At 43.0% G+C, this 101,180-nt stretch overlaps 4 protein-coding genes across 21 annotated transcripts in view; 3 read left to right on the top strand and 1 right to left on the bottom strand.

The window, feature by feature from the left end:
• The first annotated feature begins 18,447 nt into the window (after positions 1 to 18,447).
• Positions 18,448 to 58,444, top strand: RUNDC3B (RUN domain containing 3B). Of its 2 annotated transcripts, XM_081164157.1 has the most exons (11): positions 18,448 to 18,912; positions 23,029 to 23,144; positions 23,318 to 23,451; positions 24,905 to 24,990; positions 26,152 to 26,241; positions 27,411 to 27,491; positions 28,045 to 28,213; positions 31,513 to 31,670; positions 49,410 to 49,556; positions 54,672 to 54,793; positions 56,631 to 58,444. In XM_081164157.1, the coding sequence occupies exons 1-11, from the start codon at positions 18,809 to 18,811 to the stop codon at positions 56,801 to 56,803; spliced, it is 1,380 nt and encodes a 459-aa protein (XP_081020283.1). In that variant the 5' UTR covers positions 18,448 to 18,808; the 3' UTR covers positions 56,804 to 58,444. The 2 variants fall into 2 exon arrangements, with proteins under 2 accessions (XP_081020283.1, XP_081020284.1); XM_081164158.1 differs by lacking the exon at positions 49,410 to 49,556.
• A 1,916-nt stretch (positions 58,445 to 60,360) lies between these two features.
• Positions 60,361 to 72,382, bottom strand: SLC25A40 (solute carrier family 25 member 40). Of its 4 annotated transcripts, none has more exons than XM_081164167.1 (11): positions 72,307 to 72,382; positions 71,257 to 71,378; positions 70,477 to 70,536; positions 68,965 to 69,071; positions 68,314 to 68,381; positions 67,635 to 67,759; positions 66,486 to 66,659; positions 65,230 to 65,339; positions 63,989 to 64,070; positions 63,132 to 63,230; positions 60,361 to 61,117 (listed from the first exon to the last, which is right to left on the bottom strand). In XM_081164167.1, coding segments are annotated over exons 1-11 (1,068 nt in total). In that variant the 5' UTR covers positions 72,309 to 72,382; the 3' UTR covers positions 60,361 to 60,998. The 4 variants fall into 4 exon arrangements, with proteins under 4 accessions (XP_081020293.1, XP_081020294.1, XP_081020296.1 ...); XM_081164168.1 differs by having other exon boundaries at positions 63,132 to 63,227; XM_081164170.1 differs by lacking the exon at positions 72,307 to 72,382 and adding an exon at positions 71,793 to 71,904.
• On the top strand, positions 72,096 to 93,234 carry DBF4 (DBF4-CDC7 kinase regulatory subunit). Of its 2 annotated transcripts, none has more exons than XM_081164156.1 (13): positions 72,096 to 72,238; positions 72,609 to 72,702; positions 75,055 to 75,230; positions 76,938 to 77,132; positions 78,389 to 78,439; positions 78,933 to 79,002; positions 79,088 to 79,164; positions 80,547 to 80,577; positions 81,854 to 81,896; positions 83,315 to 83,446; positions 84,535 to 84,646; positions 87,115 to 87,233; positions 92,154 to 93,234. In XM_081164156.1, the coding sequence occupies exons 2-13, from the start codon at positions 72,657 to 72,659 to the stop codon at positions 93,178 to 93,180; spliced, it is 2,079 nt and encodes a 692-aa protein (XP_081020282.1). In that variant the 5' UTR covers positions 72,096 to 72,238; positions 72,609 to 72,656; the 3' UTR covers positions 93,181 to 93,234. The 2 variants fall into 2 exon arrangements, with proteins under 2 accessions (XP_081020282.1, XP_081020281.1); XM_081164155.1 differs by lacking the exon at positions 72,096 to 72,238 and adding an exon at positions 72,322 to 72,456.
• Positions 93,235 to 97,680: 4,446 nt separating this feature from the next.
• The window catches only part of ADAM22 (ADAM metallopeptidase domain 22), a 124,630-nt gene continuing 121,130 nt past the window's right edge, over positions 97,681 to 101,180 (top strand). For 6 of the 13 annotated variants that reach the window (XM_081163169.1, XM_081163164.1, XM_081163166.1 and 3 more), the window contains exons 1-2: positions 97,682 to 98,060; positions 98,547 to 98,716. In XM_081163169.1, coding sequence (XP_081019295.1) covers positions 97,982 to 98,060; positions 98,547 to 98,716 — 249 coding nt within the window. In that variant the 5' untranslated portion in view covers positions 97,682 to 97,981. Of the gene's footprint in view, positions 98,061 to 98,546; positions 98,717 to 101,180 lie in introns of all 13 variants that reach the window. The other 7 variants (XM_081163163.1, XM_081163157.1, XM_081163168.1 and 4 more) reach the window with 4 other exon arrangements.

Genomic DNA, 101,180 nt, shown 5'->3' with positions numbered 1-101,180 from the left:
CAAACCTTTTCAGCAGGGGGCCGGTCCACTATCCCTCAGGCCTTGTGGGGGACCGGACCCACCCTCTCCCGAAAGGGGCAAGAGTGCCCCTGCCCACAACAAGAGTGCCCAGTGCACGCACACACACCCTGCCGCCACTCATGGAATCTCCTGCTCTGCTCTTCCTCCGCTGTCGGTGACGAGAAAGCTGAACTTTTTGACACGGTGCTCGTTGTCTGATAATGGGAGTTGTAGTCTCAAAACATCTGGAGGGCTGGGTTTGGCCACCACAAGTTTAGGACATTGATCTTTGGGTGGGACTTACTTTAGAGTAAATAATATGCCCATAGAATTGTGATGTAAGTCTTCCAAAGTGTTTCTTCATATTGTCTGTAAAAATGTCTAATGGTATACAGCCATACCTCAGGTTGAATGTGCTTCAGGTTGAGCACTTTTGGGTTGCGTTCTGCAGCAACCCGGAAGTAATGGAGCGTGTTACTTCCGGGTTTCGCTGCTCGCACATGTGCAGGCATTCAAAATGACGTCGCGCGCATGCGCTGAAGTGGCAAAACATGACCCACGCACGTGCAGACATGCCGTCGCGTCTTACGTTCTATTCAGGATGCAAATGGGGCTCCAGAACAGATTCCGTTCACATCCCGAGATACCACTGTATGCCATTTTTTAAAAAAGGTAAAGGACCATAGCTGTCAACTGTTATGTACTGAAGTTCTCAACCTGGGCCAGCAGGGGGATACTGTAGATAGTTCAGGTCCACATATGCAAATAAGGGATTGAAAGTGATGTTCAGTGATTGGATAGTTACAGAAAATGGTTACTGTTGCGTTCTAGTGGAGCTCTATATAAGCAGGCTGGCTGAACCCTTCAGTTCAGTTCTGTTCTGGCCTGTGAATAAACAAGAGCTGTTTGAAGAATCGCTGTGTCGTCTGATATGTTCACCCACAACTTAACATCAACGCTTCCCTTTTTTAAAGGGAAATTCCCTTTTTCCGAATAGGATTCCTCGCCAGAAAAGGGAAAAGTTGACAGCTATGTAAAGGACCAGTCAAAGGTGACTATGGGGTTGCGGTGATCATCTTACTTCCAAGTCGAGGGAGCTGGTGTTTGTCCACAGACAGCTTTCTAGGTCATGTGGCCAGCATGACTTAACCGGTTCTGGGGCAACGGAACACCGTGACAGAAACCAGACGCACGGAAACACCATATACCTTCCTGCCACAGCAGTACCTATTTATCTACTTGCACTGGCGTGCTTTCAAACTGGTAATATTGCCGGGTTCAACCAATTGCTCAATACCAATTGGCTCTTTCAATTGCCAATTAATATCTTTTGTTCAGCAACCCAAGTTTATGTGGTAAATCCAATTTATTTTTCTCCAATTTGCGGAGAAACACACATTCCAACCTGTGCAGTGAGAGATTTTGCAGGTGCCAGCACACACACCTCAGAGGGGTTGGCTTCTTTAGAATTAAGGTCACTGGAAATATCTTTGTGGTGTATGGTTTTATTTACACATACAGACAAGCTGAGCGTGAGATGGAAGTGCATACAGCATTTATCCTCCAACAGGTATCGCTCCCCTGTTAGGTTTTATTTTGGGAGGGGGAGGCGGGCAAAGTCATAACCTTGTATTCAGCAGAGAGCAAGTCAAACCCCCCTCTCTCTTCCCAGCCCATTCCAAGACAAGGCTGGCCCTCAGTCTACTGCTCTCTCAGGCGACGTTCACAGCATACAGTAAAGCACTAAGACAACACTTAACAGTCATGGCTTCCCCCAAAGAATTTTGGGAGCTATAGTCTGCTAAGGGCTTTGAGAGTTGTCAGGAAGCCCCATTCCCCTCACAGAGCTACAATTCTCATGGTGGCTTAACAATCAGCCCCTCTTCATAGGGAACTCTGGAAATTCCCTTCACGGGGAACTGTAGTTCTGTGGGGAATAGGGGGTCTCCTAACAACTCTCATCACCCTACAGCTCCCAGAATTATTTGAAGGAAGCCATGAATGTTTAAACAGCTTTCATAGCACTTTAAATGGATGGTATGAACGTGGCCTTACATTCACCAGTAGTTAAGGGGTAGAAATTCAGTTCGGTTCACATTTAAAGGTGAAACTACTTAATCTGCACTTTGCAAAACAATATGAGGACCGAAACACAGCCACCCTTCGACTTTTGCTGTTCTCTGAATTTTGGGTGCAGTTCTCCAACCAAACAATATCTGTCCAAATGCTTATGTTGGGGGGAAATGCGCGTAAAAACCAATCGGTTGGGGAAAATAACATACAAAAATGAATTCTATTAAGGGAAATTGCTTACAGAAATCTGTGCATTAGTCAAAACGGCATACAAAAATGGGTCTGTTGGAAGAAATTTGCACTAAAATACAGATGAATTTTCCTGAAGCTTTAAATAATAAATTGCAGCCAAAATTTGTAGAATGGAATTTAGGATTGGAAAAATGAGAAGGAGAGAGAACCTAAATGGACAAATCCATCCATCCCTTCTTGCCAATGAGACCACCTCCAGCTGGGGGACTGTCTCCTTTTCTTCACCTTCTGGAAACATCTTCAGCTAGTAGTTTCTGAGACCTGTGCTCCTCAGTCATACAAATGGATACTTAACAGAGCTATTGACTTAACAAAGGGACTGGTTGGATCGCTTTAGGAGCCTCCTTTGTTACAGCCCCTTACTTTATAGATTTGAACCACAAGTTTGGAGGGGACCCCAGGATGACATTCAGACTTATCACCACCACCCAGGCAATTCTATAGTGATACTTTTCAGAGAAACAACCCAGAAATGCCATTACTGTATTTTAAGGGATGAATGCATTTGTTCTTCTACAGACCTCATGTCAGACTAATTATATTTATTGTTATATTATTATGCTAGTCTTTATACAAAGATGACAGATCATGGGCATAGCTGGGGGCAGGGGGGGCAGCTGCCCCCCATCAATAAAAATCAATAAAGGGAAGTTTTTAATGACTGATGTTTTAATGTATTTTTAATCGTTTGTTGGAAGCCACCCAGAGTGGCTGGGGAAACTCAGCCAGATGGGTGGGGTATAAATAAATTAAGAAGCAGCAGCAGCAGCAGCAGCAGCAGCTAACTGAAGTTCTGCCCCCCCCCCCGCCAACAAGAGTCCTACCCCCTAACAAAAGGTTTGCACCCCCCAGCAAAAATCCTGGCTACACCCATGTGACAGATAGTGCTATGTTGAATAGAACCCATTTTTATTTCAACTAAGTAAGTAGCTCTGTCAGTACAAGGATTTTTTCCTCCTCCTCCTGCGATCTCCAACATCTGTTCTAGGGGTTCCCTCAACACTCTGGAGCATATGTCAGGAGAGTGCAGGGTGTGTGTGTGTGGTATAGGGAGGAAATCCTGTTGCACTAGTGATAATCCTTGAGTTGATGGGAGAAGATAGTAGAATAGCACTATATATTCTGGCCATACTGTCGTAAACATGTCTACTCAGAAGCCAGACCAACAGAGTTCAGTGAGTCCATTAGTCTTAGTCAAATATAAGTAAGCCTTCCTTTTTAAACCCACTTGCTATGGAATAAGACCCATTGAACATAGTGAGGCTTATTTCTATGTAAACATGCATAGGATTGCCTTGTTAAGTGTTCAAGAATGCATTCGAACACTTGTGAATGTACATAACAATCATCTTGATGGATCAGACGAAAATCTATCTAGTTCAGCATACTGTCTTTAGCTGAGTCCTGGGCACCTGTAAGAAGGAAGTGCCCATGAAGGGCACATGAAGGCAATGACTGTGCCCTGTTCTTTGCACTCTGATTTGCTGAGGTATACTACCCCTGTACATGTAGGTTACATTGACCTACCATGATTGATAGACATTAATAAATCTATCCTCCATGAATTTGTCCAACCCTGTTCAAAGCCTTATAAGGTAGCTTCATATTTGGTGGATGTGGAAAGACACCCAACACCCATGTCCTCACAACTAGGTAAAAATTAACAAATATATATTATGCAACTTTTTATTACACAGAACTTTTTTATGACCCAATCTAATTTATATCTGCAATTATATGAGCTATAGAAATCGTCTCAACCTGCCAGGTGTTTATGCGGCAAGATAATACTTGAACAATTAAAACATGCTGTGATGGGATGATGAGCTGCTTGTGCGTTAAATCCTAGTCCCTCAGAGTTTGGTTAAGTCCGCAAACCTCTGTCTGTAACGGAGCCCCTTAAGCATGGCTCCGTCAGTCGCTGGCAGATTCCGACAGTGGTTGCTTACGGAATCTCTTCCAACATAAAAGCTCCTTAACGGAAACGCGTCTTCTGGAGTCTCGGCGTGACAGTTTCCGGCGAGGAGTGGGTGTCCCTATAGGAGGTCCTGAAACCTCCCCACTGTTTTCGCTGGAAGTGTCTCTGAGCCATCCCTCCTGCTCACTTTCCCTCGGAGCTCCTCCTCTCCCCCTGCTGGTTCCCTCTTCAGCTGCTGAGTCTCTCCCAACCTCTGTGAGCCCTTCCACCTCCTGTCCTTCCGATGGCAGTTCCCTGACACATGCCAAGAAAGGATGGCAAACAAACAAAAGGTTAGCCTTTTCTTTGGGACTAGACAGCTCTAGTCCCTAAAACAGCTCTTTGGGTTGTGGCTTCCATATTGCTGGAAGTCAACATGGATGCTACAATCCAAGGAGCTACTTCAGGCACACATGCCATTTTGTTTTATTTATATGTTCCTTTAGGTGTGCTACATGCCATGGGACAAGCAGCTTTGGTTATTGACGTGGTATAGGGATCCCTGACCGTTAGGTCCAGTTGCGGATGACTCTTGGGTTGCGGCGCTCATCTCGCTTTACTGGCCGAGGGAGCTTCCGGGTCATGTGGCCAGCATGACTAGGCTGCTTCTGGCGAACCAGAGCATGGAAACGCCGTTTACCATCCCACCAGAGGATAGTAGGACTTATTTATCTACTTGCACTTTGACGTGTTTTCAAACTGCTAGGTTGGCAGGAGCAGGGACCGAGCAACAGGAGCTCAACCTGTCGCGGGGATTCGAACCGCCAACCTTCTGATCGGCAAGCCCTAGGCTCTGTGGTTTAACCCACAGTGCCACCCGCGTCCCATTGACATGGTATAGAACTGTCTGCCAGATTTCATTTGAAAAAAACAGTGGGTTGGGTAGGAGGGTGGATGGAAGAGAAAAGGAACTGGAGACACCATTCTATCACATTTTCCTAAAGAAGCAATCCTATTCTCATCTGTCTGGGAATAAGTTGCACTGAACTCAGTACAGCTTACTTCTGAGTTATGTATAGGATAGCATTGCAAAGGCATTTCAGCAACATGGGGCCACCTCTGAGCACATACAGTTTTGCTCCTGATTAATGGCAATAACCTGACGGTATTCTATCAGATGACAGACATTAGGCAGCTGCTACTACTACTAATTTATTATTTATACCCCACCCAGCTGGGTTTCCCCAGCCACTCTGACGGATGTCAGGCTGGCACTGTATGGCTTTTTGGGTGCCTGCTAAAACTACTTTTAGCAAGAAGAAGAAGAGTTTGGATTTGATATCCCGCTTTATCACTGCCCTAAGGAGTCTCAAAGCAGCTAACATTCTCCTTTCCCTTCCTCCCCCACAACAAACACTCTGTGAGGTGAGTGAGGCTGAGAGACTTCAGAGAAGTGTGACTAGCCCAAGGTCACCCAGCAGCTACATGTGGAGGAGCGGGGCATCGAACCCAGTTCACCAGATTACAAGTCCACCGCTCTTAACCACTACACCACACTGGCAAACCAATTCAGACATGTAGCATGTTGACACGTGTTTTAATCTGGTTTTACCTTAATGCTGGTTTTAATTTAATTTCTTTTTAATGTTTTAAATAGTTGTGTTTTACTGATAACTTCATTATTATTTTCTTTTTGTAAACCGCTTTGCGGTTTGTTTTTACGATCAAGCAGTATATAAAGTTTGTAAAATAAAATAAAGAAATTAGCAAAACAGGTTATTCTCGACTCAAGCAGGAAGCCATTGTGGCTACATCAGCCAACCTGCACACGCTTTCTTCTATTTGGAAGGGCCACTAAATGTTTGACAGCAACATATGCTTTTTTTGCGGGGGAGGTCTGCTAAAAATTTGTGGACTGAAAACACACATTTATGAGAAATATGCACATTAGAACCCTGGAAATATGAACAAGTTCAGCTACCACCCCTTTTTTTAATGACAGCACTTACTACTTTTTTATAGGCTTGTCATTCCCCAAAGTTTTCTCAGTTACTTTAATACCTTTTACATATTTGCTAGCCAAGGGAAACAGAAACAGAAATTCATATCTACAGCTTATCACTTTACTTTGTGCAAGGGAAAAATAAAGTTTATAAAACAACCACTTCATTAGAAAGCTTTATCTGTAGGCACGGCACTTTCCAGAGCCATTTTTCCCCCTTGGAAGGTTAACCTGTAGGTGCAATCTTCTATAACATCACCAGTTTGGTGTTTGTCAATAAATATGTGTAGTGATTGGACCGATGTTCTTCTCTCTGTTGAACCCCCCCACCCTCACATCAATAACAACAAAGAAAAACCTGGATGTTTATTGATGTCTCCCAAAGAACCACAGGAAGCCAATTACAGTGGTACCTTGGGTTAAGTACTTAATTCGTTCCGGAGGTCCGTTCTTAACCTGAAACTGTTCTTAACCTGAAGCACCACTTTAGCTAATAGGGCCTCCTGCTGCTGCCGCGTCGCTGGAGCATGATTTCTGTTCTCATTCTGAAGCAAAGTTCTTAACCTGAAGCACTATTTCTGGGTTAGCGGAGTCTGTAACCTGAAGCGTATGTAACTCGAGGTACCACTGTATACTGAGTCGGACAACCATTATCTCAGCACTGAGTGGCAGCAGCTCTCCATGGTTTTAGACACAGGTCTTATGCAGTCCCACCTGGAGATGTCTAGAACTGAGCATGTGCTGTGCCATTGAGCTATTAAACAAAAAAATTATCGAGTCCTGCCTGGTGGCTTTGTCTGTAAGGCCCTTTTCAGATTAGACAGACAGTCAGGAACTTTGCCTTCGCGTGGGAATGTGCTTGCTACCTACAAGATGGCTGGCCATTGTTTTGAATTGCTCACTGTGGCTGCTGCTTCAGTGTGGCAACAAGCTGCTTTTAAGTGGTGATTTGACCCAGAAATAGAGGGGTTTTCTTGTGCCAAAGCAAGCCTCCAAAACAAGAGATTTTTCAGCAGCACAGAGCAAATCCTCATATTCCTGTGGTGAGCTGCTAATCCCAAGCAAGGTTCCTACATGTAGGCAGTTCCCCTTGCCTTTTATTAGGGGCTAAGAACTTGGAGAAGGAGTAACCATGTCAGAATAAATGTTCATCAACAGGTTCCAAGCTCTTGCTGTGCAGGTTCATTTCCCTGTGCACATTCACTGGCGTTATTACTGGACGCATGCCATATTGTCATTAGATGTATCACATGCTATGACCAACAGGTGTGATGTCATTGTATCCCTCATTACTTGTGTTATCAAGGCTGTGGAAAATTGTTAAGGAGGAAATGTGCCTGGTAGGTTTGTGTGTGTTAGGCAGGCCTTGGTTACTCTCCATACGACCAAATGCTATTTGTTTCTTGCATTGGGAAGCCTGCTTCTGCTTATTTGTTTTAAATTGTAAGGTTAAGAAGCTCTTTGAAAACCGCATGCGGAGGACTTGCAGGTTATTTTCTAAATCATAGGCTACATTTGTTGGCTAATGGGTCTCTCATGGGTTGAAATCCATCTTGGCAGATTTAAAAAAGGAAATAGGGGAAGCAATTAGCCTGAGCTGCCCTTTGAGAAGGATCCTGGTGGGTTTTTTTTAAATACATTGGTTATTTTTGTTGTGTTTTTAAAAATAAGTATTTTAACTTGTTAGCTACCTTGGGAGGATTTGTTTCCTGGAAGGCAGAATGATGGGTGATGATGTCATCATCACCATTAAGGTTGCGTGGACACATTTGTTCATTTTAAGATTTAGACATCACTAGACTCTAGGTCTTCTGTGACATACACTTTCTTGTCAATTTCATACTAGTTCCTCAATCCACCAATCACATTCCTGAGTTTCTGGGCAATGTTGCATTCTCCCTATATGTAAAAACACTAGCCTAGCACACGGCACACCCTTCTGCAATTTATCTGAGCAATCTGTAATCTAAACAGAGGAGGCAACCAGGTTTCGCTCTCCTAGAACTGGAATGACAAAGAATTAACTTTCTGTACGTTTCCATCAGTATAAATTTATGAGAAGGGAAGAAGCAAAAATAAGGTTTTATGATTAACAAGTTTTATATACTGCTTTATCGGGGGGAAAACTCTCTTAAGTGGCTTACATAAAAATTATAAAATTGCCTATTATTATTACTATTATTATTATTATTATTAGGGCTTCTGGTGCTCAGGGCTATTTGCCCCAATGACTCTGCTCCCAGATATGTTGGAGTTTGCTATGGCTATGCAAAAAAGAAAAAGCACTTGGCACATGCTCAGATGATTAAACAGCACAATCCAAGAAAAAGCCCTGAAATTAAAAAACAACAAAGAAACACCAGTTTCTGTGGCTGAGTTGTGGCTCCAATTAAACTGTGCTCTAGCTATCCCCAGGAATATGCTTATTAATGCCCAGAATGGGCATGTTAGAGGAACCTTTGGAAGTCAGACAAAACTGGGCTAGGATTTCACATTGTACTGTGACAAGGAAAAAAAGCCTGCGGAAATGTTATCATGGACACCAGAGCAAAAAATTGATTTCTCTCTTTCTACGTAAAGTCTGCAAGGTAGTAGAAACCATTACCATCAAGAGAAAGCCAAAATGACAAAAATATTCATGGTTTTCTTTTCTGGCTAATCAATGTATGTCTGACTGTTAAGTACCTTCTTACTGCTTGGCTAACATTGTTTGTGTTAGGGCTATTTTGCTTAAAAATGGATGTCAGTGAACTCGATTCACCGAGAAAGAAATATTATGGCACTAAATCTATATAGTGTACAACATCAGCCTTTGAACCAAGGAGGTAATAAATACCTCATTCACTTGCTTTGTTCCCTTATATAATGTGCTCTCGTAAATGAAAAATAAAACATTTATTAAACCTTGTAGCTGTAAAATATTAAACAACTTGTGTCCAATGTACGTAAGTGTAATCACACTGAGATCTCTAGGAATAAACTAGAGCTTACCATCTGCATGACATATTTGGTGAATAAGGACAAGGAGAGAGGCTTTTAAAAATTTTATTCTAAAATAAGTGGATTTAGGGCAGCGCAACCAGAATCTAGGGGGCACCACAGAGCACCGCAACTATTGAGCAGAATGGAAGGCAAGAAGCAGAGGATAAATTTTGGCCTCACACAGGGCACTGCTGAAATTTGAAAGACCAAAGTCCTCCCTTGCTAAAATTGTAGAATATATTTTCAAAGATTTGCCTTAGTGGAGGCTGGTGCACAAGGGTAAATGGGGCACTGCCCCACTAACCTGAGTCCACCCTCAGCCCAGCTCTCGCCTGTCTGCCCTCTAACTTACAACCAGTCCAGAAGATAGCACTGCCTAGTCCATAGTCTCCATAGTCTCAGGAATCTTTCATGCTGTTATTTAATGTGGGTAACAAGGGAAATTGAGCATTTCCTCCTATGTTGTTGTTGTTGTTGTTGTTGTTGTTGCTGCTGCTGCTGCTGTTGCTGCTGCTGCTGCTGTTTTACTACACTTTAGTTGAATAGTGTAGAAAGAAAGAACCCTACTGTTAGGTTTACAAGCTAAAGAAATACCATATTTTTTGCTGTATAAGACTTACTTTTTCCCTCCTAAAAAGTAACGGGAAATGTGTGTGCGTCTTATGGATCGAATGCAGGCCGCACAGCTATCCCAGAAGCCAGAACAGCAAGAGGGATTGCTGCTTTCACTGTGTAGCGATCCCTCTTGCTTTTCTGGCTTCTGAGATTCAGATTTTCCCCCCTTGTTTTCCTCCTCCAAAAACTAGGTGCGTCTTGTGGTCTGGTGCGTCTTATAGAGCGAAAAATATGGTACATAACACAAAGGGGAAAGGGAGTGGGAAGGAGGAGGAGGGGAAGCAAACTTGGGCACTAGTTATTAGTTACAAAGTAGATCAGGTGGTAATTGAGCTGGTAGGGAGATGGAGCTAAGCCCAATGGAAAAGTTACTGCTTCCTGTCCCTCTGAGGGCCTGAGTGAGGGCTGATAGTAGCTGGAAGGAGCAAGATTCTCAGCTCAGATACATGGACTATATCAGTATCTGCTGCTCATATGACTCATCACATGAGTATAAGCAATTTTCCTCTTCAGATATGACATGGCAGCATGAAAAACAGATGTTCAAGGCGATCATGCATCCTATTTCCCCCTATTTTAGAATCATAGAATCGTAGAGTTGGAATAGACCACAAGGGCCATCGAGTCCAACCCCCTGCCAAGCCGGAAACACCATCAGAGCACTCCTGACATATGGTTGTCAAGCCTCTGCTTTTAGGGGGGAGTGAAGCCACTCCTTTTAAGATTGAGCTTATTTTCTGAAGACACTTATTTGACTCATTGCTGTTGGATCAGCTTAAATTAGAGAAGTTCAGTTAAATTGGGTATGTGAATTATGGGGCCATTATGCATCATTTTAATCCCGCATAGACTACAGTCCCAACCTTTCTCTCTTCTTAACACCAAAAACAGGACATCCTAAACAACACAGGATGTCTGGCGATTCTTTGTACATCTACCAAAAAAACCTATTTCCTACCACTGAGGAATCTTGTGATATTTCAAGCTTTGAACTCATAGCTGAAGAAACAAGCCATTCTTATCTGGGAGCACTTTAAACACCAGTTTCCCTATGTAACCTGCTGGGATTTAGGAAGTCTTGTGTATACATTCAAATGTATCATGTATAAAGTCTGCTGATAAGGTCTGCCCTGGAAAATAATAGCAGTTATCAGAAGGAACAGCAGAGAATAAAAGAAAATTGTTGTTGGTTAAAACTTAAAACAAATCGTATTAAGTGGGAAAATCAGTTTGCTGAACATAAAAAAGTCCCAAGTAAAAAGAAAGGGTGGTGGTGGTTAAAACTATTTCTTTGGATTGCAACATGTCTCTTCGTGACATAACAGTGAGTGAAATGCCCTTTGTTCAATGACATCACTTGCAAAATTAATCTATAACATTCGTTTCTCATTCAGTTCAACAGAAATCCCCTTAATTTATAACGAAATGTTATAGTCTGAATTGTTATGACTCATCATGGGATCAGAAATATCTCTGTTCAGCTCTGTCTATATCTTCATCAGTGGGATTTACCTTCTGCAGGACTGGGAGGTTGTTGGTTTGTGCTTTGTCAACCACATCCTTTTGAAATTAGAGGTCTGGCTTGTCAAAGTTATAAATGATAGTTTCACAGGAGCAGCTCTGAATCCCCACCTCTCTGCTCCTTCCCCTCCAACCCAATTGCTCCTTCCTTCTTACTTGCAGGAGTAAGCAGAAGCAAGCAGGATTCCATTTGCCTCCGGAGCCAATAGGTGAAAGCCCCAAATGCAGCAATTTTTGCTACTACAAAACTTTTGAAGCAAAACTTCCTCTGAAGGAGCAGCTTCACAGCTTGGGGGTCCTCCTGGATCCTTTGCTGTCGCTCAAGGCTCAGGTGGCCTCAGTTGCCCGGAGTGCCTTCCATCAGCTTCGGCTGGTGGCCCAACTATGCCCCTATCTGAACAGGGATAGCTTTAACTACTGTTGTCTATGCTCTAGTAACCTCAAGGTGGTTATATGTAGGGCTGCCTCTGAAGACAGTTCGGAAACTTCAGCTAGCACAGAATTCAGCAGCCAGGTTGCTCACCGAAGCAAGAGGGTTTGAGCATATTACACTGACCCTGGTCCGACTGCACTGACTACCAATTAGTTTCTGGGCCCAATCCAAAGTGCTGGATTTGAGCTATAAAGCCTAAAACGGCTCAGGACTGCAATACCTCAAGGACCATCTCTTTCCATATGAATCCACCCAGACCCTGAGATTATCTTCTGAGGCCCTTCTTCACGTGCCTCCTCCTCGAGTGGTCCAGAGGGTGGCAACACTCACAGGCCTTCTCTGCAGTGGCACCTGTGGGATAAATGGGTAAGAAAAGCTTAGCATAAACAACCATACCTTGCTGTTGTAACTGCTTACATTGCGAAGGAACAGGAAACTCGTGGTAATAAGTCAAGTTAAGAAATCACTGAGAGTAGCCGAAAGAGGATGCCTTATAAGGTACTAGGAAGGTGTGTGGGTGGTTCAGAACCACAAGGGGAAAAGGAGGAGAACAGTTAGAAAATTATTGCGCATGCTTAAATAGGCTATGAATATCAGTCAAACCGGAACTAGAGCTAATCAGCATGATCATGGGATGTATTTAACAGAGGGGGTACATATCAAAGGGAAAATATGGCACCTTCATTATACAACTTTAGGTGCCAGGCAAAAACGTTCCTTTTTGACCAGGCCTTTGGTTGATTTGACTGACATCCTATGCCCTTTTTAAATGTGTGTGTGTGGGGGGGGAGTTATTGGGTTGTTGTTTTTAATTTGATTGTGTACTTTGTGGTGTTATATTTTGATTTTATTCTGTGAGCCGCCCTGAGACCTCCGGCTATAGGGCAGTATATAAAATCAATAAACAACAACAACAAGGCACACTCTGGCTGCATACACACTATACCTTTAAAGCACATTCAAAGGACAATCCCCCCCCTCAAAGAATTCTGGGCACTGTAGTTTGTTAAGAATTGTAACTCTGTAAGGGGCAAACCACAGTGCCTAGATTTCTTAGAGAAGGAAAATGTGCTTCAAACGTACTTCAAATGTACACTGTATATGCAGTTTCTATCATAAGTGAAGAGCTCTGGTGCTGCAAAGTTGTAACCTTTGCTTAAAAACTGGGTGCTTATTTCAAAATGAATTGTGTGTGTCTCCCTATTTACAATGTGTTTTGTGTTTTGTCATAGCATTTCAATGTCGTTTTGATTATCAAAGTGGCCAGTAATTTAAAAGAAAAGAAAATATAAGGTTATCTCTAATGATAGCTATTATACAAATGTACAGTATATTAGACAAATGTATGAGAGCATCCTCAATAATTATATACCACAGTGAACTCTGTTGACTCGCCTGGAGAGACCTGGATTGGTTCCACATAATACAACTTGCAAAAAATATTATCACCACCAGAGGAAGCTCTTGCACAAACATGGTCGATCGCTTCAGTTCACCATTGCAAAGCCCTCAAGCTGAACTATAGTAATAAGTGAACATCCCTGCAATCAGTGGGAAATCTGTCTGGATCTTGCCATGTGGAACGAAGGTAGGCAGCAAATGGATCTGCCGACCAGGCTTACTCTTGTCTCTGACTGATGCCACACAACTCAAAGGAAAGGGAAAGAATAAGATCTTGTAAAGTGTGGGTTTTGAGAAGACAACAGGGAAGAAAAATGTCTTCAGGAAAAAAAATAGAATGGATGTCCTCCATCACTGCCTTCTAACAATAACTGGGAGGCACACCAAACATGTAATCACTCTTAATAACTAGGGGAGGATAATAGATCATGTCCCTCCCCACAAAAAAGTACATGTGGCAGTGGGGAACACCCAGATGTCTCCACTTGGTGCTATGTGAGTTGTGGTGCTGTGAGCAAGATACTTTAATAAATAAATCCAGGGTGCACTTTAGGGAAACCTTCAACCTTTTTAATTGCAGCATGGTGAAACTTCCTCTGTGCTTTCAGCCTCTGGCTTTTGGTCATTCTGGTTTTGATTATATTACCCATTCTGGGTATACAGCAGCGGGTGGGGAATGTCATGTCTGAGGACCTCTCCATCCTACCCTTGGGACTGTCCCCAGGTCAAGCCTCTTTCCCAGGCTACACGCCTCACTAGTCCTGCTCTACACCCTCCAGTAGCTGAATTGTGTTTCTGAGCTGTGATGATGCCTCTTACTTGTCTGGATGGAGAGATGTGTGTGAGTGCAGAAATCTCAGATTTTTGTTTGGCTAGCATATAGCCTGCTGCACAAATGGAAGAGTCATAGCTGTTGTTCCACTGGGGTTGGGGTTTTGTTTTGCCTCTTTTCTGCCCAGGGGCCGAAGTTGGTCCATGAGACCATTTCCCCACAAAGACACGATTTCCCCCCAGTAAGAAGATATGGTAATCGGGAAAGTTATCTTTGGGTGCCTGAAAGCTGCCCCTGTTGAATTTGTGTCTTTTAAGCACCTAATACACCGAGCTAAAAATCACATGGAAGCATCTTACCCTAAACACAGTAGAATTTGTGAAATCAGTTTTAGGAATAACGAAGTTACAGTGTTGACAACACCCACCCACCCACACCCAGTTAGCATGTTTATAAGCAGATACCAAGAATGCAGACTGGCTGCAGGTTTGAGCCCACCCTAATCCCGGAAATGTGGACCTCCTCAGTATCTTTTGCATATTCTGATTTGTTCAGTAAAGTCATGCTCTTTTGCTGACTTCACAACTTTTTGCAGATTTCACAAAATTTGCTGACTTTTGCAACTTTCATAAAAACCATACCTTTTGGAAGCAGATAATCACTGACACTTTGAACCAAATGATCTGTCTCAATAGTTATGAGGCTAAAGCTTGTGGGTATACCAGTGGCGTAGCGTGGGTTGTCAGCACCCGGGGCAAGGCAAGTAATTTGCGCCTCCTAACCCGTGGATTTGCGCCCCCTAACCCGTGGATTTGCGCACCCTAACCCTAACCCCCAGATGTTGCGCCTGGTGCGGCCGGCCCCCCCTGCACCCCCCACGCTACGCTACTGGGGTATACTGTTTTTAACTGGATAGGAGTGTTTAACATGGTATACAATGGGATAAAGAAAAAACCAAGTTGCACCTAGGCAAACATAACTGCTTGACTAAATGAGGCCACCTTGTGGCAATGTATTGGTATGGCTGAGGAAGAAACTTTTTTTGCTTTCATTACAGGTCAGCTGAGACTGCATTCCCAGGAATTCTTACCAGGGAGTAAGTCCTTACTGAACTCAGGTGAATTTACGATTACAGAGTGAGTCAGGAACATGAAGACAACAGGGCTTGGGTCCCAAAATAGTTAGAAACAGACATTTATTTTTTAAAATGATACAATTCATTTTTAAAGCCTATTATGCCTTTCCCTTTAATTCTTTTGGTGCGCCCTTTAAATCAGAGCAATTTTGCATTTCAGAAATGCAAAATAATGTTTTAAATCAAGCCCCAGTTTCTACTGTAATCATTCCTAAACAAAAGCACACTGTAAATAGATGTATGCATTAAAATATGTCCCCCCCCCAATTATTTATTCTTTCTAGGCTCATCTCAACTTCATATTATTTCTTAAAATGTTGAGGCCATGATCAAATATAATTTCAGTGCATAACTCCATATTGGATATAATAGTTTAGAAAATGGTGAATAGATCGTTTATACAATGGAATTATGAGTTTATGCTGTAGGATAGTAAGCAGAAATCAGTTACTGTACCAGTTTAAAAATGTAGATTTCTGCTTGTCTACATTCTACAGAATGTGCTCCAGTAGCACATGCAGTGATACTGGTTAACACCATTTGCTGGCTGACTAAGCATGCAGTACTAACCCACTTACTGGGTAGTAAGTCCTCTGTAATTCATTGGGAATCACTTCTGAGTAGACATGATTAGAATTGCAATCTGCAATACTGTGAGCACTTACTTACTTTAGAATACTAAACTCAGTGGGATTTTTTTAATATACATGGATAGGCAGAAACTATAAATGCCTATTGCATTCAGGAGGCAGTAAGTTTACTGAGTAGAACAGTGTTTTCCATTAGATGGAATAAAAATGTTTGTGTTATTTCATTTGCAGCTGGAGTACAAGATTTGCATAATTGCAATGTGTAGGAATGTCAAAAGGCATAAAACAGAAATAAAGTATTGCCCAGGTGGTCTCAGCAAATTATGAAAGGCAATTTACTCCTGCAGTGGTAATGCACCTTTATTTGGGACTAAGTTGAGTTAACAGGCTTATTTCTGAATAAACAGGCTCAAACTGTAAACTTCAAGTGTGAAAATGGCCTAAAGACTCATAATTAATGAAGCACAGCAGCACTATTTTCATGTGTCCCTGAAAGTGCTTCAATACATGAGGCTTAAATCACTAAGGCTCAGTTCTATATAGTGGTACCTCGGTTTACGAACAGTCCTGTTTATGAACTATTCAGTTTACGAACTCCGCAGAACAGGAAGTAGTGCTCCGGTTTGCGAACTTTACATTGGTCTACGAACGGTGGAAGGGCACTGGCGGTGGGAGGCCTCATTAGGGAAAGTGTGCCTCAGTTTAAGAATGGATTTGGTTTAAGAACGGATTTCAGGAATGGATTAAGTTCATAAACCGAGGTACCACTACACTTAGCCAGGGTAGGTCCTATTCAGCTCAGTAGAATTTATTTCTGAGTAGACATTTATGGGCTTGCACTGCACAGCAACATCCTATACTCATTTACTTGACTCAAGGAACTCAGTAGGACTGACTTTTGAGTGAAGATGAATATGATCAGACTTCACCCTTCTTGTATTCTATAAAGCTTTTTGCAGAGAACTTCTCTTCAGAATCTCTCCTCCATCAGATAGAAATGAGCAAAACAACATGCTTATACTAATGGGCCACAAAACTGTGGAACAAAAGATGCCCACCTTGGAGTTCAGTCCATTCTTGCAGCTGTTTGCGTTCCCCTTCATAGCTCTGGGAAAGAACCATGACTCCTCACTTGGGGGAAGTTCTGCCTATTCTCTGCTAGGACGGAACCCATATCCTTGGCATGCTGGGTTTTCTAAAACAATATTTTCAAAAATCTTAATTCTTGGATATTATTTTGCTTACATGTGTGATATAAATTTAGCTTGATGTATAGCAGGTGGCTGAGCTCACTTGCTTTGGTTATCTGGTTTGCACACACAATTAGTTCTTGTTTTGTGCTTGGGACATATGTTGTTTCCAGATGACCAATTTATTGAGCATTCATCCTGAGTTGTTTGCACAGAGTTTGCTGGGAAGATATATGAAGCCAGCTATTTAGTGAGTATTCATTCTGATCTGTTTGTATATGATGCCTCTTCAAGCAATTGTTATCCAACACTTTCCAGTGCCTTTTCCCAACAAGTTCCTGACTGTAAAATTTCAGATTTATATAGAAATCTGTTTATAGTTTGGACTGTGTTACGTTGGTACATGTTGGTCTGCTATCATGTGCTGTTGTATATTGTCTGATTGAATGATAGAACAGGTTGTAAGCACATAAACACATATACCTTAAATAAAAAGAATGCTTTTGCTGGGCTCTGTCTCTTTATTGTCCAGGTATAAATATATGATGCTGAAGTTGGTTACTAGTTCCCAGTTTCTTATTTGAAACACAGCCCAGTAAAAAAAAAAGCTGAAGTTTTTATGTCCCTAAAATAAGCTTTGACTGAGCTATATTTCAAACTGTCTTGCAAATATAGAGTAGGGGACTTCAGCATCGTCAAAAATACTGCCTTTCAAGATTTGACAATTCACTTTTGATATGTATTTTAATATTGTTCTACACTGTCTAAACACAGGAGGCATGTAGAAATGTTTTAAATAAATAATAACCAATGTAGGCTTAATATTTAAACCGCAAATTGGGGAAATGGTTTTTTAAAAAGTGGTTTTACTGTCAGGTTGCGAATTTTCAGTACCTTGAAGATTTAACAGCGGTATTGTGACATATATTTGTGTGGACCAGATGGCACCTTTTCATATGCATGACTTGCTATCCTCAGCCAGTGGATGCACCTATCTGAACATCTCTGTATGCCTATATAGACATGCACACACACATGTGTGTAATTATGCCTGTAATCCACCAGGCTGTGAATTTTTATTTTATTTTATGGTGGGGGGCGTGAACTGGGCTCCGGTGCTTTTACCCTCCCACCTTCTCATGTATGTTAGGCGGGTAAATTGTTATCTGACGAAACAAGCTTTGGTGTCCAAAAACCTGACGCCGCTATAAATTCTGTTTTGCCTTGCTGTAGGCTCCACACAAGCCTCTGTGTGTTTTGCTGTAACCCACCAACGGGGCTCACACGAGCATCGCGAATAAAATTCTCAGCAACAAAGGAGCGTGACTTTTATATAAGCGCGAGGCGAGGAGGAGAAGAAAGGAGAGCGAATGAATCAACTGCGGCGGGCGAGGGCGCACCTCCGCCTCACGAGCCGCTTCAACCCCCCGGCTACCCTCCGCCCCACACAGCGCTCCCCCGCCCTTTCCGAGCCTCCTAACGGACAGCTGCTGCCTTTATGGGAGAACCCACGAGCCCCTTGCTTAGAAGACCAATCCCAGTTTCAGGTCCCGCCCCTACTGGCGTGCCATTGGCTGGCGGAGCCGGCGCTCTGCAGTCCCGGCCTCGGGGTGCTGCTGAGGCGATTTCTGAGGTGCAGCCGCGGCTTCGAAGGCTCAGACGAGCGAGGAGCCGAGCGGAGCGGGGGAGACGCTGCTACCGCTGCTGGGACCTCCGGTCCCTTCTCCCGCCGTGGCCTCATGCCCAGCCGCGCTGCCCCCGTTTGGGTGCCTAGTGGAGGGGTTGCCGGGCTTCTCCTCCTCCTCAGCCGCCGCCTCTTGGGGCGGTAGCTGGGGCAGGGGAAAGGAGCGGCGGTAGAGCAGCCGCTGCCCCCCCCACCCCCGCCGTTTCCCGCCCTCCGAACAAAGGCGCCGCCAGAGGCCCCCGCCTCGCCCTCCGCTGCGAGATGGCGTCGTTCAACATCGGGGGACTCAACGCCTCCTCTCGGAGGAGAAGCGTCCATTCCCGCAACGCCACTGTCGAGAGGCGGAATCTCATCACCGTCTGCAGGTGAATTGGCTCCACCACACACACACACACAGGCACACGGGTTTGTCTCCGTATGTATGGGGCTGCATGTGTCGTCGATAACCCCGCTCAGTTGGCGGTCCTGCTCTGCAATGCGTGCCCAGCAGACCCCCGCTGTGTTTCAAGGGGCTTGCACAGTAAATGCCTTCAGGTTTTGCTGCCTTAATCCGGAGTAAGCGCCACCACCCCGCGCTCTTTTTCCGTTCCGCTCTTGCAGGGAGGGAACCCCAGCTTCTTCTCCCCCACGCTGGCTCTGAATGGTGGTGGGGTGTGTGAAAGGATGCTCAGGGCGCAGCTAAACTCTGCTTAGGTAGACTTCGGGAACAGAATAGGGAATTCCCTCTACTTTTGCATTCGTCTTCTCTCTCTCCTCCCCCTCCTTACACCTTCCTGATGCTGCCCCTTGAGCATCTGTGCAGAACTCTTTCCCATCTTCCTTTCCCATCTGAATTTGCTACAGCTAATTGCATGTGCGCTGTTAGATGTGTCAAGTAGGGGATCCTGGACTGGAATGCGATCTGTGTTAGGGCATTTGTATGGTGAGTGAAGGTGTATAGCCTGCCTGGCCCCATCAGGTGCTTTTGATGATTCATAGAATTATAGAGTTGGAAGGGACTAGTCATCTAGTCCAACCCCCTGCAATGCAGGAATCTTACGCTCAACATGGGGCTTGAACCCACAATCCTGAGATTAAGAGTCTCATGCTGTACTGACTGTGAATGCCAAGAGAGAAATATTACTATACTAAGCCCTTGAGTTTGTATTTGCCCCATTAGCAATACAGGATGCAATCTCTCTACCTCGCAGCTCAGTTATACTTGAACCAGATCTCAGCTTGACAACAGTCTGTGTTGAATGTCATGGTACTACTCCAAAGCATATGGAGGGAAAGTGGTATTCTATTAATGTGACTAAGGAAATGTGACTAAGGAAAACACGGGGTATGTCTCTGCAGAAGGGAACTGGTGTAACGGTAATGATGACAAGCTCCTATTGCTAAGGGGAGGCAAAACCTTCCCCTTATCACAGACACTGTGTCTGGCTTAGTTCCCATGTGTTTGTGTCCCTGGAGTTCTTCCCCATACAAATGAATGGTTTAGCTTTGCCATTCATTCTATTGGGGGGAGATTAAAGGCTGCTTTTGTGGCACTGTTATAGTAAAGGCAAAAAATGTCTCACACGGAATGGCATAGATTTCACTGAACCATGGTGTGTCTTCATCTCACCAGGGAGCAGTCTCACCACCCACCTCCATCTTTAATAATGATGTGCATTTTGCTGGTCCATTGATACCAGCCTCTTTCTAGCATACATGTGCTTTCTCTCTGTAATGCTCCGTTCATAACATTCTGTCCAACTCTAGCAGTCTCAGAGTTTGACTCTGAATATGAAGTGTTACGTCTATCAAAACATTTGTCTGAGTTCCATAGGACACAAGACATAGGTTGAAGTCTAAGATATAGCTGAGGTAAGGCAAACCTACCATTCTCACCAGACATTGGGATCCCTGAGTGTAGGAGCTTAGTATCTCCCATGTCAGTGAACATCTCACATTTGGTTCTATGGGTAAAAAACCCCCTTAAGAACTTAAGAACAAGGTTGCAGTGGAAGAAAACCTGTCAAGCCACCAGTGGGGATACCATGGGAGCTGCTGTGGTCCAGACATGCATATATGTCAACACTTCCATCCCTTCAGGCTGTATTTGTGGGAGAGGCTTTTCTCTCTCTCAATTATCTATGCAGGTTCTGAGTTGCAAGAAGGGAAAACATTCCTTATTTCATTGCTGGTATGGGTTTGTGTTTGGTTGAGGGGAGTGAGAGGGTGGCTAGGTGTGAAAAAGCCAGATTGGCTCTGTTGCCTTTTCCAGAACAATGGTCTCAGTGCTGGTCTGATGGTATGGTCAAGGTAAATGCAGGCATGTAATGGAACTGAAGAAAATAAGGGAAGTGATCAGTCCCCTCTTTGCTCTTCATGTGATGTTCCCTTCCCAAATTAATGACAGACAGAATAGTATTCCTTTTTAAACTATTTATTAAATCAATAATATATACTTCAATTACATACACAAATAAAGAAAAAGCAATGCATTTGAATGAAAATTAATCATGGATAATACAAATTTGGGTCATTTCATTCACAATCCTGGGGGGTATATTATTACTGAGAGACAGTAATATATTTTTTTAAAGAATTGTTTTATTGTCTTCCAGGTCTTATGATATTCACACTTAAAGCTGAAAAGTTAATAAATATTCCAAATACTAGTGTATTTTACAGGAAGCATTTGAACATTGCTATCATCATCTGTTGTAAATATATATTACAATCAGGAAGACTTGGCTTAAATGTGGTTATAGCCATATTTATGTTTATGGGTATTTTTCTTTACCTTTGTGGAATTTCACATGCTCAGCTTCTTGTATAAGCTGGTATGCTGACACTTACACATGCATATTTACATGTTCCAGAGTCATAGATGGTTGATAAATTAATGTTGAATGTTCAGGCACCGCAAATTCATTTATGTGTAATGGCATATTCTTGGAACCCTGCACAGGCAAACATGTATTTCTCTTAAAAAAAGAAGAAGAAAAAGGCTGGCACAGATAAAACTAAGGCTCTAAACATTAATGGTGCCATTACTGTATTCTTAGTTGATCTATTCTGTAGAAATTGCCTTTCATTTAGCTCTATACATTAGAAATAGATTTTTCTGTATTATAGCATGTTAATTGATTATTTTCAGGGTTTTATTATCTCAACTTAGAACTATATTTGGGGAGTTTTTTATGTGAACTGGGACACATTGTCATATCAAAATTTGAGTAAAAAAGAATGCTATGGGTGTTGAATTCACATTGTGGGTAACTTTCAGTGAATTTAACACCCACAAACTTGTCATGTCTCACATAATTCAACTGATAGCCCTCTTCAGGTCCTGTTTTTCCTTTTTCATCCTCCAGATTTGTGCCAATTTGTGTCCTGTATTTAGTTTGTGTGAGAATTCATTGTAGTTTTAAAGTATGAAGAGAGACTAATGCTCTCCTCCCCTCTGCTGTAACAGAGAGATAAGATGCATACTTGCTGCCAATATTTGATTTAAAAAAGCCTCAGAGCATATACTCAATTCCTAAGCTCTGTTATTCAACACTTGTTCAGTTCTTCTAGCAAAGCTTTGGAAATATGTACTTGCCTGCTCATTTGTAGCAGTCAGAATGGTCTTCAGGCAACCAAGCATAACCTCATCCTTACTTCTGCATATGATTGTGCTCTCTCCTGCCAGATGTATCTACAAATACATCTTTCCATTATGTTTTTTGAATTGGAACAATTAAGTACTGTGCTGTGGCTGCTACATCTGCAGTCCAGGTTTGATACAGACAGGCTGAGTGCCAACCTGACAGCACCAGTAGCTGTGATTCTCCAGTTGAGTAAATGCAGCAATGTACTATAGGTGTTTATCATGCAACTAGTGAGATGGGGATGGGTGGGAGGGAGGTACTATTGTGTATCTGCATGAGTGGTGTTTTACTTTACCCATTTTATTATTTCGAAGTGTTTAATATCTAACAATTTTTTTAATTATTATTTTTTTACAAATTGTGTAGTGTGTACCACTCAGTTACTACTATCTGGTGGAAGAGAAATTAGGGCAAGCTCATTGGCCCCTCCCACATCATTGTGTTCCCATTACCAGATTCATCATCTTCCACATACTAGAAGTCTATCAGGAAGCCTTCTGTGCTCATGTAGGCTTCCCATCTGAAGGAGTTTAGAATGCTCTTCTGGGGAACTAACTCAACACTTTGGTTAAATACTTGGGATAATATCCGTTGTAATTTGAACTTCTTAACAGAACAAATATACCACTTTGAAGAGGCACAAATCAACTGCTTGATTGGCTGTGGAGTAAGAGATACTAAGGTGGAATATAGTGAAAAAAACTCAAATATTGTTGAAATCTAAATCTATTTGTTTTGGAAATTACAAACATCAGTGGTGTGCTATTGTCAAGAAATATGCTTCTCTAAAATACTATGCTGTCCAACCTGCATTATATTTTAACATAAATTAAACTCATGCTTTTTGTACCTTAGGTTTTCTATCAAGACACTGATTGATCGATCCTGTTTTGAAACTATTGATGATTCTTCTCCTGAATTTAACAATTTTGCAGCCATTCTGGAACAGATTTTAAGCCATAGACTCAAAGGTAACTGTTCAGATTTTATGTTAAATGGCACTGGATCATCTGCCTATACGTTGCAAATATAAATGAGGTTTAGGCTGTTTTAATTGTTATGGCTTCATCATAAAGAACAGACATTTTATCATTCAGGCATATATATTTTAATTGTTTATTTCTCTTTCTGGTATTTATTTCAGGTCAAATCACTTGGTTTGGTTATGAAAGTCCTCGTAGCTTCTGGGATTATATTAAAGTAGCTTGTCGCAAGGTTTCACATAACTGCATCTGCAGCATTGAAAATATGGAAAATGTTAGTTCTTCAAGAGCTAAGGTGAGAAGACTATACATTCATTTTTAAACTTTGTAATTTATAGCTGATGTCCCTATGCTATTTGCTGCTGTTAAACATTTTATATTGATAGATGTATGCAGAAGCTTTCTGTGCTGGTTTATTTTGAGGTACATTAATGCTGTGAACAGACCAGGAACCTTATATTTTATTAAAGCCTGTAAGACTTGTTACATAACTTGACTCATTCATGAGTTTTTAATTCTACCTTCTGTGATGAGCCAAGTGTTGTGTGTTTGCGGTTGCATGTGTGTTTTGGAAAGCAATAGATGATGTTACTGCTCTAACCATGGGTCTGTAAACATGATCATTGCTATCATCAAAATGCTGTTTTAAATACTGCATTTGACCAGATCTCATAACACGAAAACTTTAGTATGAATCTTTTTCTGGTGAATGTAGGTGTGTATTAATATTTTGAGTGTCATATAACTGCATCTCAAAGGATTCTTAACTTGAAAGTTTCCATATGGTTTCCTGACAAAAACAGAAATAGTACAATAAATTTTATTTTGTATTTCTTAACTTGTTAAAGCAGAAATGTATTGTTCATAACTTTTTTGGGGGGGGAATATATGTAAAATCTGTTAAACTGGTAGGACATTGTAGCCCTGTGGATGAAAAGTTAGCCATTCTTGCACATCTATTTCCTACTTGTTGGGAACTTTGCTAACAAGAAGAAGAAGCAGAAGAAAAACTTAGGTAAAAGTGGTGGTCACAACTTTCTTAAGCTTAGGTGTGTCGCAGGAATATGTTTTCTGTGAAGACTGCTGTTGGATAATTATATCTTGCTTCTCAGATTAATGATTGTTTCTAGAAAAACAGTACTGAGTCTGAATGATATAGCCCATTCTACCACCTTATTCTATGGTATATGGAAACAGCCTGGTGTTTGTGATATTTTGGTTTGCCTAAAAAAGATATTGCCCTAGTATTACCATATACAGTGTGCAGTGATGTACATTTATTTAAGGGTGGATGCATGATGCAGGCTGTGTGGTATGGTGGCATGCGTGAATATGCAGGAGACAAGTGGTGAGAGTTCAGCTGTCATCTGGTTTGGATGATTTGGAGGAAACCATTACTCCTCTGTGCTTTCATTGTGGGTTGGCACTAACAAATACTTGAAAGAGATTGCTTTTTAAAAAAACCAAACCCCACCCACCAGAATTGCTTACACTTCTGAGTACTTGCTTATTTTTTATTTATTTATTTTTTAAATGAAATCCACTGGGGTTTTGCTACAATAAGATTTGTTCACTTTAGACTTAATTTGGGGAGAAATGGACTGCAGGTGAATTATCACCAAGTGTGAAGCTTATTGCTATGTGACACTATTGTTTTCCTTCTGTCAGCTTGAATGGTTTTCAGAGATATAAATTGTATTCAGTTGTTCTGTCTAACAATACCTAATTCATGGCTGCTGCTTTTTCAGGGAAGAGCTTGGATTAGAGTAGCGCTTATGGAAAAGCATTTGTCTGAATATATTTCCACAGCTTTGAGAGACTTCAAAACAACCAGGTATTAATCTCCTTTATTCAACAAAAAATTGAAGTATTTTTCAAAAGTTCATCTGTGTAATTCTTTTATTACCCCAACATTTGTTCAATTATTGGGACTTACTCATTTTTCACTTTTCACCTTTTCACTTTTTGTGCTAAAAATGATTATAGAAGGAAGGTCCTAATTAGCCAGATGTTTATCTTCTCTCTCCCCAGCTGGCTCACTTTGACAGGTGGGTGGGACATCATCTTATATTGCAATCACATCAGGTCACTGATATGTGGATGGACCCACCCTCCTGTCAGAGTTGACTTACATTGGTGGGGGTGAGGACAGTAACCAGAAAAGCAGCAGCTATCAGGATGAAACCCATCAATTCAGTCATGTTCTCTGCAGGTTTCTGAGCAGGCTTTAACACACACACCCCATCAGTTGATGAGGGTGGGCAAAATTTTGCTGCCTTGTTGGGAACTGGTGTGCACAAACAACACGGGATTGAACCCCACCCTCATCCATAAGAGATGTCAGTGGATTGACTGGTGGGCATGGTTTTGGAAAAATGGTGTTGCGGGCCAAATTGGATTCCCTGCTTTATATAGTGATGGAATACCAAAATCTAGTACATGCTGGATAATATGTTTCTTTTTTCAGAGTAACATTTTACTTTATACTGGCCAGTTGATGTGATTAAATAGGGTTTAACACTTGCGTGCCCATTTCACAATAGCCTTGAAAACTGTGGGAAGAGTTGATGTTCCAGTTGCAGTGTTGAGCAAAGTAGTTGTGTTAACTTTGTAAATATGAAATTGCTAGCTGACAATGCTGATTGTTTACAGTGGTACCTCGCAAGACGAATGCCTCGCAAGACGAAAAACGCGCAAGACGAAAGAGTTTTCCGTTTTTTGAGTCATTCTGCAAGACGAATTTCCCTATGGGCTTGCTTCGCAAGACGAAACGTCTTGCGAGTTCTTGCGAGTTTGTTTCCTTTTTCTTAAAGCCGCTAAGCTAAGCCGCTAATAGCCGTGCTTCGCAAGACGAAAAAACCGCAAGACGAAGAGACTCGCGGAATGGATTAATTTCGTCTTGCGAGGCACCACTGTAGTTTGTCTTTAACTTTGTGTAGCTAGCATGTCACTAAAATGGCAGAGAGTATAACTGAACTGGAAATTAATCTTATAGAAGATTCTATGAAGATGGAGCAATTGTCCTGGGAGAAGAAGCAAACATGCTAGCTGGTATGCTGCTGGGCCTCAATGCTATAGATTTCAGGTATTCTTGTGGATTTAAAACTTCTGTGGTATAAGGTTGTTGAAGTATGAAGAGGGGAAGCTTATGAAATTTGGCATTGGAAATAACGCTAAAAGTTCATAAGCTTATTTTGTCCCATATGTAATTGATTTGTCTTCAATTTTTTGGTGGCATATGTCCTAAAATGCCAGTCTGAAACTTGGATCCTGTTTTAAATCTAGCTTATTGCAGGTACCTTTTCATTATGTTTTTAGTTGTAGAGTTGAGCATATAAGTGCAGCTACTTGCTCAGCATGTAAGTATCTCACATTCAGGAAGTTAGCTTTGCTGAATGTCACCAGAAGATGGGAGCAGTGTTTTGTTTTTCCAAGGTAAAACTGGAAATCAACACCAAGTGTTACATCAGATGTAACACTGCTGTGCTTTAGTATTATGTTAACCTTCGCAAGCTTCAGACTTACATGCTCCCTTCTCCTGGCACTCTTGCAAGGAGGAGATCAGAAGCATTTGCTTTCTAGTTTTAAACTGACCACAGATCCCAGTTGAGAGAACTGTGATTAAACAATGGTTCATGAACAAGCCAACATTACAAACCATATTTTTGATCCTGGCTTGTTTGAACTACCCACAGTTTCTGCAATTTCAGATAATGTGGGAAGCTGTGGTTAATTTTAAAATGGAAAATCTCCTTGGGGCTGCATCAAAGGAAGAAAGGGGAGGGTGTGTGTGCAAGTTTGAGAGTCATGCATATTTATTCATGGAGTGCCAAGTCATAATTTAGTGTTATGATCAATCAATCCCTATTCTGTGACTAAGGGTTTTCTGTTTGCCGCTCAGCGCTTTATAGTAACCATAGCTATCTGCCATACCATGGCAGAATTAAATAGTTCCTACTAATACCTCCTCAGTTTTACCTTTGAGAGTGGTAACATCAAGTACAATACAATGATTGTATTGATTTTTTATATATTTATTGAAATAATTATAGACTGCACTTTCATTTAAAATATCACAAGAATTCTTTCTTGATTCAACACAAGCCTAACTTTTCATTACTGAAAATATTTTCCATATCTCCTGTGTACTGGCAATTTTGTGAGAAAATCAAATTATATGCTAAGGTTATTTAGTATTACCATCATTTCATTTTCTTGATTTAATATGATTACTGATTTCTTGCCTTGTATAAGCTTCTGCCTCAAGGGAGAGGGCCTGGATGGCAACTATCCAGCTGTGATAGACTTCACACCTTACCTGAAGTTCACCCAAAGGTACCTTTTTATTCTCGTAATTTCCTCTTGGCTGTAAACTTTAACTTACACCAGGCTAGCTTGACATTTATTTATCACTTCACACACTTCAAAGTGGTTTTCCATTTGTCCTGTACTTTCTAGTTGTGGGTCCGAGTGGTTTTGCCTTTGCCCCACTGCTTTCCTCTGGAAAACCTCCTTAATGCTAAATTGGAACTAGCAGCAGTCTGCAGAAAACCCAACTGATGTTTGTTCTGATTCAGCACTAAACCACAGGTTTTCCCAGGGGAAAGCGGTGGTGCAAACAGAAGTGTTGTGAACTGCCTTGAGATCTTCAGATGAAGAGCAGTATACTAAATAAATAAATGTGTGACTGAGCCCTAATACTGAGTTCCCAGTGTTTTGCACAAGGAAGAACTTGCAACTTCATGATGCGTTTGTAACAGATTTGAACAATTGCATCCAACCCTACTGAGGGGTCTCTTTCTTCAACAATGGCTTGCATTTCTAAATCAGAGTCTAGATCTTTCAGCTGAATTTTGCAACAAGCTGTTCTTGGTTCTTGGTCCTTCAGTTCTGACAGCATCAGTAGTGATGAAGAAGAGCTAAGAACACTTGGCAGTAGTGGCAGTGAAAGCAGCACACCAGAAAACATTGGTCCTCCTTTCAACATGGATGAGAACAGCTGGTACAACAAATGCAAACGGGTGGAGCAAAAATACCGCCTCACACTGGAGCAGAAGGTAAAACCTTACTTTGACTGAAAGAAGCTGAAGATATTTGGTGCGTTACAATTGTAAATAGAAAATGTTAGAAACTTTATTTTAGAGAAATTTGTTCTTACCATTGGAAAATAATTGCTTTATTTTGTTGTTTTTTTTTATAAAAATTTTATTTGGTTTTCTGGTTTTATAGAGACAAGACATACACAAAGAAAAGACTAAAGACAAAAACATATATAAAATCAGCAAATCCCCGTTTCATGAACTTGTTCCCTGACTTCCCCCCACCTCCCCTCGTGCATCCCAGTTTCAAGGTTATATCAGCAAGTTGGTATTTCTCCTCTCAACATTCTTATTCATCTTATTACCTTTTTTTATAATAAAAATTAATTTTCCTAAGTTGGACTTAAGTTCTCTTCCATCGATTTTCATTTTATCTTAATTAAGAGTCATAATAACCAAACCTAGAAGTCTTAAGAGTTTTTAAGGGTCTCTTCTTCCCTCCCTCCCATCCCCGGTTTTTGTCCCTTCCCAATAAAGATCCAGATTCAAGATTCTCAGCCTGGGTTCCTCACGTCCGAGGCTTTCAAATCCCTTTCAGTCCCTCTCCGCCTGTCCTGTTGGTAGTCCTTTATGTCAGTCGTCAGGTCTGGGAAAAGCTCTTTCACCATCAAAATGTATCCTCTTCCCACAAGGGGGTTCAAAAGTAACTGCTGGAGAATTTCCACAAAGCCTATCTCTTCACAATCAAAGTCCAAACGGAGGCCCCAATCGTATTTCTTTATTTTAGTTTTCTGTATTCCATTTTGTCCCGGGACCTCCTCCTTCTTCTTCTGTGTCTTTCGCAGAGTTATAGTAGATATGTTCCCAGCATTTCCTTGCTTGTGTTCCGCAGATATCAGCTTTTGGTTGTTGCTTCCCAGGATTACTTCTTCTTTTTCTTGTTGTTTAGTCTCTTCCAGCTCTGTAGGTATTGTTTCCCATTCAGCTGTGGATTCTTTCTCATTGAGGTCCTCAATACTAAGAGCAGAGTTGCCTGTTCCCAAGGTCATAGTCTCAAGTTGTTTATTCATGGCCAAGCTCTGTTCTTGTAAGATTCCCACCAATTGAAACATCCTTTCGATTTCCACAAGTAACTTTCCTTCCACAGCCATTGTATCCATTGTAGTTTCACAGAATTCCCCCTAGGGGGAATCTGGTTACTTATTAGCCTTTTCACCAACAATCCTTTAACTGATTATTGTTACTTTGTTTCCAACAGTTTTAGCTCAATTATAACTCGTCTTAGTCCAGAGGGATCTTAGATGACAAATTTTCCACTTTAAATCGGCCGTTTGACAGCTTTGACAGCTGTCAAACTCCGCAGCTCTTACACAGGCCCAAAGCAGGACGTTCCCGGGCCCGGGAGGGGGGGTTGGTTAAAGCAAAAAGAAGATTCCCAAAACTCCACTCTCCAGCCCAAAATTTCCCTTAGTTAAATCTCGGAAGTTAATGTCCTTTTTAACTCACCCCACCAGGGGTAGGCTCTCCAGCTTAGCTCTTGCGCCGTTGCTTAGATCGTCTGCAAGGGGGGGGGTGCGGACTTCCTTTTAGACACCCCCCGCTCGTCTCCAATTCAAGGTAGAATTTTATAAAGTCCCAATCCGTCTTACTCACGGGCGATTCTTTCAGTCCAAATTTTCAAGGAAGGAAGTCAGCGCTCTCTGGTTATGGCTCGCGGCTTCGCTCCACCGAGGTAGCGATCGACTCTCAGTGCCACGCCACCCCCGTATCCCCTCCGCAGCCTTTAAAAAGGCTCTTTGCGAATCAGGGGGGGCGCTTAAGGCACCCGCCGAGTCTTCAGTCCGCAGGCTTCCGCGCCTGCGGTTTTTAAGGGTCCCCGCGTCGCCGGCGCGGCAAAGACCCATCCTCAGTGGAGCCGATTCCCTCCGGAGCTCGGAGGGAATCCGCCATTTCCAGATCGCGTCAACCCGGAAGTCAATAATTGCTTTATTTTGGTATGACTTTCCAGATACGGAAACCTTCAGACATGGCTCCTTTAAACAAAAAAGGAGCTCACTAGAAGTATTTCACATTTACTTTCCTCTTGCTGTAAAAGCTCACAACTAGCCTAATGGTAGCACATGACGTCAATATAGATTATATCTCCCAAAATGAGAGTGCTTAGGAAGGACTCGGAAAATAGTAGATTATCTTTCATTTTAAAGAAGAGCAGACAGAAGATCAAATACTTGACATACCATCTAGAGAATAGAAGCCTCTAGGATGCATCTCTTTACCCTGGCTTTTGACACTTGAGATGTGTATTTTCAAGACTCATCCTATTCCTGTGACTAATTTGTTTTGCCTGCTCTTAATACTGAATTTTAAATTATTGTAACCCTGGAGCCTGCTGGTGAAGGGTGGGTAGTGAATTTAATAAAAATGATGAAGTTGATGTCACTCTGTGCAAATATTGGGTCTGGCGAAGGAACAACACTGTTGTTTTGGCAATTCATCTGTGCTGAAGCCACGGTTAATTCCACATCTCCCCTCTGCACCCATTGAACATAAGCCTCAGCCACTAATAGAAGCAACTGTGCTTAAAAACACTTTAGCTATAACTACTAAATTTAAAAGACGCTTTGACTATGTTTTAGTAAAAGTGGCAGGTACTTTTTGAAACTACTAATTCAAATTGTTCCTAAAACAATTACTCCTATCGCCTGAGTTGCAAATCTAAAACACTAAAAGTAATGTGGAATGAAAGTTGCAGAACTTTTTCTTCTTCTTGGATGTTTTGTGTCATGTAAGAACATAAAACAGAGGAAGAGCCCTGCTGGATCAGGGCTGAGGTGCATCTAGTCCAGCATCCTCACAGTGGCCAACCAGACAAAGCAGGCATATTAACAGAAAACACCATGGAAGCTTTCCCACCCTTCTGGGGTAACTGCAGCTTTCATTGGTCCGGCTGAACTATTATAATATTCTGAGTCCCAGCTCCTTTAGTAAGACTACACATTAAACACACTCCTGGCAACACTATTTAACAATTGGAAGGCTGCCACACCTCCTGCTATTAATGGCAGATGTATACCTGACATGTTAATAACAGAACTGTACTGTATACAAAACTACTTATTTGTTAAACAGAATGATTTAAATAGGTTTTTTTATTGATAGTTAATTACCAAAGAATAAGTTTTAACATTTTCTAACTACTTGTTTCAAGAAGTATCAAATGCAAGAGAGCTCACCAAAATACTTTAAAAATAAATTTTAAAATATTAGTTGCTTGGTTTGCAAATTTTGCAGTACAATTAATACTTATGTGTTTCTAGGGTTATCTAGAAGAGCTAGTACGCCTTAGAGAGACCCAACTGTCTGAATCCATCTCTCAGAAGAAGTTATTGCGTCAGAAGGTAGAAGCTATGGATTTGGCTCATAAAATGGAAAAGGAACAACTTGAGTACATCATTGTGGAACTGCAAGACCAGCTGTAAGTTGGATGCAGTGCAGAGAACTTGATGGAGAAGTAATGTTTTTTGAATAATACTGTAGTTTTTTGGTCATTATATGAAAAAATCCAGCTCATATGTTAATCAAATTAATGTAGTTCAGTTACAAAAACTGAAATTATATTTGAAAATCCTTGGGGGGGGAACCATTTTTTTTATTTATTTCCAAAAATGTATACTGCCCACTATTTAAAAAAATCATGGCAGTGAACAGCATAAAATACACAATAAAATTACATAAATAAATCAAATTACTACATCAGCATAGCTGGATCACCCCTCAGGAAAAACTTGGGTTAAGTTTTAAGATTTAAGCAGGTGCCTAAATGTCAGTGCTGTAGGTGCCTGCCTGATGTTCATTGGAAGCATTTTCCAAAGGACACATGTCACCCCACAAAATGTCCTCATCTTAGTGGACATAAGATGAACTGTGGGAGCATACAAAACAACTAAGACTGCCTCTCTTGAAGACTGATGTGCCTGGCCAGTGGCATACAATGTAAGGAGTTCCCAGAGGTAACTGGTTCCAAGTTGTTCACGGCTTTATATGTCAATAACAAGACCTTAGACTTGACTCGGTAGCATATTGGCAGCCAGTGTAGCACTTTGAACACAGGTGTTATGCACTGTTGATAGGGCATCTGCTATAACAACCTTGCTGCAGATGCCTTATCCAGTCTTAAGGGAAGGCCCACAAAGAGGGCATTGCTGTAATCCAATCTAAACTGAATGCCTGGACTACAGTAGCTAAGCTATGGTATCTACCAGTCCAGGAATAGTTGGAGCTGTTGCGCCAGCTGACATCCAGGGGCAGTCCTAAGCTACACACCTGCTTCTTCAGAGGGAGAGTAACCTCACCTAGAAGAGGCAGCTAACCTATTTTCTGAATCTGGGAACCTCTCGCCTACAGAGCTTTTACCAGCTTTCTTTATTGGTCCTCATCCAGCCCACCACTGTTCCCAGGAACTGATCCAGCTTCTGTGCTGCTACACCTGAGTCAGATGTTTTGGAGAAGTAGAATTGGGTGTCATCAGTATATTGGGTGCCAGCAACATGTTGACACTGTGTTCCAAATGGCTTCTGCTCCCAGGAGATTGGCCAATAGATTTCTCTGAATGGGTACAAATTTCTTCATATCACAAGAACAAATACAATGACAACATAGCAATCTGAATTGCATGAAAAAGATTGCCCTAGGCAAAAGTTACTCATCTTATGACCTCTGTGGAAACTGCAGAGGCAACCCTTGTAAGCTCCCAAAGTTCTTTAAAAGCATAAGCCACTGTCCCTTTCTTTCAGCTAATGCAGGGGCACAGGTTCCAGTGGGCAGGTGGGCCACTCACTTGTCAATCACTTGACATCACATCAGGTGACCTGTTTTTGCCTGCGTAGTTTGAAATAAAGCTATACAGATAAAGACCCAGCACTGTCCACTGATTCTGAGGGCTTGCAAGGCTCTGTGAATGGAGCTCTGCACAGGGCTGCAATCCCCTTTGGGCCCAGTCTTTGCCTGCTTTGTAGGGCAGGTGAGCATGGCTTTGTCAAAACAACCTTCCAGAAGAGATTTGGTGAGTCTGTTTAGGCCTGTGCTAATGGCTTCCCTGTCATTCCCCATGTTGTGGTAATGGGATTTATTTCTTCTTATTAAGAGATCTAGAGAGGGGTTTCCTTTAGTCTGTTGCCAGTTGTTGGAATGAACATATCCTAGACTCGAGGGCCTTTCAGAAGAGTCACTCAGAATAAACTGGAATAGGAATGGAATCCCCGCCTCGACATATGGATTCCATATTCTCCAATAAAAGTGTATAAACAACTGCATACTACTTTCCATATTATGATGTATGTGTAAGATTAAAAGGTAAAGGGACCCCTGACCATTAGGTCCAGTCGTGACTGACTCTGGGGTTGTGGTGGTGCTCATCTCGCTTTATTGGCCAAGGGAGCCGGCGTACAGCTTCTGGGTCATGTGGCCAGCGTGACTAAGCCGCTTCTGGCGAACCAAAGCAGTGCACGGAAACGCCGTTTACCTTCCCGCTGGAGCAGTACCGATTTATCTACTTGCACTTCGACATGCTTTCGAACTGCTAGGTTGGCAGGAGCTGGGACCGAGCAATGGGAGCTCACCCCGTCATGGTGATTCGAACTGCGACCTTCTGATCGGCAAGTCCTAGGCTCTGTGGTTTAACCCACAGCGCCACCCGCCTCTCTATGTGTAAGATTGGGTATAAGCTATTATTATTATCATACTTCATCCAAAGATCACAGGGTAGGTAATAACCTAAAAATACAAAATAAGAACACAAAATACACAATAAATCAAAAAACAAGCCAGCAACCCCCCTCCCTGCCCACAAACCTATTTAAAGGGCCTAAGGCCTGGTTGAAGAGATGTTTTCACCTATTGCCTAGAGATATGTAATGAGGGTGCCAGGTGATCCTCCCCTCCCTGAGGAGAGCATTCCAGAATGGGGAGCCACTGCAGAAAAGACCTGTTCTCATGTTGCCACCCTCTGGACTTCTTATAAAGGAGGCTCATGAAGAAGGGCCTCAGATGGTGATTTCAGGGTCCAGATTGGTACATATGGGTAGAGGTTAAAGCTATTCTAGCTTTAGATAAGACAATGCATGTGACTCTTGAGATATTTTTCTTGGCAGGTTTACTTGCCTTGGACAATGTATAAAGGTTTGACTTACTAGATACTTCATTTTGAACAACTTTTAATTCTCATTCAAATTTAAAGATACCACATTATTAGAAATTTGTCAAAGATTTGTTAACTGAGATTGATGACACCTAAGTGCTGCAGTTATAGTTGCAGTGACACTTAGGTAGATATGTAATATTTTCTTCTTTATATAATTTTATTAATTTTTCATTAATAACAATCCAATGTATTAATACAATACCAAATCATAATTCAATTAAAAAAGCCAATTGTCAGATTCCAGATTAAACATTTTGGTCGACTTCCCAAAGTCATGTTGACTTCCCACGTTAGGAGATTTTTAGGAGATGTTGATTCCTTGTTCCCACTCCAATCTCCTTATTTAATCCAAATAATACAGTTCTGATGTGGATCCTTTATTTTAACAGCCACTGATGTGTTGACTTTTGTTCATATTTATCCTTTAATTTGCAATTTGCATATCCTTTAATTTGCAAGTATATCTGGTAACTCTGTGTGGAATGTTTTTTTAAAAAAACGTTCAACCTTCCTTTCTTGTTGCAATCAATCATTTTCAGCATTTCCTCCCCGTCCCCACTCCAAGGACTCAATTTTACTGCGTAGTGACCTTTCACCATCTTGCTTTTCTTAAAACTGAAAGTGGTCTGAAGTCTGGCCATTACTCCAGCCTCACTTCCAGCGTTTTCTTTGAATTCTTTCCCATCCAATAACAAGCTGATATCTTATCAACACCATAGTAAATCAAAGTTCAAGTCCTCCATAGGAGGGTATTGTCACAGAACATCCCAATATTTTCCACACAGTTCCATTTTTTCAATTAATCCATAAGCATTATAAAGTCCTTGTTAATTCCCTCTTGCAGTCCACTATTAATTGCAATCCATTAATAATTGCAATCCATTAGTAGCTGTCAGAGCTGCTTCCAGATCCTAGCTCACAGAGGATCACGCTAGCCAGCGATCATTAAGTAAAAGTCTTTATTGAGTTACAGTTTCCATTCTCAAGCTGCTGCGTGCAACTCTACGTCTAATGGCTAGATCGGCGAAGCTCCGTCTGAGTCTCCGCCCCTTGTGCACCAACTTAATATCCTAGCCCTGCTCCACCTTTTCCGCCTGACTGTTCTCCTCTGGGTCCCTCTGCCCCCCGGGGTCTCTTCCTTCCTGGATTCTTCTGACGCCGACCCCCCAGACCCTCCTGTCTCCTTGCGCCGGGCTTTAGGACCTGGCTCTCTTTCAGGGCTGCCTACTGCGTCACTTTCCTGTGCATTTGAACTTGGCGCGCGCGCCCAACCTTCCACTTTCCGTCTGACCGTTTCTTCGCTCCCCGATGGAGGTGTGGCCACTCCTGACTCATGCCCTTCCCCCTGTTGTGAGCTGCCAGTGCTTGATCCCTGGCTCCCTTCCTCTTCCCTGCTCTCTGGCGGTGACGCTGGTCCCGATTTCCAACTGCTCTCCTCTGAGTCCCCTCTGGCTCTATCTTCCTGGGGTGCCCCCCTAGACTCCCCCCTTGCCCTGGCCACTGGTGCTCCTTTCTGTGAATCTTCTGATTCACTGGAAAGACTCGGAGATCTCGGGTCGTCGTCATCACTCATCTTTTCTTCTGCCTCCTCCCCCTCGCTCTCTGTTTCCTCCCCTGCTCTTGCCTCTGCTCCTGAACCCCTGACATCCATCCCCCCCTCGAAGCCCCCCGTTCCCCCCTCCCCTCCGTCCGGTGCGGGAGCTGGGTGCTGCTGTGTCAGAGGGACGAACGTCGGATACAGTTCGCTTCCCGTGGCGGGCCTCCATCTGAAGTCTCCCGGTTCTTCCTCCCTGCTCTCGTCGACGACGGTTACCTCCGCTTCCATCTCTGTGCCGCCGTGCTCGAAACCAGGGTCGTCCCCGAAAACGTCCATGTCCGTCTCTCCCTCACTTCCTCCTGGCGGCGTTGCTCGTCCTGGACCTTCCTGCCACTTCCTGCGCCACTGCTCCTCTGGTCTATCGTCCCACCAATACGAGGGTTCTGAGGCAGATCCCGAGGGTGACCCCTCCGGGGAACGGGCGTCTCGTATCGGGTCCTCGTCCGAGTCGAACCCCTGGAACGTGCTGGCAGAAAGCGTGGGCGTGAAAAGCCAGTCGTCGAAAAAGTCTGCTGGCATTGGTCTATGTGGGAAGAGGGCATGAAACTCGTCTTTGAGCAGAGGTTCGTCCAAGGCGTAGCCCGGCACCCAGCTGTTTGCACTGGCCGGGGTGCCCTCCTTGGCGAGAAGGTATTCTACCCCCTCTTCCCCCCATCTGGAGTCCAAAATCTCCGTGACTTCGTTGATGCGTTCCTCCTGTGCCACTCCCGCGTGCCCGGTTCTTTCTCTGAGCGGACTCGGTGCCGTTCCGGGTTCCTGAAACCTGTGCGGTGCCTTGTAGGGAGTGAGCACCGATCTGTGGAACACCGGATGCATTCTGGAACCCTCCGGAAGCGCCAGCCTGAAAGCCACCGGGTTGACCTGCTCTTCGACTTGGTAGGGCCCCAGTTGCTTATGCCCTAGTTTCTTCTTGGCCAACGACCTGGCTGGCACTGCGTGGGCTGCTAACCAGACCCAGTCTCCCACACGGATCTCTTCGCCAGCCCTTCTGTGTTTGTCCGCTTGCACCTTGTATGCATGTTTGGCCAGCTCCAGGTGCCGCCGCAGCTGATCGTGGACCTCCTGCAACTCCGACGCGAACGCATCTGCTGTCTGCGGCTCCCCCTCCCCCATCCTTTCCAGTCCCGGGAAGGTCCTGGGGTGCCTCCCGTTGTTGGCGAAGAACGGCGTGACCCCCGTGGACACGTGCTTCGTGTTGTTGTAGGCGAACTCGGCGAGCGGCAGGTAATCCACCCACGTCGCAGGCTGTTGATTCGCATAACATCTCAGGTACTGCTGCATGATGGCATTGACCCGCTCCGCTTGCCCGTTGGTCTGCGGGTGTCTCGCCGACGCCAGGTTGATCTTGACGTTCAGGAAGCCCATCAGCTTCTGCCAGAAATTCGAGATGAACTGCCGCCCCCGGTCGGACAGAATAGACCGTGGCAGACCGTGAACCTTGAACACGTGGTCTATGAACAGTTTGGCGGTTTGCTCCGCCGTGGCCACCTTGGCACACGGAATGAAATGTGCCATCTTGGAGAACAAGTCCACCACCACCAGCACGGCCGTCTTGCCCCTCGAGCTGGGCAGATCCGTGACAAAGTCCAGGGCCACTCTCTCCCACGGTTCGACCGGAGTTTGCAGCGGTTCCAACAGTCCGGCCGGCGGTCTGTGCACCGGTTTGGCCCTCTGGCAGGTGTCACACCTCGCCACGTAGTCCGCGACCTCCCCTCTCATTCCGGGCCACCAGAAGTCCCTGGCGACTAATTCCACCGTCTTCTCCTTGCCAAAGTGCCCGGCAGTGGGCGCGTCGTGCAGCTGCTGCAGTACCTTGGCGCGAAGTTCGTCTCCCGGCACGTAGATGGCCCCTTTACGGATGAGCAATCCATCTCTCAGCTGGAACCCGTCGGTCGCTGCCGTACCCCTTTGCACCTCTGCCATCTTTGCTTGCGCGAAGGAGTCATCCTGCAACGCTCGTCGCACCGCCTCCAGGTCAACTGTTGCCGCAGCGCACGCCCACACTGTTGGTGCGAAGATGTGCATGGCGGCCGCTGGCGTGGCGTCCTCCAGATATTGTGGCTTACGGGAGAGAGCGTCCGCCATGATGTTGGTGTCCCCCGGGACATACTCTATTCGGAAGTCGAAGTTCGCAAAGAACTCAGCCCAACGTATCTGCCTCTGGTTCAGGAACTGTGCCGTGCGCCAGTGCTCCAGATTCTTGTGGTCCGTGCAGACCTGCACCGTGTGCTTGGCGCCGATCAGGAAGTGCCTCCACGCTTTGAATGCTGCATGAATGGCCAGCAACTCCCTGTCCCAGATGGTGTAGTTCTGTTCGGACTTGCTGAGCTTCCTGGAGTAAAACGCTCCCGGCCGCCAAACCCCCTGCGGGTCTTTCTGCAGCAGGACTGCTCCCACGGCTCTGTCTGAGGCGTCCGTCTCGACCCTCATCGGCCTGCTGGGGTCGACATGCAGCAGCTGCTCTTCCGACGCGAAGAGACGCTTGAGTGCCTGAAAGGACTGCTCCGCCTGCTCTGTCCAGATGAACTTCTTTTTCTTGGAGCTAAGCGTGTCCGTGATGGCCGCTGTCTGCATAGTGAAGCCTTTGATAAACTTGCGATAGAAGTTCGCGAAGCCGACAAACCGTTGGACCTCCTTCCGGTTGCGTGGGCTTTTCCAGTCCAACACCGCTCGAACCTTGGCGCTGTCCATGGCGAGCCCCTTGTCAGACAACTTGTAGCCCAGAAAATCCACCTCCGTCACGTCGAATTGGCACTTCTCCAACTTGGCGTAGAGCCTATGCTGCTGTAGCCTGCTTAGCACTTCTTTGACGTGTCTGTCATGCTCCTGCTGCGATTCCGAAAAGATCAGGATGTCATCTAAGAAACAGACGCACGTCTTGTAGAGGAGCCCCGCCAACACGTGATGCATGAACGCTTGAAAAACGTGGGAGCCATTTTGCAATCCAAAAGGCATAACTCTATATTCGTAGGTGCCCAGTGGCATGAACATGGCTGTCTTCCACTCATCTCCTTCCCGCATGCGAATGAGGTTGTACGCCCCTCGCAGGTCTAACTTGGTGAACACGCTGCCCTTCCGTACCTTTGCGAGGAGGTCGTCGATTCGGGGCATGGGGAAGTCTGATGGCTTGGTCACACTGTTTAAGATGCGATAGTCCACTACAAGTCTTTTTTGGGGCGTGTCCCGCTTCTTAACAAAGAATACAGGACTGCCCCCCGCTGCCTTGGACTCCCGGATGAAACCGCGCTCCAAATTATGATCTATGAACTCTTTGAGTTCCTGCAGTTCGTCCTCAGACATGGAATACAGCTTCCCTTTAGGCAGCGCCGCCCCCGGCAGCAGGTCAATTTTGCAGTCATATGGTCTGTGGGGGGGTAGCCTGTCTGCCTCCTTCTCGCAGAAAACCTCCAAAAATCCCGCGTACTTGTGGGGAATCGCTTGCAGCGTGCCTAGCAGCAGCTGAGACTCCTCTTCCTCTCCTTCCTGCCGGGGCACAATGCAGTGTTCAGCACAAAAGGAAGAGCCGAAGGTCAGCTGCCTCTGGTACCAAGCCAGCGTCGGGCTGTGCTTGTCCAGCCAACTCATGCCCAATACAATGGGCGTGTCCGATAGTTGAGTGACGTTGAAGCTGATGATTTCCCTGTGATTCCCAAGTCGCATCACCATTGGTGGCGTCTGCTTCACCACTTGCCCCCCTAGCAGCTCCCTGCCATCCACCGTGACCACCTGCAGGGGCAGTGTGGCAGGCAGCAACTGTACAGCGTGCCGGTCGACAAAGTCCTGCCCTATAAAGTCCGCATTGCTTCCCGAGTCCATGGTGATTCCATTGGGCAGCTGGAGCGATGCGGTGAGCCTCACTACTGGTTTGGGCGGGAGGGGGTCCATGGGCTGTGAAATCTCCGGGGACTTTTTCACTGACACGTCTGGCTGGGCCCCAGTGCCTCTTCCTCCAGCCAGACATCGTCGTTTCCCTGCTGTGGTTGTCCTTGCTGCGTTGCTGCAGTTACCATTGCTGAGGCTGCAGTGTGCTTGTGGAGCCTCCGGGGACACTCTTTCGCCATATGCCCTGGATCCTCGCAGATGTAACACTTCCTGTTCCCTCTAGGAGGCTTCGCTTTCACTGTTGTCGGTGCTAGGGCTCTGGCTGCTGACTGAGCCCTTGCACTTCCAACCTCCATAGGTTCCGCTCCCCCTCCTGGCGGAGGCGTGGATTGCGCACGCGCTGCTTCTCTGGGAAGGAAGGAGGAGCCCCTGGCTGGTTCGCGCCCTCCACGCCCTTCGTCCCTGCTCCACGGACGTTCTTCCAGCCGCACCCCCACCGCTAGCGCCCTCTGAACGATCTCCTGCGTGGTCCGGGGTCTCTCCCCCCTCGCAATTTCATCTTTAACAGAGCCGTGCAATCCCTCCCAAAACAGGTCTCTTACAGGAGCCGAATCCCTGTCCCATTCCAGGGCACTGACCAAAGCGAAAAAGCGGGCATGGTACTGCCTTACGCTGGCCCTCCCTTGTTTCAGTCCATGTATCTGCTGCCGAGCAAGATCCACGTCAATGCTTGATAAAAAGCACCCATCCATCGCTTTAATAAAGGCATCTGCATTTTGGAGCGCCGGATCCTTATCCCTCCACAAATTGCGCAGCCATGCTTTAGCTTCCCCATGCAAATGGGACATGATGAATCCCACTTTCTCTTGCTCATCTCTAAAGTCTTTTTTCAGCAGTTCCAGTGCGCACATTACATCTGCTCTAAAGTTGGGGTACTGTTGCAGGTTCCCATCGAAGTGAGAGACCAGCCCGCCTGTTCGTCTCGCCAACCCAATTCCCTCCTGTTTGGGTGTCAGTTGCCCTTGCTTCGTAAGCATGTCCAACCTGACCTGGAGATCCCTGCAGGCGGCAGCTGCCTCCTCCTCTCTCTTCCTGGATGCGAGAGCCTCGGCATTCAGTTGTGTCACTGCTTCTCTGAGTTCCGCTATCTGCTGCTCAGCCGTCATGTCGTCTGCCGTTCGTGAGCTCGCTAGTAGGCACCTGCTTCTCTCCTCTCCTCGAGGCTGTAGATGCCCACAATTAAGGGACGGAGCTTACTGTCAGAGCTGCTTCCAGATCCTAGCTCACAGAGGATCACGCTAGCCAGCGATCATTAAGTAAAAGTCTTTATTGAGTTACAGTTTCCATTCTCAAGCTGCTGCGTGCAACTCTACGTCTAATGGCTAGATCGGCGAAGCTCCATCTGAGTCTCCGCCCCTTGTGCACCAACTTAATATCCTAGCCCTGCTCCACCTTTTCCGCCTGACTGTTCTCCTCTGGGTCCCTCTGCCCCCCGGGGTCTCTTCCTTCCTGGATTCTTCTGACGCCGACCCCCCAGACCCTCCTGGCTCTCTTTCAGGGCTGCCTACTGCGTCACTTTCCTGTGCATTTGAACTTGGCGCGCGCGCCCAACCTTCCACTTTCCGTCTGACCGTTTCTTCGCTCCCCGATGGAGGTGTGGCCACTCCTGACTCATGCCCTTCCCCCTGTTGTGAGCTGCCAGTGCTTGATCCCTGGCTCCCTTCCTCTTCCCTGCTCTCTGGCGGTGACGCTGGTCCCGATTTCCAACTGCTCTCCTCTGAGTCCCCTCTGGCTCTATCTTCCTGGGGTGCCCCCCTAGACTCCCCCCTTGCCCTGGCCACTGGTGCTCCTTTCTGTGAATCTTCTGATTCACTGGAAAGACTCGGAGATCTCGGGTCGTCGTCATCACTCATCTTTTCTTCTGCCTCCTCCCCCTCGCTCTCTGTTTCCTCCCCTGCTCTTGCCTCTGCTCCTGAACCCCTGACAGTAGCTAATTTTCTTCTTTGGTGAAGAGTTGCCAAATCATAAAACAGCATAGTGAATATGTACTGTACTGTTGAAAGAATGAAATTTTTAAATGCCCCCTTAACAGTAATTTATTTTTTTACTGGCTTCTCAGGGGGTTCTCAATTAAAGACTTGAGCTAGCACAAGCAGATTCCACCCCATGTCCCCAGATCTGATTTAGAGATGCATGATGGAAGGAGATGGAGAGAGGGTTCAATATTCTTAAGGAAATATGTTGACCTTTCTTAAAACTATATATAGAGTGTACTTCATGCATAGTGTTTTGTTTAGCTGCGTCACCTTTTCATGTAATATGTGCTTACAAATCATGTGTTGTGTGACACTTGTAGAATCTGTGCTTCTAGCCAGAAGTGGGTAGAAGGTTAACGTTCAGATAAAATTTGTTCCAGCCTTCTTACTTTCATATATCATTTTAAAGAACATGACTACTCATGTGATTCATCCTTTTTCTTCTTTTTAAGACAGCCCAGCTTGATTTTTATCACCTGTCTCCAGTTATGATGATAAGAACATAATGGCCTGCTGGATCAAGCCAATGACCCATTTCATCCAGCAGTTTGCTTCCACAGTGGCCAGCCAGAAGCTTGCGGGAAGCAGCGGCTCATATTTGTCACTAGTTTGGCATATTCTGAATTTGAACATACTAAATCCTAGTAACAACCTAAAAGGCCTCCCTCCCTTTATTTTGCATTATCTGTATATAATTAGAATTACATTCTAGATACAGTTGTGGCACCTAAATATTCATCTCGTCATTTGATCTCAAACAGGAGTGGGCAGCTTAAATGATAAAGATTGTGTCAGTGGGGGCCATTCTAGAATGCTTTTCACAAGCAAGATGTGCATAATAAAATTGCCTTTTTTCTTTCTTAGCCCATGCTTTAGATGCTTGGTGCAGCTCTATGTGGACCTCTGGTTAATTGTGATGTTAGCTCTTTTATTACCATTTTTTTGATACTGCATTAGTCAATTGTTGTGAGTCATGGTTTACTTAATATGAATCATCTTTTTAGCTGCGTAGCTGTAATGCTCTGGAAAATATACTGCCATAGTTGCTTTGCATGTAGGTATAGTCTCTGTAAGAAGATAATGCGCTTTAAAGATCTGAGTGGCAGACAATATTCATTCATATATTTATATATTCTCTCATATATATATATATATATATATTTGCTTTCGTAGATTTTCACGGGTACAGGAATGCAGGTTTTGGTGTCTTCGGGTGTCTTCCCGTGTAAGAGTTGGGGTGTCTAGGCGACGTTTCGACGAGGTCTCACTCGTCATCTTCAGGCTGGTGCTTTCGGCTTCTTGTTACTGGAACAGAGCAGGATCTCAGTGTTTGAGTTCCTATAAATACTGTTGAGGGGGTGTGGTGTATAGCCTCCAACGTTCTGGGCAGAGAGGAAGTTCCCAGGTTAGTGTGTCTTTTCTTCTTTTGTTCATTAATTACTTGAGGGATATCTTGAGTGATTTCTTGAGTGATATTCTGAGTACCACTTAGGAGGGTCATTAGGTGTGGATTAGTTGCTAAAGCTTTCGTGTCTTGACCTCTTGAGCTTGTGAAGAGTTTTTTCTGAGAAGATGGCTGTACTGCACAACTAAGTGCAGTAACGTCGCCTAGACACCCCAACTCTTACACGGGAAGACACCCGAAGACACCAAAACCTGCATTCCTGTACCCGTGAAAATCTACGAAAGCAATATATATATATATATATATATATATATATATATATATATATATATATATATATATATATATATAATCTCAGAAGAAACAGTAGATAATATTTGATTGGTTATTTAACAGCAGTTAAGCAGCTAAGTTAGTAGAACACAGGTGCATATTGAGAGTTGTTTTTTGAAAATATGTTAATGAAGTTACCTTTTGCTAGCATATTCCATTGAAACATTAAAGGTATGTCTTGTTCATATAAGAAAAATACAATTTTTAAAGCAATCTGTCAGGTCTTTTACCTCTACTTCAGATTTTCCTTAAAGGAATAACTTAAGAATGGTAGGGAACAGTTGTTTGAAGCTAATGGCCAGTCAAACTCCCCCAGGTACTCAGAACTGTACTGAAAATTTAAGTGGTAGAGCAGAACATTCTGTACTTGAAACAGATGCTTAGCAACAGTTGCGCATGCTGTTAGCGATTTGAAAAATGTGTAATTGGTACTTTGGCAGTTTCTATTATGATTGGGAGGTGTGAAGAATAGATCACAGTTCATGGAAAGCATTGTCTTTTAAAACATGACTATGACATATTTGTTAAAAATCCAGTTTGGTTTTTTTTACTATAAATGTCTGTTCTGATTCCCTTTGCTCTTTGTCCTCAACTTTGATCTCGGCAGCTAGCCACTAAATGCCATGGCATTTGAATCAATTCAGACTGTTCGGGCTGTTTTTCTTTGATAGAGGTTTAAAAATTAAATATGATTATGACTCACTGTCAGTGTGACAGAAGAGATTTAAAATTACAGGCTGGGATTTAAACTTAAATGTGATTACATGACTCATTATTTGATGAAACCGCTTGATTTAAAAAAAGATAATGCCAGAAATGAAACCCAAAACCTTAATCCTCAACTGTGTCCTTTACATAAGAGGTAATGTAAATGGCATAGTATTTTAAATGCTCAACATTTTAAAATTATTTACAAAAGTATACTGAGAAGTGACAGAATTCATATGACGATCATGGTCTAAACTTGTGAATAGTCTGAAGCATTCCTGTTCAGTTGAAGAATCTAGCCCTTAAGCAAATTTTTAGTAAAATACCTCTTTGAAACAGATTATGCAGAAAATTGTCAAAATAATTGCATAAAAATACTGCACATTAAAATTGTGGAGATAAGATACAACTTTAAATGCAGTTAAGTTGTAACAGTTTGTATAGTTATAAAATGGTGAATGCAAGTGTTTGCATATTAAAGCTGGAAAATAAAGCTGGTCTACTTCTGAGAGTAGCACTCAGGCATAAAAAGCCCCATTAATTTGTTTTTCATAACCAGGAAGGCTCAAATATAATAATATTTGTAGGAATCTGTGAAAAGTTGTGTTTCACTTGTGTTCTTGTGAGTAAGGATATTAATCTGTATGAATAACATTTACGTTCTGCCCTACCCCAGTCAATGGGGTGGGGGCAATACCTTAAATATATAAACTCGGCCATCTACTTTATTATCAGGGAGTTTTACCTGGACACATCCTCTTATGATCTGATATTATCAAGACCAGGTGTATGTCTTGTGTCTTCAAGGAGTTGTGCTTTTGATTTAGTGGGCCCAACACCCTCCCATTAGAAAGCAGGCAGGCACTATTCCTGTTATGTTTCAGAATCCCGTTTTGTTTTTTTAAAATTTCAAAAGGCCTTTGAATTATGAACACAATTTTATGTTGTTTTCAGACGTTTTAACATATCTCTTGAATTTCTGTGTATTGTATGGCTGAGGCATATAGTGAAAAGCTGCAATTGATTACATAGAATAATCCCCCCTCTGAAGTAGATGTTAGATTATTCCATTGCTGCTGGCCAGCAGTATTAAGTTTCTTGGTATTTGCTGCATCTTCTGCTTTGCACATTCTCCCATGGCAAAAAGAGCCAAGCAAGCTCTTTTCATTTTTGCCCAGTTTGCCTTCACCAGTCATGGATCGATAGATTGTTTTGTGATATAGATATTTAATGAATTTGGACTGCTTTCTGTACAAATCCCAGGTACATGAAAAATCATTGGCAATGGGTGGGGATGGGGGAGAATCCTAATCCTTGTTCTGACTATATTGTATTCTTTTAATTTCATTATATATATTTTATTGTTGATTTAGGATTCCTTATCCTGAAATCAGCTCTTACAGATGTTGTTCTTGCATAAGAGGAATGTGAAAAGGGGGAAATGTAGCTTGTGGTAATAGCAGGGAACAGGTGCATTTGTTTATGATTAAGATTTACTGGTTAATTGCAGATTGACTTTATTGATCTTGCTTGAGGTTAGATGGCACCTTGGGGTTCTTATTTAGAAGCCATCTGGGCATTGAGGGATATATAAATTAATAAATAATGATATGCCTTGTATGTGCTGCTTCTCTGGGTTTGCACATTCTTCTGTACTATTCTCTGTTCCTACTTTTTGCTGTTTTACATTACAAATACATTGCCAGGTTTTGAGCAGATACTCATGATGTCATAGTTCTCGCCCTTTAACCAGATAGTGTTTTAAGTAACTTCAACAGAGTTACTTTTTTGTTTTCTTTCCTACGCCTACAGAGGAAGCAGTTTTTGCTTAAACATTACACTGTAATAGGGATGTATGGGATGTTAGTGGAGGCTTTCTGAGCAGACGTGACCAATGGTGGGTTCAACCATCAAGAAGGTGGTTTCTGCATGTGCTCTAGAGGGACGTGTGGGGCTGATGGGGCTCGTCAACCTGGGAAGGTAGTACATCCAGGAGAAGGAAAGCTCTGATCCTAAACCGCTGCCTTGTGGGATACATTCAGGAGAAGAAAAAGCTAAGGAGTAAAACCTGCACAAATACTGAGTGGAGTCCCTAAGACGGTTGGATGGCTCCTTGTACGCCTCCTTCTGGCAACTCCTGCAGCCAAGCTGGTGCTAAATGTATCGCTCTGCTTTCCTTTGGATCACAATAGCAAGGCCAAGGTCTTGTCACCTCCATATACACTGCCCAAGCTTGCGCCCTGAGGTGCACTCTGTTGTCTCTTGAGACAGATGGGTGCCAGAAGCATTGCAATATAATGTTACTAAATGGCCAATAGTATGGGATGAGGAATGAGTAAAAGAGTATTTGAAAATCTTGCATAAAAAAATAAAAGTTGAATATTTTTCTTTTGAAAACAAGCACATATGTGAAAGCCCATGTTGCCTGGTGTGTAACAACATATAAAGGATTCTTTATGGCAAAACATTGTGTGATTTGTCATAATGCATATTAATCCATTTTTACACGCTTTGTATCACACCAAAGTTCAAGCTGGTTTATAAAAATCAAAATCTAGTGCGAACCTAAGAATAATACCAATTTAAAATACAGTAAAGATAAAGCTTCAAAACAGCACTGCAAAATAGCCTTAAACAGCCCAACGTCTATCTGCAATTAAACCTGCCAATGTTCTTACTGAATGGAAAGTTTTTTGACTGAGACTTTTTGTGGATGCAATAGGAAGTACTGAAAGCACACGGGTGCCTATGGGTGTTGGAAACTCATGCCTTAGCAAATTAAAATGGTTTTTCCTGGCATCTAAAACAAATCAAAGTAGGTTCAAAGTAAATATTTTTGGACATCATACAATCAGGATGCTGCAACAGATAACCACTGTCCTTATGATTACCACCTAATCCCATAATATCTAGCATGTGTATATTAAACTACTAATAAATTTATCATGGCTACTACTTGCAGAAAAATGTATTAATCTGACTTAATAGTATGTGGAAAAAATATTTCCAGGATCAGTATTCCTGTGAAGCAGCTGCTTCTGGTGCCAGTTTCCCTCCATATGTATATCATTTTTAAAAACAAAACAGAATTGGGTACACTGTCACTTTTAACTGCAGACACGAGCATATTTAAGGCAACAATGAGTACCAGTTTATCTAGAAGTAAGTTCCATTTTGAGTAGACCTGTACAGTGTAGGTTTGTGCTTTCAGGCTGGGTTTATTATTTTCAGGAAGCATACAGATACATGCCAGCAATCTGAATTTAGTCTTAAAATAGCTATGAACAATTGAAATGTGGATTTGGTATGTAACAGTTGGCATATTTGGAGCCACTTGCAGAAACAGCCTTATCTTGGCTTACTACTTGTGGCTTGTTTGGGAGAAACAAACCATGAGCACTGCTTCACACATAATGCTAAGCCAAGCCTTGTTTGTTTGCTCTGTATGTAGGCAAAGTAGAATAGGAGCAACTGAACAGCATATACAGGCACACTGCTTGTTCATCGTAGGCCAGGGCTGGGGCCAAACTGGGCCCTCCAGGCTGTTATTTGCAGGCCTTGCCCACCAGCCCTATATACAATGCCATGGTTTAGATGAATTAGTGCTGTGTAAGATAAGAACACTGATTTATATTTTACATGTATGCCCAGAACTTTTGCTAATCTTTTATTTTCTGTTCCTTGGGGAGACTGGTAACAAGTCTCCCAAGAGTGACAATTCTGGGAAATACCCTGAGCAGAAAACTATGCTGCTTGTCAATAACTAGAATTCTACTATTGTCATCTCCTCCATAAATCCGCAGTCTTGGATTCCCTTAGTTTGTTGGGTTTTTGTTTGCTATTGGGAGTTCTGACACTATACTAACATGTAGTTAGAGGCAAATAACACACCACATGCATCGTTGCATGGGCTCACATCCATGACATTTGAAATTTCAACAGATTTGAGTCATCAAGGTGGTGCTGACAACTCATTCCATAGAGAGGGGATATGTGAAGGAGATTTATCCAATAGGAGAATTCATAGTACTGGTAAGTAATCAAGCTATGGCTGTACTGTTAAGTTAAAAACACTCCCAGTCTTTTCCCATGTTAAATACTTTCCCCACTGTGAAGTATACCTGCTTTTGATCTTACAGAAATGACACTTTTTCTGTAACTTTTCTGACCTGAGATGGTGAACTTATTTTCAAAATGATACAAATTACTTTTTTACTTAAGTCACTTTCTCTGTGTCTTTACTCTTATTTGGCTTTCTTGCTGTTTTTTTGCCTATGTGTCAGGTATAACTCATAGGTAATACATTGAGACACACATATAGATCCCAAATTAAGTATTTTTCTTTACAGTAGTAGAAGTAAAATTGCACAGTGCAATATAATCAACCTGTTTAGGAGGTACACAATGCAGTTTTTGAAGAAAACCACTAGAAAATAAAACTACATTAAGTTTGCCATGAGTAACTGTATGGAAACCTTCATTAACACATTTTTTCTTTTAGTTTTGCTCCAGAAAAGAATTAATATAAAGTAGCACTTAAAATTCTCTACTTGGTTTGTTTTCCAGGATGAAATAAAAGTGAAAAACAATAGGTACTTCAGTTGCAATGCAGCTGTTAACGGCATTTTTGTACCTTGTGTAGTTCTATTTACAACCACACTTCTGCTTGAAAGAAATGTGAAATTGGACTTTAATCTGGACTCTCCTACAGACTGCTGATATAGGCAGATCAATTTGTTTTAGAGCTTAATACCTTGATTTCTTCTTTTGTAAAAGTTATAAATTAAGAACTTAGAACTTGCGCTGTTTGCTAACTGAAAACTGAGGATAATATTTGCTGTTTAAGAAGTAGTATTTAACTCATTGCTTTTATTTCTACATTATTTGCAGTTCACTGGTCACCTTGTATACTGTAGTGTAAGTCTCTCTCTGTACAGTTCCTTTCAGTTTTTTGTTTTGTTTTCAGTACTAACATTCTGATTGAGAAGTCTCCTAGGAGGAAAGGTGCTTTAAGAATAGCATGCTAGCAGGCGATCTTCCAAGAATGAGCCTATTTTCTTCCTGTGATTTAAGACATTACTTCTAATGGCATCAAATTCACTGTGTGTTCACAGAACTGTGCTAAAGAATAATGATTTAAGATCAAGACAAGAATTAACCACCCATCTCACCAATCAGTGGCCTTCCCCAGGAGCTCTGGATGTTAATGCTGTTGCCTTGGATACACTACTTTATCGAAAGCAAAATAAGCAATGGGATGAGTAAGTTGAAATATTTGTGCAGTGCTCCTAGAGATCCCAGAAATTTCATTCTCCCCACCCCCACTCTAGTGCATCTTGTCAACCAGATTATGTATGTGTTTAAGGGGAAAACTGGTAGATAACTAAACATTAGAAAGCAGAATAGAATTATATAGTAGCATATTTATCTTAAACACATTAGGTTGTATGCAGCTAAGTCATGCTCATGAGTACAGATGCATTGGAATCAATGGACAAATTGATAATACTTTTTGGGTGGTATCTAAGTCATACTCTGTTTAGGCTCTTTGAAATCAATTTCAATAAACTTAAGTTAGTCATGACTGAAGTCCATTGATTTCAGTGAGTTTGCTCAGAGAATCACTTAATACAAAGTATTTTACATACATTTCCAGCAAATCTTAGAATAACCTTTATTATCTATTTTACTCAACAGTACCTCGTTTACATGCTACATTAAACCATAGTTTAAATCAAACTACAGTTTAATGAATAAGCAGCATGCTGGTGCAGAGTGTTCATGGTTTCTTGCTGGCTGACTGTTCTTGATTTATTTAGAGGAGACGAGCTATGAACCCAGATTCAGAGCAACATAAGCCAGAATCTGGTTTGTTTTGTCTGCAGCGCGAGAGGAACAGGAGTGATGAGGAGTACCATGGTAACTTTTGAGTATGATAATTGTTGCTCATTCACATTGCTTTGAACTATGGATTAATGTGATGTAACTGAACCAATGCAAATTGTTCTGCATAATGAGTTTAAGATGGGGTTGTTGTTGTTACTGGCATTTTTATCCCACTCTTTATCCAAAAAAGGTTCCCAGAGTGGTTTACAAATATCAGTGAAGTTTTATCAACTGTAGTTAAGGACATACTAAATTTGTCTGGAGTGTTCATTAGGATCATCATACCTTTAATGAAGGTTAACAGTAGTCAGACGTAATGTAGAGAGAGTGGGGGTTTCCCATACAAGATGTGGCAGGGGCATGATTCCACAGCCTGATCCCTTTATCAGCAGTGGGCAACATGTGCTCTTCCAGGACTTGTTAGACTCTAACTACCATCAACCCATCAGCATGAGCAATGGGAGTTGTAGTCTAACAACACTTGGAGGGCCACAGGTGTATGTTCTTGCTATATAGTTCAGCCTTAAGTCATCTTCAGCCTTTAAAATTTATTAGAATTATATTTTCATATTAAAATGGAAGTGCCTAATTGCATTATTACCTCAAATTTGCTGAGATTTCACTTGGATGCTGATTTCACTTTGAATTTAGCATCCCATGTTACATTCTGCAACATAAAGGTTGGTCTAAAATTTATAGGAACATGGAGTGGAATCAGATTTGTTCCCTTGCACTCACAGAAGGGCTTTTGATCCAGTGTTGTCTAATGGAGGAGGAGCAGGTACTTTGGGCCACTGCAACATTTGCAGACCCCAGTCCCCCCTAAAAATCCATTCCAGAGAGTTGAAGGACCTTCCAGAGCAAGGTGCAAGGTGACATGGGGTAGAGCTATTAGGGAAAGGAGGAACTGGCAACATTTGCTTCCCCTCTACATTCTGTTGTTGGTGAAGCTCATTAGTATGGGTTATGCAGCACCACCTTGTGGTCGAGGCATTAAAGTGTTGATTAGGAAAGTAACCAGCTTCCAGAATTCAGTTTGCTTTCCTGCCTTGAGTTGAGCTGTCACTGTTCTTTGTTGCTCCCTGCCTTTTCTCACTAAATACTTTATCTGCGGGGTGGTTGTTTTTTGTGTGGTCATCCTGTTTTCTGTGGAGGTCTCCTGTTCCTTGAGTAAATCAAGTGTCTTCATGTACTTCACTTTAATTTCCTGGTGGAGGGGGGATTTAGGTTTGCCAGTTGGACTTCTCCCAGTTTGCCATTTTCATAGCTTTTTAACTCTGCCTTTTTTTTTACACTGTTTCTCTGCTTTGTTTTCTACCAGTGTGTTCTTCCCCCCGTGACTTTATATTGTCGTTTCTGCCACCCTGTTTCTGGCTTTGTGCATTCCTATTTATATTTAGGGGGAGTTCCTTAAGTGTATATAGTCTATTTCACTCCTTTGCTTTCCCTTCTTGGTGACCACTTTTACGAAGGGTAGGAATCAGTTGAAAGTTTGAGAGACTCTTGTATTGGGAGCCATGCCTAAGAAGCCCCAGCAAACCGCACCTTCTTATTAAGTGTTTGTGTTGCGCTCAGATTCCATTGCAGCTGTCATTCTGCAAAGCAATTTGCCTTTTCAAGAAATTATGTGTACTGCATCCCCCATCAGCTTTGGTTGTCCTGTGGCTTGCAAAGTGACCCAGAAGTGCAAACATACTGAAGGGGCTGTTTCTTATAGCTCTGAGAGACACAGAAGTGCATTTGTTATAGGGATGAGTGCTCAGCAACAGAGGGGATGAGTTCTTGAATGGCTGTCTCCTGTCCATTTAAAGAGAGAGGCTGTGTTGTGGGATGTAATGTGATGGAGATGGATCACCCAGCCCAGCATGTGAATGTTTCATGCTCCCACAGCTCCTCAGAAGGGGAGGACTTTGGGGGATCCGAGGGCTCTCCTGTCAGCCCCCAACCCCAGGAGTTTAGCTTGCCTCATTCATATTCTATTACTGCTAACAATACTGCTGCTGGCACTTCTCATCAGGCTGCCTCGCTTTTCTCCCCAGTATGTGTTATTTTCAGTGAAGGCCTTAAACCCAATCAAAGAGATGCCATTAGGTGCTTTTTCTTTAGAGCCCAGGGGTTCGGATCCTGAATCTAATTCTGTGCCTTCCTGTTCCCATAGTCAGCTCTATCTCATTCCTTCTCAGAATTTGGCAACTGCTCCCTCTCTTATGGCGGGCAGCCAGCCACCTCCTGATGCCTCTTTCAGTCAATTCCATGCAGCTAAAGGCATTGCTGTTGCAGCGGATTCTGCATCTAATGGCCCTGCATTAAAGGGGAAAATATGAATCCTTATGGGGAATTGGATATTGAGGAAGTGAAATGAAGCGAGAGATCTCAGTCAGAGGTTCATTCCTCTCAAAAACCAAACTGTTAACTGTAGCCAACTTAGATTCAGATGAAGGTGAGGTCTGACTGAGGAGAAAAATGTCACGGGGAAGTTATGGCCAGATCCAGAATGTCTGACATCCATGGCCAATATGGTGCCATTAAAATTAGCAGAGCCCTTTCTTCCTAAAGTTTCTGTAGGAGTTGAGGAATAACCGGAACTGGAGGGAAGGCATAAAGTAGACCAGGTGGCCACAAAGCTGCTAGCGCATCTGTTGCTTCTACCATCAGACAATGGAACCCGGCGAAGAACCTCTCAACCTGACAATTTATGTCAAATGCAAAGAGGTCCACTTTGATTGTGCCATAACAAGTCTGAATTTGCTGAAATACAGCTGGGTGTAACATCCACTCCCCCAATATTACCCTATCCACGGTCAGATAAACTGTTGCTGACTTGGTGTTTATAGAGAGGTGCCCAGGTGAATCAGCTGACTCACTTACATGTGGTGACTTTTGGCCCAATTGATCAAGCAACTGTGGTCTTGCAGGCATGAGACAGCTCGGCATGTCCTGTTGAGCCTGATCCAAAATTACTAGGGCACAAATTGGATTTCACAGTGTCTTTATGCTGCATTGCAGTATATGAAGGACATTTCAGCAAATGTACCTCTCCATAGGTGGCTTATAATTTAGTTTTTCATATTTATAGCCTGCTTTTCAAGGCAGCAACAGGTTATTTTAGTGCATGTAGTGAAAAGAGCTAAAGGATGGCTGGTCTCCGGTCTCCCAGTTGCTGAAGAAGGAAGGCTTGAAGGATTATTTCCAAAGGCTTTAATGTTTTGATTACTGAAGTACATATACACATTGCTGGCACTTCAGGCAATACACGTGACTAATTTTAAATGCAGCTGCAAGGCCGGTACTCTTAACTGTCAAAGCTTTAGTTGTTGATCAGACACACACCCCTTTGTGAAATGGGATGGGCTCATCATAGGGCACTTAGCGTTTCTGCAATATCACACTACATATAGTAGGCGGAACCCTCGGTTGCCTACTCTTTTTGCTCCTGCTGGACCTAGTGAAATATCCCCGTCTGGGTAGGCACAGTTACTCCTTTTTTCTGAAGATGCCGAGGTGGGTGGTGCAGTGAGCACTGAGGGAGTGTCAGATAGAGGTTCTGATAGCCCTGTAGAGGGAGGTGGGGCTCATGGGTCTCATTATGGGGACAGATGAGACAAGTGAGCAGGTTAAGGGGGGCCCTCTTCCCAGGGTCCTCACTAACAGACTGCTCCACTCCTGGCAGAGGCCCCCACATCCTGCTGCAGCCCTTGCCCAAATCCTCAGCCAATCCTCCATCTGCACTGTCCTGACACAGCCATGGCTTAGCCCAAACACGCAGGCTCCCAGGGAGCAGATGACAGCCACTCGGCTGCTCCCTAGTTGTTTTGTTGTTTTTCTGCTGTGCTGAGCTAAGCCATAGTTTGGCTTAGCTTGCTATCCAAAGTTGGGTGTATGGTTTAGCTCTCTCCAGACTAACCATGACTTCTACACCAAGAACAAACTTTGATTTGGCTTAGCATGTGTGAACCAGGCCACTGAATATTTGTTTTAAGATTTTTAGCTCTTCAATCAAACTATCAGAGTGGCTTACAATGAATATTTGAAAAAATAGTAAAATACAGCAAATCTAGAAAAATCAACATTAAAATAACAAACAAGATGAAATCAAAATTATCACTGTGTGTGGAAACAGGTGAATGTTAAAACTTTTAAAGAATAGTGCAAATGTTCTTAATTCCTTGCCTATATCACCGGTGCAGCTCCCTTTGGAATTGTACCCTTGACTATAATGCTGCAGTGTCTCTGTTTAAATAATGAAATGTGTGCATTCATAACTGAGTAGAGGATAACACCTTTTCTTCCTTTATGAAAGAAAAACACATTTTAAAATTTCCAGCTTTATTTTATAGTACAGCATATTTGTTTGGAATCGCTGATGCAAATAGATGCTTTCCTATAAGTTACTATTTGCTATAGTACTTTGTAATAAAAATACCGTAATTGCTGGTTGCATTGTATAGCGGTTTGAAGGTAGTTACTGGAATTGCTAATTGTTTTTACAGAAAGAGTTTTCACAGCCTGGACCAGCTTTCTGCTGATGTTAGCCTTTCTCAGACATCTTTGGATCCAAGCCATTTAGAAGATGGAGATGGAAAACAGGATGGGATGAATTTACTTAGTGAAGGTAATCAGCCTAATAATTTATCTTTGATAAAGTATTTAATACTTTAAAGCAACTTATTTCCATTAGGGGTTTTTTTAGTACCTGCAGCTATCCCACTTCTTTCCTGCAACCTGCAATAATTCTAAGACCCTAAATCAGGTGAATGCCAAAGGATGGATATTTTCAGTCCCAGTAAAGTCAAGACAATGCAATATAGAACAATCTGTCTTGAATAAGACAATTATCTAGCTACTCTGGGAAAGGTTTTTGAGGAGCAGGTTATAATAAGTACATAAAAATAAAGTGATGATTTAGGCCCACATGCTTTCATCTTAAAGCCAACTTGCTTACATAACATTTTATTAAATTTAATTCCATCTTCTCATTGCAAATAATAAGCATCAATTGCAGTTTAAGAAACCATGCTCAGTTAAGACCAGAAGATACTCATACACATAAGTGTGTAACTTTGCTTAAACACCATCCTACAACTCCATATCTTGTGTGTGTGTGTAAAATTACAGGATGGTGTTTAAGCAAAGTAACACACCTATGTGCATCATCACTTCATTTTTATGTACTTCTTATAACCTGCTTCTCAAAAACCTTTCCCAGTGTAGCTAGATAATGCCTTACCAAATGGTCTTATTCAAGACAGAATGTTTTACACCCCCCCCCCAATGTTTAAAAACCTTAGATTCCCTTGTTCAATTGCATGAAGGCCAAATCTCAGCTTGCAGCTTCCAAACAATTTGAAATGCTTTTGCATAGTAGTTCTTTGAATGTGTGAACCACTTGTCACCTATATGATCTTGGTCCTGTGGGGTGAACTGCAGCCTTGCAGCATCCTCCCATACTGCTAAGCTCAAAGTGATGTGCAGATCCTTAAGAGACAGATCTACTGAGTTGTAATATACAAAAGTTTCATGCAAGGAGAAAGGTTATTATTTAGAAACTAGTATCATAATACTATTAGCTGATACCAAGATCCATTTAGTTTCTGTTTTTCACAAAATACTTTCCTGATTCTCATTTTTTATTCTTTCCAATTGACTTGTCTCATTTTGAAATAAAGTTGTAATGTATATCTGATGTCTCATGGACAAACTATAGCTTCAAACATAACTTGCCTTCAGATGAAGCTGAGAGAGAAGTAACCCCATTAATAAGTGCAGAGGGAATTCCTCCAAGATAAATCCACCCAGAAAGGGAAAAAAAGTTGAATCTGGAAATATACAGCAGCACAGAGGAGTAAGGTGTCAGGAGAAAATGCGATAATGCAACAACTGTGAAGTGGTGAACGCTGCCTGGTGTTACACTATTGGTTCTGAAACCTTACTGTGTTACTGTCAGTTAGTAAGAAACTGGATTTTAGCCATGCAAAAACCCATATATTCTCTGATCAGTAAAAACTTCATTTGGTTTGTCCAGAGAGAGAGAGGGAGAGAGACAGAAAGTCCAAAGCAATGTGTTTTTTGAGAAGGTGCAGATGGGCCCACAATAGCGAATGGATGTGTTGTCTAAAAATGAAACTGCTCCATCTTATGACCAAATGTGAAAATGCAAGCCACCTGCATTATCTACAAGTAATTTTTTTATTACAGGTAATGGTGCTTGGAGGCAGTAGTGGATTGGATGAGAGCAAATAAACTGAAGCTGAATTCTGCTAAGACAGAGGGTAGTTCATGGGCAGTTCTTGTATCCAGAAATTAGGTGAAATGCCTGGTTCTAGACAGTCACACTTGCCCTGAAAAGGGTAGAAGGGAGAAAAGTGATTGCTTTATGCTCCCTTATTGATCACCCTGGATGGGCCAGTCACTAGTGTTATATATAAGTGTTAATTTTTTTTCTTAAATAGGAAAAGAAGACACCCCTTCATTGCTTGGTCTCTGTGGCTCTCTGACTTCAGTAGCAAGTTACAAATCTCTCACAAGTCTGAAGTCAAGTGAGTATCTTGCAAGTCCTACAACAGATATGACAAGCCCTGGACTAACACCTTCTGGAGTGGATCTATACAAAGAAGATCTCTGAATTTGTATTCAGTTGACATTCCTTAATTTATCTGCGGTTGAGACTCATACAACATTATGCTGGTTTTAAAAATTGCTACTCTATCCTTTTTAGCAACATCTAAAAAACACTGGCTTGCAGTTGTTGTTTTTTAAAAATACTCCTTGATTGCTTACAATATTCATGATTTTCAGTCTGTTGAATGTACAATTAAGGCTGCAAATCATCATTAAGAGAAAAGGGGGTTATCTTAACTGCCAAAATCTGTCTTCTCTTGAAGCTTACTTTCCTCACTTCTTTAGATATGCTCACATTTACAAGGATAACTTAAATCTCAATAGGTAAGTAAAAATATTGACTATTGTAAGAACAAAATATTTGAATTGTATTCTATTATGATGGATTGAAAAAACTGAACTACTTAGAGCGGTGGTAGCTATTAGATCTACACCTGAATTTTCATTATACTAGTCTTACTTCCATCAGGGTTTCCCACATATTTGGCATTCTGACACGCTGAACTACTTGCAGGGTACAAAGGGGAGAAATTTGGAGACGGCATCCAAATAGTTTGTGCTCATGACATGTCCGAATGTAAAGGTAGGAGACACTTATAGAGAAAAGTAGTGCAACTATTTATAGTGGTTTCTTTTAAGAACTTGGTTTTTCTCCGAAAAGCAAGTATCACAATAGACTTATATGTAAGTCTTGCTACCTGCTCTGTAGTAAAAAGTTTAAATCAGGTGTCACTGGTCAACAGTTAAACAATGCTAGCCATGCTATTTTGAACCTTTTGCCACTTTAATTTTTAAAGTGCAACCCTTTCTACAGTGTAACGAGTTTCATTTCCTAGCATTACTGGGAATTGTTACATGCAGTAATCACAGGCTATTTTGTGTAAAAGCATCGATACACATACAGTCCCTAAACTTCATGACTCTGAGGAAATGCTTTATTGTGCCAAAGAAGTTCCATGCATTGTTTTCTAATTTGGAACAACATGGGGGACTCTACAAGTACAGCTAATTTTGCACTATCAGTTTGATTACCTACTTATTATTTTGCCAAAAAGAGATGTGCCTCTTGTAAGATTTGCTATAAAAATCGATTAGCATTAAGAGAAAGCAGATTATACATGAAATTCTTTGTGTTGGCAAGTTCATTATTTTTCATATGTGCTGAGCTAAATTATGAGACAAAACAAGACAATGTTCCTGCTTTGCCAGATGTTACGTACTGACTACCTGATAAAAGTAATGCAATGCATGTTAATTATCTCTTGTAAAATAGTTATCTTTTAAGAACATGAGGAAAAATGAAATCTTTACAGCCAAGTTTTGAGAGGTATATAGAGTATTGTTAGCAGGTTTGTATGTGTGAACTCTTCCTTGGGACAGTTTACTGTTGATCTGGAAACATGACTTTGTCACGCCAGTTATTGACTAGTTGGAGCAGCTGGGATCAAAGCCTTTTTTTTACAGACCATAACTAAAATCTCTAGTTTGTATGTGAAACCAGTCAGGTCAATATTTGTGCATGCAAAGTTTACTGTATTTGTTCTGAAATCCTGTCAAGTTTTCAGACTTGGAAAAAAACCCAAATTGTGCAGACTTGCGCTGCTGTATCAAATGTTGCATGTGCATTAAACATTTTGTACTATTACTACTTTCGTTGTTGTACTTTTTCTTTATAACAGAAATATTGCCTGCCATTATTTTATCATTTTAGCTTGTACACAATCTTGAGAAGGATTTCAATAGGTGTTACATAATACCACAATGAATATTGATTCAAATGGAACAAACGGTCAAGTGCACTACACCAATGTTATCATAAGGGAATTGCAGAGTTGTGCTAGGAAACTATAAAGTGTTCAACTTTGGATTACAGACTGTTTTACTACAGACATTATTATTTACAATTATATACTGCTTTCTGTCTGAAAGATCTTTAAGTGGTTTACAGTAGATAAATGTGGTTAGAACATACTGCATAAATCCTACATCAATTACTGTGGCTACCATTTTCTTTCACTTACAAGGTGTGGAAACTTTATTCTGGGAGTTAATTTGTAGTTATGTTTTAACTGGACCATTTGCAATGCTGCTATGCCAAATATTTGTACTAAATCACATTATTTTTTGTAAGCTTATGATTGATTTTAAAACCTGAATTAAAAAATGGGAAAGTGGCTATAAACCTATCAAATAAAATACAGCCCAATTTATGTTGCATTTAAAAAGCAATTTGCCCAATTTTCTCTCAAGCGTGGTCATATAATCTGTACAATGAGCTGCTACTGGTGGATTGTAATTTTGGTGCTTTAGTGTTTTTGTAATTGATAGAGAACAATTGTGTTTTATACATCCCAGGGATGACATAGTCATACCACCCCTGTGCAAGCATCCTTACCCTTTCTGGAGGTGTGTACTGAGCGGCTTTGCCCCCTAAGGCGGAACTTTTAAGTTCCCAAACTTACTGGGCTCTGGGATGCTCTTGAGAGATCTCATTAAGCCAAGTTACCGCAAGATCTTGTGAGAGCCTCCCAGAGCCCTGTAAGCAAGTCTGGGAGCTTAAAAGTTCTTTCTGGGCTGGGAAAATGCTGTACAAAAAATAGCTTTTAAGCTCTTCACCTTCAGTACACTTAATTTGTGATTTCAACTGCATAATTTAATACATGCAAGTTCCATTCATCCTGTATTTTAAATTGTTCAGTTATGTTTTAAGGTGCCACCTTGAGCTTTTTATAAGGAAAGGTGTGGTACAATGTTTTAAATAAGGATGTGGAACGAAAGTTTGCTGTGATCACAACTGTTCATGAAATTTAGAAATTTAAGATGTTAAATTTTCTTGACTAGGATATTTTGAGGAAGATGTTTATCTTCAAAATTAGCAGTACTACGGTAAATCAAATAAATATTCCAATAGATCTGAAACATCTATAACAGTGATGGAGCTTCAAGTGCTGGTCTAAAGTGTACTATGATCCTTATATAACAATGCCCTACATTTTCACTTGTGGACGTGCTAACACTTTTTTTTAAAAATGGTCTTTGTTCTCTTCGCACCCGTGGTAGTTTTACTTTGTAACATTCATAGTGTACAGTGGTACCTCAGGTTAAGAACTTAAGTCGTTCTGAAGGTCTGTTCTTAACCTGAAACTGTTCTTAACCTGAAGCACCACTTTAGCTAATGGGGCCTCCTGCTGCCGCCGCGCCGCCACTGCACGATTTCTGTTCTCATCCTGAAGCAAAGTTCTTAACCCGAGGTAATATTTCTGGGTTAGTGGAGTCTGTAACCTGAAGTATATGTGACCTGAAGCGTATGTAACCCGAGGTACCACTGTAATTTAAACTCTGTGTGAATATATTAGAGTAATTTCTACAGCTGGCAAAAGATAATTGGCCATGTGCTATATTGAATTAATTTAATAATGTATTGCCCATGTGCATAACACTGTATTATCAAGTACAACTGGAAGCTTATTAACCCTTTACTAGGAAGCATGACATGCATAATTCTAGGCTAGGTGTGTGTACCCTTTTGCCCAACTGCTGGATGCACACCTTTATCAGTCCTGGAAAGACACCAAGTGTAAACTTTATATTTTATTAAGAAAATACATTTTCCTTGTTTAATTTAAAAGGTGGTTGTTTCTGGGTAATGCCATGCTAAAGATTTTGGTAACATAACAGTGTAGAAATATCCAAACTAGGAAATTCTCATGGTTTTCATTAAGATCTGTGCATATTAAACATAGCTGCTGAAGAAATTTGTTTGTCCTACTCCTATGCCTTATTCACATACGCTGTTAACCTGGATTATTCAATCACATGATGCAGGCACTCTAAATAATATGGCCTTGAGTGTCTGAGTCATTATTTCCTTTGTGGAAATACAATCTTGTATGTATAATTTCAAAATACGGTTCTGTAGGGAAAAAATATTGCTAAAACCAGCTGGACTGTTACCAGCTATATGATGGTTAGCTACATCAAGTGGCTACTGTATGAAAGACATTTCAATTTTCCCGGAGGAAGCCTAGGGCAGTTCATGGGCTGTGCAGCATTCTTCTTTTGCAGAACTAGGTCCTCGTCTTGAACAGAGCTGACTTGAAGGCATGCATGATATGCAAGGAGCTTATCAACTATATTTTTAAGAAATAAAATTTCTTATGGACCTTCTTATTGCTGCCACCAAGTTTACAGAATCAGCATTAAAGGTTCTTCTTAGCTTTGTCTTTATTTATTCTACGGAAGAAAGATTTCCCATATTCATAGGCGCTGATCATTATGGCACAAGCAGGAGCAATTTTTGTCAGTCTTGGAATAATGCCTACAGAAAAGATAAATTACAACTATTCAAGAGCATGGAAGAACTAAGTGGGAGATCATCAGTAAGCTATTGTATGTAATTGCTTAAATTTTTGCACAACTAGCACAATGTTATTGTACTTACCCGTTTATTTCAAGGGGACATGAAGGACTGTCACACAAAAGATGGAGCCGAGTGGGGCCAGAACCAATTATCTATATTTCATTATTCTCAAGTCTAAAGGGGACCACACAGTATGTTCATTTGCTTATTGGTTTCTCCTGTTGTTCAGTCTTGCAATTTGAATGCTCTTATATTTATCACTGTGCAGAAACCATTATACCAATATATTCTCACAGACCCTATCTCACAAGATCACTGCACATAACTTAAACCTACAATGTACAGAAAGCACAGGTTTGTCAAGCCTTGAGCCATCATCCATAAACAAAATATTTGGAGTATATGAATAGTGGCTTTGCAGCAGATTTAAAAGAGATCAAAGCCATTTGAAAAGTAAAGCTAATAAATCTGAATGGTGTTATCAACAATGCAGTTGAATGAGCTTAATCATTGTTAATATAATAAAGTTCATAGATTCTTTGAGATTCAAAAGCACAACCCTAATTGTTTACCCATAACAATGTTCATGGTAATGCTTCAGGCTCTCGTAGAGACTGTGAAAGTACAGTACATGACAATTTTTATTTGCCAAGGCTGTTTCTCCAGAATTTTTGTATTGATTTTACCTGCATCCCATTCTTACATGGGGGCTTAACAGTTTCTCATCATTGGGATTGATCAGTGCCCTGGGGGCCTCCCCAATTAAGTAACTGAGTTAGTTTGTTTTCCACTTTTCACAACTGCAAAATAAGTTTGTAGGGAAGAAGAAGAAGAAGAAGAAGAAGAAGAAGAAGAAGAAGAAGAAGAAGAAGAAGAAGAAGAATAATAATTTGGATTTGATATCCTGCTTTATCACTACCCGAAGGAGTCTCAAAGCGGCTAACATTCTCCTTTCCCTTCCTCCCCCACAACAAACACTCTGTGAGGTGAGTGGGGCTGAGAGACTTCAAAGAAGCGTGACTAGCCCAAGGTCACCCAGCAGCTGCATGTGGAGGAGCGGAGACACGAACCCAGTTCCCCAGATTATGAGGCTACTGCTCTTAACCACTACACCACACTTTGCTATGCAAAACAACAAAGAGTTATTGTCATAACTACAGAAAGACGGTCATAATGGTTTAAATAGCTTAAGGTACAATCCTAATCGGGACGCGGGTGGTGCTGTGGGTAAAAAGCCTCAGCGCCTAGGGCTTGCCGATCGAAAGGTCGGCGGTTCGAATCCCCGCGGTGGGGTGCGCTCCCGCTGCTCGGTCCCAGCGCCTGCCAACCTAGCAGTTCGAAAGCACCCCTGGGTGCAAGTAGATAAATAGGTACCGCTTACCAGCGGGAAGGTAAACGGCGTTCCGTGTGCTGCGCTGGCTCGCCAGATGCAGCTTTGTCACGCTGGCCACGTGACCCGGAAGTGTCTCCGGACAGCGCTGGCCCACGGCCGATAAAGTGAGATGGGCGCACAAACCCCAGAGTCTGTCAAGACTGGCCCGTTCGGGCAGGGGTACCTTTACCTTTACCTTACAATCCTAATCAGAACTGCTCCTAACAATTGGGCAGGACCACCACTGCATCTGGAGTCCTGCCCAGTTCAGAGCTTCTGCAGTGATTGGGCATGATGCTGTCATGTGATGGCAGTGGGGTTGGCTTTGGCTCCAATGAATCCTAGGCAGGTTCAGCCCCACACCACCCCCTGCCATAAATCGGACCGAACGGGGAGTGCTGCAGCCTGGCAGGACTGGGTGAAAGGACACTATGGCCCACTGTGGCACTGGATAGGAACAGGGTGTGGGTGGTGGTGGTGAAGGGTGTTTGGACTGCACAGTAAGTTCTGTTGTAGATACTACGATACTGCCTAAGACAAACAATATATGGAAAACATATCAACCTCTAGTTTAGTGAGAAAGCAATAGCAATAATTTACCAGTATATAATCCAGTAAATCCATTTTCAGCAACAATTCTCTTCATTAATTCCCATATCGATAAACTCCTCTGCTGTGAAGCTGAGTAAAACAAAACTACTAAATAGGAGGAGAAAAATGTGGATGTACAATTAAATGTTAATTATGCTTCTACCTAGCCACATCTCTCTGGTGGTAAATTTTGCAAGGAGGCACCATTTTCAGGTGGGACTGCTTTCAAAACTCCTCCCCCCCCCCCTGCTGGTTGTAGTATTTGTACTGTGCTGTGCTACATGCAGTGTGATTGTTAATTTTATTTCACCTAAGTGCAAGTAGATAAATAGGTACCGCTTTATAGCGGGAAGGTACGGCGTTTCCGTGCGCTGCGCTGGTGCTGGCTCGCCAGAGCAGCTTCGTCACACTGGCCACGTGACCCGGAAGTGTCTGCGGACAGCGCTGGCTCCCGGCCTCTTAAGCGAGATGAGCACGCAACCCCAGAGTCGGACACGACTGGCCTGTACGGGCAGGGGTACCTTTACCTTTACCTTATTACAATTTGAATACCATAGAATTCAAAATGTTATGCAATAAAATGTAAGAAATTAAAGAAGTACTTTATTGGAAATAACTATTAAACACTTGATTCAGAGCTGGCTGAATATTCTCTTGCCTTCCTAATCATATAAAAGAGGCCAGCAGGCCGGCACATTCTACAGCTTCAAAATATTCACTAAGGGCAGCCCACGAAGTGTGTGGTCCTTCCATGATGTTACAAAGGTATTGATGATACTGGTTAGATCACCAAGAATGGGTTTCAATAAATATTGTACTTGATAGAGGATCTGAAAGAAAAAAATACTTGGTGAATTAGAACTTACCATGTGTGCTGACAGGTTCCCACATTTCAGTCTGCTTGTGTGTTTTAACTACATCAAAGGGTAAAGTTAATACAGCAGCAATCTAGGGGGGAATTAAATTTTTGAATGTTAACAGTACCCACAGGCAAATAGATTCCATTGCAACTTTCAGTGTAAGCATAAAATACTCTGCTGACTTGCATCTTGTTGGACTGCACTAACACAATCTAATACATTTAAAATATTTAAGTTCCAATTAACTCAATGAGACTGAAGTATACACATTAGACTGTTAATATAGCATGAAATACTGATTATACTAAATCCTGAATTTTAAACTGAGAGCTTATCCGTGTTAAATTCAGCATCTAGGTGGGAATCAAAGCAATTTTCACTGCAAATCATAACCTTTTTATCTGCAATAAAAAGTACAATCTCATGTGTGTGTACATTTGAGTAAACATATATATGAATGAAGTGCTATGCATTTTGCTTGGCTTAAAATGTACAATAATGTAATAGTATAATAGTACATCTGCAGTAGCACAACTGGATGCTTTCATCTTCCCCATAATGTGGGTACTACAGATATGTTTAGCATCTCATCTAGCTTGGTCCTTCTAAGTAAACATGCCTAAAACAATGCTGTGAGTTTATGCTGAAACAACCAAACCACAGCCTGTTTACTTCAAAGAAAGTACAACTGAAATTAACAGGACATTGTTCCAAATAAATGTGCTAAGAAGATCATTGCCTTTTGCCTTGGCTTTAATAAACTGATTTTCCCCTCTCTTTCATTTGGTGCTTCTCTGTTGATACCTTAAAAGTGCACAAGGAGTTTCCCACTCAGAATGCCTACTTATTTTAATAACAGTAATAATAATAATAATAATAATAATAATAATAATAATAATAATAATAATAAAAAATTTATTTATACCCCGCCCTCCCCAGCCAGAACTGGGCTCAGGGCGGCTAACAACAAACAAAATTACAATAAAACATAATAGGGAAGAAAAAACACAACACAACAAAACAAAAAGCAGTTAATTAAAATACGAGTTAAAATACAATTTAAAATGCAGCCTCATTTTAGTAGTAGCCCATATGTTGCCTTATGTTGCCCAAGTATAGATCTGCCCTCTCATTTAAATTATCAGGACAGACTCTATATACAAGACTACTATATACATTTTCACGTCTTATGTAAAAATTACGTAATTTCTATTAGATGAAAATGTTATCAACAAAAATTAACTTACAGAACCAGCTACTGCTCCTGATGAGAAAGTGATAAGGAATGTTGGCTCCCTTTTACCTAATTTCTTGCATAACCTCTTCTTCAAGTATTCATAGTTACACCAGTACAGTGCTATAAGGACAAAAAGTCAGAAAATGAAAGAGGCTTTTTGCAATCTGAAAACGGAGAACTACAGTGATCATGTTTTCTATGTCTATACAGTCGTACCTTGGAGGTCGAACGGAATCCATTCCGGAAGTCCGTCCGACTTCCAAAACGTTTGGAAGCCAAAGCGTGGCTTCTGATTGGCTGTAGGAAGCTCCTGCAGCCAATTGGAAGCTGCGGAACTTTGTGTTGTATGTTTGGGTTCCAAAAGAATGTTTGAAAACTGAAACACTTCTGGGTTTCGATCACTTGTGGAAGCAATTGTGCTTCCACAAAGCAAACTAATTGCTTGTCACATTGTCACTTACCACACTGTGGAATAAAAATATAATCATGTGCAGGGAGGGGGCATGTCAGCCAACTAGTCAAACTGTTGTCGACTGATATTAGTGTGTATTAGTTTGAACCTTAAGACCATACTCCTATACAATAAACTCAGAAGTAAGCACCAATTAAAACAATGCTTACTTCCAAGACAATCATCTGTAGGATCAGGCTGTATATCTGAGTTTGGACCAAAAATGGTTTTCATTGGGGGCCATTTGGAGGAATGAAAGTAAAGTTGCTTGAGTTATCTCAAGGTAGAAATAGTTCTTCTTGATCTTTCTTAATAATCTAATCACAGAACTTTTGTTTTTAAACCATTACTTTAATTAGTATTATTGATATGTGGGCAAGTGGGCTAGTAAAAAAGTTGGTGGGCTGGAAACTTGTGGACTTAGCTACAGACTGTTTAAAAATGATAGAGCACTTCAGTGCTCACAGTGTGTGGTTGGGCATTGCTGTAGGGCTAGTCTCTGTTTCAACCCGCCGCCCCCTCCCTTAAAATACTCTGTTTAGTATTGGAAGCATGGCATAACCAAAATCAAAGTTTATTTTTTAAAACATTTTTTAAAGCTTCATACATTCAATCATGGTGGAAAGGAAATAAATGTATTGGCCTTCATTAATTACATGCAGACATCCATACATTTCATACTTGTAAAGCAGTGCCTTATTTGGATTCTTTTCTCTTGCCTTTTCAGACATCCCAAATTGGCAAAATCTTCATCTGAAAAGAATCTGCATCAGCCAATATAACCAAAAGTACTACCAATGCAAAACAAGTCATACCTGAGAATGGTACATCTCTAAGAACTGTGGGACCCCATCCTTTCCAGAGTGAAAGCCAACCACTTTGGGTCACATTACTACTAATGCAAGCAAGCAGCTTTTTATAACTCAACCGCCGAGACTGCATTCTTGTTTTTATCATTTCGATCGGACTTGTTGCAGTGGCTGCACACACTAAGTGGGAGGGGAGGAACACAATATGCTCAATAGCTATGTCAATAGAGCATTTTCCATAGTAGCATCTGCAAGAGAAGACTTGCTTTCTCTGTTTTGTCCATGCCTGTCATTTTTTCAATACAGATAAACATAATAAAAATAATTATCTAATTATGTATGTGTTGCCTTAAGGGCAAGAACTACAGTGGTACCTCCAGTTGCGCATGGGATCCATTCCGGAACTCTGGTCGGATCCTGAGGAATTTGCAACTGGAGGTGCCTGTTCTGTGCATGCAGCGAAACCTGGAAAAATACTTTGGGTTTGCCACATGTAACCCGAAGGATACACAACCAGCGGTGTGCGTATCCAGAGGTACCACTGTAGCTCAACTGCCCTAAGTTTCCCTTGCCGTGTGAACCAAACAGAATTTGAAACTTGCTTCAAATATTTTAAACACTACAACCATTCCTTTGGTGCAACTCTTAATGTGGTTCCATTTTATTACTCAACATCTACAGATAGTTGCTGCAAGAGATCATGTGAGGTTCTGAAGTCTAGTGACATCAATACACTGATGACACCCAGTTTTATTATTTTCTTCTAATCTCACCTAGAACCAGCAACAGATGAGGGCTAATAAACTGAAGCCTAAAGCAGATAAGACTGAGGTGAGTCAACTGCACTTTGTACAGAGAAGCAGAGAAGCATCAAACGAGCTCAGAAAGGTATCTCAAGTTCTGAAGTGTGGCTAAGAGAAAGTGTTAGGCCTGCACCAGCCAAAATCTTTTGTGCTTAAATCTGAGTATGAGGAATGGCTAATAATATAAGTGTTTCCTAGGTTACACTATCACAGCATTTGCTTTATTATAAAATGCTAGCTATAAGCAATGGAACTTATGACAATAAAGATATTATTATTATTATTATTATTATTATTAAAACCACATGAAATAAAGTTTTAACAGCAAACTAGAGAGCAGAGACTGACTCACATCTAGCTAGGCCACCTGCAATAAGTGGAACGGAATCATGATCTTCTCCTATTTTAGAACCGAAGGTATCATGTAGTTGATCATAGCAGGTAAAATAAACTACAGTTGTTGGAACTGAAACTGCTCTAAAACAAAAGTATAAATATTTAGTAAAGTTGCCAATCATTAAACACTTACTTGCTCAGTTAGCTGTTGCCCCTCTAGTTTAACTGGTTAAAATATGAGTGTCTAGATCAGAACTATTCCAGGTGTCCATAGCTCTCTGACACCCTTTATCTATCCTGACTGTGCTGAAAGCAAAAAGAACTCAACAATCCCAACAAATGAATGCAAATTGTGCCAATGCTCAGATGAATCGCAAGCCCTACCTTACAGCTAGCTATTCAAACTTCAAAATGCAATTGCACTACAAAACTTGCATTCATACAATTGCAAAATGCATATTTACAAGGAGCACATTTCTATGTCTCTGCCAAGATATTCTGTCCTTCCTGCAGCAGATCTTCTAACAGCAGAGGAGCCTGTAACTGCATGCTTGGCACAACATCAAAGCCCCTTTTCCTTTCAGCTGCTTCCTGTTTTACAGATGATGGGGAGGAGAGGACCCCAGAGGGCCCAACTCTGCTGCAGGCCTACTTTACAGGAAGCTATATAGGAAGACAATAACTATATAACTTACAGCGATGGAAATAGTCCACTCCACAGGCTTTTCACACCCTCTCTTTGAACAATTTTCACAAAAGCATCCTAAATTAGCCAAATATGAAGACAGAAAGGGTTACAGATTTCTATAAGTCCTGTTGCACTTGTTTGTATATTATTTTGTTTTATTTCTTTCTGCTGTTATATGGTTAAAAGTTTTCAGTGTGGTTATTATTTTTTAACATTTATATTGGTTGTGTGTTGTGTTTTGTTGTATTTGTATTCAGGTGTATTTGTTTTAATTCATGCAGTGAGTTGCCTTGAGTCCTAAAATAGGAGAAAGGCAGGATATATAATCATATTTCTGTATTAATAATAACAATAATGATTATTTATTACCTACCCTTCACCAGGACAAGTTACAGCATTTAAAACAATATTAAAAATAGTATCAGGTAGGTAGCCGTGTTGGTCTGACACAGTAGAAATATATAAAAAAATAGAAAAATTGTCTAGTAGCCCCTTAGAGACCAACTCTTATCACAATAATGAGAATGATCTAGTGCTTCTGCTCCAAACACAAAATACATTGAATTCATACTATGAGATATTTTTTTTTTAAAGCAACAGCCTGTAGAGTGTTGTGCTCAGAGTTAAAACTGGTAGGATTAAATATGTTTCTACTTACTGTCATGCCAGTAAAACGTCCAGCTGTCTTATGCCAAGTTTTGCCAGTTCCATTTTCATAGAGATAAACATGATCTGTCAAGCCATCAGAATCCAAAAAAGCCTTTCCTGATAAAAGGGTGAACAAAAAACCTGTCATGTTGTTTGTAACAGAGAGGGGGTGGGTGAAGCATGGGCTCAGGCACATTTACTGGAAGGGGGGTGATATTCACTCAGGCCTTGGGAAGATATTTATTTTATTTAACAAAATGCATATACCACTTGCAAAATATTTCATTGGTTCTGCTTTAACTCCTGGGCACAAAACTGGCCGAGTTCACTATGCAGAAAGTTGATTTTATATAAATCAGAAGCCACTCCTTGTCACCTGGTTGTCTCCTATAAAGCAGCTCCAACATCACTTGGGCTTCTAGCAAATTAGTCCAGGTGTCTTCATGGTGAAGTAGCACAGCCACCAATTTACAGCAATCCATAAAAGTGGTTTTGCCTTCTGTCTAAGGCCTCACTTCTGGAATGTTACACTAATGCATGCCTGGATGCTTCTTGCTGGATTTCAGTGGTGTCAACAGCTCTAATGACTAAGTATTAGAGTAAGTCAAGTTAGCTTAAATTTCCAAATGTATTCTCACACTTTATTTTTTTCTTATTTCACTGGTAACAGGTCCACATTTTATTAACATAGCTATCTCTATAATTCTTGTGTGGTTTCTTGAGGTTAAGCTTTGGCTCTGCATCCAAAGCTTGGCTACCTGCTACTACGTAATTTGGGCTTGGGGCTCGAGATGCAGAGGGCTCTTATCTCCTCAAATCGTAGGGGCATCTAGTGTAATCTGGGGTTCTCCTGACTCAGGCTGAGTGGGCTACCGGAAGTGGTGGCAGCTTCTACCTTGCAGGATTTGTTTGACCCTGGTCATCTGGTATCTTGTACACTACCTGCCCTTTACACTGCTTGATTATAACAAAGCAGTCTAAGCAGTTTACGATGCACAGGTTGAGTCTGCAGTTGTAGTGGGTTGTATTCTGCTGTTATTTGTTATGAATTGCAATTTTTAAAAGGTTTCCCCCCCCCACCCTGAGATCTTTGGGTTAAAGGTAGGGTATAAATATTTTAATTACATAATTAAATAATTTAAGGAAACTCTGTACTATATCCCTTATATACTTTAATACTAATTGGCTAATGGACCATACATTTGGGAGGTATACAAGTACCTGTTAGATATTTCCTGTTGCAGAAATAGTGATGAACAAACTTAATTCACCACTCCATTCCGCCACTGTATATATTAGAAGTTAAAGATTAAGCATACTTTTACCTTTTAACATCATTCACAAATACAACAGTAACGAGTATACCAAGCTCAGTCTTGCATGCATAATATTAGGCCTTCATAGTTCTGTGACCCCCACACAATACTTTCTCCTCCACCATTAAAGCCACATTTTATCAAAACATAAACAGAACAGGCACCCTTTTATCTGTATCCCATATGCATATCTATAAGGATTTTACCTTTCAGGTTTGGATTGCTCTGGGCTTGCAGTCGAACTTTAACAACATCTAGGGGTGTCACTAAAGCAAAAATAAAAATTGTCTTGTGGAAAACCTTTAGAATGCATAAATTAGTTGGCAATAAGGATTTAAAAATAAAGGTGAATAAATGAATATACATAAATCAGCAAAGACTTGTTCTCTGTTGCCCCAGAGGGCAGTAGAAGGCACATTTCAATTGAGCATAAAGAGAAATTTATTAATGCTAACAGTGATTCAACAAAGAAATGAGTTACTGAGCCTCAGGCTCTCCTGTTCAAGGTCTTCAAGCTGAAGCTGGACAGCCATCTGTTGTGGATGCTCTAACAACTCTAGATTTCCTACATCAAAAAGGGGACTGGACTAGATGGCCTTTAAGACCAGCCTCCAGTTCTAGGATTCTACTGGCTTACCATGAATGAAGGTATCATTCTCACTTTATGCCTCCTCCTGCATGAGCAATGAACTACAGTCCATGGTGTAGCATTACATCCAAACCAGGGATTGCTTGTTTTCCTTAAACAAACCATGACTGGTAAGCCAGGAGAAAATCTTGGTCTCTTTGAAGCTAAACAAACCACAATTGCCAGTTCAGATACAGTCATCTGGCACTATGCCAAATATTGTTTCTGGTCCTACTCACACTATGGAAAGAATGAAGCAGGAGCTTGTCTGCATATCCCTGGTAAACCATTGCCTATGTACATGCTGCTGCAGCCATAATGAGCTACCGTAAGTAGATTCAAAGATTTTTTTCCTTACCCAAAACTGATGTAATAACAGCACCACAACCAGAGGAGAATGCTTGCTGAGAAGTTGTGATTCTGTATAATTCATCTTCTTTCTCTTCAGAGCCCATAATTTTGTTCCTTGAAAAACATAACCTGTTTTTGGGGAAAAATAAGCCACATACTTTTTTTTTAAAAAAAAACACCCCTCAATAAACATTATGAAGCATTATTTAGCGGCAATAAATTTGGAACAAGTTCAGGGCAACTTGTGGTATTTTCATCAAATTCTGAAAGCTTGAGTTTTGTGTCCAGTCTGATCTTCAGACAACTGGCAGCTTACACAGAAAGACAAAACAGGTAGAAGACCCAGCGGCTTGGCAAAATTTGATTGCAATACACTACCACATAGCGGTTGTTTCTAATTTAATAACAGGCTCATATTTCGCATTTTCACGATGCTCAGTTCTAAAGAAACCCAGATTTCATTTTTTATATGGGAGTCTCTCCCAAGTGATGGTACTGTGAGCTGGCTATATGAATGGCTACCCCATTACTGTAGTCACTTACCTCACCCTGGGCCAACACTCCTATCTCGTCCACCTCCTAAAACACAAACCAACGAAGAAGCGTCGCTTCCTCCTCTCGGAAAACTTTTTTTTTTAATGGTCCGCTCCCAGCCAAGCTTTACTTCAGAGAAGGGCGCTGCTGCCCACCCGAGGGAGGCCTCCAGGAGGAGGCGCCGCCCCCCGCTAACTCCCACCCCGCCCAGACAGCGCGCAGAGCCGGCCTCCGAGGGGAGGGAGCCTCCTCGCTGGTTGGTGGCGCCTCCGCCTCCGCTTCCCGGCACGGGCGGCCCTTCAGGCCAACGAGAGAGCCGAGGCCGGCCTCGGGAGCTGCTGGTAGGCCCAGCTGGGCAGAGGCGGGAAACTGCGAGCCACAGCTAGCGCGATGGCCGACTCGCGGAAACACTGAGCGGCTCCCGTCCCCGGCGCCATGGGCCCCGCCACGTTGGGGTGAGCAGGCGGCGGCAAGTCGGGCGCGAGGTGGGGGGGGGGAGTCGGCTCGCGCGGCGGGAACGCACATTTCAAACGCCAACCGTCCCTCGGCGGGGGAGGGGGGAGGAGGAGGAGGCGTCGGCACGGAAAGGGGGCGCAGGGGAAGCGGGCGCTGGACACCAGGCGCTGCCCCCCAGGCGGGGAGGGGAAAAGGCCACACGAGGGGGAAAACCAGGGTGAGGTTTGGGGGGGGAGGCGGTTGGGACTACGGGGGGCGGGGAGGCGGTAAGTCTCGGGGTCTCCGCCCACCACCTTTAAAGAGCTTTTCGGGTTGTTCCTTTTTAAAATGTGGTTTTAATTTCTGTGCGCTGCTCTTTTCGCCTCGCAGGTCGTAACCGTTAGAGGCGAGGAGGGTAAGATGTGACTTCCCAGGAAAATGAAACCAAGTGGTTTGAAGAGCAGCAGCAAAGGACAGCTCCCCTGTAAGTGCCAAGGACTTTCCTTTAGTCCGCTAAGGCGTGTGCTTTATTATTATTATTATTATTAGTTTATTATTTATACCCCAGCCACTCTGGGTGGCTCCCAGCAAAATATTAAAAACACGATAAAACAGGAAACATTAAAAACTTCCCTAAACAAGGCTGCCTTCTGAAACAGGGATGTCTTCTAAAAAGCTTCAGCCCCTTCACAGATTCATTCCAGAAAGGAGGTTCAAACAAAAAAAGTGTTGTTTCTTCTCCCTGCCAACCTCCACCCCATGCAACGCAAAAGAAAAGAAAAAAAGATGACAAAGCTGTTTGGCAGAATCTCAGTTCAAATCTGCTCCCATTTTCTTTGGAAATCCAGAGAGGCAAAATTTTCTTAGAGGAGGAGGTTGATGAGATCTAGATACCTTTTGTATATTTATTATTTGGCGGGGAGTGGGGGGGGGTTAAATTATGCATGGGCCCCCTTCTAATTTCTGGGTCCAGCACTGATGCAAATCCTTGAATAGCCAGGCTGGCTTCCTGGTGAGATAACGGCCTAAGACTAAGTATTGGTAGTTAAGGTAACAAAGGAAATGGCTCTGTGCCAGAGGACAAATGGGTGGTTCCCCTTCCCTCAGTTGGCTGGTAGCTAGAAAGACAAAGGCCAGAGTTGTGAATTGAGTTAGGTGAGCAAGTAGTTGGATAGGCTGGGAAGCCTGAGACTGAGCCATGCCTGATTTCTGCTTGAATCCAAGTGTTGTGGCTTTGGAAGAAGCAAGAAGTTTCTGGAGTGTTAATACTGTGAACCCTTCCATTGTTGGCTCAGGTTGTATATATGTGTAAATAAACCAGATTGGGGTGGTGTACTACAGTATCTTAATGCGTTAGGTTAGATGTTACTTAACTTGTGTTTCACTTACTCCAAATGTGTGTGTGACTGCTTTGCACTGCAAACTGTTGTGGGCTCTTTGAGAATTATGCTAAACATTATGCTTATTGTTCAAAAAGGTAAGCAGCTAGTTTGCCTGTCATAGAGATTGGACTTTTTGTTCCTTGTACTGTACAGCTGGGGTATAAAAACTCATCCTGTAGCCAGTTGTGTTTTTTTAATGCTCTAATGAGGAACTTATTCAAAACTTTTGAAGGTTTGGGATCTGTAAGTGAAAGTAAAACTGACTGCATGTGTGTTTGTAAGAGTGTTGTCCTATATTTTAACTCTGATATGAAACACATCCACTTGAATCCAAATCTTATTTATTTCAGTGGGATGTGTTCTTGGCTTAGGGCTGCAATCCTAGTAAATTTACTTAGAAACGTCTTTCTCTGAAATCGGTAAGATATGTTCATAAGTTGTTGACATCCATCTGTCTCGAGAAACAATGGAGTGCGCTTCTGGGGATTAAGTCAAACTACTGCTTTAGCAGCACCAAAGTGACCTCCCAGGGACGAACGCCTGAGCCGTTTGTACGGAGCTCCTGGGCTGCCCAGAATAACAAGACCCCTCTCATGACCTCATTCCTTGTCCAAGGAAAAGCAGAGCAATATGTTTGGCACTAACTGGGCTGCAGCAGTTGCCAGAAGTTGGTGTACAAGGTGTTATCCAACTGTCTTGTGGATTTTTGTTTGGTTTACTCCTTAGCCTTTTCTCCTCCCAAATATATGCCAGAAGGCAATGGAGGTTTAGGATCAGAGTTTTCCATCTCCCAGATGGACAAACCCCATCTACTCCATGCATAAGTAGACATATAAAATTAGAAGGTTCACTTGCAGTTGAGATCATTGTGCAACATTCACTTGTGAAGGATGTACGGCTTGTTCAGGTGCTCTCTCAAACACGAATATCTTGTTGAAGAGTAGCTCCTTCTGGACCAGATAGTATCACATATATTTGAACGCAGTATCTACATGTACTCGAGCCAGATGCCAGTAGCAGCAGATTGACTTCTGCATCTGAAGCTCTGTCGGCTCAGGCTGGTCAGGGTACAAGGTGGTGATGGGGTTTCTGTCTCCCCCCCCTTTTTTTTTGGCTGTAATAGCTCCAGGCTGGCATAGCTGAGAAACCCAAATTGAGCCTTTTTCTGAAGAATGGATAAGCTTAGGGTCCAGCAGATCCATGGCTGGCCTTTCCCCATAGCTTCTCATTTTGTGATCCTATAAATAATATTATGAAGAAGGAGGGGACTGTGCTGTTTATCTGACCTTGTGTGATGAGGAGAGGGATTGTATAGTCTTGACAAGTTCAAATATACTTTTATTTATTTATTAGAAATATGGCTTTACTTACCCAGGATGATTTGCCCACAAACCCTTCTAAAACTCCTGAAAAAAACCCTTAGGTTATCAAATTGTCTTTTCTTTTTATTATAGGTGATATGCAAGGAAGAACAGAAAGAAGCAAACCTCCCCTGAAAAATGTGAAGAAAGAGTCCACAAAATCAGATAAACTAAAATGCAAACCACTTACTGGGAAGGTGTTTTACCTTGATATTCCATCCAATGTCCTCTCTGAGAAAATAGCAAAAGATCTTAAAGAATTGGGAGGGGTAAGTCTGTTTCTGGTTTTTTTAATCTGAAAAATTAGGTCCTCTTGTAATAGGGGAGCCTTCAAAATCAGTCTATATGCCCAGAAGCTTCCCAAGCTTCCAGCCCTAATAATTAGTAATTGCCTCTTAAATGTATGTGTGTAGTCTCACCAACTATGTAATAATATAAATGAAGATTACACATAAAATGTGTGTGAATTGGGAACAATCAATGTATAAAGGAGTAGTCCTATAACTATTGTTGGTTGCATAACAGACTGTTATGATGTTCATAATTTCTAAAGTCCTTAATTTACAAAGTGCTTTATAATCCTGGCTCATTTTTGCTTCAATATCATATTAAGTTGAGTCAGACCAAACGTCTCTACTTTCCTCCCAAGTCCCCATTTCTTTGTTCGTACTTATTATCCATAGTTTCACCATTCACCCTGAAGATTAGGCATTAAGCTTTTTACCTTTGATTGTTCTTTCCTCCTTTCCACCTCAAATTCAGTCTGTTGTTAGAAATACAACTCTCCTGTTCTGCTCCTTCACCTTTGTTTGTGCCCTGCTCAGATCTCACCTGCATTACTGCAGACATCTCTGGTCCTCTGATGCCTTGCCTTCATATTATAACATCAATATAGTGCTCTACTACCAAAATCTGCACCTTTCATCGCTTTGAGCAGTTCACCCTCCACTTTAATTCTTTACTTACTGTCCTCACACCCTGTATAAGCTTCTCCTCATTTTTCAAACCTTTGTGGCCTTGCTCCTCCTTAACTTTGTATGTTTATTTCCCAACACATTATTCTTGTGTCCTTTGTTCAACTAGTTCTATAATGTATAATGTTTTTTCCTTCCTGCAGTGGCTCTGCCCTTTCCCCTTGCGGTCCCTTATACCCATATATATCTCTACCTCCCTTATTTCCTTTTGGTGTTTCAAAACCTGTATTTTCCAGGAAGCTTTTAAAACAAACTCTCTACCCCAGGCCCTATACCTTATTGTAATTAAGCTAAAGTACTGATAATAAAAATAATCACATACTCTTCCCTTACCTGCTAGTGCCTCCATTTCACCCCTTCCTCTATCATTTCCTGTGTCTGTTTTAGATCATAATCCTCTTGCAACAGGAACCTGTTATAACTATTGTTTGTAAAACACCATGTACATGAATTGCACTTAAAATAATAATAATAATAATAATTTATTGTAACTATTATTATTATCTTCACAGTTCCCTGTCAGATAAATCATAGTTACCTGTTGACATTGCTTGTATGAATCCCTGGAGTCTCTTTCAAAATAATAGTTTTAATGAAGTTCTGGGGCCAGTTTGGTACATTGGATACAGTGCTGGGTACCATTAGTTCCCCCTTCTCATAGTAAGCCAAGAGAGCTTGCAAGTGGCTGATTTATTTATCTCTGTGAAACACTCCTGAATCGAAACCCAGTTCTAGTTGATAAAATTCTATTAACTTTCATGTGCTTAATCATATGAATTAGTGGACTGGCCTTTTTCAGGTGTAAAAAACCTATTGTGATCATGCACCATCCTTTTGGCTGTGTCATTTCAGACACAACTTACAGCAGTGTGGATTGTGCTCTGGGGAAAGCACTCAGCTTTGTGTGAAGGGGGCATTGTATGTTAAACTGGTATGGAGTGCTTCATTGTTTTGTAAGGTTTATACTAAGTTCTGAAAGAATACTTTTTTATTTATGTATAGAGAGTGGAAGGATTCCTGAGCAAAGATATTAGCTATTTGATCTCTAATAAAAAGGAAGCAAAATTTGCTCAAACTCTTGGACAAATATCTCCAGTCCCGAGCCCAGACTCCGTATATAATGGTGGAAACAGTTCGCCTCATCCAAGCAGCAGAAGAGACAGGCATGAAGGAAGTTCATTCAAGCTAGTGGACACAGTAAGTCCCATTCCTGTCTCCTTCCCTGCAGATATATTTTTAAAAGTTATGCTGCAAGTCAAGTAGAGCTCATTCTTTACAATTTAATCTCTCTTCTTGCAAAACTAGCTGGGGTTTGCGGTTTGTGGCTAATGTTGCATCAAGCAAAGAATGGCTTGATGAAAATGATATAGATTATGGTACCATTAACCTGTTCTACTTTGTGTTAAGTCAAGATGTAGTTTTTGAAATACACAGCCATGAAGTCTGTTGCTTTACTTAAGTCTGTTTAATAATATAATATAAATTAATATAAATAGGAACGTTTCAGAAATTTTATCCAAAATATTTACATTAGTAATAATACACTGTCTTTTCAAACAGCTCATTACCCAAATAAACTGCAGAAAGAAATATACAGATCAGCAGTAGTGGGCATATTTGCGCTGAACCTTTTAATATTCATTACTTAAGAATGTTATATTAATGGCTCGACCTAGGTTTAGATGGATAGACCAAAAAATCCACAAACACAGAGGAGTATGTGATGTAGCCACTTATGTCATAGAATTGTGAAGTTGAAAGGTTTAAATCCCCTACCAGTTCTGAAAATTCAGTACTATAGCACCCCTTTCATGCAATTTTATTAACTGAAATATTTATAATCCTCTTTCTCATAAGATATATGAAGACAATATATAAATGCAATAAATATGCAACATAAAAGTGCAATCACATCAGTAACAGTACAGTCATACCTCGTGTTGCGTTAGGTTCATGTCGCGTCTTTTCGGCTTGCGATCGTGGCAAACCCGGAAGTGTATACTTCTGGGTTTTGCTGCATGCGCAGAAGCGTTCTACGCACGTGTGCAGAAGCACTCTATCGCGCTCCGTGCTTGCGCAGAGGCACCGCTCTTGTTGCAGACTTTTTTGGGTGCAGACGGCACCCTGGAACGGATCGTGTCCGCAACTAGGGGTACCACTGTATCACATTTTTTAGAAACAGAATTGTAGAGTATGAAGGGACCTTTGAGGATCATCTAGTCCAACACTCTGCAATGCAGGAATATGCAAGTGGCCTGTATTGGAATCACACCTGTGGCCTTGGCATTATGAACACCATGCTCTAACCAGTGTGTGAGCGGGTTTTACAAATATTTAGAATCCTTGCAGAGTTATGCCTTAAACATTTCATTATGCAAGACTACTAGTGATGAATACAAATGTTCTGTTCTGTTCTTTCTTTCTTTCTTTCTTTCTTTCTTTCTTATAAATAGGTACGCATGAGTAGAGGAAAATCTTTAGTTGAAAAAGCAATAAAAGAACAGGTATGTATCATTCAATAAGGTGACTCCATTCTGGCAGGAGTGGGATTCCTGGTAGCATCATTGCTGTTGCTTACCAAGGCAGGGCAGTGGTGAGGTCAGGGTTGCTTCAACGCAATAGCAGGAGTGCTGGATTGGTTTAGCTGGTGTGCCTCTAGCACTCTGTCCTGGTTAAACAGCAGCCACTGCTGCTGGGAAGTCGGATCCACAGCTGCCCTGCACTGTCAGCTTCTATGTGTTTTCTTACCTGCAACTCTCTGAAATGTTTTCAAAAAATAAACCATTCTGACTGTAAAAGTTGTGAAATGGGTTTGTCAGTGATGCAACTTTTGTAATAGCCCTTTTGGCTAATTTTGCTTATGTAGCTTTATTGGGTGTTTGGTTTGGACAGTGTGAAAATGTGCATGCAACACTCCCAAGTGATGCTGGCATATTCATACACATGAATATAAAAATATTTTAGTTAATGGAAGTATTATAAATATGTGTCTTTCAGGAATTAATCCCCTCTGGTAGTATTTTGTCCAATGCCTTGAGTTGGGGAGTGAAAATACTTCATGTTGATGGTAAGTATTTTTCCAGGGAATTTTCAATTGTTTTAGAATAAGATAATTTCAAATAATTTTGATAATCTTTTCTTCTTGATAATAGATATTAAGAAGTATATTGATCAGAAGAAAAAAGATATCTCTCTGATCAAGAAATCAAGCACCGAAATCAAATGTGCGGTAAGTCTACATCTTCCTAATTCCAGAGAAAAATAATAACAGGTTGAATATCATAAAACAAATGCCTTATATATTTAAGGTATATCTTTAAAAATATATACTTTATGGGCTATAGACAAATTATTATCCTCAGCTAAGTAGCATAATGGTTTACTCATTTGTGCATTGTACCAGAAAAATTTGGGTGTCCACTTGGTTTTGGTATGATCATGGTCCAAGAGAGGAGGAGGGTGAGCACCTTATCCTGAAATGAGAGCAACGAATGTGCCTTTGTGGCGGAAGAAGAGGAGAAAACCTAGTCGCCCTTCTAAAGGAAGGAGTCTGGTAGTATCTATAACCTGGAGAGACAGCTTTCCCTCCCCCAACTTTGCTAGCTTATTAGTGATCAACATTGGGGGTGGGGATCTGGAAATGCATAATGCAATCCTATGTACGTTTCTAGTCAGATGTAAATCCCACTGAGTTCATTGGAATTTACAGATTATAGGATTGCCAACTGATTTCTTCCATCTGTTGGAATACTATTTAACATGCGTGTTTGACTTTTCTAAACAAAACTAAAGCTTGCCATGTTACTTTTATATACTATGTGAATATATCAGATGTTTTTACCAATAGGCAAAATATCTGAACTATTTGATTAATTAAAAAGTTCACTAGAGTACTTATTGTGATCTAAATATTATATTAGATGAGTTCTTTCTTTTTTAAAAAAAATATATTTATTGGAATAATTGAAAATAAGGAATTACAACTCAGTAGTACAAATTCCTCTTACCTTGTTTACATTTTTTTAGAAAACTAGAAGCTGTTAACAAACTAAATTTAGCATGCCCAAGGAACTGAATATTAGAGAACTATATTTCTGCTGCTGTGTTCAAATGATCGGGTAGCAAGTGATGTGAAAAGCCCAGGAGAGTCGCTGCTGATAAGGAAAGACACTACTGGGCTAGTTAAGCAAATAGTATAATATATAAAGTAGCCAACTTGTTTCTGTATTGTTAAGGGGATCATTTAATTGCTGACTAGCTAGCTACAGGTAGGAAGAAGAGAGACTTGCTTTTTTCTATTTGAAAAAAATATGCAGGGAAGAGAATAACCTCGTTGCACACATTCCCCCTAGCTGTAGGCCTTTCTATGATCTGCTTGTGTCTTTTTACATCTCTTAGAACTACATACATAACTATAAAAGTAGACAAGATGTGACTTGTCTTAAAATACAGTTCATCAGTTTTGCCAATAAAATTTAAAACTATACTTCCCATTGACTGGTTGTTTGCTGGTCCACGGCTCTGGTCTCCTACATCACACAGTCAACTATAAAACGTGCACAATTGAATAAATCAAATGAATAAACTATAATAATAATTTCTTTTTAACAGGAAAAAGAGTCAGTTGATCAGAAAACAAAAAGTAAGTATTCAAGACATGAATAAGACTTGTTATTTATTTTACCAAAAAAAATTGATTGTTTAAAAAGAAAAATCTTGATCATTTATTCTAGGCAAGGTTATTAATTTATAGAATAGTATAATTTTCCTTAAGCTACCGTATTTTTCGCCCCATAAGACGCACTTTTCCCCCTCCAAAAATGAAGGGGAAATCGGGGTGCGTCTTATGGGGCGAATGCCTGCAAGCCTCGCGCGCCCGGCAGGAGGTGCCATCGGGTGCGCGAGGCTTGGGGCGGCAGCCTGTCGCCCGAAGCACGGGGAGCCCTCGGGAGGGCTCCCCCTGCTTCGGGAGAGTGTCTGCAAGCCTCGCGCACCCGGCAGGAGGTCCCACCGGGTGTGCGAGGCTTGGGGCGGCAGCCTGTCGCCCCAAGCACGGGGAGCCCTCGGGAGGGCTCCCCCTGCTTCGGGCGAGTGTCTGCAAGCCTCGCGCACCCGGCAGGAGGTCCCACCGGGTGCGCGAGGCTTGGGGCGGCAGCGGACTGCTTGCGCGCACCTAGAAGCTTGGGGCGCGCTGAGCTCAGCACGCCCCAAGCTCCTGGTGTAGCGCAGCGATCTGCTAGCCCTGGGAGAGCCCCGCGGCTCTCCCAAGGCTAGCGGACTGCTTGCACGCACCTAGAAGCTTGGGGCGCGCTGAGCTCAGCACGCCCCAAGCTTCTAGGTGCGCGCAAGCAGTCCGCTGCCGCCCCAAGCCTCGCGCATCCGGTGGGACCTCCTGCCGGGTGCGCGAGGCTTGGGTCGGCAGCGGACTGCTTGCGCGCACGTAGAAGCTTGGGGCGCGCTGAGCTCAGCACGCCCCAAGCTCCTGGTGTAGCGCAGCGATCCGCTAGCCCTGGGAGAGCCCCGCGGCTCTCCCAAGGCTAGCGGACTGCTTGCGCGCACGCAGAAGCTTGGGGCGCGCTGAGCTCAGCACGCCCCAAGCTCCTGGTGTAGCGCAGCGATCCGCTAGCCCTGGGAGAGCCCCGCGGCTCTCCCAGGGCTAGCGGACTGCTTGCCGGCACGCAGAAGCTTGGGGCGCGCTGAGCTCAGCACGCCCCAAGCTCCTGGTGTAGCGCAGCGCACCTGGGGGGGAAATAATTTTTTTTCCCTTTATTTCCCCCCCCCCCCAAATCTCGGTGCGTCTTATGGGCCGGTGCGTCTTATGGGGCGAAAAATACGGTATTTGTTACTTGTGTTAGAAATAGGAATGTTCGTATAATCTGGTAATAATAAAAAGTTTTTTACTACATTCTTTTCAACAGATAAACTGAAAAATCCTTTTCTGAAGGTTGAAGATAGAAGACGGTAAGTGTTATTTTCAGATGAATTAATATTCCATTCAACACGTCCTCCAAACCATCTGCTTTCTTCTTGGAGGTTGATGACAACATTTGATGCAATGACAATATAATCTGCAGGAAAACAATGCAAAGCTCTAATATGCTGGAAGGATTTCAGTAAGACAATTCCTTTTGTGCTAGGTAATCTATCAGAGATGATAGAACAGTGAGGGGAAATAAATTTGCAGAGTTCTGTATGTAGTGGGGGGGGGTCATAAGAAGGTAGATTCTGACATACAGTTTATTGGTGGAATTGCTCTAGATACCATATCTGGCTATCAATTGGTTTCTTATAGTGCAATCTTAGGAGTTCAATAGGATTTACTCCCAGGTAACTGTATATAGGAATGCAGCCTTAATACCATGTTTGCAGTAGCATGGCATGTATTTAGACTACAGCCTCCACTTCCAGCAGCTTGTAATATTCACAGTAGCAAAATACCTTGGATTTATTAGTTTGTTTTTTTAATGAAAAGCACTGTTTCTTACTCCTTTTTTCTGTTAGATGTTTTAAAATCCAGGTATGTACACCTTCATACAAACTGGTACTTCGATCTTTGTAATGTAACCAACTCTTCAAAAACTTCAGCTTTGTCTCTTCTTCTCTAGTAGTTTGACCCAAAATCTGCATTATGCTAAGGAAGCACAAATTTGGTGGCCTTATCTGGCCACACTCCCATGAGTCAATTTTGACAAGTGGGCAGAACAACTCTCTTGCCAGTCACCTGGCATCATTATGATACAAGATGATGGACAAGTGGGCTGACTGTTGGGCACTTGACAACCCCTTCATGAAGCACTTTGCAAGCCCTGGGCAGTCAGTTCGTCAGGGACAGACACCATGCATTTCTCATAGTGAACTTTCTCTCTCTCGCAGCTAATCCAGTTGGAGAACTGAAGCCTGCTTTTCTTTGGCAGTGCACAATTGGGAGTGCATTTACAGCTGCATTTCTGCTTCCCTCACACCTGACATCATATTCAAGGGGAAATAACCTCCTGCGCCACTGGCTGGAAGTTCCCCACCCATGGTGCAAAATTTATTTATATAGACGGAGAACAAAACATTGCCAATTTTTCAATCAAAGCATTTATCAAACTGGGTTATTTTTCTACAGGGAGGTGGAGAATGGAGGGCACAGTAGGTGATTTATTGCAAAGCACAAACCTGAGTAAAAGAACAAGTGTATATGTGGCTTGAACCCTATAAAACGGAGGTACAGAGTTTATATAGCAAAGAATAATAGAGTGTCAACATTGCTATAACAGAGTGGCATACACCACAGATAACACACTGCAAGCAAGAACTACTGAAAAATAAGTTTTTAACATATTTATTGCTTTTTTGTATGTTCAGTAAACCTGACTTATTTTTTTCTCATGTAGACGCTACAGACCCTTTTACTTGCAACTGTCCAGCTTTCCTGTTGTCAACTATTCCAATCCAAAACCTTACAGTCCATTTGAAACAGAAAAGAAGCATATAATTGCTCATAAGCAAATTGAGAATAAACAAAGGTAACTGAAGATGTGCCAAAATTTGGTAAAGCGCTAAAGAGGATGGAAGCAAGCTTGGATTTTTACACAGAATTCAAGACCAGTTTATAAGCATGTTCTATATTGGGTTAATCTAATCACACATTATTGTGCCTACTAGTTAGTTGTTAGTGAGCCCCCATCACCATTAGACAAGCTGCTTTGATTTAATGGATATTCTAAAAGCTCAGTTTATATGTTAGAAGTTAGACACTGCTAGTTTTGTCTGGATTCTATAAGTCTGCCTCTGGTTATCACAGCGAAAGAGTGGATGCATGAGTCATTTATACTTATTTTCTGCTCAAATATCCAGATATGCTAAAGTGGTGAAAAGAAGTTTATAAATTTTATAAATAAAGAAAAACTACCCTGAGAAAAACTATACTGTTAATTTTGTTTGGGACTGAAGAGCCCATGTATGGAGGACAGGAAGCTTGACATGAAGCTGAGCAGAAAGGAAGCAAACCAGGGGGTAGTGAGGCCAAAGAAAATATGGTGGCTGAACAAAGGGTGCAAAATATGCAGAAATCTCTGAGAACAGGTGGATGAGGGAAGGCGCTTGAGCCAAAGGGCAGGGGAAACACAGCTGAAGAAAAGAAGATATGGGCAGGAGAAAAATCACTTTAGCTAGAATCAGAAAGAGGATGTGTGCTCTTTTGCAAAGGAGGCTCAACAGGAATGGAAAGATTGGGAGGTTGTGTTTTCTTATAAGTAGCTAGCTGGGTCATGTCTTCCAGACATTGTATAATGCGGGGTCAGGGGTTAGACCTTCCAGTGCTAAATGTTTAGCCACTGAGTATCCATGTCTCTCTGTTAAGTTCCACAGGGTTGGTATATAGTTCAACAGTACATTAAAATCTTTAAATCATGACGTTCTAGGGCCATATTTATGCAGCTGGTTACTTTGAATCAAAATGCTGCAAGTAATATTGTGCTATCATAGTTGGATTGAAAGTCTTAGTTCCTATGAAAAAAAGTTATTGTGAATCCCTGAGTTGTGCTCTTGATGATCTTGCTTATTCTCTTATAGAATATATGAGTAAGATAATTTTTTTCTTTTTCATGAACAGAAATCCAGCAAATAATGACAAAGGGAAGGGCCCAGTTCAGCTTCCTGCAAAGCATAAAAAGAGGAAAGGGTACTGTGAATGTTGTCTGAAGAAGTATGATGACCTTCAAATAGTAAGCACATATTAACTAAATAATTGTGGCTTATTTACTTGTGATGGATATACCTAAATTACTTCCAGATATTTGAGGAGATACACTTTTTATGAAACCTTTTTCTCTAAAACAGTATTCCTATGTATTTAACCCATTCACAGAAATAGTTCAAAAAGCTGCTATAAAGGTTGTAATGACATAGGTTCTTTCTCATTTTTGGTGAAAGTGAATTCCTTCAATATTGTATGAGACATAGCTTACGTTTTGGAAGTGACTAAATCACCAGGTATTAAATCTCCTGTAAAGTAATGTTAAATAAGTTGTACCTCCCATGGGTAGGTTAGTCAATATCATTGCTACTCTTGCTAAATTAAGCATAGGAGCTTCAACAGGGCTTGTGCGTGTGTATATTATATATTCTTATAATTGTTTTGGAATCAGTGAGTGCTGTTCTCTTCTAAGGGAAGATTATTATTTTTTTAGACAGGTTATATTAAGATTAGACCCTCCCCAAGGTGCATCAGTTAAACTTAGTACCATCATCTTTTTATTTTTATGCTGCCTTTCCATATTTAAAACCATACTCAAGGCAGTTTAAAACATGAAAGGATTTACATAATCACAAACATAACAAAAGTAGTCATAAATAAAACACATCACAATGTATACAATCAAACAGCAAATCCCACATACATAATAAAAAGGTCTAAAAATAGAAAATTAATATTGATGACAGCAACAAAACTCTCCAATAAAAACATCTAAACAACATCCCAATCCAAGAGTCTGTTCAGCAGCCTCAGCTTTGGTAGCTGGAGTCAACCAGGGCCCTGCCGTCCCAGGTGGAAAAAGGCTGGCAAAGCAGAGAGCTGGTCTTCCAGGACTCACAGCCAAGATGTAGCTTTTGTCTCTCTGTTTGTGGGTATTTATGACATAGACAGCAGCATATGCAATTAGGCAGTATGTGATTTGGCTATAGAGCTAGGTTTCAAGGAAAGCTGTTTCATTTTTAGCAGCTTTGGCTGCCAATGCCCTACAGGTGGATGGGTAGTACAGTTGGATATATTAGAGCAAGAATAGCCAGCATCCTATACTGTTGGGTTGGAATAACGACAGACGAGTAGCAAGTGTCATGTGAGAGGCATCTCTCGAGCAAGTCCCGAGGAGACTCTTTTATTGAATATTGCAACATTGCCACAGGTGTGCTCGTTGCTGATTGGTTGACACAAATACAAAGCAACTTGTTGCTGATTGGTTAACACAAGTACAAAGCAAAGGTTACATATAGGCATTAATCACCAATAGATTAAAGGCTGGGAAAGGGAGCACAGAACTAGACAGGCATGAAACCTCCTAATTAAATTATAACTAGTGATTGATATAGCATGACTAAAACAATTACTAATGATTGATCATAACATGAAAGAATATAATAACCGCGTTCCGTAGATGTGGTCAACTATGCATTAAGAAGTATAATGTTTTCATGAACTTAATATGAACTGAACATCCTAGGGAGATGAGGGAATGTCTTGGTATTTAGAACAGGTTGTGCAGCATGTGCAGAAGCAGAGAAAAGCTTAGAAGCAAGACTTCCCATCATGCCACAGTCATGGGCAGAAGCGGAGCTTCCCTTCACTATACAGTGGTACCTCGGGTAACATACGCTTCAGGTTACAAACTCCGCTAACCCAGAAATAGTACCTCGGGTTAAGAACTTTGCTTCAGGATAAGAACAGAAATTGTGCTCCGGTGGCATGGCAGCAGCAGGAGGCCCCATTAGCTAAAGGTTAAGAACAGTTTCAGGTTAAGAACAGACCTCCTGAACGAATTAAGTACTTAACCTGAGGTACCACTGTATCCTTGAGGAGCATACTTTTATCCAGATAGTGAAAGGTCTGCAGACAGGGACTGGTATCTTCCATAATGAGGTTGGAATGGCCTTTAGATAAGGACTTCCTAGTAATGGAGCACAAGCAATCAGGCATATCACAGTAAATAAAAATATGTAAGCTTAGCTTACATGTTACATTTATCTTTTATATATTCTATTAGTGTTTGAAGTCTGTTTCTTACAACTTGAAAACAATTTTGTAGGGTCATCAGGTGTCAGAAAAGGATAATTGTAGATTGTGTTTGCATTTAAACAGTCATAATAAACCAATAAATGCTTAATAAGCCAAGCCTTTTGCATAGTTTACTATCCTGGCTTATTCCAAAACTGGTAACCATAGTTTCCTGGTTCAGATAAAAAGGAAAGCTATGGTTAATTAGAGTATTCTTGGTTTGATTACTTGTGCCTCAAAAGTGCTCTCTGTATGCAAGGGAAGATGCTCACACATATATTGGTTTATTAAGTCAAGATATAATCTGAACTGGGTCTTTATGGTGGTTTTAAAACTTCATTATTGTAAAAAGAATCAAACATTTATATATAAATATTTTCTTTAGGAATGCTGTTGATACATTTTTTCCCCTAATTTCAGCATGTTGAAAGTGAGCAACACCAGAACTTTGCTCAAAGTTCTCACTATCAAGTTGTGGATGACATTATTTCCAAGTTTTCTTGTAACTTTGTAGAGTTGAGTACACCAAAAATTAAAAGGTAAACAATTCTTATAGTCAAATAATTTTTATTTTCAGCTAACTTTTCAAAAATAAATGTTGGTTATTTTGTGTACCTTCCTCTCCCCTGCCATGATTGTTCCACTTCAGAGGTTCCCTCACAAGTCACTACGCTTTCAGAGCTGATTTAGAAAATTAATATAGGTCTTGACCATTTTGACAGATCCAGTTTTGAAGTGATCAGCAATACAGTAATGACTTTATTTGGTGAAGCTTTCACACTGACTTCAGCTAACCCACTATCTTTTGGCCCCAAAGAGTGAAACAGCCTTTCCGATGCTATTGTGTAAAGTAGCTTCTACAGGCACCACAAAAGAATGTGTGTTCATCTATTTTGAAGGCTCTGTCTATAAAGAACAGGGCTTGGTAGAACCATAAGCAGCATTTTTCACCTACAGATGACATGCTTTCTGACAATTAGGCAGTACTACATACAGGACTGGTGGAAGATCTGGATTACTGATACAATAATAGGTATAAGAATTGCTATATACTATATAGCCTGTTTCTGCAGTTTCCAAAAACTGCTGACAGCTCATCAGGTCATCTCTCTTACTTGCAAGGAATCTAGCTGTATCCTTGGCACTTTTAAAGCTATCTTTAGATCCTTGTCTCTTGCATAAGATGCTTGACAAATATGATGGTCTCCAAGTGCTGTGAGAATGAATGCACTGAGAGAAATTTTCTAGCAGTCAGAGGGAAAGTAAAATAAGATGGGATAAACTGACATATAACATGTACCGTATTTTTCGCCCCATAAGACGCACTTTTCCCCCTCCAAAAATGAAGGGGAAATGTGCCTGCGTCTTATGGGGCGAATGCAGGCTTTGGCTGAAGCCTGGAGAGCGAGGGGGGTCGGTGCGTACCGACCCCTCTCGCTCTCCAGGCTTCAGGAAGCTCTGCGCAACCCTCGGGAGACCGGCTCCGAGGGTTGCACAGAGCTGCCTGCGCTCCTGGGACCAGCGCAGTTCTGCCCGGCCACCGGGAGCCGGGGGAGAAGCTCCGCCCCGCTCCCGGGGGCCGTGCAGAGCTGCCTGCGCTCCTGGGACCAGCGCAGCTCTGCCCGGCCACCGGGAGCCGGGGGAGAAGCTCCGCCCCGCTCCCGGGGGCCGTGCAGAGCTGCCTGCGCTCCTGGGACCAGCGCAGCTCTGCCCGGCCACCGGGAGCCGGGGGAGAAGCTCCGCCCCGCTCCCGGGGGCCGTGCAGAGCTGCCTGCGCTCCTGGGACCAGCGCAGCTCTGCCCGGCCACCGGGAGCCGGGGGAGAAGCTCCGCCCCACTCCCGGTGGCCCTGCAGAGCTGCCTGCGCTCCTGGGACCAGCGCAGCTCTGCCCGGCCACCGGGAGCCGGGGGAGAAGCTCCGCCCCACTCCCGGTGGCCCTGCAGAGCTGCCTGCGCTCCTGGGACCAGCGCAGCTCTGCCCGGCCACCGGGAGCCGGGGGAGAAGCTCCGCCCCACTCCCGGTGGCCCTGCAGAGCTGCCTGCGCTCCTGGGACCAGCGCAGCTCTGCCCGGCCACCGGGAGCCGGGGGAGAAGCTCCGCCGCGCTCCCGGTGGCCCTGCAGAGCTGCCTGTGGTCCTGGCACCAGCGCAGCTCTGCCCGGCCACCGGGAGCCGGGGGAGAAGCTCCGCCCCGCTCCCGGGGGCCGTGCAGAGCTGCCTGCGCTCCTGGGACCAGCGCAGCTCTGCCCGGCCACCGGGAGCCGGGGGAGAAGCTCCGCCCCACTCCCGGTGGCCCTGCAGAGCTGCCTGCGCTCCTGGAACCAGCGCAGCTCTGCCCGGCCACCGGGAGCCGGGGGAGAAGCTCCGCCCCACTCCCGGTGGCCCTGCAGAGCTGCCTGCGCTCCTGGAACCAGCGCAGCTCTGCCCGGCCACCGGGAGCCGGGGGAGAAGCTCCGCCCCACTCCCGGTGGCCCTGCAGAGCTGCCTGCGCTCCTGGGACCAGCGCAGCTCTGCCCGGCCACCGGGAGCCGGGGGAGAAGCTCCGCCGCGCTCCCGGTGGCCCTGCAGAGCTGCCTGTGGTCCTGGCACCAGCGCAGCTCTGCCTGGCCACCGGGAGCCGGGGGAGAAGCTCCGCCCCACTCCCGGTGGCCCTGCAGAGCTGCCTGCGCTCCTGGGACCAGCGCAGCTCTGCCCGGCCACCGGGAGCCGGGGGAGAAGCTCCGCCCCGCTCCCGGGGGCCGTGCAGAGCTGCCTGCGCTCCTGGGACCAGCGCAGCTCTGCCCGGCCACCGGGAGCCGGGGGAGAAGCTCCGCCCCACTCCCGGTGGCCCTGCAGAGCTGCCTGCGCTCCTGGAACCAGCGCAGCTCTGCCCGGCCACCGGGAGCCGGGGGAGAAGCTCCGCCCCACTCCCGGTGGCCCTGCAGAGCTGCCTGCGCTCCTGGAACCAGCGCAGTTCTGCCCGGCCACCGGGAGCCGGGGGAGAAGCTCCGCCCCGCTCCCGGGGGCCGTGCAGAGCTGCCTGCGCTCCTGGGACCAGCGCAGCTCTGCCCGGCCACCGGGAGCCGGGGGAGAAGCTCCGCCCCACTCCCGGTGGCCCTGCAGAGCTGCCTGCGCTCCTGGAACCAGCGCAGCTCTGCCCGGCCACCGGGAGCCGGGGGAGAAGCTCCGCCCCACTCCCGGTGGCCCTGCAGAGCTGCCTGCGCTCCTGGAACCAGCGCAGCTCTGCCCGGCCACCGGGAGCTGGGGGAGAAGCTCCGCCCCACTCCCGGTGGCCCTGCAGAGCTGCCTGCGCTCCTGGGACCAGCGCAGCTCTGCCCGGCCACCGGGAGCCGGGGGAGAAGCTCCGCCGCGCTCCCGGTGGCCCTGCAGAGCTGCCTGCGGTCCTGGCACCAGCGCAGCTCTGCCCGGCCACCGGGAGCCGGGGGAGAAGCTCCGCCCCACTCCCGGTGGCCCTGCAGAGCTGCCTGCGCTCCTGGGACCAGCGCAGCTCTGCCCGGCCACCGGGAGCCGGGGGAGAAGCTCCGCCCCACTCCCGGTGGCCCTGCAGAGCTGCCTGCGCTCCTGGGACCAGCGCAGCTCTGCCCGGCCACCGGGAGCCGGGGGAGAAGCTCCGCCGCGCTCCCGGTGGCCCTGCAGAGCTGCCTGCGCCTGGGACCAGCGCAGTTCTGCCCGGCCACCGGGAGCCGGGGGAGAAGCTCCGCCCCGCTCCCGGGGGCCGTGCAGAGCTGCCTGCGCTCCTGGGACCAGCGCAGCTCTGCCCGGCCACCGGGAGCCGGGGGAGAAGCTCCGCCCCACTCCCGGTGGCCCTGCAGAGCTGCCTGCGCTCCTGGGACCAGCGCAGTTCTGCCCGGCCACCGGGAGCCGGGGGAGAAGCTCCGCCCCGCTCCCGGGGGCCGTGCAGAGCTGCCTGCGCTCCTGGGACCAGCGCAGCTCTGCCCGGCCACCGGGAGCCGGGGGAGAAGCTCCGCTCCGCTCCCGGTGGCCCAGCAGAGCTGCCTGCGCTCCTGGGAGCAGCGCAGCTCTGCGCCGCCATCCTGAGCGGGGCGCTAAGTCCCGCCCCGCTCGGGATGGCGGCACAGAGCTGCCTGCCCTCCCGGGACTGGTGCACTTCTCCCCATCGCCAGCCCCACAAGCTCGGGGGACAGCGGGGAGGCAGAGCGTGCCTTCCCACTGTTCCCCGACCTGGTTCTTCCAGCCCCGCACCTGGGGGAGAAATAAAAATTTTTTTCTTTATTTCCCCCCAAAAAAACTAGGTGCGTCTTATGGGCCGGAGCGTCTTATGGGGCGCAAAATACGGTATATATATAAAATGTAGGCTGCAACAAGGAAAAATTAACAGATATGTCTGCCCCTCTCTTACTCTCTGCCATCCTCCCAATGGCATCTCCCTGATCTGCCTCCTCCTGGCTTCCATGACTGCCACTTCCTTTTGCACTTGGAAGGCTCCAAAAATGGAGATGGCAAAGACTGCTTTGACTCTTCTTAATAATGGGAAGGCAAACACCAGAATCCACCTTTGCACTTGCTTCTTCTGGGCTCTAAGGTCCAAAAGAAATAGCTATGTCAAATACATTCTTCTTCTTCTTAGCTTCATGCTTTGCTGCTCAGTGAATTCTCAACTCCTCTTAGCCCTCTTCAGGCATTCTAAACAAGTAAAGTAAGCACATGGAAGTAGGGAGGCAGCGTGGATTGGTTTTCTAGTTCTGCCTGGTCTAGCTTCCCGGCCCTGCATTGCTGTTCCAGTCACTGCCTATAAGTTAGAGGGTGAGCATCTGAAGCGCCAAGCCTCCTGTGCTCATGAAGGTTTCCTGTGCATTTTAGAACCTTGATTTCCCAGGGTTCTAAAATGCATAAGGGATCTCCACAAGTACTCTGTTTTAGACCGTCACCTGCCAACTTGTAGATGACCAGAATGGCAGCACAGTGGAGTGGATGGGTGACACTAACACACGTGTCCCCATTTCTACCTTCCCCATCCCATTTTTCCAACTTCTATTTAGAATGCTAAATAAGGCTACTGTCTTTGTCTTAAGGAGCCCAGGGGGAGGCAGAAGTAGAGATTCCAATGATAGGTTCTCTCTCCTCACACACACCCCCGCGATGCTTTGAAGGATCAGTAGGCAAAAGAGAGGCAGAGCTATGCATATAGCTTGACAGTGGCCACCGAGTCAAGAATGCCACTGCCATTGTTAAATACAGAATAGGATTTGGCAGATTATATGTGCATCTTGACTTCTCCTTATAGACCAAGAGTGTGTGTACCTAATAGTTTGTCACTTTGATGGTCTCTAAGCATAATGGTTCCTTTCCTTGGGTGCCCAAATTTGTGCCAGATTGTAAACCTCATGTAACCATTTCACAATGGCCCATGTTATTTATGATTTACTACTAGTAAGTAATTTTCATGTCTTCTTTGAAAATTATTTTTGCATTTTGACATGTGTAACTTCCTTGATTTTAGGAGGAAGTGTAGTGTTGGGCAATTTGCTCCTCTTATCGGAACAAAAACAGAAGAGCTGAAAGAGCGGTTGAAGAGGCAAGACAGTTCACTGAGGTGGTATTCTAGGAAAAGCATTACAACACAGGCACTTAATGAAGGTTCTCAACACCTGGAAATGTATCCTAAATCTGCACACAAAAATTCTACCTCTGAATCTTCATGTTCTGTTTATTCCTATCACACCATCTGTTCTTCAGAAGCATCAAGAAAAGTCAGTGGCAATACTGAAAGTGGTAAAATGCCCAAAGCTTCAAATTTATCAGAGATTGCTTTATCAACCAACTTGGTACATCTTCCTCCCCAGAAAGAAAGTAAACAATGCATGAAAAACTTGCCCGAAATTTATGAACACTATGAGCCTATTTCAAGACAGAATTTACAAGGATTATCAACAAATTTAAACTCTCTACATACTCGGATTCCAGGCTCTGAATTTAGTGAAAGGCAAAACATATCAAAGCCAAAACGAAAATTGAACCATACAGTTCTCCTGCCAGCAAAATGTCTGAAGAAGGTAGACACTCGTTCGGCAATTGACCTTAGGGTGGAGAGCAACTGTTTTCCGAGAGAACTCACGGTCCTTCTAGAGCCAGAAAAGCCATTGCTTAGTCCTCCCTCAAACAAAGAGCCTAATGAGTTGACGGACATTAATATACAAAGCTCACCAATAAAACTCAGCAGAAAAGCCATGCATTCCATAGGAAGAAATAAAAACGGAAATCAGAAACAAAAAATGGAGTTATGTTTACATCAGGCTGATGAACTACCTGTTCCAGAAGAAACAAAAAATGTACAAAGCTCATCAACACAAGCACTGTTGCAGTTATTTCAGACCAGCGAAGCAAATTCTGATTTTGGGGGTTTCTCAAGCATACAAGAGAACAAAGATTCAAATTTAATGAAAGACACATGGGAAGACCAGCATACAGATGCTTTGTGGTCTTTGTTTTCTACCTCTGCCTCTTCGTCACCATTTATTGGATTTTAATGCTGCTTTCTTTAAAACGATGAGTTTTGAATAAATTTGGAAACTCAAAGATGATATTTGTGGAAAATTTTTGGTTTCTATAATAAACTATATAGTGATGATTCTTGCATTAAACCCTTATGTTCATATTATTACAAGCTGTGTACATATATAAAAAGGCATGGGGTGGGTGACTGTAACACATGCTTGCCTTTCTAAAGGAGTTTACACTTGGAAGTGTTAGCCAGTCTTTATTATTTAAAAAGGTAAAGGTACCCCTGCCCATACGGGCCAGTCGTGACCGACGGGGGTTGCGCGCCCATCTCGCTCTAGAGGCCAGGGGCCAGCGCTGTCCGGAGATACTTCCGGGTCACGTGGCCAGTGTGACGAAGCTGCTCTGGCGAGCCTGCACCAGCGCAGCACATGGAAACGCCGTTTACCTTCCCGCTATATAGCGGTACCTATTTATCTACTTGCACTTAAGAGTGCTTTCGAACTGCTAGGTGGACAGGAGCTGGGACCGAATGACAGGAGCGCACCCCGCCGCGGGGATTCGAACCACCCACCATACGATCGGCAAGTCCTAGGTGCTGAGGTTTTACCCACAGCGCCACCCGCGTCCAATTATTTAGAAATTGTAAATACTTTTCTTACTGTGACCACAGTGAAATTCTATGCGTTAGGGGTAGACAATCTTTTTTTTAACTGAAGGTCACATTCCCTCTGGGTTAATCTTGTCAGGGGCCACATACAGGGGTGGGTAGGGCAAGGTCAAATCGGAACCAAAGGGGCAGCAGATAGCAAGGAGCTGACATCTCCACAAGCTGCTGTTTTCACCAGCTGGGCTGGACCCCTGTTCACCCTCACAGAAGCCCCCCTTTTCTGCGGTCCTGTGAGTAAGAGCAGTAAGCTGGTTTCCAGTGAGCCTACATGCTGTGGCAAGTAACAAGAAGATTCTAGGAGACCCTATTCTGTAAGGTCAATAAGTTGTTGCTGCATTACAGTTATTTACTTACAGGAAGGATGAGTTGCCATGGATGTTTCTCAAGGTCCACCAAGACCTTTTTAAAAAAACCCTAAAAGCTGAGCAGCTCATTTGTATCCAAGCCGGTCATTCTAAGAGCCTTGCAAATTTAATATACAGTGGTACCTTGGTTTATGAACTTAATCCGTTCCGGAAGTCCGTTCTTAAACCAAGGCGTGCGTTCCCATAGCAGCAGGGGATTCAATTTACAATTGGAACACACTCAACAGGAAGCGAAATGTTCTTATTCCAAGGCAAAGTAAACAAACCAAAACACCTACTTCCAGGTTTGCAGCGTTCTTAATCCAAGTTGTTCATAAACTAAGCTGTTCTTAAACCAAGGTCCCACTGTATTGGTGTCAGAGTTGTATTCCCCTTCCCGTTCCTTTTGCATCAAGTCTTAGATTGTAAGCCTGAAGGCAGGGGTTCTGTTATTTTTACTGACTTATAAGCCACTATGGGAGCTTTTCCTTCTGAAGAGTGGGGTATAACTGCTTTAAATAAATCACAGGGATGGGACCACCCTCTTCCATTTCTATTTCTTTGTGCTGCATCCTCTCTTCTCTTTCTGCCAACCCCCTGAGGGCTTTAGGTTGCCTACCTGGGCAACCTGCAGCCCTCAGAAATAAGCCCTACTGAGTGAAAGGGTACCATATTTCAAAATTGTCTACATCATAGTTGCATAGTTCAAAGCATGTACGCTTTTCATTAGTTTTTCAGATAAGACAGTTCATACATTCTTTTGCTCAGTAGATGGCTATGTTAATTGACTTCATAAACCAATGGATATTGGTAAAATCCTGATGATAATCTGATAGTTTTACCCTCCCTTATACGGAATTTTTTTGGGCATGTATACTGCCATACGTACCTTAAATGAACTTAGTTGTTCCAAAGCAGACTCCACTTTAATGGAATAGTTGTTTTTAGTTGCCATGCAGGGAAGAGGAGAAGATGGATGTAACAGGAATGCAAAGTAACCTTACAAAACTACAGCGGCTCATTCAGTTAAAAGGATCCTATCTTTAAAAGTGGCTGACACTGGAAGAAGCCAAACAGCAGAGGGTAGCAGTAGAATATTCCATTCCTAGCCTCTGAAAGTTTCTTTGAAATGGATGTTCAGAAAGCTCTCTGTCTAATATTGCTGAAGAATCTTGACATTTAAACAATTTTTAGGGTCAAAAATTTCTTTACAATACTGTGTGTCTCAGAAAATAATAGGTAAAGCCCTAGATAACTGAATTTAAACCAACCAGTGACTTATTCCATTGGAGAATAGAATAACAAGTGTAGGTCAGGAAACAAATACAAGCAATAGTTAAGATGTTGCATTGACAGGGAGGAATGGCTTTGATTTTATCTTCCTCTAAACTATAGAGGTTTGTTTTATTTATATCCCACCTTTTAAGAGCTGGTGTTTGTTCTCCGCTTCACCCATGCCATTCTACAACAGCCTTGCAAAGTAGATAGGGCTTGAAGTGAGCTTTATGGCTGAGTGGGTAGTGGAAACTGTTTTACCAATCCTAGACCGGCACTAAACACAACACTATATTGGTGCTCATAATGCCCTCCAAAGTATATCAGGCAAAGACAGATGGGACAGAATGCTACCAAATAGGATTCCAATGCATACTTAGCTGAGGAAAGAAGGAATTTGCTGTGGCACCTAGGTAAATGTGGAAATTTTTAACACCTATATGTACATGAGGCTTTCTTCATTTTTTCCTTAACCTCCTTTGGACTGCAGAAGATTCCCAGGGGCAGAAAGGAATGTTTGCTTGCAAAAAATGCAAACTGTGTTTACTGATAATCAGGTCAATAGCTAAAGAACTGCATGCTCAATGCTTGCTAAGTGATTCTCCCAAAATGCTTTATTTAAAAAAATTGGATTTCTTGTAACATTATTTCAAAGCCTGAGGTTCCTGAGAACTGATTTCAAAAGGCTATTGTCAGCTCTTTGTAATAATGCTACTAAGTAGGAGTGTCAAATTAGTGCGTTGGTACAGAGCTTTTTAGTGAGAATATATTTATATGCATTACTGGTAGGATATTGTAGTGGAAGCTCTCTACAAAATGCACCGTAACCGCTTTGCATGTGCCCCTTTGCATATATGGAAAGAACAATAATAAAGAGATAAAGGATGGAACGTATTCCAGCATATCATACACATTTCTGGTTGCATTAGTAGACACCATAATGCTGTCAGTATTTGACCTAAAGAAGGCTCCTGCAACTTCAACAGCTGCAGAGCAGGAGTGAGGACCCTTGGGCCTGCCAGATGTTGCTAAACTACAACTCCCACCATCCCCAATGGCATTTTTGATGCAATTTTTCCTAATAGACACTTTTTTTTGCAAAGCCATAATGCATGTTTGTGTGTTATTGTCATTAATATGCATTTTTATGTACACTTTACCAAGTATAATGTATTTTTGCTGGCGTTATTTAGCTGGAGAACTGCATTGACAAATTCAGAGAGGTGCAAATTCACATTTGCATATTGCTTCGGAATATGCAAATTTTTCTAAGTTCACCTTTAAATGCAAAGTGAGTCAAGTTTCTCCTTCATTCCTCACTACTGGTGGTATCCCAGCTGTGAGGACTACCTTCCCCTGTCACTTCTGAGAATGGAAGTGATCAGGGGCTTCTGTATAAATGGCAAAGTCTCCCCTCAAAGGCTAGTAAATGTATTATTATGCTATAAAGCAGAGGAGAGGAATCTCAGGCCACATTCCTCACAGGCACTGTTTCCCACCTTGCTTTTCATGTTTTTGCCACACAGACTGAACCTCCAATTGTGACTCTTGCTTGCATGAACGCGGGGCATAAGAAAGGGGTGTACTGCGGACGAGTAGAAACAAGCCTATTGTTACAAAGGTAAAACTTAACATTATCCGCTCTGCCCACTTTTGCGTCTGGCTCTGTGCACCACTGGCATGTGGCTCCTGGAAGATTGCCAAGGAAGGAAAGCGGTTCTTGGCTGAAAGGTCACACCCCACTCCTGCTCAGACGCTCTCCTTCAGATGCAGCCCTATAAAACCCGAGTGGGGCACCTGTGGACCCCCGGAAGTTGTGGGACTGGAGCTCCCACCATCCCCTGACCATTGGCGAAGCTGGCTAGGAGGGATGGGAGTAGTAGGCCTCTCCGTCTCCTTTTTTCCTGAGGTTAAAAAACCCAAACCTTCCTTTTTTCACAGATGATTGTCCCTTTCCTCCACCTCAGGTTGCGTCTTGTAACCTGTTGTGCAAAGAAAGGCAACCACCACGAGCGGCTTATTTTTTTGCCCTCGCGCGAGACAGGCGCAGTTCGAGCTTTTCACACAGGTTCCCTCTCTGAGGAACTTTAGGCTCAACGAACTACATTTCCCGGGAATCCCGGCTTCTCTTCCCTCGGCTTCGCTCCTCCGAAGCGAAAGGGGGCTTTCGCGCCGACGCGAAGGCAAAAAAGCCTCTCGCTCCCTCTCCGCCTCTCCGGGCTGCTGCATGTGTGGGGAGCGAGGGGCGGAGCTGGGAAGCCTCTGAGCTACAGCAAGCCGCCCAATGCAGTAGAAGCTCGCCGAGCGAACGGAAGCCCGTCCAGCACAATGCAGTACTAAGGCGGCGGAGGCGGCATTGGCGAGGAGGAGGACGCGCGCCTCGCTCGCTCGCAAGGAGGAGACCCCGGGAGCGGGGGGCGCCTTTCCTCTCCCCCTCCATGCCAGCCGCCGTGTGACCCGCGCTTATTGCGGGCAGGAGGGGGGAGGAGGAGGAGGAGGAAGGACGCGCCTCCCTCCTTCCCACCCGACCGAGACCCAGCCATGCAGCCAGCGACTTCTCTGCTCTCCTTGACGCTTTGTGCCTTCGGGATGCTCTCCGGAGCCGGCTCCAGCCGCGCAGGTAAAAATAAAGAGAGAGTGGGTGGGCGTCCTCGCCTCACCTTTGCATCGCGGCACACGGACGCTCGGCAGGGATCGCCTTGCAGCGATCTCTTGGGGGGGCAGAGGGAGCCTCGGCCGGTGCAGCCGAGCAGCATCCCCAATGCTTTCCAGGGAGGCAACAGCAAGAGCGCCGCTGCATTCCGTGCGCTTGCGTGTCTCGGGGCGTGTGTTTAGGAAGAAGCAGGTAGCAGAGAAAGATCCAGCAAGGCGAGACGCGAAAAGGGTCTCCCGCTAAGATGGAGCTGGGTGGGCTGGCTTCTGGCTTCCCCAGCCCTGCAATCTGGAGCGCGTGTGCCGCCTTGCTCCTGGCCGCTGCCCGCCTCCCTTTACGTCGCGCCCCGGAGGGTCATCTTTTGTAAATAAAAGCGATCCCGATCTGCTTGATCGTGACTGTGTCTCTTTTTTCTCCCACCTCCCCACCCTCCTCTCTCTCTCTTTCCCCGAGGAGACGCCTTGTTGACAGAGATGGAGCGAAGGGACGGGGATCGCTTTATGGAGAGGCAAAATATCGTCCCTTTCCGGCTGATCTATAGCACGGACGGTGGCAACGAAACTCAACACGACGTGCTCAACACCCGCATCGGCGGCGGCGGCGGCAGCTTCGGTGGGAAGCAGGTGAGCAGCAGCAGCAGGCGGCCGTGGGGGGGGCAGCTCTGGCTTCCGGTGATAGTCAGAGAGAAAAGGAGAGGGCAGCCTACTCTTTGGGGTTTTCTGTTGCCCAGGAGACGTGCGCTTGGGGAAAAGGGAAGGAGGCGGAGGCGGTGGCTCCTTCCAAAACGCTAGTCCAGGTCTGATGCGCCATGCATAGAAATGACAGTCGGAGGGGAGGGAATTTTGCAATCTAGGCACAGCGGAGGTACCCAGAATGAAGTAATTGCCTTGGGAAAGGAATGGCTATTATGAAAGAACAAATCCTGCAATTTGTCTTTTCTTTTTGGAAGTCAGGTGACCCTCTTTTCTGTCCTTTGTGGAAAATGTACGCATCAGCGTAGAAATCTTGGTTTCAGCAAGATGGGTTCTGTTTTTGGCAGTATCATGGCTCTAAAAGCAATTGTTAGCAGACCACAGGGCGCTTGCTGAAAGCTTCCCCAAGTGGGTCTGATCAATAATAGCCAGTGTAGATATGCATTTCCTAACTTCCTGGCAGAATGTGTGTGTGTTTTTGAATGGTTTTTAAGTTTCATCTGCCATGTACAGTATATAGTTTTAGGATTACAGGAGCATTTAAGGTTATATTTTGAATAGAAGGTTATTTCCTCCCCTCATCTGGAATGTATTTGATAACTTAGCTTGAAAAAGTGTGTATGTCTCTGCAGGAAATTTGTCCTCTGAATCATATTTGTAACTAGTTTATTTAACTAATTTATTTACGCTGCCACCCTGTACAGACTTACCCGGGAAAACAGTATGACCTATTGCATTCATTGAAACTGCTGAGTAGATATGCACAAGATTGTGCTAGTAGCCAGGTAGTTGCAATCCTAAGCACACTTAGAAGGGAGTAAGCCCCATGGAAGGCAATGTCTTTGTAAACATGCATTGGATTGCATTGAAAATTAACTGATTCAAGTCATTTTTTATTTTAAAGTCTTCTAAATGAGTCTAGAGTTTTAAGAAACTAGATTTGTGTTCAGTGGTACCTCGGGTTACATACGCTTCAGGTTACAGACTCTGCTAACCCAGAAATAGTACCTCGGGTTAAGAACTTTGCTTCAGGGTGAGAACAGAAATCGTGCCCCAGCGGCGCGGCAGCAGCAGGAGGCCCCATTAGCTAAAGTGGTGCTTCAAGTTAAGAACAGTTTCAGGTTAAGAACAGACCTCCAGAACGAATTAAGTACTTTACCCGAGGTACCACTGTATATTCATTTGTTTCATTCTTCTGTTTAGGGTATGTGAGTCATTGCTTTCAGATTTTTCCATTTATCCTAAGTAGTAAGAATATAATGTAAATTACTTTTAAAGTTAGGAAAAGTAGAAAAACCATTGAGCAACAACCATAGCTAGCAACTTGCAATCCTCTTATCAATAGACTCTGTTTTACATGAATAACTCACTCTAGTTTGTTTCAGTGTTCTGTGTGATCGTATGATTGCAGAGCTTTTGCAAAGCAACATGCTTACTGAAACAAGAGTTGGAAAATCATTGGGTTTTGACAAAGGAAAAAAAAGTTTTTAAGTGAGATTTTAACTGCTTGAGCTTCATTTAATTACACTGATGGGAATTCTGTAAGCAAAAGATTTAACCTCAAGTTGCAGTGTTGCCTGTGGACGATGGGCAATGCATGAATAGATAGAGCTTCCCCTTGAAGTTTTCACTCTAGCAGCTCCCACTACCAAAGAGGCAAGCCTTTGTTTCATTTAAACGGGCTTGGCTTTTCAGGTATGAGAGCTGTGTTGAAGAAAATAAATACTTACTGTATTATCTTGAGTTCATTTTACAAAATATAGAAATTAATGGTAGTTTGTATTGGATGGTTTGGGGTTCTCTCCATTGGTATTCTCCAGATGTTGCTGCACTACAATTCACATCATCCCTTACCCATCATCCCTTACCCTTGGCCATGGTGGCTGGGGCTCATGAGAGTTGGAAGCCAACATCTGGAGTCTGCCATGTTGACTATCCTTGTTCAGGGATATATGGTTTCTCTGCTGATCGGTCAAATAGCTCTACATAATTTGCACATTAGTGATCATAGTTTACTGTTGATCTGTTGGTGCTCTTGGTGCTGCTCATAGTTTGTGGGTTTAACAAGGTGTCCAGGCCAGTGATGTGAAAAACAAACCATTATCAAAAGCCACTGAGCAAATCTCTCCTTTTCAAGGTTATCTGAAGACCCTAAAGTTTGAAACACCAATACAGTCACAAACACAGCTCAGTTACCTTACAAAACACTGTTACATATTGTTTTCCTTCTTCTTTGCCCAGGCTGCAGCTTTCCAGAAACTATAGCTTCTAATTGGCACCTGCCTGTTGAGATATATTGTGCACTAAGTTATGTGTTCCTAAAAGCATTTCATGGTGTTTTGCAAAGTCATGCATCTCTGTAATGTCATCGCATCATGAATGATGTGACAGATGA

The sequence above is a fragment of the Podarcis bocagei genome, assembly GCF_964188305.1.
Source record: "Podarcis bocagei genome assembly, chromosome: 12".
Classification (NCBI taxonomy): Eukaryota; Metazoa; Chordata; class Lepidosauria; order Squamata; family Lacertidae; genus Podarcis; species Podarcis bocagei.
The sequence above is the reverse complement of the archived record's forward strand: the minus strand, read 5'-3'. Positions and strand labels throughout refer to the sequence as shown.

Coding starts and splice junctions, on each gene's coding strand:
- RUNDC3B (XM_081164157.1), top strand. CDS start 18,809: ATGGCGTCGTTCAACATCGGGGGACTCAACGCCTCCTCTCGGAGGAGA. Junction 49,557..54,671: donor CAAAATAAGCAATGGGATGA/GTAAGTTGAAAT, acceptor TTGTTTTTACAG/AAAGAGTTTTCACAGCCTGG. Junction 54,794..56,630: donor GATGAATTTACTTAGTGAAG/GTAATCAGCCTA, acceptor TTTCTTAAATAG/GAAAAGAAGACACCCCTTCA.
- SLC25A40 (XM_081164167.1), bottom strand. Junction 69,072..70,476: donor GAGCAATCCAAACCTGAAAG/GTAAAATCCTTA, acceptor CCCTTTTATCAG/GAAAGGCTTTTTTGGATTCT. Junction 61,118..63,131: donor ATTTACTGGATTATATACTG/GTAAATTATTGC, acceptor TCTTTTCTGTAG/GCATTATTCCAAGACTGACA.
- DBF4 (XM_081164156.1), top strand. CDS start 72,657: ATGAAACCAAGTGGTTTGAAGAGCAGCAGCAAAGGACAGCTCCCCT. Junction 72,703..75,054: donor CAGCAAAGGACAGCTCCCCT/GTAAGTGCCAAG, acceptor TTTTTATTATAG/GTGATATGCAAGGAAGAACA. Junction 78,440..78,932: donor AAAAAGCAATAAAAGAACAG/GTATGTATCATT, acceptor TGTGTCTTTCAG/GAATTAATCCCCTCTGGTAG.